The sequence below is a fragment of the Oncorhynchus mykiss genome, chromosome 18, assembly GCF_013265735.2.
Source record: "Oncorhynchus mykiss isolate Arlee chromosome 18, USDA_OmykA_1.1, whole genome shotgun sequence".
Classification (NCBI taxonomy): Eukaryota; Metazoa; Chordata; class Actinopteri; order Salmoniformes; family Salmonidae; genus Oncorhynchus; species Oncorhynchus mykiss.
Window position 1 is genome coordinate 57,870,887 of NC_048582.1, and position 125,609 is coordinate 57,996,495.

At 45.6% G+C, this 125,609-nt stretch overlaps 2 protein-coding genes across 5 annotated transcripts; one reads left to right on the forward strand and one right to left on the reverse strand.

Annotated features, from left to right (window-relative positions):
* Nucleotides 1-22,967: 22,967 nt before the first annotated feature.
* On the forward strand, nt 22,968-64,411 carry LOC110496592 (inactive phospholipase C-like protein 2). 3 transcript variants are annotated; one of them, XM_021572575.2, is made up of 13 exons: nt 22,968-23,812; nt 41,834-41,935; nt 44,170-44,319; nt 44,661-44,821; nt 45,123-45,483; nt 45,523-45,957; nt 49,144-50,358; nt 50,593-50,842; nt 51,140-51,426; nt 54,093-54,296; nt 56,291-56,366; nt 63,296-63,405; nt 63,531-64,411. In XM_021572575.2, exons 1-13 carry the CDS (start codon nt 23,615-23,617, stop codon nt 63,711-63,713), a joined length of 3,732 nt encoding a protein of 1,243 aa, XP_021428250.2. In that variant the 5' UTR covers nt 22,968-23,614; the 3' UTR covers nt 63,714-64,411. The 3 variants fall into 3 exon arrangements, with proteins under 3 accessions (XP_021428250.2, XP_021428249.2, XP_021428252.2); XM_021572574.2 differs by having other exon boundaries at nt 22,969-23,812; nt 45,123-45,957; XM_021572577.2 differs by lacking the exon at nt 22,968-23,812 and adding an exon at nt 36,000-36,782 and having other exon boundaries at nt 45,123-45,957.
* A 4,315-nt stretch (nt 64,412-68,726) lies between these two features.
* Nucleotides 68,727-95,264, reverse strand: LOC110496593 (TBC1 domain family, member 5). Of its 2 annotated transcripts, XM_036953348.1 has the most exons (23): nt 95,137-95,264; nt 88,037-88,095; nt 84,823-84,944; nt 84,062-84,125; nt 83,776-83,884; nt 83,003-83,092; nt 82,851-82,925; nt 82,032-82,099; nt 81,739-81,841; nt 81,332-81,420; nt 81,168-81,218; nt 80,962-81,031; nt 80,631-80,803; nt 80,383-80,525; nt 78,335-78,441; nt 77,762-77,847; nt 77,357-77,634; nt 77,091-77,147; nt 75,601-75,806; nt 75,381-75,480; nt 72,202-72,281; nt 70,205-70,456; nt 68,727-70,090 (listed from the first exon to the last, which is right to left on the reverse strand). In XM_036953348.1, exons 3-23 carry the CDS (start codon nt 84,923-84,925, stop codon nt 69,809-69,811), a joined length of 2,586 nt encoding a protein of 861 aa, XP_036809243.1. In that variant the 5' UTR covers nt 84,926-84,944; nt 88,037-88,095; nt 95,137-95,264; the 3' UTR covers nt 68,727-69,808. The 2 variants fall into 2 exon arrangements, with proteins under 2 accessions (XP_036809243.1, XP_036809244.1); XM_036953349.1 differs by lacking the exon at nt 77,091-77,147.
* Nucleotides 95,265-125,609: the final 30,345 nt, after the last annotated feature.

A 125,609-nucleotide genomic window follows, 5' to 3' on the forward strand; every position in this document is an offset into this window, starting at 1 on the left:
CAGAGCTCCAGAGTTCCTCTGTGGAGATGGTTGTTCTTCTGGAAGGTTCTCCCATCTCTGCAGCACTCCATCAATCATGCCTTTATGGTAGATTCGCCAGATGGAACCACTCCTCAGTAAAAGGCAAATTACAGCCCTCTTAGTCTACTAAAAGGCACCTAAAGGACTCTCAGACCATGAGAAACAAGATTATCTGGTCTGATGAAACCAAGATTGAACTCTTTAGCCTGAATGCCAAGCGTCACGTCTGGAGGAAACCTAGCACCATCCCTACGGAGAAGCATGGTCGTGGCAGCATCGTGCTGTGGGGATGTTTTTCAGTAACAGGGACTGGGAGACTCGTCCAGATCAAGGGAAAGATGAACGGAGCAAAATACAGAGAGGTCCTTGATGAGGTCCTTGCTCAGGACCTCAGACTGGGGTGAAGGTTCACCTTCCAACAGGACAACGACCCTAAGCACACAGCCAAGACAACGCAGTAGTAGCTTCGGGACAAGTCTCTGAATGTCCTTGAGTGGCCCAGCCAGAGCCCGGACTGGAACCTGATCAGACATCTCTGGAGAGACCTGAAAATAGCTGTGCAGCAACGCTCCCCATCCTACCTGACAGAGCTTGAAAGGATCTGCAGAGAAGAATGGGAGAAACTCCCCAAATATAGGTGTGTTAATAAGCTTGTAGCGTCACACCCAAGAATCAAATCAATCAAATCAAATGTATGTATAAAGCCCTACTTACATCAGCTGATATCTCAAAGTCCTGTACAGAAACCCAGCCTAAAACCCCAATGCAGGTGTAGAAGCACGGCGGCTAGGAAAAACTCCCTAGAAAGGCCAGAACCTAGGAAGAAACCTAGAGAGGAACCAGGCTCTGAGGGGTGGCCAGTCATCTTCTGGCTGTGCCGGGTGGCGATTATAAAAGTACATGGCCAAGATGTTCAAATGTTCATAGATGACCAGCATGGTCAAATAATAATAATTACAGTGGTTGTCGAGGGTGCAACAGGTCAGCACCTCAGGAGTAAATGTCAGTTGGCTTTTCATCGCCGATCAATTTCCTTGGATTGAATCCCGGCTTTATTCTCTTATTATATTATTATTATTAGTATTGTTGCAGTACTAGTACGCCTCTAGATAGCACCTTGTATTAGTTCTACCTGGAAATATAAATCATATTTCATGAGAGGGTTCTATAAAGCACCACAAAGGGTTCCCCTACAGGGACAAATCGAAGAACCCTATTGGTTCTCCAAAAGTGGTTTCTAAGTAGAACCTTTAACCTTTGAATAACCTTTATTCATATTTGCTAAAGATCCAATGCAGACGTTTTTATCAAATCATTTCTGGGTAACAATTAAGTACCTTACTGTGATTACTTTCAATTAAAATGGTCAAAAACAAACAAAAATAGTTTTTTAGCAAGCAAAAAATGTAGCTAGGACTGTCTGGGAGTGTTGTGGGGAGGGGAAACTAGCTGTTATTGGCAGAGAGGTTTGGAACTCTCTTTATTATTTGTCTATTAACTAATTCACTGCTTGGTGATGATGATGATACTGATGATGATAATAATAATGTTTTATTGTCACATACACCGGATAGGTGCAGTGAAATGTGGTGTTTTACAGGGTCATCCATAGTAGTGGAACAAATTAGGGTTAAGTGCCAGGCAGGCCAAACTCTATCCAGCTAAAACAGGCTGAAATGCCAGTCTTTTCAAACAGCTCCAACACTAAAAGGGTATAATCATCAATTTCACAATTTCACAGTATTATTCCAACCTCATAGTGTGAAAATAAATATAAAACACAGGAAAACATATTTTTGACTGCACTGGGCCTTTAACATACTGAATAATCATTGCTTACATAGTTTAGACCACCCAGGTCGTAGGTCATTGCAGTTCATCAGGGCCAGAGACATGAATATGAACATGCCAGTTACTAAAGTAGCTATGTTTACAACACCAGAGGCTGCTGAGGAGGACAGTTCGTGATAATGGCCGAAACGGAGTGAATGGAACGTCACCAAACCTATTGAAACCATGTGTTTGTCTTTGATACATTTCTACCTATTCCACTCCAGCCATTACCACAAGCCTGTCCTCCCAATTAAGGTGCCACCAACCTCCTGTGGTTTACGAAGATCCTGTCATTATGCATGTACAATGTGTGCAAAACAAGACGGCACGATAAGGGTCTCTACTTAGAACCTTGATGCTACTTACGGTTCTAAATAAGGTTTTCCAAGGCCACAAAAAGGGTTCCCTTTATTTTATATTTTGTTCTAGAGTGTTCTAGAACTCTACTCACTACCCTGTGCTTTGTTCAATACAAATACTAAAGAGTGGGAATTCTCACTAAACAACACTCATCAGATCAAGCACATGCAGAAAGACTGTACATAAAGTGTAGCGCATATATCTTGGGCTGTTTGTATAAAAGGTGCTAATTAATTTAAGTTTATGACTTTTTAGTACTGTGTCCAGTTTGTATAGTCTGTTTTAGCAAGTGTTGTGCTGTTAATTCTTGTCACTCTCTCACCCGCTCTCTGGAGACTGATCTCTCATACCTCAGAACCTCCTGCTGGGTCTGTGGAAGTGATTTGTCCACAATAAAAATTGACAATCATTTGAAAATCACTCTGTTTATGTCTTTACTATAGATATAGAAAATAGTAGTACAGTAGACTATAAGTAAGTAGTACAATGACGGCCTACACCGTCCAAACCCAGACAACGCTGGGTCAATTGTGTGCCGCCCTATGGGACTCCCAATCACAGCCAGTTGTGATACAGCCTGGAATTAAACCAGGGTGTATGTAGTGACACTTCAAGCACTGAAATGCAGTACCTTAGACCACTGCGCCACTCAGGAGACCAAAAATAACAAATAACCACAATGTGTCAGGAACGACAATCAAGTCTATTCCTTTGATTGAATATAATCCGAGTCAGGTGATGATCAATCGAGCTGCCACATATTGATATTGCTCAGAGATGAACAGGGAGGGAGAGTGGCATGCAGGACAGATGTGGCTCTAGTCTAGACAAGGCTAGGGTGCTCCCTTATGGCTGTATTCCATACTGTTGAGTTTCAGTGCTCCCAATGGCCACTAGAGTTCACTGTAGAGTCATTGTTGAATGCGCTGTCTGCTCTGTGTGTGTGTGTGTGTGTGTGTGTGTGTGTGTGTGTGTGTGTGTGTGTGTGTGTGTGTGTGTGTGTGTGTGTGTGTGTGTGTGTGTGTGTGTGTGTGTGTGTGTGTGTGTGTGTGTGTGTGTGTGTGTGTGCGTGTGTGCGTGTGTGCGTGCGTGTGTGTGTGTGTGTGTGCGCGTGAGAGGGGGGAGATGGAGAGAGAATGGCGTTCTCAGTCAGACACATTCTCATATGTACAGGAACATTTTTGATTTAGAACTGACATCACATAGCTTAACAGCAGCTAAGAAGAATAACCAGCCAATCTCTTGTCCTGCGACCTACTGTACCGTGTCAGGAAGCCTAGCGGTTAGAGCTTTGGGCCAGTATATGAAAGGTTGCTAGTTCAAATCCCTGAGCCAATCTGTTGATGTTCCCTTGAGCAAGGCACTTAACCCTAATTGCTCCATGGTTGCTGTTGATAATGGCTGACCCTGGCTGTGACCCCACTCTCTGAGGGTGTCTCAGGGGGAGTTGGGATATGCAAAAAAACACATTTCCAATTCATACATCTGTATAATACACACTTGTGCATGTGTGAAATAGGACAAATAGATGCACCCACCAAGTTATTATTATCAGGGCTGGAAAAAGTACCAAATTGTCATATTTGAGTCAAAGTAAAGATGCCTTAATAGAAAATGATTAAAGTGAAAGTCACCCAGTAAAATCCTACTTCAGTAAAAGTTAAAAAATATTGGGTTTTAAATATACTTAAGTTCCAAAAGTAAATGTAATTGCTAAAATAAACTTAAGTATTAAAAGTAAAAGTATGAATAATTTCCAATTCCTTATATTAAGCAAACCAGACGAGACCGTTTTCTTGTTTTATTAATGTACGGATAGCCAGGGGCACACTCCAACACTCAGACATAATTTGCAAATTAAGCATGTGTTTATTGAGTCCGCCAGATCAGAGGCAGTAGGATTGACCAGGGATATTCTCTTGATAAGTGTGTGAATTAGACTACTTTTCTGTCTTGCTAAGCATTCAAAATGTAATGAGTGCTTTTGGGTGTCAGGAAAAATGTATGGAGAAAAAAGTACATAATTTTCTTTAGGAATGTAGTGAAGTAAATGTTGTCAAAAACTTAAATAGCAAAGTAAAGTACAGATACCCCAAAAAACGACTTCAGTAGTACTTTGAAGTATTTTTACATAAGTACTTTACACCACTGATTATTATATCAACATCAATTCATAGAGAACCACTACATGTACACTGTGTCTGACCCCTGCCCTCAGTGTCTGATCCCTGCCCTCAGTGTCTGACCCCTGTCTGACCCCTTCCCTCAGTGTCTGACCCCTGCTCTCAGTGTCTGACCCCTGCCCTCAGTGTCTGATCCCTGCCCTCAGTGTCTGACCCCTGTGTGACCCCTGCCCTCAGTGTCTGACCCCTGCCCTCAGAATCTGACCCCTGCCCTCAGTGTCTGACCCCTGCCTCAGTGTCTGACCCCTGCTCTCAGTGTCTGACCCCTCCCCTCAGTGTCTGATCCCTGCCCTCAGTGTCTGACCCCTGCTCTCAGTGTCTGATCCCTGCCCTCAGTGTCTGACCCCTGCCCTCAGTGTCTGACCCCTGCCCTCAGTGTCTGACCCCTGCTCTCAGTGTCTGATCCCTGCCCTCAGTGTCTGACCCCTGCCCTCAGTGTCTGACCCCTGCCCTCAGTGTCTGACCCCTGCTCTCAGTGTCTGACCCCTGCCCTCAGTGTCTGATCCCTGCCCTCAGTGTCTGACCCCTGCTCTCAGTGTCTGATCCCTGCCCTCAGTGTCTGACCCCTGCCCTCAGTGTCTGACCCCTGCCCTCAGTGTCTGACCCCTGCTCTCAGTGTCTGATCCCTGCCCTCAGTGTCTGACCCCTGTCTGACCCCTGCCCTCAGTGTATGACCCCTGTCTGACCCCTGCCCTCAGTGTCTGACCCCTGCCCTCAGTGTCTGACCCCTGCCCTCAGTGTCTGACCCCTGCTCTCAGTGTCTGACCCCTGCCCTCAGTGTCTGACCCCTGCTCTCAGTGTCTGACCCCTGCTCTCAGTGTCTGATCCCTGCCCTCAATGTCTGACCCCTGCCCTCAGTGTCTGACCCCTGCTCTCAGTGTCTGACCCCTGCCCTCAGTGTCTGATCCCTGCCCTCAGTGTCTGACCCCTGCTCTCAGTGTCTGATCCCTGCCCTCAGTGTCTGACCCCTGCCCTCAGTGTCTGACCCCTGCCCTCAGTGTCTGACCCCTGCTCTCAGTGTCTGACCCCTGCCCTCAGTGTCTGATCCCTGCCCTCAGTGTCTGACCCCTGCTCTCAGTGTCTGATCCCTGCCCTCAGTGTCTGACCCCTGCCCTCAGTGTCTGACCCCTGCCCTCAGTGTCTGACCCCTGCTCTCAGTGTCTGATCCCTGCCCTCAGTGTCTGACCCCTGTCTGACCCCTGCCCTCAGTGTATGACCCCTGTCTGACCCCTGCCCTCAGTGTCTGACCCCTGCCCTCAGTGTCTGACCCCTGCCCTCAGTGTCTGACCCCTGCTCTCAGTGTCTGACCCCTGCCCTCAGTGTCTGATCCCTGCCCTCAGTGTCTGACCCCTGTCTGACCCCTGCCCTCAGTGTCTGACCCCTGTCAAATCAAATCAAATTTTATTTGTCACATACACATGGTTAGCAGATGTTAATGCGAGTGTAGCGAAATGCTTGTGCTTCTAGTTCCGACAATGCAGTAATAACCAACAAGTAATCTAACTAACAATTCCAAAACTACTGTCTTGTACACAGTGTAAGGGGATAAAGAATATGTACATAAGGATATATGAATGAGTGATGGTACAGAGCAGCATAGGCAAGATACAGTAGATGGTATCGAGTACAGTATATACATATGAGATGAGTATGTAAACAAAGTGGCATAGTTAAAGTGGCTAGTGATACATGTATTACATAAGGATACAGTCGATGATATAGAGTACAGTATATACGTATGCCTATGAGATGAATAATGTAGGGTAAGTAACATTATATAAGGTAGCATTGTTTAAAGTGGCTAGTGATATATTTACATCATTTCCCATCAATTCCCATTATTAAAGTGGCTGGAGTTGAGTCAGTGTCAGTGTGTTGGCAGCAGCCACTCAATGTTAGTGGTGGCTGTTTAACAGTCTGATGACCTTGAGATAGAAGCTGTTTTTCAGTCTCTCGGTCCCAGCTTTGATGCACCTGTACTGACCTCGCCTTCTGGATGATAGCGGGGTGAACAGGCAGTGGCTCGGGTGGTTGATGTCCTTGATGATCTTTATGGCCTTCCTGTGACATCGGGTGGTGTAGGTGTCCTGGAGGGCAGGTAGTTTGCCCCCGGTGATGCGTTGTGCAGACCTCACCACCCTCTGGAGAGCCTTACGGTTGAGGGCGGAGCAGTTGCCGTACCAGGCGGTGATACAGCCCGCCAGGATGCTCTCGATTGTGCATCTGTAGAAGTTTGTGAGTGCTTTTGGTGACAAGCCGAATTTCTTCAGCCTCCTGAGGTTGAAGAGGCGCTGCTGCGCCTTCTTCACAATGCTGTCTGTGTGAGTGGACGAATTCAGTTTGTCTGTGATGTGTATGCCGAGGACTTGCTACCCTCTCCACTACTGTTCCATCGATGTGGATAGGGGGGTGTTCCCTCTGCTGTTTCCTGAAGTCCACAATCATCTCCTTAGTTTTGTTGACGTTGAGTGTGAGGTTATTTTCCTGACACCACACTCCGAGGGCCCTCACCTCCTCCCTGTAGGCCGTCTCGTCGTTGTTGGTAATCAAGCCTACCACTGTTGTGTCGTCCGCAAACTTGATGATTGAGTTGGAGGCGTGCGTGGCCACGCAGTCGTGGGTGAACAGGGAGTACAGGAGAGGGCTCAGAACGCACCCTTGTGGGGCCCCAGTGTTGAGGATCAGCGGGGAGGAGATGTTGTTGCCTACCCTCACCACCTGGGGGCGGCCCGTCAGGAAGTCCAGTACCCAGTTGCACAGGGCGGGGTCGAGACCCAGGGTCTCGAGCTTGATGACGAGCTTGTGTCTGACCCCTGCTCTCAGAATAATAGGCACAAAGTATAAAGGATAGACCTACTCACCATTATTCAACTTCTCTGGAGAAATGAACACACACACACCTGTTTTTTTTCCCTTGAGGCCCCCATTATTAGCCAAATAATGATCATTCTGCACAAAACCCTTCATTTAGACAGGCCCACTGGGCTAAAGATGGACAAGCCCCTCTGGCACTTGCCCAAACTGCTTTATGGCCAATCTTTCCGTAGCTATTCAGTTATGCAGGTGTACAAACGAGTCACTGCAAGGGGCAGGACAGGGATTGTCTCTCCTGTACCTATAGATACTGGATGCCCTTGCTGCAACTTGTCCTCACAGGAACAGACTAGTGTTCTTTTGTTAGGAAGGAAGAACAAAATAAAACACAGAGATTCATTCATTCCATCTGGCTGGCATTTACCCTTGAAAAAGAAAGGCTCAATAATAATCCCGTCTGAAGCCCAACAAATGTAATTTATTGTTATATTCATCCCATGACATTCAATTCTTTTGAGAAGGGCATGTAATAATGTTTGCCTACAACAAACAACAATGACATTTGGAGCAGGTCAGTGCAGATAAGAAAAGGGTCACTTGCATATTCTGCATAACACAGGTTTTGTCTTACAGAATAGAATAGTGTTTATATTCTGTAGTCTACATATTATGGAGGACCAAAACTGCCGTAACTAGAAAGAAAGAAATGCACTCATAGATAAATACATAAATAAATAAATGCACATATAAATAGATAAATATATACATGCACACAAATAGATTAATAATTATTTAAATTCTTAATTTTCTTCATTTATATTCTTTCTTCATTTATTTATTTATGTATTTCTTCCTCCAATATGATAATGAGGGGGTGTCAAGCAAACGTATATGGGTGGTAAATAACAAATTGCTCGTTTGCATTTGCCTGGTACATGTGTTCAACATTTAAAGACTATGTTTCACATTAGCACCCTCACCAACCAATATTATGTAGCGCAAATAACTATGTATCAATATGATATTTCACCTTTTTTACATTGGAAATTGGAGATAAAATCGATGACATGCTGCTGTGCCGTACGCACACCATGAAAACACACCAAAAGAACATTGTTGTTACGGTGCGTGAATGAGGACCCAAAAGCGAATTAACGTAAACAGAGCTTCTTTAATAACAAAACAAAACGTAGGCTCAGATGGACCGGCAGGTTCCGACAGGACAGGACAAGGTTGCAGCAAACATGACGATAATCTGGTTCCGGCATGAACAACACAAACAAGAATCCGACAAAGACCGGAGGAGGAACAGAGAGAGATATAGAGACCTAATCAGAGGGAAAAAGGGAACAGGTGGGAAAAGGGGTGACGAGGTAGTTAGGAGGAGACAAGGCACAGCTGGGGAAAAGAGGGGGAGAAAAGGTAACCTAACAACGACCAGCAGAGGGAGACAGGGTGAAGGGAAAGGACAGAAACAAGACACAACATGACAGTACATGACAGTACCCCCCCACTCACCGAGCGCCTCCTGGCGCACTCGAGGAGGAAACCTGGCGGCAACGGAGGAAATCATCGATCAGCGCACGGTCCAGCACGTCCCGAGAGGGAACCCAACTCCTCTCCTCAGGACCGTACCCCTCCCAATCTACTAGGTACTGATGACCACGGCCCCGAGGACGCATGTCCAAAATCCTACGGACCCTGTAGATGGGTGCGCCCTCGACAAGGATGGGGGGGGGGGGGGGGAAGACGAGCGGGGGCGCGAAGAACGGGCTTGATACAGGAGACATGGAAGACCGGGTGGACGCGACGAAGGTATCGCGGAAGAAGAAGTCGAACTGCGACAGGATTAATGACCTGAGAAATACGGAACGGACCAATGAACCGCGGGGTCAACTTGCGAGAAGTGGTCTTAAGGGGAAGGTTCTGAGTGGAGAGCCAAACTCTCTGACCGCGACAATATCTAGGACTCTTAGTTCTACGCTTATTAGCAGCCCTCACAGTCTGCGCCCTATAACGGCAAAGTGCAGACCTGACCCTCTTCCAGGTGCGCTCGCAACGTTGGACAAAAGCCTGAGCGGAGGGGACGCTGGACTCGGCGAACTGAGATGAGAACAGCGGAGGCTGGTACCCGAGGCTACTCTGAAAAGGAGATAGCCCGGTCGCAGACGAAGGAAGCGAGTTGTGGGCGTATTCTGCCCAGGGGAGCTGTTCTGACCAAGACGCAGGGTTGCGAAAAGAAAGACTGCGTAAGATGCGACCAATAGTCTGATTGGCCCGTTCTGCTTGACCGTTAGACTGGGGGTGAAAGCCGGAAGAGAGACTGACGGAAGCCCCAATCAAACGGCAAAACTCCCTCCAAAATTGAGACGTGAATTGCGGACCTCTGTCCGAAACGACGTCTGACGGAAGGCCATGAATTCTGAAAACATTCTCTATGATGATTTGTGCCGTCTCTTTAGCAGAAGGAAGATTAGCAAGGGGAATAAAATGAGCCGCCTTAGAGAACCTGTCGACAACCGTAAGAATAACAGTCTTCCCCGCTGACGAAGGCAGTCCGGTGACAAAATCTAAGGCGATGTGAGACCACGGTCGAGAGGGAATGGGAAGCGGCCTGAGACGGCCGGCAGGAGGAGAGTTACCGGACTTAGTCTGCGCGCAGACCGAACAAGCAGCCACGAAGCGACGCGTGTCATGCTCCCGGGTGGGCCACCAAAAGCGCTGGCGAATGGAAGCAAGCGTACCCCGAACGCCAGGGTGGCCGGCTAACTTGGCAGAGTGAGCCCACTGAAGAACGGCCAGACGAGTAGGAACGGGAACGAAAAGAAGGTTCCTGGGACAAGCGCACGGCGACGGAGTTTGAGTGAGTGCTTGCTTTACCTGCCTCTCAATTCCCCAGACAGTCAACCCGACAACACGCCCCTCAGGGAGAATCCCCTCGGGGTCAGTGGAGGCTACTGAAGAACTGAAGAGACGAGATAAAGCATCAGGCTTGGTGTTCTTAGAGCCCGGACGATAAGAAATCACGAACTCGAAACGAGCGAAAAACAGCGCCCAGCGCGCCTGACGCGCATTAAGTCGTTTGGCAGAACGGATGTACTCAAGGTTCCTATGGTCAGTCCAAACGACAAAAGGAACGGTCGCCCCCTCCAACCACTGTCGCCATTCGCCTAGGGCTAAGCGGATGGCGAGCAGTTCGCGGTTTCCCACATCATAGTTACGTTCCGACGGCGACAGGCGATGAGAAAAATACGCGCAAGGGTGGACCTTGTCGTCAGAGAAGGAGCGCTGAGAAAGAATGGCTCCCACGCCCACCTCTGACGCGTCAACCTCGACAATGAACTGTCTAGAGACGTCAGGTGTAACAAGGATAGGTGCGGATGTAAAACGATTCTTGAGGAGATCAAAAGCTCCCTGGGCGGAAACGGACCACTTAAAGCACGTCTTGACAGACCTTAAGGGCTGTGAGAGGGGCTGCCACCTGACCGAAATTACGGATGAAACGACGATAGAAGTTCGCGAAGCCGAGAAAGCGCTGCAACTCGACGCGTGACTAAGGGACGGGCCAATCAATGACAGCTTGGACCTTAGCGGGATCCATCTTAATGCCTTCAGCGGAAATAACAGAACCGAGAAATGTGACGGAAGAGGCATGAAAAGAGCACTTCTCAGCCTTCACAAAAAGACAATTCTCTAAAAGGCGCTGGAGGACACGTCGAACGTGCTGAACATGAATCTGGAGTGACGGTGAAAAAATCAGGATATCGTCAAGGTAAACGAAAACAAAGATGTTCAGCATGTCTCTCAGGACATCATTGACTAATGCCTGAAAGACAGCTGGAGCGTTAGCGAGGCCGAAAGGAAGAACCCGGTATTCAAAGTGCCCTAACGGAGTGTTAAACGCCGTCTTCCACTCGTCCCCCTCCCTGATGCGCACGAGATGGTAAGCGTTACGAAGGTCCAACTTAGTGAAAAACCTGGCTCCCTGCAGGATCTCGAAGGCTGAAGACATAAGAGGAAGCGGATAACGATTCTTCACTGTTATGTCATTCAGCCCTCGATAATCTATGCAGGGGCGCAGGGACCCGTCCTTCTTCTTAACAAAAAAAAACCCCGCTCCGGCGGGAGAGGAGGAGGGGACTATGGTACCGGCGGCAAGAGCTACAGACAAATAATCTTCGAGAGCCTTACGTTCGGGAGCCGACAGAGAGTATAGTCTACCCCGGGGGGGAGTGGTTCCCGGAAGGAGATCAATACTACAATCATACGACCGGTGTGGAGGAAGAGAGGTGGCCCTGGACCGACTGAACACTGTGCGCAGATCGTGATATTCCTCCGGCACCCCTGTCAAATCACCAGGCTCCTCCTGTGAAGAAGAGACAGAGGAAACAGGAGGGATAGCAGACATTAAACATTTCACATGACAAGAGACGTTCCAGGAGAGGATAGAATTACTAGACCAATTAATGGAAGGATTATGACAAACTAGCCAGGGATGGCCCAAAACAACAGGTGTAAAAGGTGAACGAAAAATTAAAAAAGAAATGGTTTCGCTATGATTACCAGAAACAGTGAGGGTTAAAGGTAGCGTCTCACGCTGAATCCTGGGGAGAGGACTACCATCCAGGGCGAACAAGGCCGTGGACTCCCTTAACTGTCTGAGAGGAATGTCATGTTCCCGAGCCCAGGTCTCGTCCATAAAACAGCCCTCCGCCCCAGAGTCTATTAAGGCACTGCAGGAAGCTGACGAACCAGTCCAGCGTAGATGGACCGACAAGGTAGTGCAGGATCTTGAAGGAGAGACAGGAGTAGTAGCGCTCACCAGTAGCCCTCCGCTTACTGATGAGCTCTGGCTTTTACTGGACATGAAGTGACAAAATGACCAGCAGAACCGCAATAGAGACAGAGGCGGTTGGTGATTCTCCGTTCCCTCTCCTTAGTCGAGATGCGGATACCTCCCAGCTGCATAGGCTCAGCACCCGAGCCGGCAGAGGAAGATGGTAGTGATGCGGAGAGGGGGGCAACGGAGAACGCGAGCTCCTTTCCACGAGCTCGGTGACGAAGATCAACCCGTCGCTCAATGCGAATAGCGAGTTCAATCAAGGAATCCACGCTGGAAGGAACCTCCCGGGAGAGAATCTCATCCTTTACCTCTGCGCGGAGACCCTCCAGAAAACGAGCGAGCAAAGCCGGCTCGTTCCAGCCACTGGAGGCAGCAAGAGTGCGAAACTCAATAGAGTAGTCTGTTATGGATCGATTACCCTGACATAGGGAAGACAGGGCCCTGGAAGCCTCCTCCCCAAAAACAGATCGATCAAAAACCCGTATCATCTCCTCCTTAAAGTCCTGATACTGGTTAGTACACTCAGCCCTTGCCTCCCAGATTGCCGTGCCCCACTCACGAGCCCGTCCAGTAAGGAGAGATATGACGTAGGCGACACGAGCAGTGCTCCTGGAGTAAGTGTTGGGCTGGAGAGAAAACACAATATCACACTGGGTGAGGAACGAGCGGCATTCAGTGGGCTCCCCAGAGTAACACGGCGGGTTATTGATTCTGGGCTCCGGAGATTCGAAAGCCCTGGAAGTGGCCGGTGGATCGAGGCGGAGATGGTGAACCTGTTCTGTGAGGTTGGAGACTTGGGTGGCCAGGGTCTCAACGGCATGCCGAGCAGCAGACAATTCCTGCTTGTGTCTGCCTAGCATCGCTCCCTGGATCTCGACGGCTGAGTGGAGAGGATCCGAAGTCGCTGGGTCCATTCTTGGTCGGATTCTTCTGTTACGGTGCGTGAATGAGGACCCAAAAGCGAATTAACGTAAACAGAGCTTCTTTAATAACAAAACAAAACGTAGGCTCAGATGGACCGGCAGGTTCCGACAGGACAGGACAAGGTTGCAGCAAACATGACGATAATCTGGTTCCGGCATGAACAACACAAACAAGAATCCGACAAAGACAGGAGGAGGAACAGAGAGAGATATAGAGACCTAATCAGAGGGAAAAATGGAACAGGTGGGAAAAGGGGTGACGAGGTAGTTAGGAGGAGACAAGGCACAGCTGGGGAAAAGAGGGGGAGAAAAGGTAACCTAACAACGACCAGCAGAGGGAGACAGGGTGAAGGGAAAGGACAGAAACAAGACACAACATGACAGTACATGACAATTGTCCTTGCTTGGCGTAGAAACAGGCAGTGGTGTAAAATACTTCCTAAAGACAATATTTGTACTTTTTACTCCGTCCACTTTCCTTGACACCCAAAAGTACTCATTACATTTTGAATGTTTAGCAGGACAGGAAAACATCCCTGGTCATCCCTACTGCCTCTGATCTGGCGGACTCACTAAACACACGTGCTTCATTTGTAAAAGATGTCTGAATGTTGGAGCGTGCTTCTGGCTATCTGTAAATAAAATAAAAAACAAGAAAATGGTCCCATCTGGCTTGCTTAATATAAGTAGTTTGAAATGATTTATACTTTTACGTTTGACTCTTTTATATTTTAAACCAAACACTTTTAAGACTTTTACTCAAATAGAATTTTACTGAGTGACTTACTTTTATTTTAGTCATTTTCTACTAAGGTATCTTTACTTTTCCTCAAGTATGACAATTGGGTACTTTTTCCAGCACTGGAAACAGGTCAACAGTTTTGGAACACTGAGCCATTGACTACACCAAGTGGCTGCGTTAGGAGTGGGTTTGTTTTGACAACAAGACACCGGACTACACCCATACAGTGTATACTGAAAGTATTCAGTCCCCTTGACTTTTTCCACATTTTGTTACATTACAGCCTTATTCTAAAATGTATTACATTGTTTTTTTCCCCACAACAATCTACACACAATACCCCATAATAACAAAACAAGAACAGGTTTTTAAAAATGTTTGCAAATGTATAAAAATAAAAACTGAAATATAAAATGTACATAAGTATTCAGACCCTTTACTCAGTACTTGAAGTACTTGAAGCACCTTTGGCAGCGATGACAGCCTAGATTCTTCTTGGGTATGGCACTACTAGCTTGGCACACCTGTATTTGGGGGGGGGGGGGTTTCTCCCATTTTTTTCTGCAGATCCAGGCTGCATCACATCCGGCCGTGATTGGGAGTCCCATAGAGCGGCGCACAATTGGCCAAGTGTTGTCCGGGTTTGGACGGGGTAGGCTGTCATTGTAAATAAGAATTTGTTCTTAATTGACTTGCCTAGTTAAATAAAAGTTAAATATATATATATATACAGTATATATATTTAAAATCCTCTCAAGCTCTGTCAGGTTGGATGGGGAGCATTGCTGCACTGCTATTTTCAGATCTCTCCAGAGATGTTCGATTTGGTTCAAGTCCGGGCTCTGGCTGGGCCACTCAAGGACATTCAGAGACTTGTCCCGAAGCCACTCCTGCTTTGTCTTGGCTGTGAGCTTGGGGTCATTGTCCTGTTGGAAGGTGAACCTTCGCCCCTGTCTGAGGTCCTGAGCGCTCTGGAGCAGGTTTTCATCAAGGGTCTCTCTGTACTTTGCTCAGTTAAACTTTCCCTCGATCCTAACTCTCCCAGTCCCTGCCGCGGGAAAAACATTCCCACAGCATATTGCTGCCACCACCATGCTTCATCATCGGAATGGTGTCAGGTTTCCTCCAGATGTGATGCTTTGCATTCAGGCCAAAGAGTCTTGTTTCTCATGTTCTGAGTCCTTTAGGTGCCTTTTGGCAAACTCCAAGCGGGCTGTCATGTGGTTTTTACTGTGGAGTGGCTTCCGCCTGGCCACTCTACCATAAAGGCCTGATTAGTGCTGCAGAGATGGTTGTCCTTCTGGAAGGTTCTTCCTTCTCCAAAGAGGAACTCTGGAGCTCTGTCAGAGGGACAATTTGGTTATTGATCACCTCCCTGACCAAGCCCCTTCTTCCACAATTTCTCAGTTTGTGTCTGTTTTCACTTGTATCCTGTGAGAAAGACCCGATCACGTGACAGAGCCATTTGAGTGAGAGGTGCTTCGAGCAAGGCAGGGAGAAGGGAATTATTATTCTATTCAGCCCAAGGGCACAACAGCCACTGGCCGCAAAAGTCATGGATTTTTTTATGGGTCATTACGGCCACACAAAGGGGATGCCATCGCAAATTCGAGGCATTATCAAGTGCTAGTCAAATTGTGAATGAGAGACTGAAGTGTGTACAGTCTGCACATAAAAACAAGCAGAGCTCATGCTTTTCATGAGACTTTTTTCAAACCATCATTAGGCACGTCATGCAGCCTTAGAATGTACAAAAAATCTAAACATATAGCCCAACATTTGTATCACAACTAAAGTTACATAAGTAACTCTAAATTAAGCATTTAGGAGTATGTTTCTTTGTTAACCTCTAAACAATGAATAGCCAGCCGCATGTGTGCATTCCCTCAAATTGTTTGGAGGAAATATCCTTTCTATTTTATTCAATTGTATTCTTCATGCCATAAAATACTATAAAATAATGCCACGGAATTCTAAGCAAATCTTGTCTACTAAATGAACTAGTGTAGCCCACTGCCATATGGTATAACCAGATCAGGACCTAACATAAGGAAAACTCAGAGTATGCTATTCTGTTCTTCTGAAATACACTACATTTTCTTCATATCATATTTTTTTAGAAATATGCTATTTGCTATTCTCTGTCTAAAATAAATAATGGATTCATTGTAAAGGTGTTGGCTATATTACATGGATTTATTAGACTTTTTAAAATGTAGATGTTCCATAGTGGCTTGTAGGCTATGTGTGGAAGCCAGAATATGCTAAATGTGTTCATGTTAATTACCGGTCAATTACCGTGAGAAAAAAATCACAAGCTGATGAAATGTTGTGACCACCACAGCTCTAATATGGGCCCTGGCCTGTCAGCATGCTGGCCTGTCAGCAATGCCACTCAACCTGAAATGTAACAACAACAAAAAATATGAATAAGAATTAGCATAGTCAGTCAGTAACTTAGCTGACTAGCTAATGAAACATTTGTGTAAATGTGCACAAGCCTAATCAGCCAAATGATAAGAAAACAACACAGCCCATTTGCAGTGAAATTAGGAGGGTCATTTTTCTTGCCAACTTTCAGTCACCAATGCATCAATAAATGGACAGGGGAACAAAGTCATTTGACAAAAACTGTTCAATAAGTCACTAACTAGTCTTTAAAATGTAGCTACCAATTATATAGCTGGTTGTTATTTTCTAGAAAACTAGCTAGAGTCCACTTAGTTAACTAGATGGATAGCTAATGTGAACTGATGGTGGAATTAAGCTAACATTAGCTAGCTTTCCCCCAGCAGTTTCAAGACACACTTACTTTCAATGAGAATAACAGATGCATATTCCACCTTTAATGGCATTTGTATCAACTTTATCAATCAGATGAATAGCTAGCAAATAAACAGTGTACAAAACATTATGAACACAGTCCATGACATAGACTGACCAGGTGAATCCAGGTGAAAGCTATGATCCCCTTATTTATGTCACTTGTTAAATCCACTTCCGTCTGGATGAAGGGGAGGAGACGGGTAAAATAAAGATTTTTAAGCCTGGAAACAATTGAGACATGGATTGTATATGTGTGCCATTCAGTGGATGAATGGACAAGACAAAAGATTTAAGTGCCTTTGAATGGGGTATGGTAGTAGGTGCCAGGAGCACAGGTTTGTGTGCAGAACTGCAACACTGCTGGGTTCTTCACACTAAACAGTTTATTGTGTGTATCAAGAATGGTCCACCACCCAAAGGACATCCAGCCAACTTGACACAACTGTGGGAAGCATTGGAGTCAACATGGGCCAGCATCCTTGTGGAATGCTTTCGAACCTTGTAGAGTCCATGTCCCAACGAATTGAGGCTATTCTTAGGGCAAAAGGGGTGCAACTGAATATTAGGAAAAGCAGTAGTGATGTTCTGCCTGTGGCTACTGCTGTCACCGTTGACTAGTCTTCTTCAAGAGTACGAGGAAAGCCCAATACATCCTGTGCCGGTTGAGTAACTCCGAGATTCTAGACAAACATGAGGTCTTTTTGGCACACTTGTCTCCGGAGGAAAAAGGCAATGATGTTGCACTGTTTTTAGAATATCAGGGTTTATTCTCAGATGACATTGGGGACTCGGCCCGATCAAACAACATGCCTATCGAGTGAACTCTGAAAAGAGAGAGAAGATCCACATGGAGTTGGAGTTCATGCTTGTGCACAACATCGCACAACATGGCAACAGTCCGAGGAGTTCGCCCTGTATATTAGTACCTAAAGCAGACGAGTCTTTGCGGTTTTGTTTTGATTTTCGGAAACTTAATGTCGTATCTAAGTCAGACTCCTTCCCTTTGCCCAGGGTCGACAATTGTGTGGACCATGTTGGCGCTGCTAAGTACGTTAGCAAGTTCGATCTTCTGAAGGGATATTATCAGGTCCCTCTAACTGAGCTAAAGAGTTTTGTCACTCCTGATGGTTTGTATTTTTCTACCTTCGTTTCCCGTTTCCCTCCGGTTACAATATGCCGGAGCCAAGTTTCAAAGGCTTATGTTTCAAAGGCTTATGCACATCGTGACACGCGGCCTAGAAATTGCTGAAGAAAATTTAGATTATGTGGTCGTATTTAGCACACTTCAGGATATTGGCCCCAACACCTTCAGGATATTGGCAGTCTGTTCAGGCCTTTCGCAGCTGCCAACCTGACAGTTAACCTGGCTAAGAGTGAAATTGGCTGAGCAACAGTCAAATACAGTATCTCTGGAAGGTGGTGAGGCAAGGGGAAGACAGTTCTGACAAAAATGGAGTCCATCAATAGTCGTCAAGTGCCAACTTTTCGCAAGGAACGGCGCCAATTCTTGGGAATGGCCAGTTACGAACTGGATTTTTGCAAGAACTTTTTCCAGGTTGTTGCGCCACTAACAGATTTGACCAGTCTGAAAGTCACTTTCTGTTGAAGCCCCAACTGTCAAGAGGGTTTTGAGAAGACAAATACCCCTTTGGTCTCTGTACCAGCTGTATAAAAAATATTAAATAAATAAGTCATATTTACAAAAAAAGTGGCTGTTTTTGTCTTATATTTAATGGTTGACAGCCTGTTTACATTGGAGAAGGTGACACATTTGAGTAGCGACGCATTTAAGCTGATTATGTTGTGAAATGGAAGTTATTTTCTGTTGGTGGTGAGAAACTTGTACAACAAAAATATAGGATACATTTGTTGTTTTAACTGCCCGGCACCCTCCACAGCAACCCGCCAAAGCCCCCGACCATTTCTCTTTTACCCAAATCCAGATAGCTGATGTTCTAAAAGAGCTGCAAAATCTGGAACCTTACAAATCAGCCGGGCTAGACAATCTGGACCCTCTCTTTCTAAAATGATCTGGAGGAATTGTTGCAACCCCTATTACTAGCCTGTTCAACCTCTCTTTCATATCGTCTGAGATTCCCAAAGATTGGAAAGCTGCTGCGTTCATCCCCCTCTTCAAAGGGGGTGACAATCTAGACCCAAACTGCTACAGACCTATATCTATCCTACCCTGTCTTTCTAAGGTCTTCGAAAGCCAAGTTAACAGACAGATTACTGACCATTTCGAATCCCACCATACCTTCTCCGCTATGCAATCTGGTTTCAGAGCTGGTCATGGGTGCACCTCAGCCACGCTCAAGGTTCTAAACGACATCATAACCGCCATCCATAAGAGACATTACTGTGCAGTCGTATTCATCGACCTGGCCAAGGCTTTCGACTCTGTCAATCACAACATTCTTATTGGCAGACTCGACAGCCTTGGTTTCTCAAATGATTGCCTCGCCTGGTTTACCAACTACTTCTCTGATAGAGTTCAGTGTGTCAAATCGGAGGGCCTGTTGTCCGGGCCTCTGACAGTCTCTATGGGTGTGCCACAGGGTTCAATACTCGGGCCGACTCTCTTTTCTGTATACATCAATGATGTTGCTCTTGCTGCTGGTGATTCTCTGATCCACCTCTACGCAGATGACACCATTCGGTATACTTCTGGCCCCTCCTTGGAGCTTCAATGCCATACAACTCTCCTTCCGTGGCCTCCAACTGATCTGAAACACAAATAAAACTAAATGCATGCTATTCAATCGATCACTGGCTGCACCTGCTTGCCCGTCCAGCATCACTACTCTGGGCGGCTCTGACTTAGAATACGTGGACAACTACAAATACCTGGGTGTCTGGTTAGACTGTAAACTCTCCTTCCAGACTCACATTAAGCATCTCCAATCCAAAATTAAATCTAGAATCGGCTTCCTATATTGCAACAAAGCATCCTTCACTTATGCTGCCAAACATACCCTCATAAAACTCACCATCCTACCGATCCTCGACTTTGTGATGTCATCTATAAAATAGCCTCCAAAACTCTACTCAACAAACTGGATGCAGTCTATCACAGTGCCATCTGTTTTGTCACCAAAGCCCCATACACTACCCACCATTACGACCTGTACGCTCTCGTTGGTTGGCCCTCGCTTCATACTCGTCGCCAAACCCACTGGCTACAGGTTATCTACAAGTCTAGGTAAAGCCCCGCCTTATCTCAGCTCACTAGTCACCATAGCAGCACCCACTTGTAGCACGCGCTCCAGCAGGTATATCTCACTGGTCACCCCCAAAGCCAATTCCTCCTTTGGTCATCTTTCCTTCCGGTTCTCTGCTGCCCATGACTGGAACGAATTGCAAAAATCTCTGAAGCTGGAGACTCACATCTCCCTCACTAGCTTTAAGCACCAGCTGTCAGAGCAGCTTACAGATCACTGCACCTGTATATAGCCCATCTGTAAACAGCCCATCTATCTATCTACCTCACCCCCATACTGGTATTTATTTCTTTATTTTGCTCCTTTGCACCCCAGTATGTCTACCTGCACATTCATCTTCTGCCGATCATCATTCCAGTGTTTAATTGCTATATTGTAATTACTTCGCCACCATGGCCTATTTATTTCCTTAACTTACCTCATTTGCACTCACTGTATATAGACTTTTTGTTTTATTTTGTTCTACTGTATTATTGACTGTATGTTTTTTTTATTCCATGTGTAACTCTGTGTTGTTGTATGTGTCGAATTGCTACGCTTTATCTTGGCCAGGTCGCAGTTGCAAATGAGAACTTGTTCTCAACTAGCCTACCTGGTTAAATAAAGGTGAAATAAATTAAAAATAAGGGGAAGACGTTACAGGCTTTGTTTTTTCCATTTATGTTTTGAGGTTGGTGTCACCTCATTAGTCAGTATGTGTTCATTTTTTCATTTTAGTTTGCGCCCTCTCCAGATTCTCACTGGCAAACTCACAGGCACAGTGTAGCTCTTATTGCAGGACTTTGACACCACTGTGAAATGAGCCACATTAGCTCACCAGTCAACCTACTATGTGTACAGTCGTGGCCAAAAGTTTTGAATGACACAAATATTAATTTTCACAAAGTCTGCTGCCTCAGTGTTGTTAGATATTTTTTGTCAGATGTTACTATGGAATACTGAAGTATAATTACAAGCATTTCATAAGGCTTTTATTGACAATTACATGAAGTTGATGCAAAGAGTCAATATTTGCAGTGTTGACCCTTCTTTTTCAAGACATCTGCAATCCACCCTGGCATGTTGTCAATTAACTTCTGGGTCACATCCTGACTGATGGCAGCCCATTCTTGCATAATCAATGCTTGGAGTTTGTCAGAATTTGTCGGTTTTTGTTTGTCCACCCGCCTCTTGAGGTTTGATCAACCGTTCTCAATGGGATTAAGGTCTGGGGAGTATCCTGGCCATGGACCCAACATATCGAGGTTTTGTTCCCCGAGCCACTTAGTTATCACTTTGCCTTATGGCAATGTGCTCCATCATGCTGGAAAAGGCATTGTTCGTCACCAAACTGTTCCTGGATGGATGGGAGAAGTTGCTCTCGGGGGATGTGTTCGTACCATTCTTCATTCATGGCTGTGTTCTTAGGCAAAATTGTGAGTGAGCCCACTCCCTTGGCTGAGAAGCAACCCCACACATGAATGGTCTCAGGATGCTTTACTGTTGGCATGACACAGGGCTGATGGTAGTGCTCACCTTGTCTTCTCCAGACAAGCTTTTTTCCAGATGCCCCAAACAATCGAAAAGGGGATTCATCAGAGAAAAGGACTTTACCCCAGTCCTCAGCAGTCCAATCCCTGTCCTTTTGCAGTCTGTCCCTGATGTTTTTCCTGGAGAGAAGTGGCTTCTTTGCTGCCCTTCTTGACACCAGGCCATCCTCCAAAAGTCTTCGCCTCACTGTGCGTGCAGATGCACTCACACCTGTCAGCTGCCATTCCTGAGCAAGCTCTGTACTGGTGGTGCCCCGATCCTGCAGCTGAATCAACTTTAGGAGACGGTCCTGGCGCTTGCTGGACTTTCTTGGGCGCACTGAAGTATTCTTCACAACAATTGAACCGCTCTCCTTGAAGTTCTTGATGATCTGATAAATAGTTGATTTAGGTGCAATCTTACTGGCAGCAATATACTTGCCTGTGAAGCCCTTGTTGTGCAAAGCAATGATGACGGCACGTGTTTCCATGCAGGTAACCATATTTGACAGAGGAAGAACAATGATTCCAAGCACCACCCTCCTTTTGAAGCTTCCAGTCTGTTATTCAAACACAATCAGCCTGACCTCCAGCCTTGTCCTCGTCAACACTCACACCTGTGTTAACGAGAGAATCACTGACATGATGTTAGCTGGTCCTTTTGTGGCAGGGCTGAAATGCAGTGGAAATGTTTTTGGGGGATTCAGTTCATTTGCATGGCAGAGAGGGACTTTGCAATTAATTGCAATTCATCTGATCACTCTTCATAACATTCTGGAGTATATGCAAATTGCCATCATACAAACTGAGGCAGCAGACTTTGTGGAAATAAATATTTGTGTCGTTCTCAAAACTTTTGGCCAAGACTATATTGAACATTCATATTGCAATGCACAGCCTTACCTATGGATCGGGATCCCATGAAATGTTCACAGCGGTGAAGAGTTTACACAAATGTTAGTGTTGTAGCTCTTATTACAGGACTTTAACTGTGGGAAATCACCTAACCATTAAGCCTATGAATTATTGTATTTTGTTGAATTTATATAATAACAACATTCTAAACTTGTTATGCATTTTCTAGTCCTGATATGGCATGATTGCACTATTTGTATCTGTTTGCATCAGTTTAAATGTGGGACTTAAATTTTGAAGTCAAACTGCAAATTCCACTTGTGGCTAATCGTTATTGTGGCTAGCTTCACATAGGTGGTGCAAAAGCAGGCAAAGCGATCAAGCAATGTCCCGTGACATTGATCAACCAATGGTATGTTAGATACCACCCACAGACGTTTGACTGACACCCCCTCATTATCATTTTGGAGAAAGAAATACAGAAAGAAATACATTAATAAATATTACAATTATTACAATTAATTAAAGTTTGAATAATTATATAATACATATATAAATAATTCAGTACATACAGATATGTTGAGAAAATGAATGAATTTTGGTCAGTATTTTAGTATTTCCTTGCACATTTATTTAATTATTTGTGGATGTATTTATTTATTTATTCATTCATTTGTCTATTTATGTGTGCATTTACATATTTATTTCAAATTACGGCACGTTTGGTCCTCCATAATTGATGTACATTTGAATGTTGGTCAAATTAAATGATATATTCGCGCCTCTGTCAACATAGACAGCGACAGAATTCGACACGGCTAGAAACGTGATGCTCACCTGCTACCCCAGCTCTCAAGGAAGATATATTTAGGGACAACCCACTGGGCAAACTCTGGTTGAATCAACGTTATTGTTTCCACGTAATTTCAACGTTGAACCAACGTGGAATATATGATGAATTGACATCTGTACCCAGTGGGAAGACTAAGTTCCAGAACGCACTGAGAACTATCAAGTCAAGGCTTTTGCTTTCATTTCCATATCATGAAAGACAATAGCGCCGGCAGCTGCGCTCATTACTGCGCATTTGAGTTGTGCGCCATTCGGGTCACTGAATCTCTTTTTGACTTTCTATTATGACGAGTCGCCAACGACATCACAACGGAACGCACCTCAGCTGTAGATGATGATTAAAGCTATGTAAAATATTCCCATTCTCGTCGGGTAAAGCGATGCCTAGGCTACTGACAGAGAACCATGATTTGCAGAGGATATATTTTGGATAGTCTACTTTGCTAGAGCAAGAGTGTGTGGCTGTCTGTCAAGCACGGAGTCGCTTTGGCGCGCTAAAGCATCGTGGATAAGATGATTGTCAGTTATTTCACGTAGCGAAGCGAACACCAAACAAAACCCACAGCTATAAAATTCCAAATTTGTAGCGGACTTCAGAAAGACGGGTAGGGTGCGCGCCCACCGGTTGCTGTGATGAAACCCTCTCCAGGCAACGGGGTGAACCTCCAGACTCATCGAGAAGAATTGGTGTCCAACGGAGGCTGCGGAATGTCAGACACCGTGACAGCTGTCCAAACCGACACTGGTCCCGGATCCCCCATGACTGACAAGCCGGGAGCCGGAGGAGATACAGACGCCAAAGGAATCCCGCGGCGGAGCAGTATTATCAAGGTAAAAGTTGGGGGGATATTAAATACACCAAACTGACAATACTAAATGGATCCTTAACTGTTCATGAACAGACACACACACATTCACACATACAGTAGCGTTAGATCACACTCCGATCTAGTCATTGAGAGGTGTTTTGGTACTGTCACTCTGCTAATTGCGAAATAGTTGATCTGTGGGTCTAGATAGAGTCTGAAGTGACTGCTTCGCCCTTTCTCCTCCCCTTCTCCCTGTCTCCTCCCCTTCTCCCCCCCCCCCCCCCCCCCCCCCCCCCCTTCTCACTGTCTCCTCTCCTTCTCCCTATATTCTCTCCTTGGACCATACAGTAGCTTTCAGCTTTTTTGTCTTCTCAGATCAATGCTTATAAAGGGAAGGATACAAGGAGAGGAACCCCCTTTATACTATTGAGATGCATCCTAGATCCTTGAGCACCATGCCCATCTCTAGGCCTACTACTAAATTAGCCTTGTTGCGGTTCGTTGTCAAGACAGAAAGCCCGAGATTGATTCCTAGATCTTTGGACTTGGCTGGATGGAATGACGCACCTGACCCTTGACCCAGTTACTGTGCTGGAGTCATTACTTGCACCGATCCAAGCTGGTACCATTATTTAAGCAGGGAGTCATCATTGATACCACAGTCCCTTTCACAAGGGAGCCCTGCATATACAATTTCATAGACAACATCTAAAATCAAATACAATATAAAACAGGTAGAATATAGCAAAACACAAATATGAAAGAAAAACTATTACATTCCTCAATAAGAAGGTTCCCAGTTTCTTAATGGGACGATATTGTCATTCGTGACCTCTGGGCTCGTCCAAACACTTTATCTTGTGTCATAGGATTGTTGAATGTTTTATTATACTTTTTATTGATCTCTTGTCGTTGCCAGTTTTGTATGATGCTGATTAATACAGAGGAATGAGTTGGTTGGCCTTGTCGTCAACATCGGCTCTGGGCCCGTCTGATTCGCTCCCAGCACTTGGCAGGGCAGGAAGTTGGCCAGTTGGCCAATTTCCTCACAGTTCATGTTGCAATGTTGCTTTGAGTCATGAGCAGTTAGAGATAGAGATGGTCCCTTACTTACTCTGTCTCTCTCTGTCTCTCTCTCTCTGTCTCTCTCTATGTCGCTCTCTCTCTGTGTCTCTGTGTCTCTCTATGTCTCTGTGTCTCTCTGTCTCTCTATGTCTCTCTCTCTTTGTCGCTCTGTCTCTCTCTCTCTGTCACTCTGCCTCTCTCTCTCTGCCCCTCTCTCAATTCAATTCAAGGGCTTTATTGGCATGGGAAACATATGGTAACATTGCCAAAGCAAGTGAAGTAGATAATAAACAAAAGTGAAATAAACAATACAAAATTAACAGTAAACATTACACATTTCAAATGTCATATTATGTCTATATACAGTGTTGTAACGATGTGCAAATAGTTAAAGTACAAAAGGGAAAATAAATAAACATAAATATGGGTTGTATTTACAATGGTGTTTGTTCTTCACTGGTTGACCTTTTCTCGTGGCAACAGGTCACAAATCTTGCTGCTGTGATGGCACACTGTGGTATTTCACCCAGTAGTTTATCAAAATTGGGTTGGTTTTCAAATTCTTTGTGGATCTGTGTAATCGGAGGGAAATATGTGTCTCTAATATGGTCATACATTTGCCAGGAGGTTAGGAAGTTTCCACCTCGTTTTGTGGGCAGTGTGCACATAGCCTGTCTTCTCTTGAGAGCCAATTCTTTCCAATGTGTCAAGTAATTATCTTTTTGTTTTTTCATGATTTGGTTGGGTCTAATTGCTCTTTCTCTTCAACCTCTATCTCTTTCCTCTCTGTATCGCTCTTTCATTCTCTCACTCTCTTTGTCTTAAACCTCCCATCTATTTCCTTCTCTCTCTCTCTCTCTCTCTCTCTCTCTCTCTCTCTCTCTCTCTCTCTCTCTCTCTCTCTCTCTCTCTCTCTCTCTCTCTCTCTCTCTCTCTCTCTCTCTCTCTCTCTCTCTCTCTCTCTCTCTCTCTCTCTCTCTCTCTCTCTCTCTCTCTCTCTCTCTCTCTCTCTCTCTCTCTCTCTCTCTCTCTCTCTCTCTCTCTCTCTCTCTCTCTCTCTCTCTCTCTCTCTCTCTCTCTCTCTCTCTCTCTGTATCTCTCTCTCTCTCTCTCTCTCTCTGTATCTCTCTCTCTCTCTCTCTCTCTCTCTCTCTCTCTCTCTCTCTCTCTGTATCTCTGTCTGTCTCTCTCAGATGTGGCCAATTAGTGGACGCGGCCAACCCCTGAACACACTTAACAAGAGAGAGGATAGAGAGAGTTTTGTTGATGCTGAGAACGGAATGCAGATGTTTTTTCTATAACATTCCTAGAATGTTTTTTGAACATTACCAATATTTTCTTATGTTTTTATGGAAATGTTTCTTACTGTTCTGAGATCATGCCTTTAAATACAAGCATGAGGAAACCTACAGAAAACGATATGCTAAATTACACAAATAACACTGTTTCTTAACGTTCTCAGGAACAATTTGAGAACATGACTTTAAATAGAATCCTGAGGAAACCTACAGAAAACGATATGCTAAATTACACAAATAACACTGTTTCTTAACGTTCTCAGGAACAATTTGAGAACATGACTTTAAATAGAATCCTGAGGAAACCTACAGAAAACGATATGCTAAATTACACAAATAACACTGTTTCTTAACGTTCTCAGGAACAATTTGAGAACATGACTTTAAATAGAATCCTGAGGAAACCTGATGGAAGTGTTATGAGGAAGTGTTGAAATTCCCACAGGAGAAGGTTATTTCTTAATGTTCTCTGAACGATTTCCAATGTCAAACCAGTTGTAGAATGTTCTCAGAACATTACCAAAAATGTTATTAAATGTAAACATGTTTGAACTTTTAGGAAACGTAATGTTAAAGTAATGAAATAGCAAGAAAGTTCCTTAAATGTGCTGAGAATGTTCCAAAGCCAAGCAACTGTCCAGCACCATTCCCAGAATAACCATGGGACAACCAACTCTAAGAAACATATGGTTCTCAGAACATTATGTGCTAGCTGGGTCGTAAAACTCTCCATCTCCATTTTCTCCTTCTACCCATTGACTTCATTAGTTTCTGCGTTGCCAGGATAGGATTGTCAGAAACAGAAATGTGTTTAGCTTTCTCTCACGCTTCAGGAAAGTTGTGTTGCGTCTACAATAACCAGCTCCGTCCCACGCTGGGCTGTAAGTGACGTTAAATGACTTCTCTTCGCTGCTGCTCGACATACGCCGCTACATTCCACAAGTTTGTTTGATGTGGTGGTTAGCTACATCACATGTCTTACTTGCAACACACAAACTGTGCATCTTTAAAGGGCAGCAGAGTACGACACAGTATGGAACAACAACAACAAATATACATTTTCATATGGGCGTCTCCAGCGGGAATCAAACCCCCCATACTGGCGTTGCAAGCACCATGCTCAGTGAGCCACATAACCTACACACTGAAGACTAACACATTTAGGCTTACCACAAGTAGTTGACTACCATGCACTAGCTAGCACCCTAGTTGCTCATTCTCATTCCCCTGCCCATTCCTCCTTGCACAGCCCTGCTGCCCCCATGAAAACAACCTGTATGGTTCATCTCAAGAATTCCTCGGGGTGGGATCAATCCCTGTCTGGTACAGCATGTAGGAAAACTGGGCATATGACATTCCTGGCCTTTTGAATGTAAGTCAGAGGATTTGGCTTCTGTGTGTGTTTTTGGATAGGAGCATGTCAGTAGGGGAGAAGCTCCACATGCTGTTATGCCTCACACAACCCAAACTCACCTCTCTTCTTTTTTTCTCTCCCCCTATTGCTCATTCTCTCTTCTGTCTACTTCTCTTCCCTCCTGTCTTACCCCTCTCTTCCTCTCCTTTTAGTTGGTTAGAGACATTCCCTCCTGTCTTACCCCTCTCTTCATCTCTCCTTTTAGTTGGTTAGAGACCTTCCCTCCTGTCTTACCCCTCTCTTCCTCTCTCCTTTTAATTGGTTAGAGACCTTCCCTACTGTCTTACCCCTATCCTCTTCTCTCCTTTTAGTTGGTTAGAGACCTTCCCTCCTGTCTTACCCCTCTCTTCCTCGCTTTTTAGTTGGTTAGAGACCTTCCCTCCTGTCTACCCCTCTCATCCTCTCTCCTTTTAGTTGGTTAGAGACCTTCCCTCCTGTCTTACCCCTCTCTTCCTCTCCTTTTAGTTGGTTAGAGACCTTCCCTCCTGTCTTACCCCGCTCCTCCTCTCTCCTTTTAGTTGGTTAGAGACCTTCCCTCCTGTCTTACCCCTCTCTTCCTGTCCTTTTAGTTGGTTAGAGACCTTCCCTCCTGTCTTACCCCTCTCCTCCTCTCTCCTTTTAGTTGGTAGAGACCTTCCCTCCTGTCCTAATTTCACCCCTGAGCTGTCCCAAATGGTAGCCTATTCCCTATATAGTGCACTACTTTGGAACACAGGCCTGTTTTCTCCTCTCTTTTTGTCTAATGCTCATGCTGGGTGGGTGGGTAGGTAAGGGTGCTCTGGTTAGTACCCTGTCTCAGGGTGGGTAGGTAGGTAAGGGTGCTCTGGTTACTACCCTGTCTCAGGGTGGGTAGGTAGGTAAGGGTGCTCTGGTTAGTACCCTGTCTCAGGGTGGGCAGGTATTTAAGGGTGATCTGGTTAGTACCCTGTCTCAGATTGGGAAGGTATTTAAGGGTGCTCTGGTTAGTACCCTGTCTCAGATTGGGAAGGTATTTAAGGGTGATCTGGTTAGTACCCTGTCTCAGATTGGGAAGGTATTTAAGGGTGATCTGGTTAGTACCCTGTCTCAGGGTGGGCAGGTATTTAAGGGTGATCTGGTTAGTACCCTGTCTCAGATTGGGAAGGTATTTAAGGGTGCTCTGGTTAGTACCCTGTCTCAGATTGGGAAGGTATTTAAGGGTGCTCTGGTTAGTACCCTGTCTCAGATTGGGAAGGTATTTAAGGGTGATCTGGTTAGTACCCTGTCTCAGATTGGGAAGGTATTTAAGGGTGCTCTGGTTAGTACCCTGTCTCAGGGTCTCAGGGTGGGTAGGTATTGAGTCTTTGAACTTTTAGGAAACGTAATGTTAAAGTAATGAAATAGCAAGAAAGTTCCTTAAATGTGCTGAGAATGTTCCAAAGCCAAGCAACTGTCCAGCACCATTCCCAGAATAACCATGGGACAACCAACTCTAAGAAACATATGGTTCTCAGAACATTATGTGCTAGCTGGGTCGTAAAACTCTCCATCTCCATTTTCTCCTTCTACCCATTGACTTCATTAGTTTCTGCGTTGCCAGGATAGGATTGTCAGAAACAGAAATGTGTTTAGCTTTCTCTCACGCTTCAGGAAAGTTGTGTTGCGTCTACAATAACCAGCTCCGTCCCACGCTGGGCTGTAAGTGACGTTAAATGACTTCTCTTCGCTGCTGCTCGACATACGCCGCTACATTCCACAAGTTTGTTTGATGTGGTGGTTAGCTACATCACATGTCTTACTTGCAACACACAAACTGTGCATCTTTAAAGGGCAGCAGAGTACGACACAGTATGGAACAACAACGCAGCGCAAAATACAAATATACATTTTCATATGGGCGTCTCCAGCGGGAATCAAACCCCCCATACTGGCGTTGCAAGCACCATGCTCAGTGAGCCACATAGCCTACACACTGAAGACTAACACATTTAGGCTTACCACAAGTAGTTGACTACCATGCACTAGCTAGCACCCTAGTTGCTCATTCTCATTCCCCTGCCCATTCCTCCTTGCACAGCCCTGCTGCCCCCATGAAAACAACCTGTATGGTTCATCTCAAGAATTCCTCGGGGTGGGATCAATCCCTGTCTGGTACAGCATGTAGGAAAACTGGGCATATGACATTCCTGGCCTTTTGAATGTAAGTCAGAGGATTTGGCTTCTGTGTGTGTTTTTGGATAGGAGCATGTCAGTAGGGGAGAAGCTCCACATGCTGTTATGCCTCACACAACCCAAACTCACCTCTCTTCTTTTTTTCTCTCCCCCTATTGCTCATTCTCTCTTCTGTCTACTTCTCTTCCCTCCTGTCTTACCCCTCTCTTCCTCTCCTTTTAGTTGGTTAGAGACATTCCCTCCTGTCTTACCCCTCTCTTCATCTCTCCTTTTAGTTGGTTAGAGACCTTCCCTCCTGTCTTACCCCTCTCTTCCTCTCTCCTTTTAATTGGTTAGAGACCTTCCCTACTGTCTTACCCCTATCCTCTTCTCTCCTTTTAGTTGGTTAGAGACCTTCCCTCCTGTCTTACCCCTCTCTTCCTCTCTTTTTAGTTGGTTAGAGACCTTCCCTCCTGTCTACCCCTCTCATCCTCTCTCCTTTTAGTTGGTTAGAGACCTTCCCTCCTGTCTTACCCCTCTCTTCCTCTCCTTTTAGTTGGTTAGAGACCTTCCCTCCTGTCTTACCCCGCTCCTCCTCTCTCCTTTTAGTTGGTTAGAGACCTTCCCTCCTGTCTTACCCCTCTCTTCCTGTCCTTTTAGTTGGTTAGAGACCTTCCCTCCTGTCTTACCCCTCTCCTCCTCTCTCCTTTTAGTTGGTAGAGACCTTCCCTCCTGTCCTAATTTCACCCCTGAGCTGTCCCAAATGGTAGCCTATTCCCTATATAGTGCACTACTTTGGAACACAGGCCTGTTTTCTCCTCTCTTTTTGTCTAATGCTCATGCTGGGTGGGTGGGTAGGTAAGGGTGCTCTGGTTAGTACCCTGTCTCAGGGTGGGTAGGTAGGTAAGGGTGCTCTGGTTACTACCCTGTCTCAGGGTGGGTAGGTAGGTAAGGGTGCTCTGGTTAGTACCCTGTCTCAGGGTGGGCAGGTATTTAAGGGTGATCTGGTTAGTACCCTGTCTCAGATTGGGAAGGTATTTAAGGGTGCTCTGGTTAGTACCCTGTCTCAGGGTGGGTAGGTATTTAAGGGTGCTCTGGTTAGTACCCTGTCTCAGGGTGGGTAGATAGGTAAGGGTGCTCTGGTTAATACCCTGTCTCAGGGTGGGTAGGTAGGTAAGGGTGCTCTGGTTAATACCCTGTCTTAGGGTGGGTAGGCAGGTAAGGGTGCTCTGGTTAGTACCCTGTCTCAGGGTGGGTAGGTAGGTCAGGGTGCTCTGGTTAGTACCCTGTCTCAGGGTGGGTAGGTAGGTAAGGGTGCTCTGGTTAGTACCCTGTCTCAGGGTGGGAAGGTATTTAAGGGTGCTCTGGTTAGTACCCTGTCTCAGGGTGGGAAGGTATTTAAGGGTGCTCTGGTTAGTACCCTGTCTCAGAGTGGGAAGGTATTTAAGGGTGCTCTGGTTAATACCCTGTCTCAGGGTGGGTAGGTAGGTAAGGGTGATCTGGTTAGTACCCTGTCTCAGGGTGGGTAGGTAGGTAAGGGTGCTCTGGTTAGTACCCTGTCTCAGGGTGGGTAGGTAGGTAAGGGTGCTCTGGTTAATACCCTGTCTCAGGGTGGGTAGGTAGGTAAGGGTGCTCTGGTTAATACCCTGTCTCAGGGTGGGTAGGTAGGTCAGGGTGCTCTGGTTAGTACCCTGTCTCAGGGTGGGAAGGTATTTAAGCGTGCTCTGGTTAGTACCCTGTCTCAGGGTGGGAAGGTATTTAAGGGTGCTCTGGTTAGTACCCTGTCTCAGGGTGGGTAAGGGTGCTCTTGTGCCTTCTAAGTAGTACTTTGTCTCTGGGTAGTAACCTGTCTCTGGGTAGTAACCTGTCTCTGGGTAGTAACCTGTCTCTGGGTAGTAACCTGTCTCTGGGTAGTAACCTGTCTCTGGGTAGTGCCCTGTCTCTGGGTAGTGCCCTGTCTCTGGGTAGTGCCGTGTCTCTGGGTAGTAACCTGTCTCTGGGTAGTAACCTGTCTCTGGGTAGTGCCCTGTCTCTGGGTAGTAACCTGTCTCTGGGTAGTAACCTGTCTCTGGGTAGTGCCCTGTCTCTGGGTAGTGCCCTGTCTCTGGGTAGTGCCCTGTCTCTGGGTAGTGCCCTGTCTCTGGGTAGTGCCCTGTCTCTGGGTAGTGCCCTGTCTCTGGGTAGTGCCCTGTCTCTGGGTAGTGCCCTGTCTCTGGGTGGGTAGTGCCCTGTCTCTGGGTAGTTAGTGCCCTGTCTCTGGGTAGTTAGTGCCCTGTCTCTGGGTAGTGCCCTGTCTCTGGGTAGTAACCTGTCTCTGGGTAGTGCCCTGTCTCTGGGTAGTGCCCTGTCTCTGGGTAGTGCCCTGTCTCTGGGTAGTAACCTGTCTCTGGGTAGTGCCCTGTCTCTGGGTAGTGCCCTGTCTCTGGGTAGTGCCCTGTCTCTGGGTAGTGCCCTGTCTCTGGGTAGTAACCTGTCTCTGGGTAGTGCCCTGTCTCTGGGTAGTGCCTTGTCTCTGAGACTGAAGTTCATGTTAGTGGAGATAACGATAAGACAACAGGACTCTGTCATCTACCTGTAAGAATCACAGAGACAAAATGTTGTCTTTGCTTCCTGTTTCGTCACAGTTACGGACACCAAAACACACACACGTGTGGCGAGTTTCTTTGGAACTTGTTTTATTTATTTTATTTTCAACTGTTTGATGACCTAACAAATTGAGTCTTTGTAGTATTGTATGAGTAGTAATGATTGCCTCATTATGTGTGTGTGCGTGTCTTAGACAACCTAACCACCATATATGGTAATGTGGGAGATCGTGTGTGTTTGAGAGAGAGTTATTTTTATGTGTTTTCTGACTGAGAGAACAGTGTTAGCTTGGGGGGTTGGCAGACAGCTGGAGAGGGATATGGTTTGAGTTGTAGCTCCTCTTACCTGCTACTTTAGTTAACACTGACTGGAATCTTTAGCCCACTTTAGCCTGCTTTGGACCACCTTTACATCAATTCACATTGCTTCAGGCTGTTTTAGAGCAAGTAACCACAGCCAAACAATACACAGCTAGGCCTGTTCTCTGCAACACACACACACACACACACACACACACACACACACACACACACACACACACACACACACACACACAGCAGGAGAGTACAGAAGTCTGGATGGTAATCCAGCTGTTGCTATGGAGGAGTGCTGAGGTTAAGTGAGGGCTCTTCACAAAAAATATGTTGGTGTGCGAGAGAGAGAACCATCACTAGATTCATCATCAGCCCCTAACTCACCAAGGCACAAATACTCTGTTCATGCCCTAACAACCAAACAAATATTCACATATTGATTGCTCATACTCCTGTACCCTGCAGCCTCTAGTGTTTCAGTGGGTTTGGGGCTTAGCTGAAGGCCTACAAGAGAGCTCCGGCTGTGACCTTTTCAGGAGAAACTGTGGTTAGATTGCTGTCACAATGACCTTTTCATGTCTGCCTCAAACCTGTATCTCATCTGGAACATCAAAGACTTGTAAAGAAGGAGACACTTCTGGTAAGCTCTTAGTTGGTGGTTTTGACTCGACTATCTGCTGGTTCTGAATTGGTTTGGGCGTTGCGTAGTAAATGGTGTTGAATCATGTTGTTGCTGAGTGAATGACACGACCACTTCATACTTCCTGTTTATCCTCTGCGTTGTAACATTGACTTCCTGTCCCATACGGTATCAAATACGCATCGATGCATTAACACACATACACACTCACATGCACAACAGAGTTGGGGTCAATTTCATTTCAATTCCAGTCAATTCAGGAAGTACACTGAAATAACAATTATATTCAATGCTTTTCAATGAGGACAATGTGGAATTGGAGTTTGGTTTACTTTCTGAATTGACTGGAACTTAAATGGAATTGACCTCAACCCTGACACACAGACACAAACACACAGATACAGACACACACATACGGGTGCAGAATTGAGACAAATATGATCATAGTTTGTACTAACCTTTTTAATGCTAAGCCACCGTCCAGAAGATGTATAATGTTTTTAGCATGATGGTTTTTGGTGGTGTGTATATGTTTGTGTTTTAACACAGAAATCCCAGATGATCACAGCCAGGTGTTTGAGCCTGCTGGTACCTGCATGTGTGTTTCAGAGCAAAGTATGTCATCAATCATGAGTCTCTAAAGCCTTGTTCACACTGCAGGCCTTAATGCTCAAATCACTTTTGTTTTTCAATTCTGTTTTGGAATACTGACTGGCCAAAGTTACAAGTGACCGGACTTGTGTGTGTTCAGACAGCAGTCATTTGCTGACAAGGCTATGCTAGTTGTCATAGTTACGACGAGTGTGTGTGCAGTGGTATAGGATGATTTGTGGTGGTGCTTGTGCTTCCTATCACTCAGAAGTTACATAGCAAGCTAAGGGGACTACAATGCCTGTCATGGACGTTGCCTCAAAGGACAACAGTTCAGGACCAAAGCTTTGTTTATTTTTTCTTTTTCTCCTCTCTTGCTCTGTCTTCCACACACACACACACACACACACACACACACACACACACACACACACACACACACACACACACACACACACACACACACACACACCCCTCAGTCTAAGGTAGCGTGGCTAATTATATAATTCAAGCAGAGGTTACAGACCTTAAAAGGTTACATGGCTCTTTGACGAAAATGTTAGAAGACAGTGAACACAGGGTGTATGTAAGTGTGTTTTCTCACTGTGCTCGTTTACATGTGCACATTGGCCACTTATTTACAACTGAATGAGTGTGTTTGTGTGTGACCAGCTCATCTCTTTTCAAGGTAATGTGTTCAGGGTCTATATTGACGTCAGAGATTAGTGTGTGTGTGTGTGTGTGTGTGTTTTGTATTGATACGTGTAATGAGGTTGTGTGTTTGTGTGTGTGTAGACATATACTCAGCAAAAAAAGAAACATTCCTTTTTCAGGACCCTGTCTATCAAAGATCATTTGTAAAAATCCAAATAACTTCACAGATCTTTATTGTAAAGGGTTTAAACATTATTTCCCATGCTTGTTCAATGAACCATGAACAATTAATGAACATGCACCTGTGGAACAGTCGTTAAGACACTAACAGCTTACAGACGGTAGGCAATTAAGGCCACAGTTATGAAAACTTAGGACACTAAAAAGGCCTTTCTACTTACTCTGAAAAACACCAAAAGAAAGATGCCCAGGGTCCCTGCTCATCTGCGTGAATGTGCCTTAGGCATGCTGCAAAGAGGCATGAGGACTGCAGATGTGGCCAGGCAATAAATTGCAATGTCCGTACTGTGAGACACCTAAGACAGTGCAACAGGGAGACAGGACAGACAGCTGATTGTTCTCGCAGTGGCAGACCACGTGTAACAACACTTGCACAGGGTCGGTACATCCGAACATCACACCTGCGGGACATGTATAAACATCTCAACTGCCCGAGTTACACCAGGAACGCACATTGCCTCCATCACTGCTCAGCCTGTCCACAATAGCCTGAGAAAGGCTTGATGAGGGCTTGTAAGCCTGTTTTAAGGCAGGTCCTCACCAGACATCACCGGCAACAACATCGCTTATGGGCACAAACCCACCGTTGCTGAACCAGACAGGACTGGCAAAAAGTGCTCTTCACTGACGAGTCGCGGTTTTGTCTCACCAGGGGTGATGATCGGATTTGCGTTTATCATCGAAGGAATGAGCGTTACACCGAGCACTCTGGAACGGGATCGATTTGGAGGTGGAAGGTCCGTCATGGTCTGGGGCGGTGTGTCACAGCATCATCGGACTGAGCTTGTTGTCATTGCAGGCAATCTCAGTGCTGTGCGTTACAGAGAAGACATCCTCCTCCCTCATGTGGTACCCTTCCTGCAGGCTCATCCTAACATGACCCTCCAGCAAGACAATGCCACCAGCCATACTGCTTGTTCTGTACATGATTTCCTGCAAGACAGGAATGTCAGTGTTCAGCCATGGCCAGCGAAGAGCCCGGATCTCAATCCCATTGAGCACGTCTGGGACCTGTTGGGTCAGAGGGTGAGGGCCATTCACCCCCAGAAATGTCTGGGAACTTGCAGGTGCCTTGGTGGAAGAGTGAGGTAACATCTCACATCAAGAACTGGCAAATATGGTGCAGTCCATGAGGAGGAGATGCACTGCAGTAGTTAATGCAGCTGGTGGCCACACCAGATACCGACTGTTACTTTCTATTTTGACCCCCCCTTTGTTCAGGGACACATTATCCCAGTTCAGGTTAGTCACATGTCTGTGGAACTTGTTCAGTTTATGTCTGTTGAATCTTGTTATGTTCATACAAATATTTACACATGTTAAGTTTGCTGAAAATAAACTCAGTTGACAGTGAGAGGACGTTTCTTTTTTTTGTGAGTTTATTACATACAGTATGAAGTGGCCCTATACAGACTTCAATTTAATCAGTCTATTGAATAGGTCACATGGCATTTGCTCCTCTAGCCTAACAGACACGCAAACCTCTGCTGGTGTGAGGCTACCACATGAATCTCATAGAACTACATATCCTAGTTCTAGAGTCTGTTACTGTCTGTCTGCGTCCCAAATAGCACCCTATTTCCCTATAGTGCACTACTTTCGACCAGGGCCCATAGGGTACGGCACTATATAGGGAGTAGGGTGCCATTTGGTACCAATAACATTAATCAGACTTTTAAGCTATACATAGAATAGACACAGGTCTTTGAACTGCGAGAGAAACAAGTCTTTAAATGCATTTGGATGGTATTTCCTGTATGTCCAGTGATTTCACTTGGGTGTGAATGGCTGTGGAGAAACCCTACTGGTACTGTAGATTTAGTGCCACATTGATTTTCTTTGACAGCAGTGCAGCTCTGTATCTAGTACAGTTGTCTGTCTGTGTGTGCAACCAGTGTTTCTGCCATGATATTCTCATAGAAACAGCAGAAAGGCAAGGGATACTCATTCTTTCTCTTCCAGGAACAAGAGAAGAGAGGGAATAGAGAAGAGAGGGAATAGAGAAGAGGGAACCATGAGTTGATAAAGAAGATAAGATGATCAGACATCATTGATCCCTGTTGGGAGAACATCTGTTTGAGGTGGAGTCACATGAAGGAGCAGGGACTTAAACACCACCACCGTTCTCTCTCTTTCTGGTTGTTCATGCAGTGGTTACAATGTGTCACTGATCAAACATTCTCATAGTGTCCACATGGGAAATCTAGTTTTGGTACAGGGATAGACAACTATATATTTTTGGGGGGGTATTTTACCCAATTTTTCTCCGCAATTTCAACCTTGTCTTACTTGCCCCCTAAAGGGCTTGGGAGGCGAAGGTTGAGTCATGCGTCCTCTGAAACATGACCCACCAAACCTCGCTTCTTAACACCCACCCGCTTAACCCAGAAGCCAGCCACACCAATGTGTCGGAGAAAACACTCTCCTAACCCGGACGACGCTGGGCCAATTCTCCCCTTCTCACCTCTGTGACCACACTCAAGTATACATAACAGGAATTTCCACATTCTCTCTTTCCCCCGTCTCCCACTCTTTCTTCCTCTCTCGCTCAATCTCTTTCACCCCTCTTTCTCTTTCCCTCTCTCTTTCCCTTTCTTTCTCTCCCTCTTTCTACTGAACAGTCCTACAGTTTACAGTTAACAGGCAAAGGGGCTTTTCATTTGCTCATGCCTGACTAGCCAACTAACCTTTGACCCTGATCAGTTGATGATGCAGGCAACCTTAACAAAATGACATGGTCATTTAACACACAGTTTCATCTAGAGCTTCTGAACAAGGTTGACGCAGATGCAGAAGGAGATGCAGAAGACAGAAGGAGATGCAGAAGACAGAAGGAGATGCAGAAGGCAGAAGGAGATGCAGAAGGCAGAAGGAGATGCAGAAGGAGATGCAGAAGGCAGAAGGAGATGCAGAAGGCAGAAGGAGATGCAGAAGACAGAAGGAGATGCAGAAGGCAGAATGAGGTGCAGAAGGCAGAATGAGGTGCAGAAGGCAGAATGAGGTACAGAAGGCAAAAGGAGGTGCAGAAGGCAGAAGGAGGTGCAGAAGGCAGAAGGAGATGCAGAAGGCAGAAGGAGATGCAGAAGGCAGAAGGAGATGCAGAAGGCAGAAGGAGATGCAGAAGGCAGAAGGAGATGCAGAAGGCAGAAGGAGATGCAGAAGGCAGAAGGAGATGCAGAAGGCAGAATGAGGTGCAGAAGGCAGAATGAGGTGCAGAAGGCAGAAGGAGATGCAGAAGGCAGAAGGAGATGCAGAAGGAGATGCAGAAGGATATGCAGAAGGCAAAAGGATATGCAGAAGGCAGAAGGAGATGCAGAAGACAGAAGGAGATGCAGAAGACAGAAGGAGATGCAGAAGACAGAAGGAGATGCAGAAGGCAGAAGGAGATGCAGAAGGCAGAAGGAGATGCAGAAGGCAGAAGGATATGCAGAAGGCAGAAGGAGGTGCAGAAGGCAGAAGGAGATGCAGAAGGCAGAAGGAGATGCAGAAGGCAGAAGGAGATGCAGAAGGCAGAAGGATATGCAGAAGGATATGCAGAAGGCAGAAGGAGATGCAGAAGACAGAAGGAGGTGCAGAAGGCAGAATGAGGTGCAGAAGGCAGAATGAGGTGCAGAAGGCAGAAGGAGATGCAGAAGGCAGAAGGAGATGCAGAAGGCAGAAGGCAAAAGGAGATGCAGAAGGCAAAAGGAGATGCAGAAGGCAGAAGGAGATGCAGAAGGCAGAAGGAGATGCAGAAGGAGATGCAGAAGGCAGAAGGAGATGCAGAAGACAGAAGGAGATGCAGAAGACAGAAGGAGATGCAGAAGGAGATGCAGAAGGAGATGCAGAAGGCAGAAGGAGATGCAGAAGGAGATGCAGAAGACAGAAGGAGATGCAGAAGGAGATGCAGAAGACAGAAGGAGATGCAGAAGGCAAAAGGAGATGCAGAAGGCAGAATGAGGTGCAGAAGGCAGAAGGAGATGCAGAAGGAGATGCAGAAGGAGATGCAGAAGGCAAAAGGAGATGCAGAAGGCAAAAGGAGATGCAGAAGGCAGAATGAGGTGCAGAAGGAGATGCAGAAGGAGATGCAGAAGATAGGAGATGCAGAAGGAGATGCAGAAGGCAGAAGGAGATGCAGAAGGAGATGCAGAAGGCAGAAGGAGATGCAGAAGGAGATGCAGAAGGCAGAAGGAGATGCAGAAGGAGATGCAGAAGATAGAAGGAGATGCAGAAGGCATAAGAAGATGCAGAAGGAGATGCAGAAGGCAGAAGGAGATGCAGGCGGAGATGCAGAAGGCAAAAGGAGATGCAGAAGGCAGAAGGAGATGCAGAAGGAGATGCAGAAGACAGAAGGAGATGCAGAAGACAGAAGGAGATGCAGAAGACAGAAGGAGATGCAGAAGGCAGAAGGAGATGCAGAAGGAGATGCAGAAGACAGAAGGAGATGCAGAAGACAGAAGGAGATGCAGAAGGCAGAAGGAGATGCAGAAGGCAGAAGGAGATGCAGAAGGCAGAAGGATATGCAGAAGGCAGAAGGAGATGCAGAAGGCAGAAGGAGGTGCAGAAGGCAGAAGGAGATGCAGAAGGCAGAAGGAGATGCAGAAGGCAGAAGGAGATGCAGAAGGATATGCAGAAGGCAAAGGGATATGCAGAAGGCAGAAGGAGATGCAGAAGACAGAAGGAGATGCAGAAGACAGAAGGAGATGCAGAAGACAGAAGGAGATGCAGAAGGCAGAAGGAGATGCAGAAGGCAAAAGGAGGTGCAGAAGGCAGAAGGAGGTGCAGAAGGCAGAAGGAGATGCAGAAGGCAGAATGAGATGCAGAAGGCAGAAGGATATGCAGAAGGCAGAAGGAGATGCAGAAGGCAGAAGGAGGTGCAGAAGGCAGAAGAAGATGCAGAAGGCAGAAGGAGATGCAGAAGGCAGAAGGAGATGCAGAAGGATATGCAGAAGGCAGAAGGAGATGCAGAAGACAAAAGGAGGTGCAGAAGGCAGAATGAGGTGCAGAAGGCAGAATGAGGTGCAGAAGGCAGAAGGAGATGCAGAAGGCAGAAGGAGATGCAGAAGGCAGAAGGAGATGCAGAAGGCAGAAGGCAAAAGGAGATGCAGAAGGCAGAAGGAGATGCAGAAGGCAGAAGGAGATGCAGAAGGAGATGCAGAAGGCAGAAGGAGATGCAGAAGACAGAAGGAGATGCAGAAGACAGAAGGAGATGCAGAAGGAGATGCAGAAGACAGAAGGAGATGCAGAAGGCAGAATGAGGTGCAGAAGGCAGAAGGAGATGCAGAAGGAGATGCAGAAGGCAAAAGGAGATGCAGAAGGCAAAAGGAGATGCAGAAGGCAGAATGAGGTGCAGAAGGAGATGCAGAAGGAGATGCAGAAGGAGATGCAGAAGATAGGAGATGCAGAAGGAGATGCAGAAGGCAGAAGGAGATGCAGAAGGAGATGCAGAAGGCAGAAGGAGATGCAGAAGGAGATGCAGAAGGCAGAAGGAGATGCAGAAGGAGATGCAGAAGGAGATGCAGAAGATAGAAGGAGATGCAGAAGGCATAAGAAGATGCAGAAGGAGATGCAGAAGGCAGAAGGAGATGCAGGCGGAGATGCAGAAGGCAAAAGGAGATGCAGAAGGCAGAAGGAGATGCAGAAGGAGATGCAGAAGACAGAAGGAGATGCAGAAGACAGAAGGAGATGCAGAAGACAGAAGGAGATGCAGAAGGCAGAAGGAGATGCAGAAGGAGATGCAGAAGGCAGAAGGAGATGCAGAAGGAGATGCAGAAGGCAGAAGGAGATGCAGAAGACAGAAGGAGGTGCAGAAGACAGAAGGAGATCAAATCCAATTTATTTATAAAGCCCTTCTTACATCAGCTGAAATCTCAAAGTGCTGTACAGAAACCCAGCCTAAAACCCAAGCAATGCAATGCAGGTGTAGAAACACGGTGATGAGGAGATGCAGAAGACAGAGGGGTCTTCTGAAGAAGGCTGTGCCTTTACAACTGCTAAGGTCCTACATCTATTTGTTTTGTCAATTTCTCTATGGGTTTTTGTGTGGGTTTAGATTGAATTTATTCTGAATAATAAAAAATATATAAAAAGGTTGACCCCTTTTTCTCCCCAATTGGTAGTTACAGTCTTATCCCACTGCTGCAACTGCCTCTCCCGAGTCCGTAGGGCAAAGGTCAAGAGCCATGCGTCCTCTGAAACACGACCAGGCCAAGCCGCACAACTTCTTGACACACTGCTCACTTAACCCGGAAGCCAGCCTCACCAATGTGTCAGAGGAAACAGAGCAGCTGGCGACTGAAGTCAGCTTGAAGTTGGCCGTCCTGCCACAAGGAGCTGCTAGAGCACGAAGGGACAAGGAAGTTCCAGTCTGCCAAACCCTCCCCTAACGACGCTGGGCCAATTGGGTCGCCGGGTCACAGCTGGCTGTAACACAGCCTGGGATCGAACCCGGGTCTGTAGTGATGCTTCAAGCACTGCAGTGCCTTAGGCCGCTGCACCACTCGGGAGGCCCACATTTTTTTAGGTTTAAATCTGTTCTTGTGTACTGACTAGGCTGAATGATAAGGTCGCCAGTCGTCATTGGCCGCGTCAGGGCACTTTTCAATGTGTGTTAACGTGATTGGATTACAGGACGCAACAGTGTTCCCTCTGTCTTTCCTGATGCTCCATCATTCTGTCAGACTCCATCATTGATGCTGCTACTGATTCTCTTTGACGTTTTTTTTCTAGAGCTAGATATATCTGTAATTAAATAAACCCACCCCACCACCCCCAAACAATGTTGTCATCCTTCCCTTTAATCTCTCTCTCTCTCTCTCTCTCTCTCTCTCAAGCTGCCCTTTTGAGTGGTTGATTGTGCGGAAGAGTGATTTAGAACTCAGACGATTTGGATTTAGAATTCTCAAAGCCCATCAGTGTTTGATTAATGGGTTAAGGGTGAAGGGCAAATGCACTCTGACACATGATATCAGAAGAAACAACTACAGAGTGTAATGAACCTGTGCTGGTTGGAGTGTAGATTCATCTGTATTAATATCTTTCTCCCTTTCCCTCTGCTCCACTCTCTCTCCACTTTCCCAATTTCCTCCTATCGCTTCCCCTCTGTTTCCCTCCCTCCATCCCTCCCTTTGAACCTCCCTCTGTCTCTCTGTAGGATGGTTCTCGTGCTGGTCGTGAGAGGAAGAAGACGGTCTCCTTCAGCAGCAGTCTCTCTGAGAGGAAGATCAGCAGCGCTGCAGACTGCATCAGTGCTATGGTGGGGAACATCACCTATTACACACACTAGTTATAAACTATACAGTTCTGCTGTGGCAGTGTCTGTTGGTTTCAGTTATTCATTAGTGCACACCGTTGAAAAACGTTTCGCAACGGAAAACAGACGTTTTTCATTGGCCAGGTAGTCTATTTCGTCCAGTTTGCTTCCCAGTGAATAGGATCAAGGTCTGTGCATAATTGACGTGCTGTTTGTGTCAGGTGTCCTGGGACCAGGATGTCCTGCTCCCAGGCAGACTAAACAACTTTTTTGCCCGCTTTGAGGACAATACAGTGCCACTGACACAGCCGGCAACGAAAACATGCGGTCTCTCCTTCACTGCAGCCGAGGTGAGTAAGACATTTAAACGTGTTAACCCTCGCAAGGCTGCAGGCCCAGACGGCATCCCCAGCCGCGCCCTCAGAGCATGCGCAGACCAGCTGGCCGGTGTGTTTACGGACATATTCAATCAATCCCTATACCAGTCTGCTGTTCCCACATGCTTCAAGAGGGCCACCATTGTTCCTGTTCCCAAGAAAGCTAAGGTAACTGAGCTAAACGACTACCGCCCCGTAGCACTCACTTCCGTCATCATGAAGTGCTTTGAGAGACTAGTCAAGGACCATATCACCTCCACCCTACCTGACACCCTAGACCCACTCCAATTTGCTTACCGCCCAAATAGGTCCACAGACGATGCAATCTCAACCACACTGCACACCGCCCTAACCCATCTGGACAAGAGGAATACCTATGTGAGAATGCTGTTCATTGACTACAGCTCGGCATTCAACACCATAGTACCCTCCAAGCTCGTCATCAAGCTCGAGACCCTGGGTCTCGACCCCGCCCTGTGCAACTGGGTACTGGACTTCCTGACGGGCCGCCCCCAGGTGGTGAGGGTAGGCAACAACATCTCCTCCCCGCTGATCCTCAACACTGGGGCCCCACAAGGGTGCGTTCTGAGCCCTCTCCTGTACTCCCTGTTCACCCACGACTGCGTGGCCACGCACGCCTCCAACTCAATCATCAAGTTTGCGGACGACACAACAGTGGTAGGCTTGATTACCAACAACGACGAGACGGCCTACAGGGAGGAGGTGAGGGCCCTCGGAGTGTGGTGTCAGGAAAATAACCTCACACTCAACGTCAACAAAACTAAGGAGATGATTGTGGACTTCAGGAAACAGCAGAGGGAACACCCCCCTATCCACATCGATGGAACAGTAGTGGAGAGGGTAGCAAGTTTTAAGTTCCTCGGCATACACATCACAGACAAACTGAATTGGTCCACCCACACAGACAGCATTGTGAAGAAGGCGCAGCAGCGCCTCTTCAACCTCAGGAGGCTGAAGAAATTTGGCTTGTCACCAAAAGCACTCACAAACTTCTACAGATGCACAATCGAGAGCATCCTGGCGGGCTGTATCACCGCCTGGTACGGCAACTGCTCCGCCCTCAACCGTAAGGCTCTCCAGAGGGTGGTGAGGTCTGCACAACGCATCACCGGGGGCAAACTACCTGCCCTCCAGGACACCTACACCACCCGATGTCACAGGAAGGCCATAAAGATCATCAAGGACATCAACCACCCGAGCCACTGCCTGTTCACCCCGCTATCATCCAGAAGGCGAGGTCAGTACAGGTGCATCAAAGCTGGGACCGAGAGACTGAAAAACAGCTTCTATCTCAAGGCCATCAGACTGTTAAACAGCCACCACTAACATTGAGTGGCTGCTGCCAACACACTGACACTGACTCAACTCCAGCCACTTTAATAATGGGAATTGATGGGAAATGATGTAAATATATCACTAGCCACTTTAAACAATGCTACCTTATATAATGTTACTTACCCTACATTATTCATCTCATATGCATACGTATATACTGTACTCTATATCATCGACTGTATCCTTATGTAATACATGTATCACTAGCCACTTTAAACTATGCCACTTTGTTTACATACTCATCTCATTTGTACATACTGTACTCGATACCATCTACTGTATCTTGCCTATGCTGCTCTGTACCATCACTCATTCATATATCCTTATGTACATATTCTTTATCCCCTTACACTGTGTACAAGACAGTAGTTTTGGAATTGTTAGTTAGATTACTTGTTGGTTATTACTGCATTGTCGGAACTAGAAGCACAAGCATTTCGCTACACTCGCATTAACATCTGCTAACCATGTGTATGTGACAAATAAAATTTGATTTGATTTGAGGTGAGGGGTACTGAGCTGCGGAAGGTGCGCTCCAACTCACGTGTCTACCAACGCTACTACCTGCTGGAGTCAAGTCTGCAGGCCCTGCGATGGGAGCCCTCCAAGAAGGAGTCAGATAAGGCCCGCATCGCCGTCTCCTCCATCAGAGAGGTAGGTACACACCCAGGAGGAGAACAAAGTGGAGACAGGGATGCTATTAATCATAATAGAGTTAACTCCTGATAAATGCAATGGCTGGGGAATTCCATGAGTGAGTTTATGCACTGAACCAGAACTATTTTAATTGGATAATCTGCAAGACATTAAAATGGAGTTTGCACTCATCAGGAGTTGACTATTCTTCAGCACTGTCTTGGAGCCAAATAGAACAATCAGTCAGTGAAGGAACTCGGTGAAACAATAGGAACAGTTGACTCCTTGTATACTGTTCCTATTGTTTCACCGAGTTCCTTCACTGACTTTTGATTGGATCCTTCTTTGTGTCATTCCAGGTCCGCACCGGCCGCAACACAGAGACATTTAGGACCAACAGCATCTATGACCAGATCTCTGAGGACTGTGCCTTCTCTATCATCTACGGAGAGACCTATGAAGCTCTGGACCTGGTAGCTAACTCTGCAGAGGTGGCCAACGTTTGGGTAACTGGCCTGAGGTAGGATACATGTCGTCAATGTCTTGCTGGGTTGCCAGATCTTGATGTAGTATACATGTCGACAAAGTATTTCCGGGTTGCCAGATCTGGTTGTGCTGTAGTTTAGCCAACTCTCCATGGCCTAGTGATGTCATACTGTAACAATCTGAAGATCCACTGGCAGCGAAATGGAAGTCCCAGTGAGACAATGAAGTGAATGAAAACAATTGGAAGAGTTGGCTCATCTCCCATTTTATTCCCTACCCTAGTATCTTTAAATTATGACGACATCTCCTTGTAATCCTTCTCTGTCTCATCCTAGGTATCTGATTCTGTATGGGAAGCATGCCATGGATATGATAGCCAGCAGTGAGGACAGCCTTCGTCTCGTCTGGCTAGCAGAGATGTTCTCCTCTAAGGTTGTTTCAAATGGACTCGGTGGAAGAGAGGAGGAGGGGATCAGTTTGCGGTCGGCGGTAGGACTGATCAAGAGTGTTAACCCTGGAGTGAGGAGTGGGAAAGTAGAACGCAGGTTTAAGGAGCTCCATCGAATCAAAGAGAGGACGAGGGGGGCTCGGACAACTGGAGTTGGAACTGATGTTGGGGCTGTGGCTCTACCTGAAGCAATGGTTGGGACTTCAGTTGTAGCTGGAGCTGGAACTGGTTCTGGGGATGGAATTGAGGTGGTCGGTAAAGGAGATGGGGCTGGGACTAGAACTGAGGTGGTCGGTAAAGGAGATGGGGCTGGGACTAGAACTGAGGTGGTCGGTAAAGGAGATGGGGCTGGGACTAGAACTGAGGTGGTCGGTAAAGGAGATGGGGCTGGGACTAGAACTGAGGTGGTCGGTAAAGGAGATGGGGCTGGGACTAGAACTGAGGTGGTCGGTAAAGGAGATGGGGCTGGGACTAGAACTGAGGTGGTGGGTAAAGGAGATGGGGCTGGGACTAGAACTGAGGTGGTGGGTAAAGGAAACTCAGACAACAGAAGAGGAGAAATAGAGGACAGGGTCACCAAGGAGGAGTTCATTGAGGTATTTCACGAACTTTGCACCCGACCGGAGATCTACTTCCTGCTTGTGCAGTTCTCTAGCAACAAGGAGTTCCTTGATACCAAGGATCTGATGAAGTTCCTGGAGGCTGAGCAGGGCGTGGCTCAGGTAAGGATTGGGAAGAGGAAAATGATACCAGAAGAACTGTTCTTGTGTTTTCTCTCTCCCTGTTTCTCCTCTCTTTTCCTTCTCTTTTGTCCTTCTTAGCTCTGTCTAGATGATAAGAAATAAAGTGTCCCTGCAATTAGGGCTGTGGCGGTCGATCTTGTCAGCCGGTGATTGTCATGCAATAACTGCCGATCTCACGGTAATTGACCAACAATTAACATAAACACATTTAGCATCTCCTGGCTTCAACGCACATCCTACAAGCAAGACACTGATGCAGACCTTTGGAACATCTACATTTTAAAAAGTCTAATAAATCCATGTAATATAGCCTACACCTTCACAATAAATCCATGATTTATTTTAGACAGGTCTAAAGAAAGTGAAGTGAAATGAAGCCTATTTCAGAATAACAGAATAGCATATTCTGAGGCTATGCCATATGGCTGTGGGCTACACTAGTTCATTTAGCAGACAAGATTTGCTTAGAATTCTGTGGCATTATTTTATAGTATAGAATAATACAATTGAACATACAGTAGCTGAATAAAATAGAAAGGATATTTTCTGTGGGAGTTCTCACTATTCTGTGTTCAGCAGTTAACAACGACACATGTCCTCCCATATGCTTAATTTAGAGTTATTTGTGCGCACTGTGCCTATTCAATATTTCTCATTGTTGGGTCTGTATGTTTTTGGACCATCATTTCGTCCTCCAGTTTAGATGGACGTCATACTATATTTGTGTCTTCCCTTCTCTCCAGCCTATTTTATGGACAACGGCGTTTTTATTGATTGCTTGTCAGTGTCAGCAGAGTTGACTAGCCTTAAATTTGACATATTATAAAAGATTCTGCTAATGTCTCCAGTCATATAAAGTGCAGTATAGTTGCTTGAAATATGTTTATAAAAGGCCACATTTTTCCTATGCAAATGAAGAAGAAACGTATCTGTTATAGCCTGGGCCTACTAGCAGCACGAGAAAGCTAGGATCCTCTTTTAAATAGTGGCCAGTCAAAACTGTTTTCACACATGATTGTGTAATGACTGAGTTTATAAGAACACATCTTTCACTAGGCTCTGTAGGCTACGTGCTCTCTAAGCGTGTTCCATGGTGCTAGGCCTAGGCTACATTTGGAGTTATTTGGCCACTTTAGTTGTGATACAAACCGTATCAAAACATATAGACCTATGGGCTAGGTTACGTGATGTGTGTGGCTACGATTTGAAAAAGTCTGGGGAAAAAAAGAATGCGCTGCTTCTTGCCTTATGCTGGGCATCATTCAGTGATAATACATAATTCACAAATTATAATATTGTCAGCCATCAGACTATTCTTAATTTAATCTTGTCTTTACATATATTACATAATATATGTGTGAAATTAGTTTTGATTTAGAAAAAATACGTATCATTTTTGCACTTAAATAGATAATGGAGGACGCTTTTCCCGTAGTTCATTTTCATGCCAGCTAGGTAGGCTATACTCATGTTGTAAAGCGAAGCAATGTGCTTAATATTAGTAAAGTTGAGAAATAAATATAGTAGTCCTAGATTATAGAAATCTGATGGGATCCTCCTCTTTTTAATAGAGGCCATCAAAACTCTACAATTGCATAGCCCGTAGAAATGTTGCGCAATTAGTAATTAGAGGAACAATAGAGCTCTGAATACCAGGCCATTAGAGACGGGCAATTAGCAAGTTTGGTATGCTTCTAATAACCATCAGCAGCATCAGAGCACAGTTTTGGAGATGCCTAGTTACCGTGACTAAACGGTCATGTAGAATTTGACTGCAGTCATGACTCGTGACCACCGGTATGGCGGTAAAATGGTCACCATAACAGCCATAACTCCAATGGACAGTTGTTGTGTCAGGTTTTACCGAATAGAACTACAGTACTAGTCAAAAGTTTGGACACACCTACTCATTCAAGGGTTTTTCTTTATTTGTACTATTTTCTACATTGTAGAATAATAGTGAGGACATCAAAACTATGAAATAACACATATGGAATCATGTAAGAACCAAAAAAGTGTTAAACAAATCAAAGTATATTTAAGATTCTTCAAAGTAGCCACCATTTCCCTTGATGACAACTTTGCAGACTCTTGGAATTCTCTCAAGCAGCTTCACCTGGAATGCTTTTCCAACAGCCTTGAAGGAGTTCCCACATATGCTGAGCACTTGTTGACTGCTTTTCCTTCACTCTGCGGTCCAACTCATCCCAAACTATCTCAATTGGGTTGAAGTTGGGGGACTGTGGAGACCAGGTCATCTGATGCAGCACTCCATCACTCTCCTTCTTGGTCAAATAGCCCTTACACAGCCTGGTGGTGTGTTGGGTCATTGTCCTGTTGAAAAACAAATGATAGTCCCACTAAGCGCAAACCAGATGGGATGGCGAATCGCTGCAGAATGCTGTGGTAGCCATGCTGGTTAAGTGTGCCTTGAATTATAAATGAATGTCACCAGCAAAGCACCATCACACCTCCTCCCCCATGCTTCACGGTGGGAACCACACATGCAGAGATCATCTGTTCACCTACTCTGCGTCTCACAAAGACACGGTGGTTGGAACCAAAAATCTCAAATTTGGATTGCAAGTTCTTGAAATGTTCTGTATTGATTGACCTTCATGTCTTAAAGTAATGATGGACTGCCATTTCTCTTTGCTTATTTGTGCTGTTCTTGCCATAATATGGACTTTGTCTTTTACCAAATAGAGCTATCTTCTGTATACGGCACAGATTCCCCCCTCCCCTAGAGGTGGAAATCACCCCTACCATGTCACAACACAACTGATTGGCTCAAATGCATTAAGGAAAGAAATTCCACAAATTATCAAGGCACAACTGTTAATTGAAATGCATTCCAGGTGACTACCTAATGAATCTGGTTGAGAGAATGCCAAGAGTGTGGAAAGCTGTCATCAAGTCAAAGGGTGGCTACTTTGAAGAATCTCAAATATAAAATACATTTTGATTTGTTTAACAAATTTTTGGTTACTCCATGATTCCATGTGTTATTTCATAGTTTTGATGTCTTCACTATTATTCTAAAATGTAGAAAATAGTAAAAAATAACGAAATAACCTGTAATTAGTAGGTGTGTCCAAACTTTTGACTGGTACTGTATGTCACTTCAAGAGAATCTCTCTGTTCTGCTCTCACCTCCCTGTCTAGGTGACTGAAGACACCAGTCTGGAGCTCATCCAATCCCACGAGCCGTCGGAGGAGGGCCGTCGCCAGGGCTGCCTCTCATTGGACGGTTTCACCAGCTATCTTACGTCCATGGAGTGCCACTTGTTTGACCCGGAGCACAGCAAGATGTGCCAGGACATGAGCCAGCCCTTATCCCACTACTACATCAACTCCTCCCACAACACCTACCTCATCGAGGACCAGTTCAGGGGGCCCTCTGACATCACCGGCTACATCCGGGCTTTAAAGATGGGCTGCAGGTGTGTGGAGGTGGACGTGTGGGACGGCCCTGACGACGAACCCGTGGTTTATACTGGTTACACCCTCACCTCGCCTGTCCTGTTCCGCTGTGTCCTGGACGTGATTGGGTGCTTTTCATTCGCAGCGTCAGAGTGTCCTCTAATCCTGTGCTTGGAGAACCACTGCTCCCCCTGCCAGCAGAGAGTCATGCTCCAGCACCTGAGGAGGATACTAGGGGAGAGGTTGTACACAGGGCCCATCGGGGAAGGGGAGGGGTACCTGCCCTCTCCCCATGCCCTGAGGGGCAAGATCCTTCTGAAGGGGCAGAAGTTGAAGGAGGGGTGTGGTGACACGGAGGGGGATGTGACTGATGAAGACGAGGGGGCGGAGATGTGCCAGAGGATGAAGGCTGGTAACAGTGAAGGAGGAGGAGGGGAGGGGGGACAGAAAGGTGGCGGGGGGGGTGTTACTAGTAGCGTGAAAACCCTGACCCCTGCTCCTCCCTCTAAACGGTTCCATCTTCTGAAGGAGCTCTCGGACTTGGTGACTCTGTGCAAGTCGGTACGCTTCACGGACTTCCAGAAGTCTTTCTCAACCCAGAAACCCTGGGAGTTCTGCTCGTTCAACGAGACCCTAGCGGTGCGCTGCGCCAGCGAGCGCCCGGGAGACTTTGTCAACTACAACAAGCGCTTCCTGTCGCGGGTCTACCCCAGCGCCATGCGCATCGACTCCAGCAACATGAACCCACAGGACCTGTGGAAGTGCGGTTGCCAAATTGTGGCTATGAACTACCAGACGCCCGGGTTGATGATGGACCTAAACATCGCCTGGTTCCGCCAGAACGGGAATTGTGGGTACGTGCTGCGACCCACCATCATGCGACAGGAGGTTTCATATTTCAGCGCCAATACAAGAGAATCTGTGCCGGGTGTGTCCCCTCAGCTGCTCCATGTTAAGGTGAGTGGCTAGCAGATTACCACCATGTGGTCTGTCTATTTCTATCAGTTTAATAGAGGCTCCTACACACTGCCTGGCTGGTTGACTCCTTCATGGTTGAATGGTATTGTTTGTAATTTAGTACACTTCTCTTGCACCTGAATTAAAATAAGATGTGGGAACATTTCAATCAAACAAACAAACTAACACACAAATTGACACTCAAACAATCAACAAACCAATCCATCCATGCAGGTGATCAGTGGTCAGAACTTGCCCCGCCCGTGTGGTTCTGGAGCTAAAGGAGATGTGGTGGACCCGTACGTCTACGTGGAGATCCATGGTATCCCTGCCGACTGTGCCGAGCGCCGCACCCGCACGGTGGTGGAGAACGGAGACAACCCCATCTTCGACGAAAGCTTTGAGTTCCAGATCAACCTGCCTGAGCTGGCTATGGTGCGCTTCGTGGTGCTTGATGATGAATTCATAGGGGACGAGTTCATAGGTTAGTACTGGAACGAGGGCAAAGGTCAGCAGGTCAGTAGTGGCGGGAGGGCGAAGGTCATCTCTGCACGGACTGCTAGTCCGGTGTCCAGTCTGCTTTGGGTTGAACTAGTGATACTACAACAACTTTTCAGCCATATGAAGGTCATCGCTAGTTCACTGAGGAAGTATCACTAGCTAAGATAAAAAAACACTTGGTAGCAGTTAAAGAGTGAGTGAACATTCACTATCTTCTCATGGTCATTTCATTGTCTAACACCACTGTACATCAATTTTAATCTCCCCTGTTTTACCACAGGTCAGTATACCATTCCCCTGGAGTGCTTACAGCCAGGCTACCGGCACGTACCATTACAGTCTCTGATGGGGGAGGACCTCCCCTACGCCCGGCTGTTTGTCCATGTGGCTCTCACCAACCGGAGAGGAGGGGGCAAGTCCCACAAGCGAGGGCTGTCTGTGCGAAAGGCGAGGCGAGGGAGGGAGTACGCTGCACTCAGGGACCTGGGGGTCAAAGCCTTGGATGATGTTTTCAAAATGGCGGCCCCGTCATTGAAGGAAGCCACAGACATGCGGGAGAACATGCAGGTGAGGAGGAGAGGAGGATAGTCATTTGTCATATAGACAGTCACCATTTTCAGATTGAAGGACAGAAATACCTGTATACCTGTATTTACAACAGATGATGTCCAGCTCAGAATAGCCAAGTCAACTTCAGGTATATATCCCAACCCCTTGAGGGTCCAATCTCAGTGATCACTAAATTATGACTCAGCTAAAGATGGCTGACATGGTCATTCCTCCAGAGACATCAACAGCTGCAGACTGAATGGAGGAAAACAACACAGAACCAGTGAGATAATATTTACTGTGTCTAAACTGGCAATTTAGCCTGATCTATGAAGCTCTGCTTTAGACTGACAGGTTATGGAAAGGTTATGGTAAGGTTATGGAAAGGTTATGGTACCTGTAACTGTTACCATTAGTCTGGCTGTCTAAGTGATATGGAGTTGCTCTAATCTGTTTAGTCTGGAGATGACTGGGATTCATGCCAGACTATGATGTCGTAGACTAATGCACTAATGCAAACAGATAGTGAAGACACACACACACACAATTGCATGTACGCACATAGCTACGTATGGACATAAGTGGGTACGCATGCATGCACACGCACACGCACACACACACACACACACACACACTCACACACACCTAAACAGAAGTAAACTCTGAAGGCAAGCATTATGACATCATGAAGAGATTAGAACAGCCTCTCTGTCAATGTCAGTTGTTAAATCAAACTTTTTGATTTAGATTTTAGAGGTTGAATGACCATAATAATAATTCATTTAATTAGTGTGGTAGTGACACATTCGATTTGTGGTTGTCTCTTTAATTATGTACTCATAAAGCTTCTAAAATTCAATCAGATGTTCTCTCAGTGATGGTATCCCAGGAAACCATGTGACAGTTTGTTCCATGAATAAACCCTCAGCAACTCTAATCACTCAGTAGGGGATTACAGTATGTAATCCCACTGCATCACCAATACAGGGAAAGTGTGTGTGTGTGTGTGTGTGTGTGTGTGTGTGTTTATATATGGTGCCTTCAGAAATGATTCAGACCCCTTCACTTTTTACACATTTTGTTACATTACAGCCTTATTCTAAAATTGATTAAATATTATTATTTTATCAGCAATCTACACACGATACACCATTATGACAATGCAAAAACAGAAAGTTTAGCCAATGTATGAAAAATAAAAAACAGAAATACCTTATTAACATAAGTATTCAGACCCTTTGCTATGAGACTCGAAATTGAGCTCAGGTGCATCCTGTTTCCATTGATCATCCTTGAGATGTTTCTACAACTTGATTGGAGTCCACCTGTGGTAAATTCAATTAATTGGACATAATTTGGAAATGCACACACCTGTCTATATAAGGTCCCACAGTTGACAGCACATGTCAGAGCAAAAACCAAACCATGAGGTCGAAGGAATTGTTCGTAGAGGTCCGAGAAAGGATTGTGTCAGGGCACAGATCTGGGGAAGGGTACCAAAAAATGTTTGCAGCATTGAAGGTCCCCAAGAACACTGTGGCCTCCATCATTCTTAAATGGAAGAAGTTTGGAACCACCAAGACTCTTCCTAGAGCTGGCCACCCAGCCAAACTGAGATGGGCCTTGGTCAGGGAGGTGACCAAGAACCTTATGGTCAATCTGATAGAGCTCTAGACTTCTTCTGAGGAGATGGGAGAACCTTCCAGAAGGACAACCATCTCTGCAGCACTCCACCAATCAGGCCTTTATGGTAGAGTGCCCAGACAGAAGCCACTCCTCAGTGCAAGGCATATGACAGCCCACTTGGAGTTTGCCAAAAGGCACCTAAAGGCTCTCCGACCATGAGAAACAAGATTTTCTGGTCTGATGAAACCAAGATTGAAGTCTTTACCCTGAATGCCAAGGTCACGTCTGGAGAAAACCTGGCACCTTCCCTACAGTGAAGCATGGTGGAGGCAGCATCATGCTGTGGGAATGTTTTTCAGAGGCAGGGACTGGGAGACTAGTCAGGATTGAGACAAAGATGAACGGAGCAAAGTACAGAGAGATCCTTGATGAAAACCTGCTCCAGAGCGCTCAGGACCTCAGACTGGGGCAAAGGTTCACTTTCCAACAGGACAACGACCCTAAGCACACACCCAAGGCAACGCAGGAGTAGCTTCGGGACAAGTCTCAATGTATTTTAGTGGCCCAGCCAGAGCCCGGACTTGAATCCAATTGAACATCTCTGGAAAGACCTGAATATAGCTGTGCAGCAACGCTCCCCATCCAACCTGACAGAGCTTGAGAGGATCTGCAGAGAAGAATGGGAGAAACTCTCCAAATACAGGTGTGCGAAGCTTGTAGCATCATACCCAATAAGACTCGAGGCTGAAATCGTTGCCAAAGGTGCTTCAACAAAGTACTGAGTAAAGGGTATGAATACTTATTTAAGTGTGATATTTCAAATTTTTTTTTTTTATAAATTGGCAAATTTAAATTATTAACAGTTTTTTCATTATGGGATATTGTGTGTAGATTGATGCGGGGGGGAAACTATTTTAATCCATTTTAGAATAAGGATGTAACGTAACAAAGTGTGGAAAATGTCAAAAGGTCTTAATACTTTTCGTAGGCACTGTACATATGCGTGTTGCCTTAACCCCCCCCCCCCCTCGCCTCGCTTTCTCTCTCTGTCCCTGTAGAACTCGGTGGCAGTGTTCAGGGATCTGTGTGGGGTGTCAGCGGTGGCTAACCTCATGCAGTGTGTGTTGGCCCTGGGGGCCCGAGTTTCGGGTGCTGACGGGGCCCCCCTGCTGCTGTTTGAGTTGAAGGAGCAGTACCCCTCCATGGAGTCTCAGGGGCCCCTGCCGGACGTCCTACGCAGGGTGGTGTCCACTTACGAAATGGTGAGAAATAATTAATTAATCAATCAATCCTTCACATTCAATTTTTTTGTAGGGCTTTGGGTTGTGAATACAAATTAAATGAAGTTGATTGTTTCTTTCTGATTATTTGATGTTTTTAACTACTCTTTCTCTATGGCCCTCTCCTCTATCTCCCTTCCCCCTCTCTCTCTCGCTCTGCCTTCTCTTGCTCTCCCTTCCCCCGCTCTCTCGCTCTCCCTCACTCTCTCTTTCTTTCTCCATCGCTCTCTCTCTTCCCCTCTCTTTCCCTTCCCCCCCTCCCTCGCTCTCCCTTCCCTCGCTCCCCCTTCCCCCACTTTCTCGCTCGCTCTCCCTTCCCCACTCTCCCTTCCCCCTCCCTCTCTCGCTCTCACTCTCCCTTCCCCCTCCATCTCCCTGCCTCCCTCTCTGCCTCTCTCTTTGCCAGCACCCCCCTTCTCTCTCTTTCTCCCATACCTCAAAGTAGTGTAATTGATGCTTGGATGCTTGGCCCGTCAGATAGCTTTTTTAAAAATTGAACCGTCCACTGGGCAGATAGCTGTGCTTTTAATTGAACAATCCACTGGTCAGATTATGTCTGGGGTCATCTGTCTACAGATATAGGATCTTCATTTGAGCCAGTTTAATACAGCAGGAAAACAATCCTGCAGCAAAAGGAAATGTGAAGTGGATAAAATGGACATTTTTGTAGCCATTTTTCTTAAAGGGAAAATCATGTCAGAAATGTCAAAAGGGAAAATTACACACTTCAGAAGCATTTAAAACCTCAAATACACTACAAGTTTTACATTTCCTGTATAGCGGGAATGTTCTCCTGCAACAGGGTGATCAAATTAAGATCCGACACCTGTAGGTCATTATGTAAGTAGTTTTGTTATGTAAGATGTCTGATATCTGATGACAATATGTCTCTGTTCTGTTCCCTCTGGTTTATAGAGGTATCTTTATAGCTTTCACCTTTAGCCGTGTCCCAGAGTAAAGCCAGAGAGATTTTAAATTGATTAATGATTGACTAAAAAGTGCTTACTTTCACAAACTCCCCCGAACGAGTTGAAGTAGCCTGTCGTGTGTGTGTGTGTGTGTAATTTCCCATGACACACAATCACTTACACACAGTTTTAGGCTTAAGGGTTAAGTTTGGATCAGGGTTCAAATTAGTGTTAGGTTAGAATAAGCGTTAGGGTTAAGGTTAGGTTTGGGGTTAAGGTCAGAGTTAGGGTAAGGTGGTTACTGGTCTAGCGTTAAGGGTTAGGGAAAGAGGAATTTGAATGGGAATAATTATTTTGGTCCCACTTAGATAGTAAACCCAACGTGTGTGTGTGTGTGCGTGCGTGCTTTGAGAATGCATCCTCATCCCTGATGGATCAGAGTGAGAAACGCTCACCCTGGCCCTGAATATTATTAGCATAAATGTGAATCTCATTCCGCTAAGTGGCTCTCACACATTGACTTGGATGCCTGCCTGGGGGAGAAATAAATGGGTGGAAGCAGTGTGTGTCTGTGTGGTGGACAGACCCTTAGGAGCAGCAGTGTGTGTCTGTGTGGTGGACAGACCCTTAGGAGCAGCAGTGTGTGTCTGTGTGGTGGACAGACCGTTAGGAGCAGCAGTGTGTGTCTGTGTGGTGGACAGACCCTTAAGAGCAGCAGTGTGTGTCTGTGTGGTGGACAGACCCTTAGGAGCAGCAGTGTGTGTCTGTGTGGTGGACAGACCCTTAAGAGCAGCAGTGTGTGTCTGTGTGGTGGACAGACCCTTAGGAGCAGCAGTGTGTGTCTGTGTGGTGGACAGACCCTTAGGAGCAGCAGTGTTTATCTTCATTTGTCGAACACCAGACTCACAAAGTGGGGTCATGTCCCAGAAGGCATTGCACTAAGTGTTTAGTTAATCAAGCTTTTGGTCTTAATCTCTCTGGGGTTATTCATGAAATGTAACGATTAACTGATACATATGTTTTGTGTGTCTCTAAGTAAGGAACTGATCTTGTGTACTCTGTCTACAGATGATCCAGGCGAGCAGAGCGGTGATCGAGCTGTCAGACGGAGTCTACGACAGGATCCTACAGATACAGACAACAGGTGAGAGAGAAGGAAAGAGAGGGGAGAGAGAATATAATGTACATAGAGAGAAAGAAGGAATGTTGTGTTGGCTAGTTAGGTGGTTAGAGAGCAGGCAGGATGTTCTTCTTCAGTCAACAGCCCAGTAGCTGTGAGAAAGCCTTGCCTACAGGCCCTGCCAACAGACTCTCCCGCTGAGACATCGTCAACAACACCCTGAAGCCTGTAGTCTCCTGAGACTTCCATGGTTATGTCCCAAATGGTACCGTCCCAAATGGCACCCTATTCCCTATATAGTGCACTACTTTTGACCAGAACCCTATGGGCCATTTGGGACTCACATCATCTCGCTACCTCACCAATCACTGGAGCTATTTTCATCCTGGCTCTGAGGCAGATCTGTCAATATGTTACTATTAGATGAGTTTGTTTATTGACTGAGCTCTTGATTTGTGTGGGCGATCTGTAGTTTGTGTTGGCATAAGCTCTGGGTACAGGTCGAGATGGCCTTAGGCACAAATCTAGAATCACTGTATCCTCCCCAAATCCTATCCTTTTCCAATAGAGGTGGATATGCAAAACATACCTTAGATCAGTCTCTAGGGGTAACTAGGCGGAGCAAGGTTTGTTTACCCCGCAGCGACTCTGGTTGCTGGGCATCATGGGTAGGCTGACAGAACTTGGCAAGACAGTCATCGCCATGGTGATAAACAGTGAGCATTCCGTGGTTGCCAGGAGAAGGTGATTGATTCGCAGATGAAAAGGTAGTCTGTGGAGAGGATGTTGGTTTGAGATGCGTGGGAAGTCTGGATAGAAAGGCTCAATAACTATATATAGTTATTTGGCCGGGATTCAATGCAAGACGCGTTAAAACGCAGTGCACTATAACATACTTTTTAAAGGTAAATTACGCTTGAACCAACATATGCAGGATTTACCGTGAATGTGATCTCCGCAAATGTTGGGGAAAATAACTTTAAAAGGCTCATTGTTGGCTGTATAGGCCTAATGAGCAGACCTCATAGAGCTCTGGTTAAAGATAGTATACTATATAGGAAACAGGCTACCATTTGTAACACAGACTTTTTAATAAACCTTCTTCATAAAGACAGTTATGATAATTGTGCTGCAGGGTTTTTGTGAGGCCCTAGGAGTCTGAGGAGAGGGGATGAGAGGTCAGCATATATATTGTGGTGCAGGGTTTTTGTGAGGCCCCAGGAGTCGGAGGGGAAGAAGAGTTCTGGCCCGTGCTGATCTCTCTCTGTTCTGTCGGTTCCGCTCGGCTACACAGGGAAATAGAACGTTTCTCACATGCACACACAACGGAATGCCCTGGCACTCAAGCCAAGCGTCGCCTAGCAACTGCACTGGCAGGCAGGCAGGCAACGTGGTGCGTGTAAGTGTGCGTGTTTGTTTGTGTGTGAAGGGGAGGGTGGATTTAGTCAGTGTATACGAGATTATGTGTAATTGTGTATAAGTGAGTGTTGTTAGTGGGTTGTTTTCAGGTGTATGTAAGACAGAGAGAGAGAAAAGGGAGAGGGAGGGAGGGAAAGGGAGAGGGAGGGAGGGAAAGGGAGAGGGAGGGAGGGAGGGAGGGAGAGGCTTAGGGAGGGAGGGAGGGAAAGGCTGAGGGAGGGAAAGGTTGAGGGAAAGGCTGAGGGAGGGAGGGAGCGAGGGAGGGAGGGAGCGAGGGAGGGAGGGAAAGGCTGAGGGAGGGAGGGAAAGGCTGAGGGAGGGAGGGAAAGGCTGAGGGAGGGAAAGTTTGAGGGAAAGGCTGAGGTAGAGCATTAAACAGTAATATCTACTGAGTTGCATTCAGGTCTGCGTTGCGTTGTGTGGTGTTGCTCAGGATGCTGTGTTTAAAAGTACCCTCACATTATCGCTCCTAGCAGTGTGTGACCGGTGTTAACCCACTTCCTTGTCTCCATGGAGATGGTGATAAAGTGTGACAGTGTCCTGGGGCGAACAGAGAAAGCCAGGCAGAATTTACACACTGCACCACACGCTCAATCTGACCAGAGGGACGTGAGGATGAGGAGTTTGCCCTCTCTCTCTCTCTCTTTAATTCAGGCCAGGATTAAACCAAAGGCACATTGTCAACAAGCTCATTCCACTGTGGACAATGCACATTGTAAAGAAAATATTTCCAACGTTTGCGGAGATTCACTGCAAACATTGAGGATGTTGGCTCAACCATAAATTACCTTTAAAAGTCGAAAGCAATGCGCAGTCCCCACTCCCGGTCTCAACCTCTTTATTCTTGTATTCAGATATCTCTCTACCTTTCTCTCCAGGTGCGTGGGTAAAATCACTGCACAGGATTGGTACATCCGGACATCACACCTGCGGGACAGGTACAGGATGGTAACAACAACTGCCCGAGTTACACCAGGAACGCACAATCCCTCCATCAGTGCTCAGACTGTCCGCAATAGGCTGAGAGAGGCTGGACTGAGGGCTTGTAGGCCTGTTGTAAGGCAGGTCCTCACCAGACATCACCGGCAACAACATCGCCTATGGGCACAAACCCACCGTCGCTGGACCAGACAGGACTGGCAAAAAGTGCTCTTCACTGACGAGTGGCTGTTGTCTCACCAAGGTGATGGTCGGATTCGCGTTTATCGTCGAAGGAATGAGCGTTACACCGAGGCCTGCACTCTGTAGTGGGGTCGATTTGGAGGTGGAGGGTCCGTCATGGTCTGGGGCGGTGTGTCACAGCATCATCGGACTGAGCTTGTTGTCATTGCAGGCAATCTCAACGCTGTGTGTTACAGGGAAGATATCCTCCTCACTCATGTGGTACCCTTCCTGTAGGCTCATCCTGACATAACCCTCCAGCATGACAATGCCACCAGCCATACTGCTTGTTCTGTGCTTGAGTTCGTGCAAGACAGGAATATCAGTGTTCTGCCATGGCCAGCAAAGAGCCCGAATCTCAATCCCATTGAGCACGTCTGGGACATGTTGGATCGGAGGGTGAGGGTTAGGGCCATTCTCCCTGGAAATGACAGGGACAGGGACAGGGACCCCCCCCGCCCCCTTTGTTCAGGGACACATTATTCGACTTCTGTTAGTCATTTGTCTGTGGAACTTGTTCAGTTTATGTCTGTTGAATCTTGTTAGTTTGCATGCCCTGCCATGAGCGTCAGAGCCGGTGCAGTAGGATTCAATCTTCATCCTGTATTAACGCTTTCCCTGTTTGATGGTTCATTTTAGGGCGAAGCAGGATTTCTTATAAGCATCCTGATTAAGTTTCCCGCTCATTGAAAGCGTCAGCTAGCTCGGTGCGGATGTTGCCTATATTACAGTATAATTTCCCTTTGGTAGGATAGTCTCGACCGTAGATCATTGAGTTTGTTTTCCAGTGATTGCACCGATGGTAATGGTGATTTACTCACTCGCCTATGAATCCTAACAATGCACCCCGACCTTCTCCCTCGGTATCTCTTCCTTTTCTTCACGCTAATGAAGGGGATTTGGGCCTGTTCTCCGGAAAGCAGTATATTCTTTGCGTCAGACTCATTAAAGAAAAATCTTTCTCCAGTTCGAAGTGAGTAATCAATGTTCTGATGTCCAGAAACTATTTTCGGTCATACGAGATGGTAGCAGCAACTTTATGTACAAAATAATTGAAAAAACTACCAAAATAGCACAATTGGTTAGGAGCCCGTAAAATGTCAGCCATCCCCTCTGGCGCCATCATTCATAAAATGCAGGTGTGCCAAGCTTATAGCGTCATACCCAAGAAGACTCTAGGCTGTAATCGCTGCCAAAGGTGCTTCAACAATGTACTGAGTACAGGGTCTGAATACTTATGGAAATATATTTTTGCAAAGATGTCAAAAACTTGCTTTGTCATTATAGAGTACTGGGTGTAGATTGATGAGGGGAAAAAACAATTGACATTTTTTTAGGACAAGGCTGTAACTTAACAAAATGTAGAAAAAGTCAAGTGGTCTGAATGTACCGTTACTGCATGTAACAAACAGTTACATGACCAACAGCATGGCCAAGCAAGGTAAGGTTTCCAACTCTTTCGGACGACTAAACAACTATAAACACTGGAGAGGTACCGCAACTATAAACACCGGAGAGTTACCGCAACTATTAACACAGGAGAGTTACCGCAACTATAAACACCGGAGAGTTACCGCAACTATAAACACCGGGCCTCCCGGGTGGCGCAGCTGTGCCATCAGAGTCCCTGGGTTCGCGCCCAGGCTCTGTCGTAACCGGCCGTGACCGGGAGGTCCGTGGGGCGACGCACAATTGGCCTAGCGTCGTCCGGGTTAGGGAGGGATTGGTCGGTAGGGATCTCCTTGTCTCATCGCGCACCAGCGACTCCTGTGGCGGGCCGGGCGCAGTGCGCGCTAGCCAAGGTTGCCAGGTGCACGGTGTTGCCTCCCACACATTGGTGCAGCTGGCTTCCGGGTTGGATGCGCGCTGTGTTAAGAAGAAGTACGGCTGGTTGGGTTGTGTATCGGAGGACGCATGACATTCAGCCTTCGTCTCTCCCGAGCCCGTACGGGAGTTGTAGCAATGAGACAAGATAGTAGCTACTAACAATTGGATACCACGAAATTGGGGAGAAAAGGGGGTAAAAAAAATAAAAATAAAAAAATAAAACTATAAACACCGGAGAGTTACCGCAACTATAAACACCGGAGAGTTACCGCAACTATTAACACCGGAGAGTTACCGCAGCTATAAACACCGGAGAGTTACCGCAACTATAAACACCGGAGAGTTACCGCAACTATTAACACCGGAGAGTTACCACAACTATAAACACCGGAGAGTTACCGCAACTATAAACACCGGAGAGTTACCGCAACTATAAACACCGGAGAGTTACCGCAACTATTAACACCGGAGAGTTACCGCAACTATAAACACCGGAGAGTTACCGCAACTATAAACACCGGAGAGTTACCGCAACTATTAACACCGGAGAGTTACCACAACTATAAACACCGGAGAGTTACCGCAACTATTAACACCGGAGAGTTACCGCAACTATAAACACCTGAGAGTTACCGCAACTATAAACACCGGAGAGTTACCACAACTATAAACACCGGAGAGTTACCGCAACTATTAACACCGGAGAGTTACCGCAACTATAAACACCTGAGAGTTACAGCAACTATAAACACCGGAGAGTTACCTCCGGACAGGAGCTGCCTCCACTAGTCCAGCACCATTTCAACTTCAACATCATCTAATCACCTATGCTTAATCTAATAAAATTACATTTTATTGGTCACATAAACATGTTTTTAGCAGATGTTATTGCGGGTGTAGCAAAATGCTTGTGAGTTTAGCTCCAACAGTGCAATAATATCTAACAATACACAACATTACACACAAAAGTAAAATAATGAAATTAAGGAATATATACATATTAGGAATATATAAATATTAGGATGAGCAATGTCAGAGTAGCCTTTAATAATAGTTATTAACACAGTGACAACTAAAAGATACCAAAAACAATTTTGTCCAATAAACGCAAGCTAAATCCTCTATGATGTGGCTGTCCATGGTACTAATTTCTGTGTGTGCGTGTTGACTCACCCAATGCCATCCTCCTCTTTCATGTTGCCTAAATGGTCTATGATTTTGATTATTTTGTTGTGTTAGGCTACCTGGCTAAAATGCTTGCTCACTAGCCTAACTTCCTTTCATGGGCAATGATGCGCCTCGCCAGCTACTTGAACTTCCATCCTTTCAGGCAAGGGACACAATGTATGAATTTATAGTTGCATCAGAATCACTGTTATCATCATTGGCCCGTACGGAGAATTAAGTAAAACCACAAGTCCAAATCCCTATCTCCCGCCATGGCTAATTTTAGCTGGCTAGCTAGCCACCGGAAGACAATGACCCAACGAGATGCAAAAATGTATGTTTTGTTTTGTCAGTGACGTTTGGCTTCTGATGTGATTGGTCTGAAGCCAAATACAATCTGGTTTCCCTTAGCACTTTTTTTTGGTGCGCCAGAACCATTCACAGCTGAGTTCACTCAGTTTAGCGCAACGCTGATTGACTATTATTTAATATTTTTTGTCAAGGTAGGCCACATGCTCGCTGGCTTCCCTTGCATTCAATGCAAGCAGCAACAAGGTCATACTTTTTTTTGACCAGACCGCATCCAATCGATTCACTACACGTACAGAGACAGAGGGGGCGCTGTTTTGCTCGCTTAGATGCATTCAAATGTATTAAACATAGAGGCAAAAGATATTCTGGCTTCCCTTGGCATCCATGAATACACACCACTGTTTCTCTCTGTGGTGTAATAAACTGGTGAAGACTTTTGATTGAATCCCAAATACCAGACACCACCAAACCACTGACCTGTGCCAGTCTTGGGCCTTGGTTAAGACACAGAGAGGTTGAGCCAGCCTTGGGCCTTGGTTAAGACACAGAGAGGTTGAGCCAGCCTTGGGCCTTGGTTAAGACACAGTGAGGTTGAGCCAGCCTTGGGCCTTGGTTAAGACACAGAGAGGTTGAGCCAGTCTTGGGCCTTGGTTAATACGTGGAGAGGTTGAGGCAGCCTTGGTTAATACGTGGAGAGGTTGAGGCAGCCTTGGGCCTTGGTTAATACGTGGAGAGGTTGAGGCAGCCTTGGGCCTTGGTTAATATGTGGAGAGGTTGAGGCAGTCTTGGGCCTTGGTTAATATGTGGAGAGGTTGAGGCAGTCTTGGGCCTTGGTTAAGACACGGAGAGGTTGAGGCAGTCTTGGGCCTTGGTTAAGACGCGGAGAGGTTGAGCTAGCCTTGGGCCTTGGCTAAGACACAGAGAGGTTGAGCTAGCCTTGGGCCTTGGTTAAGACGTGGAGAGGTTGAGCCAGTCTTGAGGCTTGGTTAAGATCTGGAGAGGTTGGCAAAGGGGGAAAGGTTCAAGATTGTAATATTGTGTGTGTATGTGTGTCTGTGGTCACCTAGCCATGGAGTTCCATGATAAGTTAAAGCCCATGGCAGTGAAGGAGGGGCTTAAAGGTCGTAAGGTCACCAGAGCTGTGGAGAGTTTCAGCTGGAACATCACAATACTGAAGGTGAATATACACACACACACACCAGACCAACGACTACCACAGAATATTGCCAGTCTGTTCCGACATTGGCCAACTCAGACCAACTCCTCTCTCTCTTCCTATCCTTCCCCTTCTCTCTCTCTCAGGGGCAGGCAGACCTGCTGAAACGGGCTAAGACGGAGGTACAGGAGAACATAAAGCAGGTCCACTACGCTGCCCTGACCTCTAACCTCAGTAAGGGCGGGACAGGAGAGACAACCCACACCCGGCGCAGCCTGGACGCCCTTCCTTCAATGTCGGGTACAGCTCCGGCAAGAAGTTTCCCTTAGGCAGACAGGTCTAGGAACAGTTTACCTGTCTAAAATTATATATTGAACCATAAGGGGAAAATGTAAAAACTGACCGTAGGTCCGTTTCTAAGGGCACAATTGTCCTATTCTGAGGATTGTCAGGGTGATAAGAAGTTGCTACATACGTTCTATAGTGATAGGCTCCTTCTGCATCTCACCCGGGGGCTGCTGGAGATTAGTCTGCCATTTTCTCCAGACAACGATGAGGAAGAAGGAGGATGGACTCAGTTGAAGAGAAAAACTCCTGTTATAGCACTGTCAAGAGGGAGGAGTAATGTCGAAGACACTGGAGACAGGAATGTAGAGAGGAATGAAGGAATGAGGTCTGAGAGAAAGAGAGAGACAGACTGCCCTGTCCCCTACTTTGTATGCAGCTATAAATAAGAAATGTTTAATCCTGCTCTCTATGGGGCCGATTCAGACCCGAGTTATGCACTTGTAAATGGAACTTAATTCCCTTTTTATGCGCTTTTCTTTAAAACGTATTCTGACCTTGAATTTAAACAATGTTTCAGCCAGCTATTCCTTCAGGGTGGAGATCAGAGAAATGAATCAATTAAAAAAACTGAAATATCACATTTACATAAGTATTCAGACCCTTTACTCAGTACTTTTTGAAGCATCTTTGGCAGTGATTACAGCCTCGAATCTTATTGGGTATGACGCTACAAGCTTAGCACACCTGTATTTGGGGAGTTTCTCCCATTCTTCTCTGCAGATCCTCTCAAGCTCTGTCAGGTTGGATGGGGAGCGTCATTGCACAGCTATTTTTAGGTCTCGCCAGAGATGTTCAATTCGATTCAAGTCTGGGCTCTGGCTGGACCACTCAAGGACATTGAGACTTGTCCCGAAGCCACTCCTGCATTGTCTTGGCTGTGTGCTTAGGGTCGTTGTCCTGTTGGAAGGGGAACCTTCACCCCAGTCTGAGGTCCTGAGTGCTCTGGAGCGGGTTTTCATCAAGGATCGCTCTATACTTTGCTCCATTCATCTTTCCCTCGATCCTGACTAGTCTCCCAGTCCCTGCTGCTGATAAACATACCCACAGCATGATGCTGCCACCACGTGCTTCACCGTAGGGATGGTGCCAGGTTTCCTCCAGACTTGAAGCTTGGCATTCAGGCCAAAGAGTTCAATCTTGGTTTCATCAGACCAGAGAATCTTGTTCTCATGGTCTGAGAGTCCTTTAGGTGCCTTTTGGCAAACTCCAAGTGGGCTGTCATGTGTCTTGCACTGAGGAGTGGGCACTCTACCATAAAGGCCTGATTGGTGGAGTGCTGCAGAGATGGTTGTCCTTCTGGAAGGTTCTCCCATCTCCTCAGAAGAACTGAGATTGACCATAAGATTGACCATAAGGTTCTTGGTCACCTCCCTGACCAAGGCCCATCTCCCCCGATTGCTCAGTTTGGCCGGGCAGCCAGCTCTAGGAAGAGTCTCGGTGGTTCTAAACTTCTTCCATTTAAGAATGATGGAGGCCACTGTGTTCTTGGGGACCTTCAATGCTGCAAACATTTTTTGGTACCTTTCCCCAGATCTGTGCCTCGACACAATCCATTCTTGGAACTCTACGGACAATTCCTTTGATCTCATGGCTTGGTTTTTGCTCTGACATGCACTGTCAACTGTGGGACCTTATATAGACAGGTGTGTGCCTTTCCAAATCATGTCCAATCAATTGAATTTACCACAAGTGGACTTCAATCAAGTTGTAGAAACATATAATGGATGATCAATGGAAACAGACTCCACCTGAGCTCAATTTTGAGTCTCATAGCAAAGGGTCTGAATACTTATGTAAATAAGGTTTATTTTTTTTATACATTTGCAAAAATGTCTAAAAACCTGTTTGCTTTATCATTGTGAGGTATTGTGTGTAGTTTGCTGAATATCTTTTTTATTTAATCCATTTTAGTATAAGGCTGTAATGTAACTAAATGTGGAAAAAGTCAAGGGGTCTGAATACTTTGCGAAGGCACTGTGTGCTGTATTCTTACCTTAATTCCACCAACTTTACGTGCGAGGAAAGGATGGGTAAGGTCGAGCAACCTGTCGGTTCCAGGTGGAACAACATCTACTTCATTCTTTCCTGATACAAATAACACCATTCTCCACACACTGTAATTTACAAATTGATAAGTAATATTGATTTGGTCTAGGGAAATGAGTAAACCATTTGGATAAGGGGATAGTAAATATAAATTACAATTGTTTAGAACTATTTTACCTTGATGATCGCTCCAGATGAATGTGAAACCAGTCATATGTCAGTAAACTGAAGCATATCAACATGTCATCTTTTCCAGTGAATTTGATGAAATGCTGGGCTTAAAACTTGCAGGGATGAAATGCGGAGACTCAAGCTGTAGGTTGATAATAGTATAGCGCCTAACCTACCAAGTTGATTTATAGAATGTTTTAATTATATGCCCCGACTTCTCACCGTATTTTTTTACAATTTGTATTCTGTTAAATATCAGCCACTATCGGTAGCCACCGTCCGTTTTACCCACATCCATTTATAACCACTATTTTTGATTCACCAATATATTTTGTGCATAAAAGCCATCCAAACGTACTTTTTTTTTATTTTTCAGAAATACTTTCCTAACCCTAAAAAATATACAATGATCTGAGTATTTTTAAATCTACCAATTGGTGCTGAAAAGGAGATATGTATTTACATGGCTTTCTTTCATTAATCCCTAATATTCTGAACAGTTCTTTCCATATATTGACTGCCGAGAAAATTCTAATTAAAAGGTACGCAAAATTTTAAGGGGTGGCTTTAGATAAATGTACTGACAACTCTGCAAGAAAATCTGTTGGTCAGCCAGTGGGAAGATTTTCAGCTGTGTAATTACATTTATTCACTCGCGTAAGTGAACCACACCTGCAAAGCCAATTACGCACCTACATAAGGTAAGTCTGAATACCAACTACTGACAAGTGAGTAGGAAAGGGGTGCGTGCATTTCCTAAGTCTGAATCGGGCCCTATGTGCAATGTTTGTTACTCTTGGTTTGTGTTTATTTTGGGGGGAGTGAAGAGGGTTTTCAGGGTCATGAAACTATACAGTCCCTTCAGAAAGTATTCACACCCCTTGATTTTTTTTCAACATTTTGTTGAGTTACAGCCTCTACTTAAAATTGATTCAATTTAGGACACTACCCATCCTGATAACTTGGCCCTGAAGCTTTTGGAAGTTTCATTTCTGTACCTTATTGTGAAATATGTAGCTTCCAGAAGCTTTAAAATGAGGGCCAGATTGTCAGGATGGGTAGTGTACTGTATGAGTACACATTAATTACAACTAAGCACCCTTCAAGATACACTTCATTTTAACTAGCTAAATCCTGTGTAACAACTAGTAATTACATTGTAATTAGGCAAACATTACATGTACTGTGTTTTTCCACATCTGGGATGCCACCCAAGTCATTGAGTTTGACCTACTGATCTGTTTTTACCTGATCAACCAAGTTAACCCAGATGCTGCACTTTATTTTGGGGTCAAGTGCCAGCAACAACACTGAGCGGAGATATAGTTTGAACAGTGCACATTCAAGGCTAAGTAATTACAGCCTATTGAGCATAAGCTATAATCTCTCAGATACCCAGCACATCCACGACTGATCACAACCTGTGAGACAGTTGTTACTGTATGCAGCTGAGAAGAGGCAAAACACTAAGCTGATGATTTTAGTGGAAACCTGCCCATTGGTAACACCCTTGTATTTACACACTGTTGCTAGTTAACCACGACGTAACAAGGACCCCTTCAAACTAAGTGTTACCGGAAAAAGGGGTGTGAATATGTTTTGAAGGCCTGTAGCACAAAGTGAAACTGATTGACAGAAGTGTGTGTGATTCCGGAGGCTGATACAGAATGTGTGAATGCTACTGATATCTAATAATAATAAGCCATTTAGCAGACACTTTTATCCAAAGCAACTTACAGCAGTGCGTACATACACTTACATATTGGTTGCCCCGGCTGGAATCAAACTCACGATACTGAAGTTGCAAACGCCAGCAGTCTACCAACTGAGATGTGTTAAACCCGTATTTAATTTCTGAAATGGTTAGGGTCCGTTTCAGATTTGGACTAGTTGGGCTGTCAATGGGATGCTGGTCAGAAACGGCATGAGAATAAGCTATGGTCAGAAGGTCCACGAATGTTCTACTAATTCTATGGATGTCTATCGGTGGCATAGGATTAATTTAACTCAACCAGACAGTGATGATTCAACCATCAGAAACAGTGTAACAGTATTTCAAGTTCTCCTTCCATGGCACTTAGACCACTGTTTTGTTATGGTGTTGTCACATTACGCTATTTTAATATCTGGTTTTATCCTCGTTGAGTAAAATATTACTGCTTTTTACAAAATTGTAATTTTCAATCATTGGCCTTTTGTCTTAAGTCAGTGTGACACATCTGCCTGCACTGAGGGATGAGCGTTGCCTAGATGCCACCTGTCGGAAGACAGGTGGTTATTCACCTGATGTTATAAGACAAGTTGTCTCTTGATAAATTGACATCAATATCTCAACCAAACCATGTCCATTAGATGTATTACCACAACCTAACTAGTTCACAGTTGTAAATGGCCTACCTGGATAAAAAAAAAAACTATATGCAAATAAACCAGCTAATTTATCATCTGGCTGTGTCTTTATTACCATAAAACAGTGCTTTCAAAAATCACACAGCTTTGACCCTGGACTCTTGATAGCCACACATGCAATCAGAGTGACACGACTAGGGCCTGACATCAAAGGGAAGCCACAAAGTATTGAACTGGCATTTTCAAAATGTCACACACACACATCAGTCTGGTGATCACTGACCGACAACACTCACCAAACACACTAAGGGGTCCGGCTCTATTCAATTTGTACGGCTGAAGAGTTAAGTTGTACTCACAATTCAGCATGTTGCTACAGACTATAATGTCCTGTTGAAAAGCAGTACAAAGCCACAACGACACAGGCATACTTTAGCAAGAGCAATGCTTTTATTGGTCTAGTTAATCTGGGTTATAGGGACATCCCTTATGTGCAATGCTTTACTTGGCTACCACAGGAAGCAAGAGAACTAAATACAAGGACACCGGAAATAATGAAACCTATGTTATTATTCCATAGATAAATTTGAATTAATTTCTTAAAAAAACAAAAACTTTCACCTTGTAATGCAGTGCAGGTTAAAATAGCTTCTAACAACGTCAAGGAGAAAGAGGGAGTCAGGTAATCTGTCAATGATTTACAGGCACTGGTTAGAAGTTGTCCCTAACAACCGATACAGAATCAGATATTTTAAAATCCCCCTAATGGTAGGTGAAGGACTAGCGATTGGGAATCTGATCCTAGATCTGTTAGGAGCAACTTCTCTTGAACAGTTAAAGACCAATCAAATAAGAGATGAATGGCGGTAAGACAAGTTATCTTTAGACACAGGCATTAGATGGACAGACAGCTCCCCTACCTGGAGAAACAGGGTACTACCCTACCCTTCAATTACTGCTACATACAGAGAGAAGGAAAAGGATTCCCCACACTGATAAATGCAGTATGAATTCCAGCTCCTGAGGGTAGCCTGTAGTGAACTGTCTAGTGGTGCCATCTCGTGGCAAAATGGGTATTACTATTAAAGTCACTTGTCTTGAAGTCAGAGGTGGGGTTGGATAACTACTAAGACCCAAGCATACAGGAGGGCAGGCAATAGGCATAGGAGAGATCTATAGTATTCAAGGAATACAGATCAGGTTAGAGAGGGTAATGTGTCAGACATGAGGACAGACAGGAAATGATAAAGTATTGGCGACTGCCTGACAGTAGGTTGGCTGTCATAGCCCAGTCCACATGTGCAAGTTTCATCCAGCAGTGGCACATTGGTTTGCCCCTGTGAAACAGCATATCCTCCAGGTTGGGATGAAGTAACCCCCTAAAGACTGATCTAAGGTCAGTTTTGCATTTCTCCCCCTAATGGTTAAGGTGGGGATAAGGGGATTGATAAACTGATCCTACATCTCTGGTTAGGGGTAACTCCCACCCAAATCAGTACAGTATAGTCTCTCACAGGTCCTGGGGGTTGACGATGGTGAAGTCATAGTCTTTGCTGTGAGTGCTGCCCTCGTCTGGGCTGGAGGAGCCAGACGCTGCACCCATTAGGGGGTCCTGGAACACCCCCACGCCCTCCGGCTCCACCCTGAGCGAGCCACGGAGCTGTCTGATTGGAGGGGTCCTCTCGGCCCCTCCCTCGGTGGGCTGCAGCTCTCCGTCTTGCGAGACCAGGATGTAGTCGTCCCAGTTCTTCCCCTCAGAACCCACAGACAGAGATGACTCTGGGGGAGACGCCTGCATGGGGAGACAAGGGGCTTGTTCAACACTGCTGCTGACAGGCTGATCTACAAATCACCTTGTATCAGAGAGTATGAGTATGTATGAATATAACCATGTGTGTATAACCACCTGTTGCTCTGACTCCGTGTGCTCATGCTCTTCCTCCTCTCGGTCCTTCTGTTCTCCATCACCGTCGCCACGCTGCGGTGTGGCCTGGAAGGGGTGTTTGGCATGGTGACGGTTGGCGAGCTGTTCTACGATGGCTGCAGCGGCATTGGAGGCGATGTCATAGTGGTCGTCAGCGATGGTGATCTCCTCGTTCTCATCAGCCTCCAGCAGGCTCTGGTTGAAACGCAGCGCTCCCTTCAGGATGTCCTTGATCTGACGGATTCATTCAAAAATACACAGAGCAAGTCATGATGAACACACACACACACAGAGTACAAAGAACACATGAACTGACAACACATATGGTTAAATGCCAATATTTACAAGCGGCGGAGGAAATGGCTGCCGTTTTACGGTCTCCTAACCAATTGTGCTATTGTGTTTTCTTGCGTTAATTGTAACTTATTTTGTACATAATGTTTCTGCCACCGTCTCTTATGACCAAAAAGAGCTTGTAGATATCAGGACAGCGATTACTCACCTCGTTCTGGAAGAATAAGCAAACCACCGTAGTCCCTGTGCCCAAGAACACCAAGGTAACGTGCCTAAATGATTACCAACCCGTAGCACTCATGTCTGTAGCCATGAAATGCTTTGAAAGGCTGGTCATGGCTCACATCAACACTATTATCCCAGAAACCCTAGACCCACTCCAATTTGCATTCCGCCCCAACAGATCCACAGATGATGCACTCTACTGCCCTTTCCCACCTGGACAAAAGGAACACGTATGTGAGAATGCTATTCATTGACTACAGCTCAGCGTTCAACACCATAGTGCCCTCAAAACTCATCATTAAGCTAAGGATCCTGGGACTAAACACCTCCCTCTGCAACTGGATCCTGGACTTCCACAGGCCACCCCCAGGTGGTAAGGGTAGGTAGCAACACATCTGCCACGCTGATTCTCAACACGGGGGCTCCTCGGGTGCGTGCTCAGTCCCCTACTGTACTCCCTGTTCACTCATGACTGCATGGTCAGGCACGACTCCAACACCATCATTAAGTTTGCCAACAACACAACAGGGTCTGATCACCAACAACGAGACTGTAGGGAGGTCAGAAACCTGGCCGTGTAGTGCCAGGACAACAACCTCTCCCTCAACGTGATCAAGACAAAGGAGATGATTGTGGACCACAGGAAAAGGAGAACTGAGCACACCCCCATTCTCATCGATGCGGCTGCAGTGGAACAGGTTGAGAGCTTCAAGTTCCTTGGTGTCCACATCACCAACAAACTAACATGGTCAAACAAACCAAGATAGTCGTGAAGAGCGCACGACTAAACCTATTCCCCCTGAGGAGACTGAAAAGATTTGGCATGGGTCCTCAGATGTTCAAAAGGTTCTACAGCTGCACCAGAGAGCATCCTGACTGGTTGCATCACTGCCTGGTATGGCAACTGCTCAGCCTCTGACCCCAAAGCACTAAAGAGGGTAGTGCGTACGGCCCAGTACATCACCGAGGCCAAGCTTCCTGCCATTCAGGACCTCTATACCAGGCGGTGTCATAGGAAGGCCCTAAAAAATGTTTTGTCAGACTCCAGCCACCCTAGTCGTAGACTGTTCTCTCTGCTACTGCAGGGCAAGCTGTACCAGAGTGCCAAGTCTAGGTCCAAGAGGCTTCTAAACAGCTTCTAACCCCAAGCCATAAGACTCCTGAACATCTAGTCAAATAGCTACCCAGACTTATGTGCTTTGTCTCCTCCCCTATTTTACGCTGCTGCTACTCCCTGAGTATTATCTACGCAGTCACTAATGATACCTACGTACAGTGACTCTGTACCGGTACCCCATGTATATAGCCCCGCTACTGTTATTTTACTGCTGCTCTTTAATTATTTATTTCTATTTTTTACTCACTCCTTTTTCTTAACAGCATTGTTGGTTAAGGGCTTGTAAGTGAGCATTTCACTGTAAAATGTGATTTGTCATGCACACACACACACACACACACACCTGTTTGAGTCCAGCCAGTGACACCAACACCTCGTCTTCTTTCTCCAGGTGCTCCTGTAGGATCACCTCCTGGATCTTACCTGAGACAGACATCAGATCACAGATATAGCAGTAACACACAGCCAACCAATTAAACAAAATAAAGCCTGTTTTAACCACACAACTGAGCACATGTGTATACGGATTTAAAATCACTAGATTGCTCAAAACATCACTGTAGCTATAGCTTAACTCAGCGATTCTCAACTGGTGGGTCATGACTCTGTTTTTTCTCAACGTTTCTCTGAAGAAAAAAAAACTCCAGTCTTAACATAAATCAACTAAAACTATGTAGATATGGAATGCCGTTTGGGTCTTTGCGTGTCAAAAAATGTGAAATAAGCTTTTAATTTGAGCCGTCAAATAACAACTATATTATAGAATGTTGTGCTCGCTGAATTTGCATGTGCAAGCCAAGCACCACCACTACTACGATCAGCAGCACTGTTAAAGCTGAAGAAATGAAGACCTCTACAAACAAGCACCACCACCACTACGATCAGCAGCACTGTTAAAGCTGAAGAAATGAAGACCTCTACAAACAAGCACCACCACCACTACGATCAGCAGCACTGTTAAAGCTGAAGAAATGAAGACCTCTACAAACAAGCACCACCACCACTACGATCAGCAGCACTGTTAAAGCTGAAGAAATGAAGACCTCTAGAAACAAGCACACACCACTACTACGATCAGCAGCACTGTTAAAGCTGAAGAAATGAAGACCTCTACAAACAAGCACACACCACTACTACGATCAGCAGCACTGTTAAAGCTGAAGAAATGAAGACCTCTAGAAACAAGCACACACCACTACTACGATCAGCAGCACTGTTAAAGCTGAAGAAATGAAGACCTCTAGAAACAAGCACACACCACTACTACGATCAGCAGCACTGTTAAAGCTGAAGAAATGAAGACCTCTAGAAACAAGCACACACCACTACTACGATCAGCAGCACTGTTAAAGCTGAAGAAATGAAGACCTCTAGAAACAAGCACACACCACTACTACGATCAGCAGCACTGTTAAAGCTGAAGAAATGAAGACCTCTAGAAACAAGCACACACCACTACTATGATCAGCAGCACTGTTAAAGCTGAAGAAATGAAGACCTCTACAAACAAGCACACACCACTACTACGATCAGCAGCACTGTTAAAGCTGAAGAAATGAAGACCTCTACAAACAAGCACACACCGGCCACGATGTGTTTTCATTAGCACTTTGGTAATAAGACGTTTATTTGTTCGACCAAATGGGAAAACATCTGTAAACATTTGAAATAAGATGCAGGATAAAACAAAGGTAGTTCAACATTCTCCCAGACGTGCAACAATCCCAGAGGCTGGGGGGGAACGGATGGGGATCCTACCGCTTCTGCCTGCCAGCCACATCCCAAGCAATTGTACCTGATTCAACCTAGCTAGTCAAAATTAAATACAGAATAATAATGACGCATTTTGTCAACATTGATAACAGTTTGGAAATTGGAGCCAGGCTGTCACCCTACTTTGTTGACTTTGGGTTTGCAGTATGATAAAGTCACTCAGAAATATCTTTGATACAGATTTTATTAGCAACTTCTGGGATTGCTAGCTAGCTTTAGCTTGGTATCTCGCTAGCACCAATGCAACCACCCTGAAAATAGTGATCAGAAACTGCAACCATTTTCAATATTCTTAGCAATGATTTAGGAATCCATGTGACTAAGTATTACCCAGGCAGCCACTTGTTCTCCTATTCTAAATCAATAATTAAAATAACTAGCTAGATAGATAAGTAAATAAACAAGCTAGCCAGCTACCTAGCCCTGTTACCCCCAAACTAATCTAATAAGACTGGACCCGACACTTATGTGAAGCTAGCCACAATAAGGATTAGTCAAGTGGAATTTGCAATTCGCTTTCGAAATAAAAAGGTCCCTCTTTGAAAGTAATCCAAATGGATACAAATAGTGGAATTACGCAATATTTGGACTAGATAATACTGAACAAGGTTGAAATGTTATGTAAATTCAACAAACAACAATTAGTTAATTTGACAAAACAAATGTGTTGAAATTGCACTGTTGATGTATTAGACTTCAGTATGCATTGGGGCATACTTGTATTTCACTGTAAAGCCTTACCCAATTTCATTGATCCACAATCCATAGGTATCAGTCTACTCAGTGACACCCACAGAACACAACTGTAAAGAGTCCACACATTTTTGCAGCGTAGCTCTTGCAGGACTGACTATGGGAAAAAGGTTGAGTCACGTATCCCCCGAAACATGACCCGCCAAACCACTCTTCTTAACACCCGCCCACTTAATCCAGAAGCCAGCCACACCAATGTGTCAGAGGAAACACTGTCTACCTGACGAACAAAGTCAGCCTGCAGGCTTCCAGCCCGCCACAAGGAGTCGCTAGAGCGTGATGAGCCAAGTAAAGCAAACCTAGCCCTCCCCTCCCCTAACCCAGACGACGCTGGGCCAATTGTGCGCCGCCCTATGGGACTCCCGGTCACGGCTGGTTGTGACACAGCCTGGGATCGAACCCGGGTCTGTAGTGACGCCTCAAGCACCACTCAGGAGGCCAAATTATGGGTATTTTAAATTAAACCTAGGTAGATAGCTAACTATAGCTACTGAAACAGATTGTGGTTTTGCTATGTTTTTTGTGGAGAACATTGTATAATAATAATATTATACATCATATTTTTAAACTTAACCTCTGAACTATTTCTCTTCACAGTATTTACGATATAGTTATTAGAAGCACTATTTGGCAGATTTGGTTGATTGTGTGCAATGCTGTCAAGGCAAAGGTTAGCTACTTTGAAGAATTTCAAATAACCCTCTGAATCAGAGGTGTGGGTATCTGCCTTAAACCACCGTCCATGTCATCGGCGCCCGGGGAGCAGTTGCTGTTTTTTTTATTTAACTTGACAAGCCAGTGGGTTAACTGCCTTGTTCAGAGCCGAACAACAGATTTTTACCTTGTCAGCTCAGGGATTTGATCCAACAACCTTTCGGTTACTGGCCCAACGGTCTAACCACTAGGGTACCTGCCGCCCCTGTTTGTTGGGGGTTAACTGCTAAAGGGCAGAACAGCAGATTTTTCTACTATTGTATTGGTAGTAGGTAGACTTACCAATATGTGTGTTCATCATCTTGGCACAGTACTTGCTCATGGCCTCCAGGTCGTTGATCTGACCTTGCAGGAAGGACACCTGGGCCTCCAACTCCTCCTCCTGACAACACAGAGTGGACAGCGTAAGAGAGAGTGTGGATCCTTAGAGGGAGATCGAGGAGAGAAATAGGAGATAGGTGAGAGACTTGCAGAGACAGAGAGACAGAGCTAGTGAACTCACAGCCTCTTTCTTGCCCATCATGGTCTTGCTGTGGGAGCGGGAGCGAGTGATGTTGAAGAAGGAATCCTTCTTGGTGGCCGAGAGGGGTGGAGACGACGTGCTGGTGTCACTGGTGACAGGAAGGGGTGGGGATGCAGTGGTGTGACCCCGCCCTCCAGAGAGGCTCTCTATGCTGGGGGAGGAGCTAGCTGTCCTGGAGATTTGGCCTGAAAGAGAGAAAGACATGTGGGCTAGCAGAGAGAGAGAGGAGAAGAACAGATGGACCAACCCAGTTGTCGACAACCTTGGTCCTGGAGAGCCTGTACCAGGGGGAACTTCCAGGTAGATACAACATGCAGAGTGGGTGGCAATGAAGCAGTTAAATATTTCAACTAAAAACCTTGTGTTTGGGACAAATTATTCACTAAATCCTAAACCTCAACTAAATCATGTGGAAATTGACCAAGTAGAGGTGACTAAACTGCTTGGAGTAACCCTGGATTGTAAACTGTCATGGTCAAAACATGTTGATACAACAGTAGTTAAGATGGGTAGAAGTCTGTCCATAATAAAGCACTGCTCTATCTTCTTAACACCATCAACAAGGTTTGACACACCTGGAAAACTGTTCAGTCGTGTGCCACAAAAAGGGACTTAGTAAAATTGCAATTAGGTAAGAACAGGGCAGCACAGCTAGCCCTTGGATGTACACAGAGAGCTAATATTAATAATATGCATGTCAATCTCTCCTGGCTCAAAGTGTAGGAGAGATTGATGTCATCACTACTTGTTTTTATGAGAGGTATTGGCATGTTGAATGCACCGAGCTGTCTGTTAAAACGACTAGCACACAACTCAGACACTGATGCCTACCCCACAAGACATGCCACCAGAGGTCTCTTCACAATGCCCAAGTCCAGAACAGACTATGGGAGGTACACAGTACTACATAGAGCCAGTACATGGAACTCATCAAGTAACTGATGCAAGCAGCAAAATAAATAAAAAAAAATATCAAAATACACCTTATGGAACAGCGAGGACTGTGAAGCAACAAACACACACGATAACATATACACTATACACACTTACACATGGATTTAGTACTGTAGATGTGGTGGAGTAGGGGCCTGAGAACACAGTATGTTGTGAAATCTGTGAATTATTGTAATGTTTTTAAAATTTTATACATTTCCTTAATTTTTCTGGACCCCAGGAAGAGTAGCTGCTGCCTTGGCAGGAACTAATGGGGGATCCATAAATACAAAACTCTGGACTGCCACAGTACTGCTGGCTTGTAGCGTTCAGTGATTGATTAAGACAAGGGTGAATTTGAACACTACGGCTGATCAATAATGCCATTTATTGGTTGATTAAGTAACCAGGAGGAAAAGAGTACAGAAAGCCAGCAGTACTGTGACAGTCAGAGGTCAGGGTTGAAACTAACTGGTCAAAGGGAATGCAAGCACATCACACATACACAAGCAAGCAGGTGCTGCGGTAGCAGTTACCTTTTGTGTCAGAGAAAATGTGGGCTGGGACAGGAACCTGAGAGACTCCTCCTGAAACTACATTGAACAGACAGGAGAGTAAGGCTATCGTGTCACTCGTGGACACACACACAGTCCAGAGTCCAGTACTGCTATCATGTGCTTATTGAGTAAACCTTCTCGTGACGCAACTAAGCACTTGTATGTATGGTCATGCGAGCTTCAGTGTACCTGTTCAGCGTAAAATTGTGTGTGTGTGCGCACGTGCGTGTGTTTCCGACCCTCACCTTTGCTCAGGTGGACAGGCATACTCTCAGACTTGAGTAGGCGGTGGTGCTGGGAATGGGGTGGTGTCTGCTGGGGTGCATGGCCAGACAACAAGGGCTCAGCCTGGGGGTGAGGACCCACAGTGACGGGGGAGGGGGCAGACAGGACCTCGCTATTAATTGGAGAGATGCCGCTGGAGCCACCCCCTGACAGAGCAGGGGCGATGAGCTTCCTACCGAAGCTGAGCAGACTGCTGGAGACCTTGTTGATGTTGAGAGGAGCCATCTTGCCACTGGCACTGAGAGAGGAGAAAAGAGAGAAAGGCTTAGTTTAGCAGAATATTGTGAAACAACAGTGTGTGTGTGTGTGTGTGTGTTTGTTACCATGACTGTTCCTCATGCTGTACTGTGTGTGTGTCTGCTTACCGGGTGTTGTTGACCAGGTCCGCTCCTCTGGTCTTGTAATAGTCCAGATTCTGTTGAAACTGGTAGTTGGCTGGCCGAGGATTGTTCTAAAGGAAGAGGCATCAGTGAATACAGCTCATTAAATAGTGATCAAATCAATACAAAGTGATGAAATAGAGACGTTGGGTGGGGGCTCCCCCACATAGCCTAGTCCCAGATCTGTGCTTTAGCCAACTACTCTGACTATCATGGTCACGTCCCAACCGCCTTAAAATGGATAAATATCAGAAAATCACATGATTCAGCCACTTTTCCATCTTTCCCTTCTCCACCCCCCTTTTCCCTAACCCTCATTCCACCCTCTCTTCCGCCTCAAATGTCACCAATCCATCCCATCTCCCCCTGTACCACCCCAGGGGGAGATGGGGACGCGTCTGGACAATGCAGTCCGACCCGGGGCGGTTGTGTCACACCGGATCAGACCTGCACATCTGTCAGGAACACCACACCATGATGGGACCAAGCAGTCACAGTTTACACGGGTCAGTGGTCAAATGGAGGAGACTGGACAGGACAGCTTATGTGTGTTCTTACCTTGGGATCTCTGAGGAACAGAGCCTTGTGTAGTAGGGTGTGGATGTCTCCTATAGGTGGGTAGTGCATTAGAAGGCCAAGACAGGTCTGGAAGTTACTCGCTATCACTGAGACACAGGAAAAAACAAAGAGTTAGCAAGGCTCCGTGACAGACACTAGCTAGCAGACAGACGGCTAGGCTATCAGGCAGGCTGGCTGAATAGCTGGTTGACTATGGCTGACTGTCTGAATGGCTGACAGTCTACGGCTGACTATGTCAGACAACGGCTGGACGAACGACGACGGACGAACGGCTGGCAGGCAGGCAGACAACGGCTGGCTGGCTGGCAGACAGACAACGGCTGACAGACAGACAGAGACAGACAACGGCTGCCTGGCTGACAGACAGAGACAGACAACGGCTGCCTGGCTGACAGACAGAGACAGACAACGGCTGCCTGGCTGACAGACAGACAACGGCTGCCTGGCTGACAGACAGACAACGGCTGCCTGGCTGACAGACAGACAGACAGACAGACAACGGCTGACAGACAGACAGACAACGGCTGACAGACAGACAGACAACGGCTGACAGACAGACAGACAACGGCTGACAGACAGACAGACAACGGCTGACAGACAGACAGACAACGGCTGACAGACAGACAACGGCTGACAGACAGACAGACAACGGCAGACAGACAACGGCTGACAGACAGACAGACAACGGCTGACAGACAGACAGACAGACAGACAACGGCTGACAGACAGACAGACAGACAGACAACGGCTGACAGACAGACAGACAGACAACGGCTGACAGACAACGGCTGACAGACAACGGCTGACAGACAACGGCTGACAGACAACGGCTGACAGACAACGGCTGACAACGGCAGACAGACAGACAACGGCTGACAGGCAGACAGACAGACAACGGCTGACAGGCAGACAGACAGACAACGGCTGACAGGCAGACAGACAGACAACGGCTGACAGGCAGACAGACAGACAACGGCTGACAGGCAGACAGACAGACAACGGCTGACAGGCAGACAGACAGACAACGGCTGACAGGCAGACAACGGCTGACAGGCAGACAACGGCTGACAGGCAGACAGACAGACAACGGCTGACAGGCAGACAACGGCTGACAGGCAGACAGACAGACAACGGCTGACAGGCAGACAGACAGACAACGGCTGACAGGCAGACAGACAGACAACGGCTGACAGGCAGACAGACAGACAACGGCTGACAGGCAGACAGACAGACAACGGCTGACAGGCAGACAGACAGACAACGGCTGACAGGCAGACAGACAGACAACGGCTGACAGGCAGACAGACAGACAACGGCTGACAGGCAGACAGACAGACAACGGCTGACAGGCAGACAGACAGACAACGGCTGACAGGCAGACAGACAGACAACGGCTGACAGGCAGACAGACAGACAGACAACGGCTGACAGACATACAGACAGACAGACAACGGCTGACAGGCAGACAGACAGACAGACAACGGCTGACAGGCAGACAGACAACGGCTGACAGGCAGACAGACAGACAGACAACGGCTGACAGGCAGACAGGCAGACAGACAACGGCTGACAGGCAGACAGACAACGGCTGACAGGCAGACAGACAGACAACGGCTGACAGGCAGACAGACAGACAACGGCTGACAGGCAGACAACGGCTGACAGGCTGACAACGGCTGACAGGCTGACAGGCAGACAACGGCTGACAGGCAGACAACGGCTGACAACGGCTGACAGGCAGACAACGGCTGACAGGCAGACAACGGCTGACAGGCAGACAACGGCTGACAGGCAGACAGACAGACAACGGCTGACAGGCAGACAGACAGACAACGGCTGACAGGCAGACAGACAGACAGGCAGACAGACAGACAACGGCTGACAGGCAGACAGACAGACAACGGCTGACAGGCAGACAGACAACGGCTGGCAGACAGACAGACAGACAGACAGACAGCTGAATACGACTGGCAACCAACCATCTATGTGACTGACATGTATTGATGGGTAGTGAGGGAGGTCCTTACAGGCATCTCTGATGTAGAGCAGCATGGCTACGAAGACATAGTCCACCAGGTCTAGAGTGATGCTGTCAGCGAACAGGGCATCCCACACCACCAACAGGTCCTGCAGGGGGAACTCACGGCCAAACAGCAGACGCACCCAGCGACTAGAGACGCAACGTTTAAAGAGACGCAGGCAGACACACACATTTAAACAGATGCAGGCAGACACACACTAGAGAGACAATTCACAGACAGGTGGCAGTACTCACATGCCGTATATCTGCGGGGCGATCTCCAGGCGGTTGACGTGCATGTGCAGCTCCACGTCGTGCTTCTTCACCAGTTGGTCCTGGATGCGGTTCACTTTGGTCACTATGGCAACAGACGGCCCCGAGTCTTGCGGACGGGCGAACGGCATGCTGGTCAGCATCTCGTCCTTCCCCTGAGGAGAACGTTCAGACAACATCAACAGTGTTCAGATGATGTCAACAGTGGAATAACATGAACATAAAATACAACGCTGATATACGTTAGAATAGCAGAAGCTACAATGGAGCTTCAGTAGCCGGTGAGTGCTACAACTTTAACAAGAGCACTGACCCTTCTGACTTCTCTCTCCAAGCTGGAGAACCAGGGTTCTGCTGTCTCCATCAGCTGGGAGAACATGGCACTGCAGAACACAGACACACAGAGGAGAACAGAGTGATATGGACTGGGTCTCAACAAGAACATGTTAGAAGTCTGACCTGTCCATAGGATTTCCACATTTAGAATGTAGAAGAATGTCAAATGCATATTTCACTCACTAGGCATCATGCTCATGGAACATAGGATTCAGTAGAGACAGCATCTCCTCACTGTGGACCAAACAGCATTAGATCAACACAAACCGATTTGGAGGAATGGACAGCATAGGGTGTAACTGAAGGGTAGCAGATAGATGTGAAGTAGGGGTGCCGGTGTGACTGACCTGGGGTACGCGGTCTCGCTGGCGTGCTGAAAGGCCTGATGGTCACAGTGCAGGACAAACACGATAGGAGCCAACAACTCATGCATTCCCTGCAGACAGAGAGAGTCAGAGTCAGCGAGGTCACAGATACCGAGAGAGACAGAAAGAGAACATGATTCAGCATGGCCTGTGTTTCTCTCAGCGTGATGCACGAGTTGTGTTATCAGTTTTGACAGAGCATCATTAAACTTAATTAACCAGTGGCCAGCCGTATGTCACTTCCTGTTAGAACATTGACTGGGCATCCATGCTCTCCCTGTGTAGCACAATGTGGACAGTATACGGTCTAGTCTAGGAGTTGCAACAGCATGCCTGGTGGCCCTGTCATGGTGTGCAAATTGAACATTGTGTGCCTGGTGTAGTGGTACCTGTTTGTACAGTAGCAGTTCGTTCTCTCGGGCGTAACAGAACAAGATGTCTGTCAGCTTGGTCCTGACAGCCTCGTCTTGGAAGTAACGCATCTCAGGAAAGCTACAGACAGAAAAGAGGAACAAGATGATAGAGGGAGAGAAGAGAAAACATTTAAAAAGAGGGGAGAGGAGAGAGAAGTGATGGGAAAGGTAAGATGGTGTTTATATGAGAGGCATAGAGTAGACCGGAGAAGGACTTTAGTGACTTTATTTGATAACCAGAGCTGTATTTAAAAGTGTAGCAGACTCACGTTCTCATCACATCCTGTTTGATCATCCCTCTCAGCTCTTTGTCCTGGAAGAACTTGTTCCACAGGCTCTGGACAGGAGGGAAAGGAGAGCACAGGGACATATGAACCAGGAAATACACCATAAACCCATTCACCATACTTATATTTTACAATACATTATAACACAATATAGGGACATACAGGTAACTGCCAAAATAATGGAAACACTTGAGTAAATTAGGGATATAAAGTATACTGAAAGCAGGTGCTTCCACACAGGTTGGGTTCCAGAGTTAATTAAGCAATTAACATCCCATCATGCTTAGGGTCATATATAAAAAAATGTTGGGTAGGCCACTATTTTGGCTACCATGGCTATGCCCCCATAGGATGACAATGCCCCATCCACAGAGTACGAGTGTTTACTGAATGGTTTGATGAGCATGGAAATGATGTAAACTACATGTGATGGTCCACTCATTCATCAGATCTCAACCCAATTAAACACCTATGGGAGATTCTGGAGACGGTGCCTAAGACAGCGGTTTCAACCACCAACAAAACACTAAATTATGGAATTTCTTGTGGAAGAAGGTGTAGAATGTATGCCAAGGTGTGTTGAAGCTGTTCTGGCTCGTGGTGGCCCAACGCCCTATTAAGACACTATGTTGGAGTTTCCTTTATTTTGGCAGTTAGCTCTACATCATAATAAAGGTATGATATACATTTACAACAGGGATACCCCCATAGTCCTGTGATAGAGGGATATTTAGGACGTCCATATACCCCATTATGGATAAGGAGTTGTATTCAGAGAAACTCAGGCTTCACTACACTTACCCCCTCGTCTTGTGAGAGTGGATTGTTGACCACCAGGTCCTGCTGGCCTGCAGCTTTACGGGGGTTGGTGATGTGCTGAGACGAGAGGGGAGAGAGTCAGTGACTGGCACACACACACATACACACAGAGACACACACACACAATAACTCACAGTCTCTTTGATCTTCTCATACTGGGCTCGCAGCTCCTTTGTCTTGTTGAGCCATTGGCTCTTATCCTCAGGAAGGACCTCCAGGTACAACTAGAAGACAACAAGACATGCTAGAACTTCCTTCAGATACCATTGACCGCACAGTAGCAAATAAAACATTAAACACTATAGCTAAAACACCTTTCACACAACAGTCATATCAGTGTTAACTTTTAATCCATTGTTCCTCCCGAGTGACGCAGCGTGTTACTACAGATCCTGGTTCGATACCGGGCTATGTCGCAGCCTGCCGCGACCGGGAGACCGATGAGGCGACGCACAATTGGCCAAGTGTCATCCGGGTTAGGGGAGGTTTTGGCCAGCCAGGATGTCCTTGTCCCGTAACACTAGTGACTCCTGTGGCAGGCACGGCACATTCATGCTGACACTGTCACCAGCTGTACAGTGTTTTCTCCGACACATTGGTGCGGCTGGCTTCCATGTTAAGCGTGCATTGTGTCAAGAAGCAGTGCGGCTTGGCAGGGTTTTGTTTCGGAGGACGCACAGCTCTCGATCTTCGCCTCTCCTTTGTCCGTACGGGAGTTGCAACGATGATACAAGACTAACTACCAATTGGATATGACAAAAATCAGGGAGAAAAAGGGGTTATACATTTTTGTAATTAAAACCGTTCAATCCCATTACCTAGGTCTAGATAATCAAATAAGACACAGCCATACACAGAGTATTCTGAAGAGAGAGAAACCTGAGAGCCATCTTTGTGAGTGGTTTACCTTCCAGCACACACTGCGGAATCGGCTGCTCCGCAATCGGCCACTGATGCCTGCCTGCCGAATCCTGGCCAGATAATTACTGTTCAAGAACAAGTCATCCCATTCTTTCCTTCGGAGGGAGGTTGGGTAACGGGAGAGATGAGAAGTTTTGGTGAGTTTGTGCAATTTTATTTAATCTAATGTGCAATACACAGAGAATTAGATCTGCATGTGACATGGACCGAAATATAAATCACACGCACACATTAAGCATGAACACACACAGCACAGCAACATGAGTTCTTACCTGTAGGAAAGGAAGGTGGACTCAGACTCCGAGTAAGACAACCTGCTACTATCCAGAGATCCTCCTGTAAAACAAACTAAGCAGTTCACACACGCAGCCACTAGAAGGCGGCATTGACACCAATTACATGATCAGTGAGGCTCATCTTCAAAGTAATGGATGTTTAAACGCATCCTTCTCTCTGACAGATTTCAATAGGCATGTTCAATAGCATGGTTTCTACCACATTACATTTACCAATGAAATCATGTCACGGGGAAAAGGACAGCGGTATGTCTCAGGGCATTTCTCAAGCGTGAGTAAGACGCAGGGAAGTCACAAACCTAAAATCATCATCATACATAACTCATTTGCCCTGCAGGTTAACACACACACACACACACACTCCTGGGAGCTGTCAATCAACATTAGTTACAGAAGTGTATCATGTGACGTTGCTCTGGGGACACTCACTATGAAAATTCATTAGCTAAACACGCTAACCCATCTTTCGTCCGCAGGCGTCATCAGCTGTGTTCATAACTCACCGTTATACAATCCACTACACACTCCATACCTTTCTCCGTCAATATTTCCTTTGTCACAGTCTTTCGTTATCCCCACATTCAACTACCTCGCATCCCCCCCGACTCTCCTTCGCTCGTCATTAAATGGTGTTTGGTTATGAATATGAAGTGTTAATAACTGCTTAATTAAGCCTCAAATGGTTGCCATAAAGGGTTAACATGTAAATATAGCTTTAATGAACCATGTTGACCCACCACGGCTGTGGTTCTTGTTGAAGTTGTGGAGAGGGTCGAAGCCAGGCTCCTGCTCTCCCTCAGGCTGGAGAGGGTGGTGGGTCTCGAAGTTAGGGTGCTGCATGACCACCACACAACAGAACCTGGGATGAGAACAACAGGAGGGGTTAAAACTACCTGTGTACCACCACAGAACAAGAAACACAACAACACAGAACAAGAGTAGGATGACTGCAGCAGTAGACACCATAGAGTAAGAACAAAACACCACAGAGCAAGAGGACTCATCTGATAAAAGATTCCTTAATAGAAAATGACTCAAGTAAAAGTCACCCAGTAAAATTCTACTTAAGTATATTTTAAACCAAAAACTTTTACTCAAGTATCAAATGTAACTACTAAAATATACCTAAGTATCGAAAGAAAGTATAAATAATTTCACATAAATTATATTAAGCAAACCAGACAGCAACATTCTTGTTTTTAAAATGTACAGATACTCAGAGGCACACGCCAACATTCTGACATCATTTACAAACGAAGCATGCATGTTTAGTGAGTCCGCCAGATCAGAGGCCGTAGAGATGACCAGGGATGTTCTGTGGATGTGTGAAGTGGACCATTTTCCCGTCCTGCTAAACATTCCAAATGTAATGAGTACTTTTGGGTGTCAAGGAAAATGTTTGGAGTAAAAAGTACAAATACTTTTTTCTTAATGTAGTGAAGTAAAAATGGTCAAATATAAATTGTAAAGTACAGATAGCCCCAAAAAACTACTTAAGCAGTAGTTTAAAGTACTTTAAGTATTTTACACCACTGGGACTAAGTTTAGTAGAGCAATTAAAAACAGAACAAATATACCCATGTTATGTACCCAGTAGGTCACTCAGGTCCTCTGGCACTGGCCTTTTAACGATCCCAAAGCCTAGGACCAAGAGGCAGCCTTTTAACTATCCCAAAGCCCAGGACCAAGAGACAGCCTTTTAACTATCCCAAAGCCCAGGACCAAGAGACAGCCTTTTAACTATCCCAAAGCCCAGGACCAAGAGGCAGCCTTTTAACTATCCCAAAGCCCAGGACCAAGAGACAGCCTTTTAACTATCCCAAAGCCCAGGACCAAGAGGCAGCCTTTTAACTATCCCAAAGCCCAGGACCAAGAGGCATGGAGAGACAGCCTTTTAACTATCCCAAAGCCTAGGACCAAGAGACAGCCTTTTAACTATCCCAAAGCCCAGGACCAAGAGGCATGGAGAGACAGCCTTTTAACTATCCCAAAGCCTAGGACCAAGAGGCAGCCTTTTAACTATCCCAAAGCCCAGGACCAAGAGGCATGGAGAGACAGCCTTTTAACTATCCCAAAGCCTAGGACCAAGAGACAGCCTTTTAACTATCCCAAAGCCCAGGACCAAGAGGCATGGAGAGACAGCCTTTTAACTATCCCAAAGCCCAGGACCAAGAGGCATGGAGAGACAGCCTTTTAACTATCCCAAAGCCTAGGACCAAGAGGCAGCCTTTTAACTATCCCAAAGCCTAGGACCAAGAGACAGCCTTTTAACTATCCCAAAGCCCAGGACCAAGAGGCATGGAGAGACAGCCTTTTAACTATCCCAAAGCCTAGGACCAAGAGACAGCCTTTTAACTATCCCAAAGCCTAGAAACAAGAGGCATGGAGAGACAGCCTTTTAACTATCCCAAAGCCCAGGACCAAGAGGCATGGAGAGACAGCCTTTTAACTATCCCAAAGCCCAGGACCAAGAGGCATGGAGAGACAGCCTTTTAACTATCCCAAAGCCTAGGACCAAGAGGCAGCCTTTTAACTATCCCAAAGCCTAGGACCAAGAGACAGCCTTTTAACTATCCCAAAGCCCAGGACCAAGAGGCATGGCGAGACAGCCTTTTAACTATCCCAAAGCCTAGGACCAAGAGGCATGGAGAGGCAGCCTTTTAACTATCCCAAAGCCCAGGACCAAGAGGCATGGAGAGACAGCCTTTTAACGATCCCAAAGCCCAGGACCAAGAGGCATGGAGAGACAGCCTTTTAACTATCCCAAAGCAGAGGACCAAGAGGCATGGAGAGACAGCCTTTTAACGATCCCAAAGCCCAGGACCAAGAGGCATGGAGAGACAGCCTTTTAACAATCCCAAAGCCCAGGACCAAGAGGCATGGAGAGACAGCCTTTTAACTATCCCAAAGCCTGGGACCAAGAGGCATGGAGAGACAGCCTTTTAACAATCCCAAAGCAGAGGACCAAGAGGCATGGAGAGACAGCCTTTTAACTATCCCAAAGCCTAGGACCAAGAGGCATGGAGAGGCAGCCTTTTAACTATCCCAAAGCCTAGGACCAAGAGGCAGCCTTTTAACAATCCCAAAGCCTAGGACCAAGAGGCATGGAGAGACAGCCTTTTAACTATCCCAAAGCCTAGGACCAAGAGGCATGGAGAGACAGCCTTTTAACTATCCCAAAGCCTAGGACCAAGAGGCATGGAGAGGCAGCCTTTTAACGATCCCAAAGCCCAGGACCAAGAGGCATGGAGAGACAGCCTTTTAACGATCCCAAAGCCCAGGACCAAGAGGCATGGAGAGACAGCCTTTTAACTATCCCAAAGCCTTGGACCAAGAGGCATGGAGAGACAGCCTTTTAACGATCCCAAAGCCCAGGACCAAGAGGCATGGAGAGACAGCCTTTTAACGATCCCAAAGCCCAGGACCAAGAGGCATGGAGAGACAGCCTTTTAACGATCCCAAAGCCCAGGACCAAGAGGCATGGAGAGGCAGCCTTTTAACGATCCCAAAGCCCAGGACCAAGAGGCATGGAGAGACAGCCTTTTAACGATCCCAAAGCCCAGGACCAAGAGGCATGGAGAGGCAGCCTTTTAACGATCCCAAAGCCCAGGACCAAGAGGCATGGAGAGGCAGCCTCTAGTTATTTTGCCCCAGCCTCTGGAATAGCCTGCCAGAGAACCTGAGGGGGCCTAAACTGTGGATTTTTTTTTAGCTTTGCTTTTCCTTAGTGTGCTTTTTAGTCGTTCGTTTTTATTGTTATTTTGTTTTTTATCCTCTTAAGCGTTTTGTGCAGTTTTTATTTTCATTCGTTTTTTTTCCTGTGAAGCACATTGAGTTACATTCCCTGTCTGAAATGTGCTGTATAAATAAAGTTAGATTTACTAATAATATTATCCAGTTCAGCTCCAGGCCTATGCTTTTTGTCTGTCTTTGTTCCATGTCAGTACTTACAGTCACAACGTTGTGTTCCTCCTCAGCCGAGACTCAGGAAAGATGAGGGTTTAGGCTATCTGAGAGAAACACAAAAGAGACATTCAGGACAAAAAGAGAAACGAAAAAGGCAAAGGCTTGGCATTTTTCCCTCTGTCCCTGGGTATAAATAGGATCACTTGGGGGAATTCAACACAACATAAGGCTACGCAGTATAGGCTAGGCTTGTGCGGTATACCGTACACAACTACTCATACAAGTGAACTATCAAAGATATGCCAAATAAACTACTCCATCTCAGGTCTCCAACTATCCACATGGTTTGCTAACCAAATGGCTAGCTTGCCAGATCGAGCTTCTTGGTTACGACAGATACGATCAATTCCTTCCTGGATCAAAATCCCTGCAGCCTAAATGGGTTTTGTGCATCAAATGCATGTTTGGAAAGTAATAGTGCCCCTTGTGTGCATTGCCAGTAATACCGAATACCTCCTTATGGTACAGGAACGGTATGAAAGTGTGGGTACCGGCCAACCCTAGTGTAGGCTACTCAAATGTCTGTTGAGTGGCTTTGAAACGTCACTGACATAGGATACACTGATTTAATAAGACAGAATGGACAAGATTTGATAAATAACACATCTCAATTTACAAAGGAAAACATTCTAATCACATATAAAGACAGTCAAGTGGCTTGTGCATAAAAACAACCACTTCCATGGAGGAAGAGCACAGAGCAGGGATAGCCCAGGGAATTCTCACCCCATATTCACTATGGCATTTAAGACTGACAGCTCTGTGGGAGATCTGTGACGAAAGAAAGACAAAACATTGACACTACATGCTCCTACCAAAATAAAATAAATGACCAATCAAGACGTTTCACATAACAGTACAATGACACGGACATTGAGCAGGAACTTCCAGAACTAGTCGACGACATGCCGTTCATCAAAAGACGCCAAAGTCTTAAAATTGTCCTCAAACCATGTTGATTTAATTAAGGTTAAACCCGTGGGCCACCCGAGGGACATAGTGGTCTAAACAACTGCATCGCAGTGCTAGAGGCGTCACTACAGACCCGGGTTCGATCCCAGGCTGTGTTATAGCCGGCCGCGACCAGGAGAGGCATGAGGCCGTGCACAATTGGCCCAGAGTCGCCGGATTATGGGAGGGTTTGGCCAGACGTCCTCGTCCTGTCACACTCTAGCGACTTCGGTAGCCAGCTGTACAGTGTTTCCTGGTTAAGCGAGCAGTGTGTCATGAAACAGTGCGGCTGGGCGGGGGACACATGGCTCCCGACCTTCGCCTCTCCAGAGTCCGTACGGGAATAGCAGGGATGGGACAACACTGTAAATACCAAATTGGGTATGACAAATTGGGCAGCAAAAAAGAGGGGTAAAAAGTACCTCCCAAAATAAAAATAACTAAAATATATATATATATATATATATGTTAAACACCGCCACCTCTCCATTATTTATCCTGGATGGGCATCTTCCATGGTTATGTATGCGTGTGCGTGTGTACGTACTTGGGTTATCACAATACTACAATACCTGATTTTCCATGGCAAAAAGGAAAGCAAAAACAATTCCTTGCCATGATTCCTCTGAGTATTGCAATGCTGGTATGGTGACAAGCCTAGTGCGTACACATATGTAGGCTAAGCCTAACACACAATTCCTTCCACTGCAGCAGTGAGAGCATTATGCATTTTCCTTTATTAATTATGGAAATCACCCAACAAAAGCATCTCCTTAAACCCATTAACGAGGCGCATGGAACCCGGCTTTGATAAATCAACCGCGCACACTATCAAAATATAAATAATGTTATATGCGTACTCTATGTTCCTGTTTGGCTCTGCAACATCTGTTCCTCACAAAGACTAATGCCTTCAAGTTATCTGAGTTTTTCCCCCTTTTAAAAGACAATATCCCATTAAATAATTCAAACTAATCTCCAACAATAGCTAGAGACATGCTGTGAATAGGTCAATAATAATGCACTGCATTTCATCATGATGAAGTTGAGCAGATTCTTCTCAGAGTTAGGCATGTTTCAGAAGTGTCCGAAGGGCTCGAATCTCAGAACTATAGTTGAGGATCCTTATAGAGGACTTCTTCTTTACCCTAGTTTAATTGTTTCATTCATTATGCCTCTACTCCCAGAATCCAGAGGCTATTCCAACATTCTGAATTCCAGGAAGAGGAAACTTGAGGAATAACTGATTAAATCACTCAATCTTGTAATTCTGAACAGGATGTTGAGATCCTCATATAAAATCACTCACTAGTCAGGCCATGTAAGGGAATGTAACAGACGGACTGTACTACTGAGACGTGTTGCGTGTTGTGTGTTGCGTGTTCACGGCCATGTCTGGTGGAAGGTTTCACTTCCTTTCTAAAAGTTATCCTCCAGAGAGTAATCTTCTGCTCTGCAACAACGGCAAACTTCTCAGCGCAAATAACACATTAGGTACTGCATAATGTACTACATATCACCAGGACATACGTCAATAATTCACTGAATTCATTTTTTATGATGTAATCAAATAAATACATAATGGAAGCCATTAATAAACCAATAGGTAAATTGCTTGCACTGCTATCTACAAACTTACATTGGGATGAGAAGATACTTTGTGTATATATATAGTATGTGGACATCCCTCCAAATAAGTGGATTTGGCCATTTCAGCCACACCCGTTGCTGACAGGTGTATAAAAATTGAGCACACAGCCATGCAATCTCCATAGACAAAGATTGGCAATAGAATGGCCTTATGAAAGCGCTCAGTGACTTTTAAAGTGGCACTGTCACAAATTGCCCCCTTCCCAACAATTCCATTTTTCTAGGAGCAACAAAGACTCAGCCGCGAAGTGGTATGCCACACAAGGTCACAGAACGGGACCGCAGTGCTGAAGCAGGAGCGGGTAAAAATCGTCTTTCCTCGGTTGCAACACTCACTACTGAGTTTCAAACTGCCTCTGGAAGCAAAGTCAGCACAATAACTGTTTGTCCTGGGAACGAGCAGCTGCACACAAGCCTAAGATCACCATGTGCAATGCCAAGCGCCGGCTGGAGTGGTGTAAAGCTTGCTGCCATTTGACTCTGGAGCAGCGGAAGAGCGTTCTATGGCGTGATGCTTCACCATCTGGCAGTCCAACAAACTAATCTCCACATACTTTTGGTCATGTAGTGTACTTGCCTGTGATTTAGCCTACTGTAACAAGGTCCACTGAATCCCACCTCTGTGTGGGAAAAAAGGGTCCACTGGGAACAAACGGAACAAAACAGGGAGGGACCTACCTTAACTTGTCCAATAAGAAAAGCTTGTTTTCATATTAATTTGCAAAACATTTTGCTACGTGTGCAATAATGAACACAACCCAGGCATTTGAAGATAGTCTGTAAGCCATTAATAGAAATCATCATGACACATTTGAGTCCTCCTGCCCTGACCTGTACATGACCTCAGCCAGTAGCCTAGATACATTATCCTAGTTGATTGAAGAAGGTACGATGAGAACACATTAAAGAAACAGAAGGCTAAATTAGACAAACACCTTAGAAAATAAAATGAGAAATGCAAGTGAAATACATACACCTTCATACCATCAGGGATATTAATAGAGCACCATTATCATTCACTTCCTCTTTACTATAAACAGATTGAGAACATCACTTGCTGTTAAGAGGTGAAGTTAGTTTTTGTGTGTGTGTGTGTGTGTGAGAGAGAGCGAGACGTAGGACTCGGAAGGCCCAAAACGGTTGAAAACCAATTGGGTATAAACTGAGCTAGACATAGAGGCTGAGTAGCCTCTGCCCAGAGCCATAAAGCTCTTCTGCTTTCTGTGAGGCTTTGATTATGGTGTTTTAGAACAGCAGATCAGCTGAGAGGCCCTGGGCATTCTGAGTTATGACAACACTGGAGACAACAGCAGTACAGCAGAATATACTGAGGGAAAACCAGAAACAGAGAAGGGTACTTCAGTGCCAGTAGAGAGGACGAGCCTGACGTCTTTCATGTGACTGAGGGTCCATTTTAGTGGATGTAGTACACTATACAGATTGCTATCAAGAGGACTTCGAAACAACGAAATGGAACTTTCCTGTGCATTAATAACAAACTTGTATTCCATACGTAAATACGAATAAAATTGTCAAATTACAAGCCTAGTTGGTTTAGCAAGGGGAAAAGACAGGAACATTCCAGCTAGCCATGATTGGCTGAGATTATGGATGGGCTGGACATGCTGGGAGATGAGTTTGGATTGGTCTGCCATGCTTCCGTCTATAACATGAGCTGTTCAGCATGTATTGGCAGCCCTTTTTACTGTACCGTTTTTGAAAGATATAATGTTAGCTATCGAGAAAAACAAAAGTTTTGCTACTTTTCTCAACAACAACACTTTCTGCACACGCCACAGTCAGTGTGAACCGGAGTGACTTAACAACGCTGGCCAAACAAGATGTACCTACAAACAAAAATAGTTAAATGGTTCCAGTCTGCCATGAAGCGTTCATCCATGTATGCTGGTAAGAGTCTAGCTACATTTTCAAAGATATATCACTTTTTAAACTAAATTTGAAACTTTCTTTCCAAGTTAAAGCATTAGCTAGCTAGCGAACGTTGGCATGCTAGCTAAGGTTACTTGTATGATCTGTGTAATAATATTATTCAAATCAGAAATCCCTTTGCATTACTAGTTAAAGCCTAATGTTAGCTAGCTAACATTGAACCTAGTTGGTTAGCTTTAGCTACCTGCAGATTCATACTACAGCTATGACAATGTTTGTATTGGTACAGTGCCTTTAGAAAGTATTCAGACCCCTTGACATTTTCCACATTTTGTTAGGTTACAGCCATATTCTAAAATGGACTAAATAGTTTCCCCCCCCCTCATCTATCTACACAATCTATTCACTACCCAGGGAGTTGTTTCTCTGAGACTGTCACATCCGCTTGCTCTATAGAGGTTAGGCTGAGGTTTCTGATAAGCAATTTGTGACAAATGTATTGGTAAAAAAAAGTCCTACACTAGCCAATATCAGTCATTGTTCGGTGACTGAACAGTGAGGGGTCAACACAACATGACACACGTCACCCGTTTCAGGAAAATAGGCGTATGTCACGGGTCACTACATCACAGAAGAGCCGTTTGAACGTAAACTTTTTTTTAAATCAAAATGCGTGTATCTCACAGTAAAACTGCATAAGAGTTGTTCTCCACTTTCTGGAGAACCAAGTTTTGAAATCAGTGGAATCTGAGTATAAATAGCTAAGGAGATGGAGAAAACACCGGTCTCTGGATTACATCTTCAAATTTATGGCAACCATGGCATCCGTGACAGGAGACACGTCCATCTATGATGTATCCCGGTGTAAGATAGTCTAGCTAGCTACATTTTCAGATATTACATGTTTCGAATTTGGACAGAAAGTAGTTTCATTTCAAGTTAAAGTGTACTGTCAGCTAGCTAACGTTAGCTGGCTGGCTAGCTAACATTACATGTATGATCTTATTATATGAATCTCAGAGCCATTTGCTTGGCTAGTTAAAGCCTAATGTTAGCTAGCTAACATTTAACCTGGTTGGATAGCTACCTGCAGATTCATGCAGGGTAGTAACGTCATGAGTTGGGATTATGGCTCATTGTTTAGCTAGCTAGCTAAATGTCTTAACAAAAGACTCCACTATTCAAATAACCATTTCTGGTGCGTTCGTAAATTCAGTCTGACCAGCTACTCCGATTTCAGAGCACTCTCGTCTGAGTGTGCCAGAGCGCAGAATAACTAATGAATTTACGAACTCTCAACACCCTAGGCCGAGTAAAATGGTCAGAGTTTGGGTGGGGGCTAAAGCTTAAGAGGGTGTGAATGATGCTGAATGGGTGTAGACAAAGAAGAGCTCTACAGTAGGTACCAAAACATTCCAAGGCCATTTTCTCAAAAGTGAGGTTATAAGTTTATCAACTTTCAAAGCAGAATTACTTTTTCATTGTTCCTCAAATGCAGTGTATGATATACCATTGTGTAGCTCTGTGACTCTGCTTTTATTCAATGTAAAATAACTATTTCAAATGTTGCTACATAAGACCGAATCAAGGCGGTTGGTCTTATATTATTGCAGTTTCTCATTAGTGGTTTACCTCACAATACACAGATCGTTTCGTTTGGGTAGGCTATGTGCTGGCTGGCTGCTCATTTCAGTCTCTGCAGTCAGTGCACCTCGCTCAGAGATCAAAGGTTCGATACTGACAGAACGCTTCTCTTATGGTAAAGACCTCTCCTGTCTGGGCGGCCTCTGGCCAAAACAACTCTTATACAACCTATCTTTGGTACTGTCACTGGACTATGCTGGGTCACGATAGTGTTGTTGGCACCTGTAACTTGGACATAATAAAAACAGGTAGACATGGCAAGCACTAGCTAGCCATTGTTTAAAATAAGAAGCAACATAGCTAGCAAACAGCTTTGGGACAACATCGGGAGTCTATTGTTTGGACTCCCTGATTTGTGAATCGTTCTGGTGGTTGGATAAGGAAAATATCCCCAACCAAAAAATAGCCGGCTACACACACAAAAAAACGATCTGTCAACAAAGGCATATTTATAATCTCTAGGAACTATATTTAAAGTGAATTTGATCCTCGCTATAAAATAAACGCTTGAATCAACCTGCACGGTTTTCTTTATAGAAAGGGTGATCAGACCAATTTCCACCGCAATGACTGTCGATGTGCAATATATTGGCATGATATAGTTAGCAACTAGCTCTACTAGTTAGATGTCCAGCATGGTGGTAGAAAAACAAACATGTCTTTAACTAGGTAGCAACGCCATGCATATTTACAATCGCTAGAAAATACTTACGTAGCTGACTTCTAGCTAGCTATATAATCTAGTCGTCAAACTGTTTTGCAAGTATTTTTCGGGTTAGCGTTCAGGCTAGCTGCACGAGCTTTCACACAGGCCTAGCGCTACACTTCCGACATACAGCTCTGTGGCTAAAGACAAATCAATATAGCAACTTCATACAAACGCACGGGTTATTTCCAGTTATTAAAAATCCCATTGCATATTCCGTCGTTTAATGTGAGAGTGCATTTACCTGTTCTGCTCATGCGGGGCTCCCCATTCTGTGCTGTCTTCTGATAGTAAACAGTCGCGAGTAAAGTGTGTTGAGGCACAGCTGATAGAACATGTGACTAGGGAGATTAAGTGATTTCAGCGCGTGCGCGAGATGCATAATAATCCCTGAAATAATACATCATAAAAAAGACAGAACGGGCTTGCAAAATAGTAACCTTGTGATATGTTTCATTTATATAGTCTAACATATCCTACATCAAAACATAGCACGCATGAGATGGGCTTCACTGTATTTCCTCTGTCATGTAATGAATAGGCCCATGCTGATGAAGATGATGATGAGTGTGTGGTGGTGAACTAATGAATGAATCAATCCAATGTATTTATAAAGACCTTTTTACATCAGCTGATGTCACAAAGTGCTATAGAGAATGCCAGTCTAAAACCCCAAACAGCAAGCAATGCAGACTAGAAGCACCAGTGGCTAGGAAAAACTCCTTAGAAAGGCAGGAACATAGGAAGAAACCTAGAGAAGAACCAGGCTCGGAGGGGTGGCCAGTTCTCTCTGGCTGTCCCGGGTGGAGATTGTGAGAGTATATAGCCATTAATGTCAGATTGTTCTTCAAGATGTTCAAACGTTCATAGATGACCAGCAGGTCCGTACCTCAGGAGTAAATGTCAGTTGGCTTTTCATAGCCGAGCATTCAGAGGTCAAGACAGCAGGTGTGGTAGAGAGAGAGAGAGAGAGAGAGAGAGAGAGAGAGAGTTGAAAACAGCAGGTCTGGGTCAAGGTAGCATGCTCCGGTGAACAGGTCAGAGTTCCATAGCCGCAGGCAGAGCAGTTGAAACTGGAGCAGCAGCACGACCAGTTGGATTGGAGACAGCCAGGAGTCATCAGGCCAGGTAGTCCTGAGGCATGGTCCTAGGGCTCAGATCCTCCGGGAGGGGACAACAAATAAGACAGGAGAATTACACCAGATATAAAAGACTAACCCTAGCCCCCAGGCACATAAACTATTGCAGCATAAATACTGGAGGCTGAGAAAGGAGGGGGTCGGACAGGGCCAACTAGGCAGGATATAATTCCACCCACTTTGCCAAAGCACAGCCCCCACACCACTAGAGGGATATCAACAGACCACCAATTTACACCCCTGGGCCAGACAACACTCAATCATAGGACCTACTGAAGAGATGATTCTTCAGTAAATTCTTGTAGGTAGTCTCTGCGTCTCTCACATGGATTAGCAGACCATTCCATAAAAATGGAGCTCTATAGGAGAAAGCCCTGCCTCCAGATGTTTGCTTAGAAATTATAGGGACAATAAGGAGGCCTGCGTCTTGTGACCGTAGTGTACGTGTAGGTTTGTACGATAGGACCAAATCGGAGAGATACTGTAGGTAGGAGCAAATCCATGTAATGCTTTGAATGTTAGCAGTAAAACCTTGAAATCAGCCTTAGCCTTAACAGGAAACCAGTGTAGAGAGGCTAGCGCTGGAGTAATATGATCATATTTTGGGGTTCTAGTCAAGATTCTAGCAGCCGTGTTTAGCACTAACTGAAGTTTATTTAGTGCTTTTTCCAGGTAGCCGGAGAGTAGAGCATTGCAGTAGTTTAAACTAGAAGTGACAAAAGCATGGATTAGCATTAGCATTTCTGCATCATTTTTGGACAAAACTTTTCTGATTTTTGCAATGTTACAAAAAGAGAGATCAGGGTCCAGAGTAACACTGAGGTCCTTCACAGTTTATTTGAGACGACTGTACAACCATCAAGATTAATTGTCAGATCCAACAGCAGATCTCTTTGTTCTTTGTTCTAAAAGTAAAAAATTGGCCGCCATCCACTTCCTTATGTCTGAAACACAAGCTTCCAGGGTAGGCAATTGTAGGGTTTCACCATGTTTCATCGAAATGTACAGCTGTGTGTCGTTCGCATAGCAGTGAAAGTTGACATTGTGTTTCCGAATGACATCACTAAGAGGTAGAATATATAGTGAAAACAATAGTGGTCCTAAAATGAAACCTTGAGGTACGCCGAAATGTACAATTGATTTGTCAGAGGACAAATCATCCACAGAGAAATTATATCTTTCCGACAGATACTATCTAAACCAGGCAAGAACTTGCCAGTGAAGACCAATTAGGGTTTCCAATCTCTCCAAAAGATTGTGGTGATCGATAATGTCAAAAGCAGCACTAAGTTCTAGGGGCACGAGGACAGATGCAGAGCCTTGGTCTGACGCCATTAAAATGTAATTTACCACCTTCACGAGTGCAGTCTCATTTCATATACATTTTTTGTCTTCAGGAAGGCAGTGAGTTGCTGCGCAACAGTTTTTCAAAAATATTTGAGAGGAATGGAAGATTCGATATATGGGCTGAGTTTTTTAAACATTTTCCAGGTCAAGGTTTGGCTTTTCAAGAGAGGCTTTCTTACTCCCACCTTTGGTGAGTTTGGTTCACATCCGGTAGATAGGGAGCCATTTATTATGTTCAACACAGGAGGCCTACATTCAAAGCCAATGTCTGTTGAGGATAAGAGATTATAAATGGTAAAATGTTATACAGTACAATAACTTGCTGTTGATTATTCCCAGACAGACTGAGGAACAATGGTCACATTGTTTTACAGTTAGGGTTTGCAGCATAATATGAGACAGACCCTGAAGAGCCCCATAACCACTCAGGGTGTTTATTTGCAGGAGGTGAAATCAACTCTGTGAGAACTGTATACTATGTAGGCTACATACTGTATGTACAACAATTATAACAAACAGGAAGTAGACTCCTTACTATACACAAACTCAGATAAAATGAAACAAATAATCAATAACACAAAATACAGAGCTCTAATTAACGCAGGCATCAATCATGACAGAAAACACAACTGTCACACCCTGATCTGTTTCACCTGTCTTGTGCCACCCCCCACCAGGTGGCTCCCATTTTCCCCATTATCCATTATTATACATTTATACCTGCGTTTTCTGTTTGTCTGTTGCCAGTTCGTCTTGTTTTATCAGGTCTTATCAGTGTGCTTCCCATTTCTCCTGTTCTCAAGTTGTCACATTCTGACCTGAGTTCTTTTGTTATGTCTTTGTTTTAGTATGGTCAGGGCGTGAGTTGGGTGGGTTGTCTATGTCAGTTTTTCTCTGATTTGCTATTTCTGTGTTTGGCCTGGTATGGTTCTCAATCAGAGGCAGCTGTCAATCGTTGTCCCTGATTGAGAACCATATTTAGGTAGCCTGCTTTCTATTGTGTTTCGTGGGTGATTTATTTTCTGTTTAGTGTGTGTTGCACCTGACGGAGCTGTTTTGTTTGGGCTCTTTTGTTACTTTGTATTTAGTGTTCAAGTTATTAAATGTATGAACACTTACCACGCTGCACCTTGGTCCTCCTCTCTCTCTCAACGACGAGCGTTACACAAGTTTTTGTTTTCTAGTCTTCCCAGTTCGGACCTTTCTGCTTGTCCTGACCCTGCCTGCCATTTAGTCCCTGATTGACTCTGCCTTGGATTACGAACCTCTGCCCGCGCTCCACCTGCCCTTTGCCTGCCGCTTTGTTATAATAAATATTCTGAGAACCAAACTATCTACCCCTTGTGTCTGCGTCTGGATCATATCCTGAGTCATTATGGCAACCTTACCCCTGTCTGGCCGCGACAGGTATGACAGAGTTTATACCTTCTATCAAGGCCTCACCTTGGAAGATAGCATTGTGCACCAATCAACCATTAGGCTAGTATACAGTGCATTTGGAAAGTATTCAGACCCCTTCACTTTTTCCACATTTTGTTACGTTCCAACCTTATCCTGACTTGGATTTAAATTTTAAACATCCTCATCAATCTACACACAATACCCCATAATAACAAAGTGAAACAGGTTTTTAGAGATTTTTGCAAATGTATTAAAAATATAAAAAAATACCTTATAAGTATTCAGACCCTTTGCTATGAGACTCGAAATTGAGCTCAGGTGCATCTTGTTTCCATTGATCAACCTTGAGATGTTTCTACAACTTGATTGGAGTCAACCTTTGGGGCGGCAGGTAGCCTAGTGGTTAGTGTTGGACTAGCAAGATCGAATCCCAGAGCTGACAACCGGCTCCAGAGCGCTCAGGACCTCAGACTGGGGCAAAGGTTCACCTTCCAACAGGACAACGACCCTAAGCACACAGCCAAGTCAATGCAAGAGAGGATTTGGGACAAGTCTCTGAATGTCCTTGAGTGGCCCGGTTTTGAACCCGATCAAACATCTCTGGAGAGACCTGAAAATAGATGTGCAGCGACGTGACGCTCCCCATCCAACCTGACAGAGCTTGAGAAGATCTGCAGAGAAGATTGGGAGAAATTCTCCAAATTCAGGTGTACCCAAGAAGACTCCAGGCTGTAATCGCTGCCAAAGGTGCTTCAACAATGCACGGAGTAAAGAGTCTGAATACAAATGTAAATGTGATATTTCTGTGTTTTTTTGTTATATAAATTTGCAAACATTTCTAAAAACCTGTTATTGCTTTGTCATTACTGAGTCTACACAACATTAAGAACACCTTTCTATATTTAGTTGAACCCTCAGTGTAGAATCCTGCATTAAGCAGAAGTACTCCAGAGGTAGGGTATTCATTACTCTGCTCCTTGGGATTTGCAATATGGGCATTACCCAACACCACAGGATAATTGGCGCTCCTGAACACAGCTCCGAGAGGAACAACCATTTTACCTTTTCAATTACAAGGATATACAGGTAAGTCCTAAACATTTTGCCATATGGAAATAGCGATCTCATTAGGCTAACTATGTGCACATTGTAATGGTAACTTGAATTGTGGGAGTAGGCTTGGCCTTTTACCAGATTTATCTACTCAGTAGAAAGATCTTTAAATATTCGGAAACAGACACTTACAGTTATCTTGGGATGCGTGACAACTTGAGGCCTTCATTTTGGAAAAGCACCCAGGTATGGATATCAAATCAAGTCAAATTTTATTTGTCACATCCGCCGAATACAACAGGTGTAGTAGACCTTACCGTGAAATGCTTACTTAGAAGCCTTTAACCAACAATGCAATTCAAGAAATAGAGTTAAGAAAATATTTACTAAATGAACTAAAGTAAACATTTAAATAAAAAATAACATAATAAAAGCAATACCGAGGACCTATACAGGGGGTATCGGTACAGAGTCAATGTGTGAGGGTAGGGAAGAGTAAAGAGTACCCTGAAGGGAAATAGTACTGTGAAGGGAAATAGTACTGTGGAGGGAAAGAGTACTGTGGAGGGAAAGAGTACTGTGAAGGGAAAGAGTACTATGGAGGGAAAGAGTACTGTGAAGGGAAAGAGTACTGTGGAGGGAAAGAGTACCCTGAAGGGAAAGAGTACTGTGGAGGGAAAGAGTACTGTGGAGGGAAAGAGTACTGTGGAGGGAAAGAGTACCCTGAAGGGAAAGAGTACCCTGAAGGGAAAGAGTACTGTGGAGGGAAAGAGTACCCTGAAGGGAAAGAGTACTGTGAAGGGAAAGAGTACCCTGAAGGGAAAGAGTACTGTGAAGGGAAAGAGTACTGTGGAGGGAAAGAGTACTGTGGAGGGAAAGAGTACCCTGAAGGGAAAGAGTACTGTGAAGGGAAAGAGTACTGTGGAGGGAAAGAGTACTGTGGAGGGAAAGAGTACCCTGAAGGGAAAGAGTACTGTGAAGGGAAAGAGTACTGTGAAGGGAAAGAGTACTGTGGAGGGAAAGAGTACCCTGAAGGGAAAGAGTACTGTGGAGGGAAAGAGTACCCTGAAGGGAAAGAGTACTGTGGAGGGAAAGAGTACTGTGAAGGGAAAGAGTACCCTGAAGGGAAAGAGTACTGTGAAGGGAAAGAGTACTGTGGAGGGAAAGAGTACTGTGGAGGGAAAGAGTACCCTGAAGGGAAAGAGTACTGTGAAGGGAAAGAGTACTGTGGAGGGAAAGAGTACTGTGGAGGGAAAGAGTACCCTGAAGGGAAAGAGTACTGTGAAGGGAAAGAGTACTGTGAAGGGAAAGAGTACTGTGGAGGGAAAGAGTACCCTGAAGGGAAAGAGTACTGTGGAGGGAAAGAGTACCCTGAAGGGAAAGAGTACTGTGAAGGGAAAGAGTACCCTGAAGGGAAAGAGTACTGTGAAGGGAAAGAGTACTGTGGAGGGAAAGAGTACTGTGGAGGGAAAGAGTACTGTGGAGGGAACGAGTACTGTGGAGGGAAAGAGTAGTGTGGAGGGAAAGAGTACTGTGAAGGGAAAGAGTAAAGAGTACAGTGGAGGGAAAGAGTACTGTGGAGGGAAAGAGTACTGTGGAGGGAAAGAGTACTGTGAAGGGAAAGAGTACTGTGAAGGGAAAGAGTACCCTGAAGGGAAAGAGTACTGTGAAGGGAAAGAGTACTGTGGAGGGAAAGAGTACTGTGGAGGGAAAGAGTACTGTGGAGGGAACGAGTACTGTGGAGGGAAAGAGTAGTGTGGAGGGAAAGAGTACTGTGAAGGGAAAGAGTAAAGAGTACAGTGGAGGGAAAGAGTACTGTGGAGGGAAAGAGTACTGTGGAGGGAAAGAGTACTGTGGAGGGAAAGAGTACTGTGGAGGGAAAGAGTACTGTGAAGAGAAAGAGTACTGTGGAGGGAAAGAGTACTGTGGAGGGAAAGAGTACTGTGGAGGAAAAGAGTACTGTGGAGGGAAAGAGTACTGTGGAGGGAAAGAGTACTGTGAAGGGAAAGAGTACTGTGGAGGGAAAGAGTACTGTGGAGTGCGATTGAGATTGCTTCAGTTGTGGATCTGTTGGGGCGGTATGTGAATTGGAGTGGGTGTTGACCTGCCTCATGTGAGCCATGACCTGCCTTTCAAAGCACTTCATGGAGATGGACTATTTTAAACATGTGTAACGATATGCGCTGAGAGTCAGGAAGGAACTTCAGGGAGTGAGTGTTTTAATAAAATTATCAGAACATAATACAGAAGAAGAAACATTAACAAATATAATAACATTTTTATACATGTTTTCCATAAAGAATGTTTTTTTTGTTAATCAGTAGATTTGAGTTTAACCATAACATTTGGTTGTAATATTTGTTCTATCTTTTCTGGAGGATAAAACTGAAATTGTAACCAGCTTTGTATGGCTTTAAGAAAGGGCGATACTTTAAACAAAATGTATTTTTCAGTTAGTCGGAAATGAGAAGTTTTTGAACTAACGATGAGCCTTTCTTAATAATCTACTGTGGAACCAGTTTGGGTTTAAGTATAATTTATGTGTGAGTGAAGCTTTTAGTGAGAGGTTTAAAACTTTAATATTTAATCATTTTAGCCACCTAGAGTAGGCAGTGCCATTAGTAAGTAACTAAACTGTGATAGGACAAAAGAGTTTATCTGTAAGGGCGTTCGTCTGTAGAGAGAGAGGGCCGAAATGCAGCGTGGTGATTACTCATGTTCTTTAATCAATAATAGACGATACATGAAATAACTAAATGAATATGAAAACAACAAACGGAACGTGAAACCTAATACAGCCTATCTGGTGAACACTACACAAAGACAGGAACAATCACCCACAAACACACAGTGAAACCCAGGCTACCTAAATATGGTTCCCAATCAGAGACAATGACGAACACCTGCCTCTGATTGAGAACCATATCAGGCCGAACATAGAACTAGACCAAAACATAGAAAAACAAACATAGACTACCCACCCAACTCACGCCCTGACCATACTAAATAAATACAAAAACAACGGAAATAGAGGTCAGAACGTGACAGTACCCCCCCCCAAAGGTGCGGACTCCGGCCGCAAAACCTTGACCTATAGGGGAGGGTCTGGGTGGGCGTCTGTCCGCGGTGGCGGCTCTGGCGCGGGACGCGGACCCCACTTCGCCATTGTCCTAGTCCGCCTCCGTGGCTTACTCACCCTGCCCACCCCTCTCAATGACCCCACTGGACAGAGGGGCTGCTTGGGACAGAGGGGCAGCTGCTCGGGACAGAGGGGCAGCTGCTCGGGACAGAGGGGCAGCTGCCCGGGACAGAGGGACGGCAGCTGCTCGGGACAGAGGGACGGCAGCTGCTCGGGACAGAGGGACGGCAGCTCGGGACAGAGGGGCGGCAGCAGCTTGGGACAGAGGGGCGACAGCTGCTCTGGACAGAGGGGCAGCTGCTCGGGCGGCCCCTGGCTGACTGACGGCACTGGCGGCCCCTGGCTTACTGGCGGCACTGGCGGCCCCTGGCTTACTGGCGGCCCCTGGCTGACTGGCGGCACTGGCGGCCCCTGGCTGACTGGCGGCACTGGCGGCCCCTGGCTGACTGGCGGCCCCTGGCTGACTGGCGGCACTGGCGGCCCCTGGCTGACTGGCGGCACTGGCGGCCCCTGGCTGACTGGCGGCACTGGCGGCCCCTGGCTGACGGGCGGCACTGGCGGCTCCTGGCAGACGGGCGGCACTGGCGGCGCTGGGCAGACGGGCGGCGTTGGCGGCGCTGGGCAGACGGGCGGCGTTGGCGGCGCTGGGCAGACGGGCGGCGTTGGCGGCGCTGGGCAGACGGGCGGCGTTGGCGGCGCTGGGCAGACGGGCGGCGTTGGCGGCGCTGGGCAGACGGGCGGCGTTGGCGGCGCTGGGCAGACGGGCGGCGTTGGCGGCGCTGGGCAGACGGGCGGCGTTGGCGGCGCTGGGCAGACGGGCGGCGTTGGCGGCGCTGGGCAGACGGGCGGCGTTGGCGGCGCTGGGCAGACGGGCGGCGTTGGCGGCGCTGGGCAGACGGGCGGCGTTGGCGGCGCTGGGCAGACGGGCGGCGTTGGCGGCGCTGGGCAGACGGGCGGCGTTGGCGGCGCTGGGCAGACGGGCGGCGTTGGCGGCGCTGGGCAGACGGGAAGCTCAGCTGGCGCTGGGCAGACGGGAAGCTCCGGCAACGCTGGAGAAAAGGAAGGCCCTGGTAGCGCCGGAGAGGCGGGAGACTCCGGCAGCGGCGCCGGACAGGCGGGAGGCTCCGGCAGCGGCGCCGGATTGGCGGGAGGCTCCGGCAGCGGCGCCGGACAGGCGGGAGGCTCCGGCAGCGGCGCCGGACAGGCGGGAGGCTCCGGCAGCGGCGCCGGACAGGCGGGAGGCTCCGGCAGAGGCGCCGGACAGGCGGGAGGCTCCGGCAGAGGCGCCGGACAGGCGGGAGGCTCCTGCAGATGCGCCGGACAGGCGGGAGGCTCCGGCAGATGCGCCGGACAGGCGGGAGGCTCCGGCAGCGGCGCCGGACAGGCGGGAGGCTCCGGCAGAGGCGCCGGACAGGCGGGAGGCTCCGGCAGAGGCGCCGGACAGGCGGGAGGCTCCGGCAGCGCTGGAGAGGAGGAAGGCTCTGGTAGCGCCGGAGAGGCGGGAGACTCCGGCAGCGCTGGAGAGGAGGAAGGCTCTGGACGGATGGGCCGGAGAGACAGCCTGGTACGGGGAGCTGCCACCGGAGGGCTGGGGTGTGGAGGTGGTGACGGATAGACCGGGCCGTGCAGGCGCACTGGAGCTCTTGAGCACCGAGCCTGCCCAACCTTACCCGGTTGAATGGTCCCGGTCGCCCTGCCAGTGCGGCGAGGTGGAATAGCCCGCACTGGGCTATGCAGGCGAACCGGGGACACCGTGCGCAAGGCTGGTGCCATGTAAGCCGGCCCAAGGAGACGCACTGGAGACCAGATGCGTAGAGCCGGCTTCATGGCACTTGGCTCGATGCCCACTCTAGCCCGGCCGATACGCGGAGCTGGAATGTACCGCACCGGGCTGTGCACCCGCACTGGGGACACCGTGCGCTCCACAGCATAACACGGTGCCTGCCCGGTCTCTCTAGCCCCCCGGTAACCACAGGGAGTTTGCGCAGGTCTCCTACCTGGCCTAGCCATACTCCCTGTTAGCCCCCCCCCAAGAAATTTTTGGGGCTGACTCCCGGGCTTCCATCCACGACGCCGCGCTGCCTCCTCATACCAGCGCCTCTCCGCTTTCGCCGCCTCCCGTTCTTCCTTGGGGCGGCGATATTCTCCTGGCTGAGCCCAAGGTCCTTTACCGTCTAATTCGTCCTCCCAACTAGTATACTCCATGCCATTGCTGTCCATAACGTCCTCCCTTCGCTGCTGCCTGTTAACACGCTGCTCGGTCCGGGTGTGGTGGGTGATTCTGTAAGGGCGTTCGTCTGTAGAGAGAGAGGGCCGAAATGCAGCGTGGTGATTACTCATGTTCTTTAATCAATAATAGACGATACATGAAATAACTAAATGAATATGAAAACAACAAACGGAACGTGAAACCTAATACAGCCTATCTGGTGAACACTACACAAAGACAGGAACAATCACCCACAAACACACAGTGAAACCCAGGCTACCTAAATATGGTTCCCAATCAGAGACAATGACGAACACCTGCCTCTGATTGAGAACCATATCAGGCCGAACATAGAACTAGACCAAAACATAGAAAAACAAACATAGACTACCCACCCAACTCACGCCCTGACCATACTAAATAAATACAAAAACAACGGAAATAGAGGTCAGAACGTGACATTATCAATGTGATTTTTCCATAAATAGTGTCACGGATCCCTCTGGAACTTTCATTGCGCACACCTGGCCCCTACTCCCACTGATTGTATATTTATATATGTGCCCTTTGTTCACCATGTTGCTGTCGATTATTGTTACAATGTCCGTCGGTGCGTGTGGGTACCTGTGCTGTGTGTTTTGGGATTTTGTGCCCTTGTGGATTACGCAGATGATTACGGGTCTCGTCCCGTGGGAAAATCATTGTGCACTAGTGTTATTTATTAGAGGTACTCCTCGCTCTTTTGTTTGTGTTTGTTACGTGTTTGTTTGGTCTTCATCCCCATGCCTTTACACGGCACACCGTAATTTGGGGCTTAATAAAAAAAAACTATTACACATTCCTGCATCTGTCTCCCGAATCATACAGTGAGGGAAAAAAGTATTTGATCCCCTGCTGATTTTGTACATTTGCCCACTGACAAAGACATGATCCGTCTATAATTTTAATGGTAGGTTTATTTGAACAGTGAGAGACAGAATAACAACAAAAAAATCCAGACAAACATGCATATTACCAGACATGTAAAAGACAAGACAGCAACGAATTCTCACAAGGCATCCCGATCTCAGTCCCATGTTAAGCAGTATATTCCTTGCGTCGGACTCATTAAAGAAAAAATCTTTGTCCAGTTCGAGGTGAGTAATTGTTGTTCTTATAACCAGAAGCTCTTTTTGGTCATAAGAGACGGAAGTAGCAACATTATGTACAAAATAAGTTACAAACAATGTGAAAAAAACACAATAAAACACAGTTTTATTACCTTTTAAGATATTCACATAATCTTTGGATGAACAGGCCTACATTTCCTCACTTCTGTGGCCAACTCACTGATAGACATAGGCCTACTGGTATCAAGTATCTGAATAGTGTGTTTAAGCAACAAATCCTCGCTGCTGGTGCTCTGTGGAGATTCACTGAATGTTCCTCTGTAGATTAGATCGGATAGATGTAGGCCTATTTCCCTCAAGGTCACGTCTACCTCTCTTCCTTCCCCTTAGCACATTTACATTTCAGTCATTTCAGTCAACAGGGGTGGCAGGTAGCCTAGTGGTTAGTGCTTTGGACTAGTAACTGAAAGGTTGCAAGATCGAATCCCCGAGCTGACAAGGTTGTTCAGCCTGTCGTTCTGCTCCTGAACAAGACAGTTAACCCACTGTTCCTAGGCCATCAATAAAAATAAGATTTTGTTCTTAACTGACTTGCCTAGTTAAATAAAGGTAATATATATATATATATATATATATATATATATACATTTTTTAGTGAGTGCATGTATAAATATTTAGCGCATACAGTATATATATTTTTTCTACTGTGTTATTGACTTGTTTATTTTTTACTCCATGTGTAACTCTGTTGTTGTCTGCTCACACTGCTATGCTTTATCTTGGCCAGGTCGCAGTTGTAAATGAGAACTTGTTCTCAACTAGCCTACCTGGTTAAATAAAGGTGAAATAAAAAATAAAAATAAAATAAATATATATTTTCTTTCATACTGGTCCCCCAGGGGAATCAAGCCCACAACCTTGGCATTGCAAGCGCCATGCTATACCAACTGAGCTACACAGGACTTCCTCTCATAATGAGGGAGGAGAAGGGAAGTAATGGCAAAGAGAGAGAAGAAGTAGACGGATTAGAGCATTAGACATATGTTTATTGAAGTAGAGAAAGGGGTAAGAGATAAAGAGAGGAGACAAGAGACTGAGGGAGGCTGAGGTTGAGAGAGATAGAGAGATACAGAGAACAGACAGACAAGTGGATTGAGAAAAACAATGAGTTTATTAGTTGTATGCACAGGATATGCATGATATACAGCTCATTCAGGAAGTATTCAGACCCCTTGACTTTTTCCACATTTTGCTATGTTAGCTCCAAAATTGTTTCTTCCTCATCAATCTACACACAATACCCCATAATGACAAAGCAAGGTTTTTAGAAATGTTTGCAAATGTAAAAAAAAAAAAAAAAAGGGATTCAGATCATTTACTCAGCACTTTGTTGAAGCACCTTTGACAGAGATTACAGCCTCGAGTCTTCTTCGGTATGACGCTACAAGCTTGGCACACCTGTATTTGGGGAGTTTCTCCCATTCTTCTCTGCAGATCCTCTCAAGCTCGGTCAGTTTAGATAGGGAGCGTCGATGCACAGCTACAGTGCCTTGCGAAAGTATTCGGCCCCCTTGAACTTTGCAAACTTTTTGCCACATTTCAGGATTTGTGAAGAATCAACAACAAGTGGGACACAATCATGAAGTTGAACGACATTTATTGGATATTTCAAACTTTTTTAACAAATCAAAAACTGAAAAATTGGGCGTGCAAAATTATTCAGCCCCTTTACTTTCAGTGCAGCATACTCTCTCCAGAAGTTCAGTGAGGATCTCTGAATGATCCAATGTTGACCTAAATGACTAATGATGATAAATACAATACACCTGTGTGTAATCAAGTCTCCGTATAAATGCACCTGCACTGTGATAGTCTCAGAGGTCCGTTAAAAGCGCAGAGAGCGTCATGAAGAACAAGGAACACACCAGGCAGGTCCGAGATACTGTTGTGAAAACGTTTAAAGCTGGATTTGGATACAAAAAGATTTCCCAAGCTTTAAACATCCCAAGGAGCACTGTGCAAGCGATAATATTGAAATGGAAGGACTATCAGACCATTGCAAATCTACCAAGACTTGGCCGTCCCTCTAAACTTTCAGCTCATACAAGGAGAAGACTGATCAGAGATGCAGCCAAGAGGCCCATGATCACTCTGGATGAACTGCAGAGATCTACAGCTGAGGTGGGAGACTCTGTCCATAGGACAACAATCAGTCGTATATTGCACAAATCTGGCCTTTATGGAAGAGTGGCAAGAAGAAAGCCATTTCTTAAAGATATCCATAAAAAGTGTTGTTTAAAGTTTGCCACAAGCCACCTGGGAGACACACCAAACATGTGGAAGAAGGTGCTCTGGTCAGATGAAACCAAAATTGAACTTTTTGGCAACAATGCAAAACGTTATGTTTGGCGTAAAAGCAACACAGCTGAACACACCATCCCCACTGTCAAACATGGTGGTGGCAGCATCATGGTTTGGGCCTGCTTTTCTTCAGCAGGGACAGGGAAGATGGTAAAAATTGATGGGAAGATGGATGGAGCCAAATACAGGACCATTCTGGAAGAAAACCTGATGGAGTCTGCAAAAGACCTGAGACTGGGACAGAGATTTGTCTTCCAACAAGACAATGATCCAAAACATAAAGCAAAATCTACAATGGAATGGTTCAAAAATAAACATATCCAGGTGTTAGAATGGCCAAGTCAAAGTCCAGACCTGAATCCAATCGAGAATCTGTGGAAAGAACTGAAAACTGCTGTTCACAAATGCTCTCCATCCAACCTCACTGAGCTCGAGCTGTTTTGCAAGGAGGAATGGGAAAACAATTCAGTCTCTCGATGTGCAAAACTGCTAGAGACATACCCCAAGCGACTTACAGCTGTAATCGCAGCAAAAGGTGGCGCTACAAAGTATTAACTTAAGGGGGCTGAATAATTTTGCACGCCCAATTTTTCAGTTTTTGATTTGTTAAAAAAGTTTGAAATATCCAATAAATGTCGTTCCACTTGATGATTGTGTCCCACTTGTTGTTGATTCTTCACAAAAAAATACAGTTTTATAACTTTATGTTTGAAGCCTGAAATGTGGCAAAAGGTCGCAAAGTTCAAGGGGGCCGAATACTTTCGCAAGGCACTGTATTTTCAGGTCTCTCCAGAGATGTTCGATCGGGTTCACGTCCGGGCTCTGGCTTGGCCACTCAAGCACATTCAGAGACTTTTCCTGAAGCCACTCCTGCATTGTCTTGGCTGTGTGCTTAGGGTCACTTCCCTGTTGGAAGGTGAACCTTTGCCCCAGGTCCCGAGTGCTCTGGAGCAGGTTTCATCAAGGACCTCTCTGTACTTTGCTCCATTCATTTTTCCCTCGATCCTGACTAGTCTCCCAGTCCCTGCCGCTGAAAAACATCCCCACAGCATGATGCTGCCACTGTTATGTAAAATCTTACCACTCAAAGTCAATCTTAAATGAATCATTTTTTATTTTTAGAGTGCTGGAGAGCTTCCACCCAACTCAATGCACCAAGTACAGCTGTCGATTAGGAGCTCTACCGGGGCAGTCTTGTTAGTTCCTTTATACTGTATATCATCAAACGAAATGCCTACTTGAAAGTTCCTTCTCAGCAATGCAACAACAATAAGAAATAGCACTAAAATAAGAATACGAACATAAAGTAAATGGCAACAGAATACAATAAAGATTTTAGCATAAGTATAATACAGGAAGGGACAATTTATAGTATTATTGGGTAATAACTGAGTTATGACCTATATATACTGTTGGTAGGTAAAGTATACATACATGTACGTTACTAAGAGCCTTGTAGGGTTCTGGTGAGCACCTGAAACACTGATAGAGAAGCAGGCACTGATTATTAAGAGCAGCGAGGCGGTTCTCAGAACAATCAAACTCATTAGTGCTGATTAAGATAAAGTTAACGAGATAATTAGAGACAATTGATGATAATTGTTGGAGAAGTCACTAAGAAAATAAACAGCGGGGACATGACATAAGTATTTGATCACCTACCAACCAGTAGGAATTCTATGATCCCTGATTGATGGAACACTGAAGTCATTTCCGGTCACAACTTGCAGACTTGTTTTCGAGTTGCTGTGCGTTTTGTTGCCAACCTGTTTTGCTACTGACAAATTTACGGTTTTTACTTTTTAATTACCGTTTATATATATATATTTTTTTACTCAACTTTTTCACTCCAGATGCTTTATCTGGACACGATTCGTCAGGACCTCCAACAGCCGAAGCTAAGTAGTAACATTAACATGATGCCTTCTAATTGCAGTCGCTGTACTCGCCTTACGGCGAGGATAGCTGTGCTACAAGCCCAGCTTCAGACGCAATCGTTAGGCAAGGGTAATTTCAGTGTAGGAAAGGATGAAACAGCGTCTGTGCCACCAGTAAGTACAGATAGTAGTATAAATCCTCTGGCACAGTCCCCGCAGCCGGACAACTTTCTCACGGTTTCTGGAAGGAAATGCTGTAGGAACGCTCAACCGGTGTCGCTCATTCAGCCGACAGGAACTTTCAACCGGTTTTCCCCATTAAGCAGCAGGTCGGAGTCAGAGGCCGGGTCGGAGTCAGAGGCCGAGTCTTCTCTGGTCTCTACTCCTCCCGTTACGGGGTCTGAGACGCCGAAGCTTCCCACCATTAGCTCTGACCATTGCTCCTACCTATCTCTCCGATTTGGTCCTACCTACACGTACGCTACGGTCACAAGACGCAGGCCTCCTAATTGTCCCTAGAATTTCTAAGCAAACAGCTGGAGGCAGGGCTTTCTCCTATAGAGCTCCATTTTCATGGAACTGTCTGCCTACCCATGTCAGAGACGCAAACTCGGTCTCAACCTTTAAGTCTTTACTGAAGACTCATCTCTTCAGTGGGTCATATGATTGAGTGTAGTCTGGCCCAGGAGTGGGAAGGTGAACGGAAAGGCTCTGGAGCAACGAACCGCCCTTGCTGTCTCTGCCTGGCCGGTTCCCCTCTTTCCACTGGGATTCTCTGCCTCTAACCCAATTACATGGGCTGAGTCACTGGCTTACTGGGGCTCTCTCATGCCGTCCCTGGAGGGGGTGCCTCACCTGAGTGGGTTGATTCACTGATGTGGTCATCCTGTCTGGGTTGGCGCCCCCCCCCCCCCCTCCCCTTTGGGTTGCGCCGTGGCGGAGGTCTTTGTGGGCTATACTCAGCCTTGTCTCAGGATGGTAAGTTGGTGGTTGGAGATATCCCTCTAGTGGTGTGGGGGCTGTGCTTTGGCAAAGTGGGTGGGGTTATATCCTTCCTGTTTGGCCCTGTCCGGGGGTGTCCTCGGATGGGGCCACAGTGTCTCCTGACCCCTCCTGTCTCAGCCTCCAGTATTTATGCTGCAGTAGTTTATGTGTCGGGGGGCTAGGGTCATTTTGTTATATCTGGAATACTTCTCCTGTCCTATTCGGTGTCCTGTGTGAATCTAAGTGTGCGTTCTCTAATTCTCTCCTTCTCTCTTTCTTTCTCTCTCTCGGAGGACCTGAACCCTAGGACCATGCCCCAGGACTACCTGACATGATGACTCCTTGCTGTCCCCAGTCCACCTGGCCGTGCTGCTGCTCCAGTTTCAACTGACCTGAGCCCTAGAACCATGCCCCAGGACTACCTGACATGATGACTCCTTGCTGTCCCCAGTCCACCTGACTGTGCTGCTGCTCCAGTTTCAACTGTTCTGCCTTATTATTATTCAACCATGCTGGTCATTTATGAACATTTGAACATCTTGGCCATGTTCTGTTATAATCTCCACCTGGCACAGCCACCCCACATAGCCTGGTTCCTCTCTAGGTTTCTTCCTAGGTTTGGGCCTTTCTAGGGAGTTTTTCCTAGCCACCGTGCTTCTACACCTGCATTGCTTGCTGTTTGGAGTTTTAGGCTGGGTTTCTGTACAGCACTTTGAGATATCAGCTGATGTACGAAGGGCTATATAAATCAATTTGATTTGATTTGATTTGAATTCCGGCTCTCACAGACCTGTTTGTTTTTCTATAAGAAGCCCTCCTGTTCTCCACTCATTACCTGTATTAACTGCACCTGTTTGAATTTGTTACCTGAATAAAAGACACCTGTCCACACACTCAATAAAACAGACTCCAACCTCTCCACAATGGCCAATGCCAGAGAGCTGTGTAAGGACATCAGGGATAAAATTGTAGACCTGCACAAGGCTGCGATGGGCTACAGGACAATAGGCAAGCAGCTTGGTGAGAAGGCAACAACTGTTGGCGCAATTATTCGAAAATGGAAGAAGTTCAAAATGACGGTCAATCACCCTCGGTCTGGTGCTCCATGCAAGATATCACCTCGTGGGGCATCAATGATCCTGAGAAAGGTGAGGGATCAGCCCAGAACTACACGACAGGACCTGGTCTATGACCTGAAGAGAGCTGGGACCACAGTCTCAAAGAAAGCCATTAGTAACACACTACGCCATCATGGATTAAAATCCTGCAGCGCACGCAAGGTCCCCCTGCTCAAGCCAGCACATGTCCAGGCCCGTCTGAAGTTTGCCAATGACCATCTGGATGATCCAGAGGAGGAATGGGAGAAGGTCATGTGGTCTGACGAGACAAAAATAGAGCTTTTTGGTCTAATCTCCACTCGCCGTGTTTGGAGGAAGAAGAAGGATGAGTACAACCCCAAGAATACCATCCCAACCGTGAAGCATGGAGGTGGAAACATCATTCTTTGGGGATGCTTTTCTGCAAAGGGGACAGGACGACTGCACCGTATTGAGGGGAGGATGGATGGGGCCATGTATCGCGAGATCTTGGCCAACAACCTCCTTCCCTTAGTAAGAGCATTGAAGATGGGTCGTGGCTGGGTCTTCCAGCATGACAACGACCCGAAACACACAGCCAGGGCAACTAAGGAGTAGCTCCATAAGAAGCATCTCAAGGTCCTGGAGTGGCCTAGCCAGTCTCCAGACCTGAACCCAATAGAAAATCTTTGGAGGGAGTTGAAAGTCCGTATTGCCCAGCGACAGCCCCGAAACCTGAAGGTTCTGGAGAAGGTCTGTATGGAGGAGTGGGCCAAAATCCCTGCTGCAGTGTGTGCAAACCTGGTCAAGAACTACAGGAAACGTATGATCTCTGTAATTGCAAACAAAGGTTTCTGTAGCAAATATTAAGTTCTGCTTTTCTGATGTATCAAATACTTATGTCATGCAATAAAATGCTAATTAATTACTTAAAAATCATACAATGTGATTTTCTGGATTTTGTTTTAGATTCCATCTCTCACAGTTGAAGTGTACCTATGATAAAAATTACAGACCTCCACATGCTTTGTAAGTAGGAAAACCTGCAAAATCGGCAGTGTATCAAATACTTGTTCTTCCCACTGTATATAAAGTACAAAGTACGACGGAAGTTTATATGAGAAAAGGTGTGTGTGTGTATGTGAGTGTGAGTGTGCAAGAGAGAAACCATCTGTACTGGGGTCTCTTTTTAAGATTGCTTTTGACCAGTGTTGATGATACTTCAATGCTCATAGTGCCTCATACTTCTCAGAGTTGACTTCTTGGTCACAGTCAGGAAGGTCATCACAGTAAAAGGCAACAAGTCTACAGCCCCTTTCAGAACCTCAGTAATGTCTGATGGGAGAGAGGGGGGAAAGAGGGGAGGGGGGAGAGAGTGGGGGTATAAGGGGTCATCAACCTGTCCTGCATTAAAGGCCCAGTGCAGTCAAAACATGATTTTTCAACTGTTGTATATTCATTTCCAAACTATGAGTTTGAAATAATACTGTGAAATTGTGAAAATTAGGATTATGCTCTTTCAGTGTAAGAGCTGTTTGAAAAGAATGCCTTAAATTTCAGCCTGTTTAAGTGGGATGGAGTTTTGGCCTTCCATGGTGACATCACCATGCAGTAAATTAGTTAACAGACCAATATTAAGAAAGAGAGTTCCAAACCTCTGTGTTAATAACATCAAATTTTCATTTACCCGCTCCCCAGTCAGACCACTCCCAGAAAGTCCTCAAAATTATTGCTTGACAAAGTGCTCTTAGCTAAGAAGCTATTTTTGTTTCTTTTTGACCATTTAAATTTAAAACAATCACAGTAAGGTACTTAGTCGTTAACCAGAAATGATGTGATATTGAGATAAAACAGATGCATTGGACCTTTAAAGAGTAATGTAGAAGGATGTTGATATGGGCGGCGGGGAGGAGGGGCAGAGTAACGAAACAACAATGTCTAATCATCATCACCATTACCATCGTCATCATCATCATAATACTCAGATGTGCTGCATTTTCAGAAACACCATTATCATTATTATCGCTAATATTACCGATGACGAGGATTCCACGGCCCCTGGCTGGCCCCGGCAGAGACGTCGTCATGCTAGCAGATGACAGAATGCCACAAATCTTTATTGAATTACGCTAAAAGCCATTCAGAGCAAATGGGGCTTGAACTCTTCGCAATCTGATGACATCATTGAGCAGACATACACAGACAGAGAGAGAGAGAGAGAGAGAGAGAGAGAGAGAGAGAGAGAGAGCGAGAGAGAGAGAGAGAGAGAGAGAGAGAAAGAGAGAGAGAGAGAGAGAGAGAGAGAGAGAGAGAGAGAGAGAGAGAGAGAGAGAGAGAGAGAGAGAGAGAGACTGCAGTCAGACAGAGCACTGAGAGGCCATAGCCTATGTCTGACAAGACACAGATTCACTCGGACAGATCAACTTTTTTTGTTGTTGCATTGTCACACAATACACATTAGAACTAGATAAAGCCGCTAAACTGTGCATGCCACCTCTCTTCAATAAAACACCTGTTTCTATCAATGCCCTGTGTCGGAGAGTTACAGGTTGGTTGAGCATTCATTGAAATAGTTAAATGTGCATGATGGGAAAACGTGTTTATCTGTTGAAATCATCCATCAACTCAACACTTCTGATCTATCTGGTCTGATCTATCAAAGTAGTCAGGCACGGTGGGAAAGTACATTGTGGTAAATCACTCAGGAAGTTGTAGTGGCTGGTATCGTCACCCCTTCCCAGCTACACTGTATATACAAAAGTATATGGACATCCCTTAAAATTTGTGGATTTGGCTATTTCAGCCAAACACGTTGCTGATCGGTGTATGAAACCGAGCATACAGCCATGCAATCTCCATAGACAAACATTGGCAGTAGAATGGCCTTACTGAAGAGCTCAGTGACTTTCAACGTGCCACCGTCATAGGATGCCACCTTTCCAATAAGTCAGTTCATCAAATGTTTGCCCTGTAAGAGCTTCCAAGGTCAACTGTAAGTGCTGTTATTGTGAAGTGGAAACGTCTAAGAGCAAAAACGACTCAGCCGCGAAGTGGTAGGCCACACAAGCTCACAGAACCGAACAGCCGAATGCTGAAGCACATAGCGTGTAAAAATTGCCTGTCTTTCGGTTGCAACACTCACTACCGAGTTCCAAACTGCTTCTGGAAGCAACGTCAGCACAGTAACTGTACGCCAGGAGCTTCATGAAATGGGTTTCATGAAGTAGCCACACACAAGCCTAAGATCCCCATGCGCAGTCCCAAGCTTCGGCTGGAGTGGTGTAAAGCTCGCCGCCATTGGACTCTGGAGCAGTGGACACGTACGCGTTCTCTGGAGTGATGAATCATGCTTCACCGGCTGACAGCCCGACGGACTAATCTGGGTTTGACAAATGCCACGAGAATGCTACCTATAACAATGCATAGTGACAACTGTAAAGTTTGGTGGAGGAGGAACAATGGTCTGGGGCTGTTTGTCAGGGTTTGGGTTAGGCCCCTTAGTTCCAGTGAAGGGAAATCTTAACTAAGAAGGCACAGAACACTTATGCAAATTAATTACTTAAAAATCATACAATGTGATTTTCTGGATTTTTTGTTTTAGATTCCGTCTCTCACAGTTGAAGTGTACCTATGATAGAAATTACAGACCTCCACATGCTTTGTAAGTAGGAAAACCTGCAAAATCGGCAGTGTATCAAATACTTGTTCTCCCCACTGTATATATATAAAGTCAACTGTATGCTAATGTGTGACTAATGAAAGCTTTTTGATCTATGAACTGTCATGTGCCCGTGTTCTACTTCTCTCTTCTACAGCAGAGTATAAATTAAGGAATTAGAGGCAGTTTGTCTCATAGTCTCTCTGCGCACAATGCATAAATCCTGTTCCCGCCTTAATATGGGAGAAATGATCTTTGAAAACAATAATTTTTTTTGGTCTTGAGAGATTTTTTTTATTTTTTATAAACTAAAAATAATCTAAAGAGAGAAAATGGGCAGTTGATGAAAAAGTCCTCGCCTTGAACAACAATAAAGAATAATTAAGATGATTTCACTCCAGTTACTGTGTGGAGGTGCTTTTAAAAATATAAAAATAGCTTCTCTGAAGGATTTAATCTCCTTTGAATGGTGTTTATGACTTGTGTTTATGACCTGCCTTCATCATTTACAACAGTTTGTGGTTAGATTACTCCTGACACTAGAGCTAACATTGATACCAAATTATAACGTTTCTGGTCACCATCTACTATGTGTCATGTCCGCAATAGTCATGTGAGGTGACGTGTATATTTTGGGATGTGAACACTAAGTTTGTTTGTTTGACTTGACGAAGATCTGTTTGGAATGGAAACGTCGATAAATCAGTGAATTGGGAGCTTTAACAGTGTGCGGGCCTTCTTGTTCTTTACATTATCTGCTCATCAAACCAACAAGTTATCTTGTACCCCAGAACATGTGTGTCTGTGAGGGGTGGATGTACAGTAGGAGTTAAACACAGAACAACATTTGATGAGACCACAGGAGGTTGGTGGCACCTTAATTGGGGAGGATGGGCTCGTGGTAATGGCTGGAGCGGAGTCGGTGGAGTGGTATCAAATACATGGTTTCTTTGTGTTTGAAGCCATTCCATTTGTTCCGTTCCAGACATTATTATGAGCCGTCTTCCCCTCAGCAGCCTTCACTTGATAAAACTGAACCTGTGTGGCTGGACTTTTTAGTGAACAAAAAGAGGTAGAACATACAAACAAAGGACACATCAGTAAGAGATATTACATACAGTACAACACATACAAATGACATGCATACAAAATAAGATTGAAATACAGATATTTTTATATAGGTGACATTATCGTGACCAAATGATCTTGAATCATAAGGGACTCACACAGTGAAAAGCAGGAAGCCACTAAATGTACTTTTGCGTTGTGAATCGTCAAAGATGTGTGTGTTGGCCGCAAGACGCATGTACACCTGATCTCCCCTGTTCAGCTGAAAGGTAGCTCCATTCGCCACTGTGTCAGCAATGTCCGCTCTACTGGAATGATCCATAGCAGTGACCACTCTTTGCCCATTTTTGAACAAGGCTCACACTATTCTCCATTCACCTCCTGCATGGCTGTAGAAAGTGAAGAAGTATACTCCTCTCACTGGTGCTGTGAATAATCCTGAACCAAGAGAGAGGGTGTATTACAACCAGAGCACGTACAGTAAATTATCGTACTTCAGATGCATCAACACAAACACACACACACACACACACACACACACCAACGCATGCTCGCATGCTCGCTACACACACACACAAAAACCATTACCTCATCCAATAGCATATATCAATTGTCAATTACTCCCATCTCAAATACAACCCCAATGAGACAGTGAGCCTCTTAGGTCATATACTAGGTCAACATCAGAGGGGACATACAATGGTTCCTGACACTGCCATACTCTTCCCCAAATGGGAAAAGTAGGGAGTGACTAGCACACAGACATTGTGGAGCCAAGAGATAATTGGTTCCCCCTCAATCATCCCTTCACATGGTTTAAACGTTCACATATGAAGACAAACCTGACCTCTCCCCTCTCTGGGGCCCGAGTAACTTTTCCCACTTAAGTATACTTATGAAAATTGACAAAACATCTTATTTATCAATGTTACCTAATTAATCACTACTCACTGGACCCTTATGATCACTCGGCTAAGCATGCCTCTCCGTAATGTCAATATGCATTATCTATTGCTGTTCTGGTTAGTGTTTATTGGCTTATTTCACTGTAGAGCCTCTAGCCCTGCTTATTATACCTTATCCAACCTCTCAGTTCCACCACCCAAACATGCGATGACATCACCTGGTTTCAATGATGTTTCTAGAGACAATATCGCTCTCATCATCACTCAATGCCTAGGTTTACCTACACTGTATTCACATCCTACCATACCTTTGTCTGTACATTATACCTTGAAGCTATTTTATCGCCCCCAGAAATCTCCTTTTACTCTCTGTTCCGGACGTCCTAGACGACCAATTCTCATAGCTTTTAGCCGTACCCTTATCCTACTCCTCCTCGGTTCCTCTGGTGATGTAGAGGTGAATCCAGGCCCTGCAGTGCCTAGCTCCACTCCTATTTCCCAGGCGCTCTCTTTTGATGACTTCTGTAACCGTAATAGCCTTGCTTTCATGCATGTTAAAATTAGAAGCCTCCTCCCTAAGTTTGTTTTATTCACTGCTTTAGCACACTCTGCCAACCCGGATGTCCTAGCCGTGTCTGAATCCTGGCTTAGGAAGACCACCAAAAACTCTGAAATCTCCATCCCTAACTACAACATTTTCAGACAAGATAGAACGGCCAAAGGGGGCGGTGTTGCAATCTACTGCAGACATAGCCTGCCGAGTTCTGTCCTACTATCCAGGTCTGTACCCAAACAATTTGAACTTCTACTTTTACAAATACAACTCTCTAAAAACAAGTCTCTCACCGTTCCCGCCTGCTATAGACCACCCTCTGCCCCCAGCTGTGCTCTGGACACCATATGTGAACTGATTGCCCCTCATCTATCTTCAGAGCTCGTGCTGCTAGGTGACCTAAACTGGAACATGCTTAACAGCCCAGCCATCCTACAATCTAAACTTGATGCCCTCAATCTCACACAAATGATCAATGAACCAACCAGGTACCACCCCAAAGCGGTAAACATGGGCACCCTCATAGATATCATCCTAACCAACTTGCCCTCTAAATATACCTCTGCTGTTTTCAACCAAGATCTCAGCAATCACTGCCTCATTGCCTGCATCCGTAATGGCTCAGCGGTCAAACGACCTCTACTCATCACTGTCAAACGCTCCCTGAAACACTTCAGCGAGCAGGCCTTTCTAATCGACCTGGCCCGGGTATCCTGGAAGGATATTGACCTCATCCTGTCAGTAAGGATGCCTGGTCATTCTTTAAAAGTGCCTTCCTCGCCATCTTAAAACTTCTTATGGGCAGGTGGGACGCTACCAACCAGGCATCCTCATCCTCATTTGTTTTAAATGCCTTCCTCACCATCTTAAATGAGCATGCCCCATTAAAGAAATTTAGAACCAGGAACAGATATAGCCCTTGGTTGTCTCCAGACCTGACTGCCCTTAACCAACACAAAAACATCCTATTTCGTTCTACATTAGCATCGAACAGTCCCCGTGATATGCAACTTTTCAGGGAAGTTAGAAACTAATATACACAAGCAGTTAGAAAAGCCAATGCTAGCTTTTTCAAGCAGAAATTTGCTTCCTGCAACACAAACTCAAAAAAGTTCTGGGACACTGTAAAGTCCATGGAGAATAAGAACACCTCCTCCCAGCTGCCCACCGCACTGAGGATAGGAAACTCTGTCACCACCGATAAATCCACTATAATTGAGAATTTCAATAAGCATTTTTCTACGCCTGGCCATGCTTTCCACCTGGCTACCCCTACCCCGGCCAAGCCTTCCCCATTTCTCCTTCTCCCAAATTCAGTCAGCTGATGTTCTGAAAGAGCTGCAAAATCTGGACCTCTACAAATCAGTTGGGCTAGACAATCTGGACCCTTTCTTTCTAAAATGATCTGCCGAAATTGTTGCAACCCCTATTACTAGCCTGTTCAACCTCTGTTCAACCAATCTTTCGATTCTCAAAGATTGGAAAGCAGCTGCAATCATCCCCCTCTTCAAAGGGTGGGACACTCTTGACCCAAACTGCTACAGACCTATATCTATCCTACCCTGCCTTTCTAAGGTCTTCGAAAGCCAAATCAGCAAACAGATTACCGACAATTTCGAATCCCACCGCACCTTCTCCGCTATGCAATCTGGTTTCAGAGCTGGTCATGGGTGCACCTCAGCCATGCTCAAGGTCCTAAACAATATCTTAACTGCCATCGATAAGAAACAATACTGTGCAGCCGTATTCATTGACCTGGCCAAGGCTTTCGACTCTGTCAATCACCACATCCTCATCGGCAGACTCGATAGCCTTGGTTTCTCAAATTATTGCCTCGCCTGGTTCACCAACTACTTCTCTGATAGAGTCCAGTGTGTCAAATCGGAGGGCCTGTTGTCTGGGCCTCTGGCAGTCTCTATGGGGGTGCCACAGGGTTCAATTCTTGGGCCGACTCTCTTCTCTGCAAACATCAATGATGTCGCTCTTGCTGCTGGTAAGTCTCTGATCCACCTCTACGCAGACGACACCATTCTGTATACTTCTGGCCCTTCTTTGGACACTGTGTTAACAACCCTCCAGACGAGCTTCAGTGCCATACAACTTTCCTTCCGTGGCCTCCAACTGCTCTTAAATACAAGTAAAACTAAATGCATGCTCTTCAACCAATCGCTGCCTGCACCTGCCCGCCCGTCCAGCATCACTACTCTGGACGGTTCTGACTTAGAAAATGTGGACAACTACAAATACCTAGGTGTCTGGTTAGACTGTAAACTCTCCTTCCTGACTCACATCAAACATCTCCAATCCAAAGTTAAATCTAGAATTGGCTTCCTATTTTGCAACAAAGCATCCATCACTCATGCTGCCAAACATACCCTCATAAAACTGACCATCCTACCGATCCTCGACTTCGGCGATGTCATTTACAAAATAGCCTCCAATACCCTACTCAATAAATTGGATGCAATCTATCACAGTGCCATCCGTTTTGTCACCAAAGCCCCATACACTACCCACCACTGTGACCTGTACGCTCTCGTTGGCTGGCCCTCGCTTCTTACACGTCGCCAAACCCACTGGCTCCAGGTCATCTACAAGACCCTGCTAGGTAAAGTCCCCGTTTATCTCAGCTCGCTGGTCACCTGTAGCACGCGCTCCAGCAGGTATATCTCTCTGGTCACCCCAAAAACCAATTATATCTTTGCCTCTCCTTCCAGTTCTCTGCTGCCAATGACTGGAACAAACTACAAAAATCTCTCAAACTGGAAACACATCTCCCTCACTAGCTTTAAGCACCAGCTGTCAGAGCAGCTCACAGATTACTGCACCTGTACATAGTCCATCTATAATTTAGCCCAAACATCTACCTCTTCCCCTACTGTATTTATTTATTTTGCTCATTTGCACCCCATTATTTTTATTTCTACTTTGCACATTCTTCCACTGCAAATGAACCATTCCAGTGTTTTACTTGCTATATTGTATTTACTTTGTCACCATGGGCTTTTTTTTGCCTTTACCTCCCTTATCTCACCTCATTTGCTCACATCGTACATAGATTTATTTTTCTACTGTATTGACTGTATGTTTGTTTTACTCCATGTGAGGCTCTGTGTTGTTATATGTGTCGAACTGCTTTGCTTTATCTTGGCCAGGTCACAATTGTAAATGAGAACTTGTTCTCAACTTGCCTGAAAGTCTCCTCTGTTACAAAAGAACAACCACAGTATAGAACATCACTGGTATGGTAAAATAATGTACCTCTTCTCTGTACGCTCAGCCTCTGCAGCATGACGCTCTGTTTCTCTAGTGTAGCTCTCAGCTCAGACACCAGGACTCTCTCTTCTTCTAAGAGACCCTCAGCAGCTGTCAGCCTGGCCTCCAGAAACGGGGATTCAGACAACTCCTCTACCCCCTGCACCTCAGCCTGAATGGTATTCATCCTCATCCTCTGGCAAACACTCTCTCTCTCTCTCCCACCGTCTCTCCCTCTCTCTTACCCCACCCCCTCGCTTTCACTATCTCTCCTCTTCTCTGACCCTAACCCCACTCCCTCTCTCCCTCTATCTGTCCTTCTCCTGTGAGGACCTGTTTCTCCATGGTATCATTAGTGAGACCCTGTGCTCAAAGCAGGCACAGAAACACTAGAGTAAGAGTTAGAGTTGCTCACTCTATCATTATTCTGTGCTGGAAGTTAAGTATTGTTTTTCTTCTGTAGGCTACAGTTAAGTCAGTCTTCTTTTTCTACTCCTCAGTCCCACTGCCTTTTATACATGTTGCACTAAACCCCATGTTAAATACTAGTAGCAGGTACTGATTTGGTAATGTAAATGTTGTAAAACTGTTATTAAACTAAGGTCAAAGTGTATGTTTATGGGCATAGATCGGTCTTCATTTGCCCATAACATACACTTTGACCTTGGTTTTATAACAGTTTTATAACATTTACATTACCTGCTGCTAATATTTAACATGTGGTTTAGTACAACATTTATACATCTTAATTTGTTTTCAATAGTAAAACGTGTCTGATAAATAACTCTAACTGTGCATCGTAGGTCGTTCTAACAATTCGGTGCCTTTTAAGATGTGTATATTGGTGAAGAATATTTTTGATTTCACCTCTTTTTAACATTCTGTCATAAGAACACATGTTCAACTTAATAAATAAAAAAATCCCATCTCAAGAGGTTAAATAAAAAAATTACTATAGTAAGTGCCAATTAAGTGCCCAATAAAGTAACAGGGTTGACAATTTCATCTTACAGTCAGGGAGGTGACCAGGAACCTGATGGTCACTCTAGCAGAGCTCCAGAGTTCCTCTGTGGAGATGGGAGAATCAGAACCAGGCCTTTATGGTAGAGTGGCCAGACGGAGCCCTGTCCTCAGTGCAAGATTTATGATAGCTCGCATGGAATTTGTATTCAGACAGCTTGACTTTTTCCACATTTTGTTTCATTACAGCCTTATTCTAAAATGGATTAAAAAAATACAAAATCCTCATCAATCTACACACAATAACCCATAATGACAAAGTGAAAACAGATTTTTAGAAATGTTTTCTAATTTATTAAACCTTATCTGCATAGTGTAAGTAGTCAGACCCTTTGCTATGAGACTTGAAATTGAGCTCAAGTGCATCCTGTTTCCATTGATCATCCTTGAGACGTTTCTACAACTTGATTGACAACTTGAACTTAAATTTGATTGATTGGACATGATTTGGAAAGGCACACACCTGTCTATATAAGGTCCCACAGTTGACAGTGCATGTCAGAGCAAAAACCAAGCCATGAGGTCGAAGGAATTGTCTGTAGAGCTCCGAGACAGGATTGTGTCGAGTCACAAATCTGTGGAAGGGCACCAAAACATTTCTGCAGCATTAAAGGTCCCCAAGAACACATTGGCCTCCATCATTCTAAAATGGAAGAAGTTTGGAACCACCAAGACTCTTCCTAGAGCTGGCCACCCAGCCAAACTGAGATGGGCCTTGGTCAGGGAGGTGACCAAGACTCTTCCTAGAGCTGGCCGCCCGGCCAAACTGAGCAATCGGGGAAGAAAGGCCTTGGTCAGGGAGGTGACCAAGAACCTGATGGTCACTCTAGCAGAGCTCCAGAGTTCCTCTGTGGAGATGGGAGAATCAGAACCAGGCCTTTATGGTAGAGTGACCAGACGGAGCCCTGTCCTCAGTGCAAGATCTATGATAGCTCGCATGGAATTTGCCAAAAGGCACCTAAAGGACTCTCGGACCATGAGAAATAAGATTCTCTGGTCTGATGAAACCAAGATTGAACTATTTTGCCAGAATGCCAAGTGTCACGTCTGGAGGAAACTTGGCACCATCCCTACGGTGAAGCATGGTGGTGGCAGCATCAAGCTGTGGGGATGTTTTTCAGCGGCAGGGACTGGGAGACTAATCAGGATCGAGGGAAAGATGAAGGGAGCAAAGTACAGAGAGATCCTTAATGAAAACATGCTCCAGAGCACTCAGGACCTCAGACTGGGGCGAAGGTTCACCTTCAAACAGGACAAAAACCCTAAGTACGTACACAGCCAAGACAACACAGGAGTGGCTTCGGGACAAGTCTCTGAATGTCCTTGAGTGGCCCAGCCAGAGCCCGGACTTGAACCCGATCAAACATCTCTGGAGAGACCTGAAAATAGCTGTGCATCGAAGCTTCCCATCCAAGATAGGCTTGAGAGGATCTGCAGAAAAGAATGGGAGGAACTCCCTAAATACAACTGTCCCAAGCTTGTGGTCATACACAAGAAGACTCAAGGCTGTAATCTCTGCGAACGGTGCTTCAGCAAATTACTGATTAAAGGATCTGAATACTTATGTAAATGTATATTTCCATTTTTATTTTAAATACATTTGGAAACAATTCTAAAAACCTGTTTTTGTTTTGTCTTTATGGGTATTGTGTGTAGATTGATGAGAAAAAAACTATCTAATCAATTTTAGAATGAGGCTGTAACATAAGAAAAGGCTAAATGCACTGTAAATCAGCCATAAATCCCCTTGTGACAGGTGAAAGAAGCTGGGTGCAACAGGGAGGGGAAATTGAATGCAAACTTCATCCCGAAAATGTAACAATTCAAACATTCCTAGCCTGTCCATCTGTGAGTAACAGGGCTGACGTGTTGTGCTCATCCCACTCAGTTTTCCATCACAAAAATATAAAAAATGCTAATAATAGTAGAACCACCATGATATTACTATTAGATGTTCTATGTTCTATACTTTCACCATATTAAAATGAGAGTTCAGTCCACGTACCAGGGTTGACCTTAAGATGAGAAACAGGTTGTTGTTATTTTACCTTAAAATGAACCACTAAACTCATAAAATAAATGATATCTTCAGAAATTACTTTGTGAAAACTTCTGGGGTTAAGTGAGTTAAAAACTTCCTGGAAGTCACAGTTGGTACACGGAAGGACATGTCAAAATGCTGAATATTGGCACATTCGCAAGTCTTTATTCATATATAAAATCTGATTTATTTAATTCTCCATGTTGTCTATATTAAAGGGCACTTCATTGAATATAAAAGGCTTTTAAAATTCAATATTGGTGCCGTTTCTACTTAAAATATCAAAGTGGACGGAAAAGGCACTCATATCTTGGAATTACCCATCTATCAATAGATTTGCTGATGCGTTATAAAATAAGGTCAAAGTGTATGTTTATGGGCATAGGTCAGTCTTAATTTGGATACAATAAATGTTCATATGTTTTCAATAGTAAAACGTGTTTGGTAAATAACTCTGATTAACTGTGCATGTGACCGTGTGGGTGTGTGTTTATGCATCAAGTGTTTGTGTAAGTGTGCGTG

Coding starts and splice junctions, on each gene's coding strand:
- LOC110496592 (XM_021572574.2), top strand. CDS start 23,615: ATGAAACCCTCTCCAGGCAACGGGGTGAACCTCCAGACTCATCGAGAA. Junction 44,822..45,122: donor GTTTGGGTAACTGGCCTGAG/GTAGGATACATG, acceptor GTCTCATCCTAG/GTATCTGATTCTGTATGGGA. Junction 51,427..54,092: donor ACATGCGGGAGAACATGCAG/GTGAGGAGGAGA, acceptor CTGTCCCTGTAG/AACTCGGTGGCAGTGTTCAG.
- LOC110496593 (XM_036953348.1), bottom strand. CDS start 84,925: ATGCAGCACCCTAACTTCGAGACCCACCACCCTCTCCAGCCTGAGGGA. Junction 82,100..82,850: donor CACTCTCACAAGACGAGGGG/GTAAGTGTAGTG, acceptor CCTCCTGTCCAG/AGCCTGTGGAACAAGTTCTT. Junction 75,807..77,090: donor CATTTTCTCTGACACAAAAG/GTAACTGCTACC, acceptor TCTCTCTTTCAG/GCCAAATCTCCAGGACAGCT.